The sequence below is a fragment of the Podarcis cretensis genome, assembly GCF_951804945.1.
Source record: "Podarcis cretensis genome assembly, chromosome: 8".
Lineage (NCBI taxonomy): Eukaryota > Metazoa > Chordata > Lepidosauria > Squamata > Lacertidae > Podarcis > Podarcis cretensis.
Genome location: NC_137177.1, coordinates 38,166,301 through 38,308,386, shown reverse-complemented (window position 1 = coordinate 38,308,386; position 142,086 = coordinate 38,166,301). Strand labels below are relative to the sequence as shown.

Below are 142,086 nucleotides of genomic sequence, written 5' to 3'. Positions count from 1 at the left end.
CTGGTGTTGCAAATGGATTTCTCTCCCCCCTGCAGGAACCCCCAGGCCAGCAGAGCCAGCAGGGTGCAGCAGGAGCCTGCTTAAGGCACTGCTCTTTAGGCTGGCTCCTCTGGTGTTACTACAGATGTTCAGCTGAAAGACTTTTGTGTGTGAGTGTTCTATTGCGGTTTTAGCAATTCATGCTTACCTGCCAGGATAAAAATATTTTTAAAAAATAGTTAACTGCATTGCTTAGCTGTGATTCCTGTACTGCAGGGGGTTGGGCTAGATGACACTTGAGGTCCTTCCCAACTCAACAATTCTATAACCACCAACCACCCTTTGCTACAACTCCCTGGTCCCCAACCTCTACTTTAGCTAAACATAAGAATGGCTTCTTCTGCTTTCCCCCATTTACCTTTCTCCTCTTGCCTCCCTTATATTAAAATATACCTTGTAAGCCCATCAGGGCAGCGGACTGTGGTCTTGAATGCCATGCAGATCAGCAGTGCATTCATTAGTGTTCTAACAACAGCAACCTGCATGTGTTTCCTCATTGTTCTTCTTTCTATTGCCTCCCACCATTTCACATTTATGCCCACGCACCTGAATTCAACGGGCACTGTTTGACTATGAGCTCCGTAGGACAGGGAACTTCTTTGCTTCTGTTTCTCCTTGCATGTGTCCGAGGGGCAGCTGATGTAGGCCTCTCCAGATGTCACTGGGCCCCCAGCTCCCATCCGCCTCTGCAGCCAGCCTGCCCAATGGTCAGGGTTAATGGGAGCTGGAGTCCACCAACCACCTCTGAAGGGAATCATGCTGGACACCCCTGGCGTGCGAGGCTGTACAGATAATTCATAATAATGGACCCCGTGCAGAAGAAGCACTTTCCTCTCGACCGTGAAAAGCGCCCAGCTCAGCAACCACTAACAAGGAACCATTTATGCCCCTTTCTCTTTCTCTGTGCCAAAAATCACAAGACAATGCCTTCACAGCCACTTTACTACCACTGTCTGACTGCAGGAATAAAAGCCACTCTTGCCCACTTTGACGGCAGAGTGGTGGATTTCTTCTGAGAGCATCGTTCCTGCATCTGACTCTCTGCTCTCGTGCTAAACCCGGAGGGGGTGGGCTGGGGAGAGCTGCCTCTGCCTATTCACAACGGAAGCCAGTGATGGGCAAGAAACCGGCGGCATCACTTAACCCACCTTTCCTTTCCCCCTCCTCCTGCTCTTCCTCCTAAGGGGGTTTTCAACATTTTAAGACTTGATTCTGCTTTTCTTAAAATTAAAAAATGGGGGGGGGGGGAGAGATAATCTACTTTCATTTGCATAAACACACAAGTGGTAATTTAAAAATAGATCAGACAGCTCTCCTGCAGCGTGAAGGGAAGTAGGACAGAATACTGAATCGGTGCTTGATTTGCTGCCCAGTGTGCCTGTCAAATGCAATGCAAAGCTGCCCAGCCTTAAGAAAGGCAGAGTTGGTCGTCATTGGCCTGTACAAGCAATCACCCGCTAGCATGCGGATAGGGTATCCTTTCTTTATACCAGCCTGGCATCCTCCAGATGTTTTGGACTGCATCTCCCACCAGCCCCACTTTGGGGGAGGCTGCTTTAAACTGTCCTTGTAGGGAAGGCGCTCCCACCTCTCGGATTGTGCTGGCTGCCCTTTCTCCCCACACTGGTGCTCTGAAGGAGCATTAGAACATAAAGAACATCCTGCTGGATCAGGTCAACAGCCCATCTAGTCCAGCATCCTGGTCTCACAGTGGCCAGCCGGATGCCTCTTCTGGGAAGCCTGCAAGCAGGATTCAAAGGCAAGAGCAGCCTTCCTGTGGCTTCCAGCAACTGGTATTCAGAATCACTGCTGCCTCCAGCTGTGGAGACAGAGCATAGCCATCATGGCTAGAAGCCACTGATAGCCATATCCTCTATGAATTTGCCTAATCCTCATTTAAAGCCATCACTGCCTCCTGGGAGAGAGAGAGTTCCATAATTTACCTAGCTGCCTGTCTCAAATCTTCCTAAATTCAGCTTTACTGCATGTCCACAGGTTCTAGCAACGGGAGAAGGGGGAAAACTTACCCCATCCACTTCCTCCATGCCATGCATAATTTTATAAACTATCCTGTTTCCCCTTCCTTGCCTTTTCTCTAAACTAAAAAACCCCAAATGCAGCAACCTTCCTTTAGAGGGGAGTCGCTTCATCCGCTTGATCATTCTGCTTGCCCTTTTCTGAACCTTTCCCCACTCTGCAATATCCTTTTCGAGGTGGGGCAATCAAAACTGTGCGCAGTACTCCAAGGGGGGCCACACCTTAAACTTGCCAAGTGAACAGGTGCCCCTCAGAGGCTTACCTTTCCTTGGGTCTTTGGGGCTTCCCATCCCCGTCCATCCAGTGAAGGAGGCACCTGGTAGATGTCCTGCCCCAGCCCTGCAGGTGCTGGAGGGACCTGGTAAATGTCCTGGGGCGGGCTGGTCGGTCCAGCTGGTACTTGGTACACCTCCTGGCATTGAGAGGGGCTCTGCTTTGGGTAGGTGGGGGGCTGCTTGCCCGGGGGCGACTGGAACTGGCCCGCGGTCACTGTGCCCTGGTGGAGGGGGGCCCCCGGGGCCTTGTTTGGCGCCGGCACCAGGTAGACATTGTCCTCTTGGGGCAGGAAGGAGGGGTGCATAGAGGTGTACTGGGAGGCGGGGGACGTGGTGTAGCCCCCTTGGTGAGTGTAGGCCAGGGGGGTCTGCCCCGTCGGTTGCGGCGTCTGCTGTGGTGTCTGTGGTGTCTGCTGCGGCAGCTGCTTCTTGTCGTACATGCCCACCAGGATCTTGAGGCGGTTGCCGGGGACGATGCCCTGCCGCCCGTGCAAGGAGCAGAGCCACCAGCCATCCAGCCCTTGCGTGTTGCGCTCCAGCACCGTCATGATGTCACCCTTACGGAAGGAGAGCTCGTCCGGGGACTCGGCCACATTGTCGTAGAGCGCCTTGGCCAGCACGTTCTGCAAGAGAGGCAGAGAGGAGGGGAGTTAGGGCGGCCAGCAGGGGGCGGCAGAGGGCATGGGGGGGAAAGGGGGGAGACAGCAGGTGGCAGGGCACCAATGGCTGAACAGTGTAGAGAGAGGTCAGCAACTGGCACACACACACCCCAAGCTGTAAAAGATGGCTCCCAGAGGTACAATTTGCAGTCAGCATCACATAAACCATGCTCAAAAGGATCACCGGAGTGAAGTGTTCACAGAGGGGCCATACTCACGCCATAAATTTAAAACACCATGATACCACTTTAAACAAGACACGGTTTCTCCCTCTCCCTAAGAATTATGGGAGCTGTAGTTTGTTTTAAGGGTGCTGAGAGTTGCTAGGAGGCCCTTATTCCCCCCACAGAGCTACAATTCCTAGAATTCCCTGGGAAGAGGGATTGACTCTGGGAACTGAGGCTCTTTCAGGGCAATAGGGGTCTGAAACTGCTTTAAATATACACTGCAGACAGGGCGTGGGCTACATTCCACCCACATCAAAGTAAATGGTTTCTACGCACATACGCATCTAGGTAAGCACAACTGCACTTCAAGGACACATTCCAGCCAGGCAAAAGCATTGGAGGGGGCTGTGGAGCAGGGCTGGCAGGGTGTGTGGCCTGGGAAGTGGGGAGTCTCGGGAGCCAAACTGAGAGGCTGGGGTGTGGGGGCTGCATCTGACCCTCGGTCTTGCAGTTCCTCACCCCACATATACCCACCCCCCTGCCCATTGCACCTCCTCTTTCTAAATTAAGACTAAGGAGACACCTTCACTGCTATAGCCAAAAAGGGTTGGCCTTCAGAAGGACGTGAGGTGCCCATGTGACTGCCCCAGCCCAGTTCATGCAAAGATCTCCTTTGAAGTGGAAAAGGAAAGTAATTTATCAATGAGCAAAGGTCACTGAGTGGAACGTCCCAGGCAGGACTCTCCGGTCTGTATACAGAACTTGCCTGGTGCCCTAGTAAGAAGAAAGGCTACCTCTTTTACAGGTGAAATTAGCTGGCTCTCCCCCTCCCCACAAATAAAGAACATGAATACACAAGGGGGAAATGGGTTAAAAACAACAAACCTGGAGCTAGAGACTTGTGTCGGCCTATTTATAAAAAGCGCTGTTTGCAAACAAAATGACATGCCTAACCGCTGAGAAAGAGACGAGAAGCTTTCAGAAAAGACACCCTGCGCTGAGATGAATATACACACATCTGTGCCTTTTAAAAGAGAGCAAAGGCAATGGAAATGATGTAAGATTTTAAAAGGACGCAAAAGAAAAAGAAAAAAAAGATACAGACTCTGGGTGATTTTCAACAAAGCAGGAGACACACAAGCAAAGTGGAGCTGCTTTGAGAAGAAAGGCCAGTTTACAGTGCAATTCCAATGCATGTCTACTCGGAAGTAAGTCCCACCGAGTTCAGTAGGACTAAGTAAGTGCACACACAGAGGCCTACCTGGAAGTAAGTGTCATTGGACTCAGTGGGGCTTATCTCAGAGGAATGGCTGCTGCAGATTCCAGCTCAAACCAAACTAATCATTCAGGGTTGTCCTTCTCCTCTCCCTCCCGCATGCCCCGCTCTCTCCTTTTACCCCAACTCTCCTTGCCCCACTCTCCTATGGGGAAGAACCATAGCTCAATGGCAGAGTCTGCCTTGCATCCACAAGGTTCCAGGCAAGGCTGGGCGAGAATCCTGTTAAAAATCCTGCGGAGTCGCTGCCAGTCAGGGCAGACAATACTGAGCTCAATGGACCAATGGTCTGGCTGGGGATAAAGCAATTCCTGTGATCATTTGCTCTTATTTAAGTCTAAAGAGCGCAAAGCAAATAAATAGCAGCAAGTGCTGCTGTTCATTAGCCGGTTTCTTGTTCTTTCAAATTGTGAAGTGTTCCAAACCCAACAACAGAGGAGGATTTTATCAGATGGGCCGGCTGGCAGACCAGCTTGGGGCCTGGGACCCTCCTTCTAGCACAAGCAAAGTCTCTCCTCCCCACTTCTCCTCTCCTGGGCAGGAAGTGCCAGAGCTGTGAGTCAACCAGAGAATTCCCTTTGTGCGTCCCACTGCCCTCCACCCCTCCCGCAGCAGCAGGACACGCAGAGATTCAGAATTTACTTCCAAACATAAGTTTCTACTGGAGCCCCAAGGAGGTGGGTGGAAGGGGGAAGCCAGCCTCTTTTGAGTCTTGATGCCAGTCTCTCATCGGTCTTTCCCAACCAGTGTCCTCCAGCTGTTTCGGACCATGACTGCCATCAAACTATGCTGGCTGGAGTTGATGGGAACTGTAGTTGAAAACAGTCAGAGGGCACCAGATTGGGGAAGATTTCATACCTTCCAAACTATGCCTGTTTATAAAAAGGTAAATAACAGGCTTTTTCACTGCAGTCTATCAATTGCTAGCAGGTGCCAACCCAAAAGGGCCACCCTTAAAATATACTTACTCCGTTGTTTGGAAAAAATATTCCGTTTCACATTTTGGTGCTGGATCACACAACAGATTTGCTACTTCTGAACATCACTGTTTTGTGGAAGTTTAAGCTTCAGTACGGCATGCCAAGCAGTAACTCTGCAGAATGAGTTACCGTCACTCAACTCCATACTTCATTCTTTAGTGAGATGCCAGTCTACAGATCTCACCAAACTGCTCTGCCTACTAATTCTTGGCCCCTTCTACATCTCGCTCTCAGTTCTAAGTTCCTTCATGCTTCCTGTACTGTGTTTCCTCCCAGGAGGCCGAAAGCACATTTCCCCCCAGCAAGATTGTTTTGTTTACAACTAGTGGCTGATTGAGGCCCTTTAAGCAAAGAATGAGAAGAAAATGTTTTGTACGGTTTTCAAAGCCCAAGTGGGCGTTCACAGAAAACACAGGGCAGGGAAGGGGGAGCTGTCTGCGGGACAAGAGAAAAAGAAGGGTGATAGCCGAGCGGCACAGCACAAGCTTTGTAAGGAGAAGGTGTCAGGTTCAATACGCAGGGTCCCCAAGTAGGGCTGGGAGAGACCCATCTGAAATCTGGAAAGAGAGCTTTCGGCACTCAGTGGATGACCAGGGATTCCCAAACTGCAATTAGTGGACAGGACCGCCAGCTTCATCCAGGTGGTCCACCGTGCTTCTGTGGATTTGTGGCTGAAGACGGGAGAAAGCATGCCCATCACGTTAAATACTCGTATCAACTTTTACTTGTATTTTATTGCTTCTTTTATTTCTCATGTTGTGTTTTATTATGTTGCAACTTGAATACAATAAAACACAATTACCTAAGAAATAAAAGAAGGGAGGGGAAGATGCAATTAACATCATACAACATCTAGCACAGGGCACTGCAATTGCTAAAGAATGGGCAGAGGAATATCATTAGATGGTCTGCCAAGACCCTCGGCAATTTTCAAGTGTTCCATTGGGGTGAGAGAACTTGAAAATTGCTGGTGTACTCTGTATATACCAGCTCCCTATGTTCTGAGGACTCTATGTGTTCTTGCTGTGGCCAAAAGTCAGATCCCCTCCCATCCAACTATCCGCCAATGAAAAAAGATTCTTTCCACCTTTGAGTTCACAGGTACGTGGTGCGCTGACAGCCACCAACTCGGCTATACAGTTGGCTGATGGCAGGGACGGGGAACCTGTGGCTCCCAGAGGCTGTCGGGACTTCAACTCCCATCAGCCTCACCCAGCACAATCAATTATCAGGAAGTATGGTGGTTGTAGTCCAACAACATCCAGAAGGCAGCAGGTGGATTCCGATCCCTGCTTTATAGCGAAGTAGATGTGCGGTTGCCACTTTGCATGATGGTGAGACATGTTTACATTTCCCCATGTCGCTGCTTTTGGAACGCACTCACGCCGGAGGCCATGATGGCCACTGACATGGATGGCTTTAAAGGAGAACTGAACAAATTCATGGAGGGCAAGGCTTTCAATGGCCACTAGCCACAATGGCTCTGCTTCTGTGGTGGGAAGCAGGATGCATCTGAATGCCAGTTGCTGGAAGCCACAGGAGGGGAGAAGGCTCTTGTGCTTGAATCCTGCTTGTGAGGTTTCCCATTAAGGCATCTGGTTGGCCACTGTGAGAACAGGATTCCAGACTATAAGGGCCATTGGCCTGATCCAGCAGTCTCTTATGTTCTTTCCCTAACTGAAGTTCTAACCTTTCCCCTAACCCTTCCCTTCTCCCTTTGCAATTGTTGAATGGAGATGAAGAAAGAGCACAGATCTAAAAACGATGTTCTGTTAAATCTCTCGGAGTGTGGATAAAACCGCCAGCCTGGCCTTGCGCTGCTCCCTATATGTGCTCTTTAATGGGACTATTATTTGATTGCTTATACATGGCACACCCCTTTTCTCTTCCAACCACCAAACTGACCACAGGGTGACTGTGCAAGACATGTGACTGCCACGCTAGGATAGGCTGAGGGAAACCCTCTGTAGGGCTTCTCCTACAAATTGGATGCTGCCTTCCAGGAATTCAAAATATTTTCCAGGCCTGCCCAAACTTTACCAGAAGAGGCCCTCCTGGAATAGGAGACTGAATCTGAAAGCTAGGATATTGTAAGCAACAGGCTCGACTTCCCACCCTCCCCAAGGGAAAGAGGCGGAAAAGGCATCTATGGAAACGGGGCCTCAAATGGACAGATATGTTGCAGAGGCTGGAGGGGAGGGGGGAGGCAGAGAAAAGGAAGAGTTGCTGCTGTTAACAGCCCTAAATGCAGCTATGGGGCATCTGGTCAGGCGCTGTTGCAGCCCCACAAAAATACTGGCTATGCCACAAACACTCTCCACATTACTGGGGCTACATGGGTTCCTCTGGCGCAGAACTACACCTAACAGCACAATGGCACTTTTTTTCACCACAATGGTTCCCAAAGCAGTTTACAGTAATATTATATTATATTAATAGGCAGGTCATGTTGCTTTCACAATGACAGATCCCAGTGTAAGCGCGGGAATTGGAAAAGAACTTTCCTGAATATTGTTATTGTGCTGATTTGAGAAAATTCCTCAGAAATCTGGCCCAGAGGTGGAAAGAAAAAAGAGTCCCTACCAGAGAGGAATGGCAAACTAAGCTGATGGACTACACTGAAATGGCAAAGCTGACCGGAAAGCATAGAAACCAAGAAGACAAAAACTTCAGGAAAGAATGGGAAATAATTATAATTTATTTAGGAGACCACTGTAAGCAGATGAAAACATTAGCAGGATTATTATTACACTTGTAGTGCAATAAATACGATGGATAATATAAATATAAAACATAGATTGTGATACAATATGCAGTTGAAAACATTGACATTAGGACCCACTGAGGGGATGGGGGGGAAGTCATGAGATTCAGAGAAATCTCTGTATATGGAAATGTATTTGTATATGTTTGAAAAATGTTTATGTTTGAAAAATGTGTATGTTTGAAAAATCAAATAAAAAAGGTCACAAAAATGAGAAAATTCCTCAGAAACAAGCCTCCTAGTGAAATTTCTCTTTGGGGGCAGCCTTGCACCTTGGAGCAAGCATTCCCCCCCCCCCGCCCCCGGCTGCTTATTGCTTGGGCTGGAAGGACAGAGCAAGGCATGCCAGGTCAGATGTTCCTCTGGGGAAAGGAATGCAAGAAAACAACATCTAGGTGGACAAGACCTGCCATGCACACCACAAAGAGTAACCTTATTCTGAAACCTCCACAGAAAACAGTAAGCTTTTTTTGGGGGGGGGGCTCTGCCACTGAGCTATGAACCTCTTCTGGGTTTTGAACAAGGGATGTCCCCAATCTTAGTTTAGGAAGCTACAAGTCCCAGAATTATTTGAGGGAAGATGTGGCTGTTTAAAGTGGTACAATACTGCTTTAAATGAGGCCAAGCATTCAGATAACTAACCATTTAAAAGAGTTTTTTGTTCTTTGCCTTAAAGACAGGTTCAAATAAATGTATTTCAAATGTACAGTGGTACTTCAGGTTAAGTACTTAATTCATTCCGGAGGTCCTGAAACTGTTCTTAACCTGAAGCACCACTTTAGCTAATGGGGCCTCCTGCTGCTGCTGAGCCGCCAGAGCAAGATTTCTGTTCTTATCCTGAAGCAAAGTTCTTAACCTGAAGCACTATTTCTGCGTTAGCGGAGTGTGTAACCTGAAGCGCATGTAACCTGAAGCGTATGTAACCTGAGGTACCACTGTATTTCAAACAAATAAAAACAGAAAAACAGGCATGCTATCCATGGTGCCCAACCAACCTCACTCCCTAAAGCAGCTGTCACCAACTTCAGATGTCAACGCCCTCCAGATGTTTTAGACTACAACTCCCATCAGGCCCAACCAGGTGCTGATAGGAATTGTAGTCCAAAGCAGCTGAAGGGCACCAGTTGGTTGAAGATGCCCAGTAGAAAACAAGTCATGAAAAAGGTGGAAGACAAGACTAATTATTTATTGTATTCATATCCCACCTTTTTCTCCCTCTCATTTAATCCTCACAACAATCCTGCAAGGTAGATTAAGCTGGGAGGCCATGACCTTCCCTTTTTCTTCTCCAGCTGTCCCTGGAAACACTTTGCAGGGATGAAGGAGTTAAACCTCACCTTCCCTCCAGTCAGAGGAATGCATGATTAATGTAGCTTTAAAAAAATACTTTTTAAAAAGGGCAGCAGGAAGCCGTCCAAAGGGCCCCAGTTGCTCAGATAGGAGTTTGATTACAACATAACGCTCATTGCTCACGCAAAGTCTTACTAAATGGGCATCTTGTGAGCTCATACACTGAAGGGGAAATTACTCTGAAAGCAGATGACTCACTTCCATCAAAAAGTCCTTTAAAGCAGGGCCCCCATTTCCGGCTGAGCCGTCTCCTAAAAAAGACCAGCCCTTGAACCAGTCTAGACCTTAGCCTGCCCCACTCACCTATGGTTTGGGACACAGGCCTATAGGTCAATAAAAACGTGCTGTCTTGGGGGACGGACACAAACACACACACACACACACACACACACACACACACACACACACACCACCAACTGGTTTCGCTGAAAGGAGGCCAAGAGTTGTCACTCCAGAAGGGTCTCTGAGAGGGCTCACCAACATTTCAATCCATGATTTCAACAAAAACGAAACACAGGAGAGTATGTGACTGGCAAGGGATATAAAAGGAAATCCTAATTCCCCACATTATGCTTCTTTTTAGGGGTGAGGAACCTCAGGACCGAGGGCCAGAGGTGCCCCCACCCAGGCCTCTCAATTTGGTCCTTGAAACGTCCCACTTCCCAGGCCACACACTCCGCCAGCCCTGCTCCAGAGCCCCCTCGATTGCTTTTGCCTGGTTGGATTGTGTCCTTGAAGTGTGATAATGCTTACCTAGATGTACATTTATGTGTGTAGAAACGTGTGGCTGGAATGTAGCCTAGATCCTGTCTGCACTGTCCATTTAAAGCAGTATCATACCACTTTAAACAGGCATGGCTGTTTTATGGGAATAATAGGAGCTGTCGCTTGCTAAGGGAGTTATTAAGACACCCCTATTCCCCTGAAAGAGCTACAGTTACCAGAGTCAATCCCTCTTCCCAGGGAACTCTGGGAACTATACCTCTGTGAGTACCTCTCTCAGCACCCTTAAAACAAACTACAACTCTCAGACTTCCTTGGGGGAAGCAATGCCTGTTTAAATTGGTATGATACTGCTTTAAATAGACAGTGCAGACAGGGTCTAGGCTACACTCCAGCCACATAAAAGTAAAAGCCATGCCTGTTTGAAGTGGTATGAAACTACTTTAAATGTATATTTATATATTCCACCCACTTTCATATCTGGCCCCACCAACTACTGTCATGCTGCGCCAGGAAGGTTCCCTATGATCGAACGTGGCCCTCAATCAAAAAAATGTTTCCCCTCCCTCTGTGCCACAGGAAATTCTTAGTCCAATCTTGATGGGAGACAATCTGTCCCTTCCAACCAGCATCCAGATAACTTTTCAGAAACAGAGAGACAAAGCACTGCCCAAACTAAAACTATGAATGCAAGGTAGAAAACTAACAGCAACATTACAACACGACTCTCTGGATCTTTATTTGTAATTAAAACCATTCAGTACAGTAGGATTTACTCCAAAGTAAGTGGACATGGGGTTGCAGCTCTAATGAGATTGAGAAAATACTGCTTCACAGACAAAGTTAAAAGCCCTTCACAAACATCTCAGAAATCCCCACTACAGTGCTGTAGGGTAGGTCTGCTTTGCAGAAGGAAGCTAGAGAGAATGGTTTGCCTAAGAATTAACCATGAAGAGCAAACTAGAAGTCTAAACTAATGCAGCAATAGCAGTTGGCTTTCAAGAGTGAAAATTCATAGTCCCAATATTATAATCAAAAGGTGATGCTAATGACAGGCCAGTTTCTACTCTTTATGTTGGGATCTTCCTTCCTTCAGGACTTACAATGTGGTTCTCTCTACATAATCTTCGAGGAAACTAGTGAAATTGGCATAAGTAAAGCGGGCTCTCCAGAAAGCTCCATTCATCACAAATAGGAGGCAGAAACTAGGATGCACAAGCTTTTCCCAACCAAAGAGGAACAAAGGATAAGGCTTATTTATTTTCTGCTCCAAGGGCCGAAATGTACATTCCACCCAGGCCACTAAAACTGGCTCAGGACAGCTGCTTCTCCAGGCAAAAGCTGACCGCTCCAGGTACAGCGTCAACGCAGTAACGCTTGCTCCTTGCAACATTGTCGTTGACAGTTTATTGTCTTGGCTGCAGGCCATTGCAAAACAGAAGTATGCATACAGCAGACAATAAAGCACTGTACCACACAAGCAGCCAAATAGATGTATGCCAGTTGCTCTGCAAAGGCAAACAATTGAAAAGCTGGTGTTTTGCAAAGTCTTAAAGAGGATTAAGTTATGGAGCATGCAGTCCCCAGTTCAAACATCCCAAATGCTACGAACTCATTACTTCATGCAAAAATGGCCACCAGCTTGGGTGGCTTTACACAGATTTGTGGAGGAAATGTTGGCTATGTTCTATCTCTAATGTCTGGGGTAATAAGGAGAGCCTGCTGGATCAGGCCAATGGCCCATCTAGTCTGGCATCCTGTTCTTACAGCGGCCAACCAGATGCCTGTGGGAAACCCACAAGCAAGATTCGAGTATCTATATCCCACCTTTTATTCCAGTGAGTTCAAGGTGGATGGTTCCCTGCCTCTTCATTTACTCCCACAACAATCACATGAGATAGGTTAGGCTGAAAGGCAATGACTGGTCCAATGTGACCCGGTGAGCTTCATGACCAGGTGGAGATTTGAATCCTGGTCTCCCCGTCTAACACTGTAACTACTACACCACACTGTCTCTATAGTTTAAAGTGCTGTTCTAGCAGGCAAACATGTGCCACTCCCTAGAGTGGACTTCTCTAACCTGGGGCCCTCCAGATGCTTTGGACTACAATTCCCATCAGCCCCAGTCAGCACAGTGGCCACACTTCTGTCACCCCAGCACCATATGGCCATGCTGGCTATGACTGATGGGAGTTGTAGACCAAAGCATATGGCGGGCCCCAGGAGGCACTGATATCTGGACCAATTAGTGAGGCAGATGTTCCCAAATGTGTGTGTGTATTGATATCCTACGTGAAGATGTTTGTCAGTAATGTCAAACACCTTTCTGAAGAGACCCTAAAACCTGCACCAATAGATTCAAATTACAAAAAAGGAGATTCTAACTAAATATCAGGAAGAACTTTCTGACAGTAAGAGCTGTTCGACACTGGAGCAGAAGGTGGTGGACTCTCCTCCACTGGAGGTTTTTAAGCAGAGGTTGGGTGGGCATCTGTCATGGATGCTTTAGCTGGAATTCTCACACAGCAGGGGTTGGACAAGATGACCCTTGGGGTTGGACTAGCAACTCTACAATTCTATGAAAAACTCTACTTCTAGGCCATTTCATTTTTAAATCCTTTCATCCAAGGTCCCAGAATAGATGGTTCTTCAGCTAAGGAGGCATATCAGAGCTTGCTTAGGGAGCCTTGCATATTGCAAGAAACCCAACCATATACCTAGCCACTACTGTTGTGTTTTGAAATATCAGGCACTGCTTTTCCTGTGCAAACAGCACCCAGAGCAGGGTGAAACTTGCAGAGGTCATGGGGTGGGTTAACCCCTTCCCTGCCCAGCAACTCTCCTTTATAGCCACCCATTTCTCAGATAGAGATCCAGACCCACGTTTGCAGCTAGGCAAGAGCCCTAGAAAAGAAAGGGGGCAGCTTGCAGCAGAAAGGTTAAAGCTGGGTTCCTTCCATTTCCCCCCTGCAAGTCAACCCCCCACCCTGAAACTTTACACTGGAGAGGCAGAAGCTTGGGCAGGAAGTGGGGTAGCTTTTTCAGAGTTATGGGATGGGAACACATTCCTATGGGACACAGACCCACAGATCACAGCAAACACACACACACACACACACACACAGAGAGAGAGAGAGAGAGAGAGAGAGAGAGAGAGAGTGTACCCATTCTCTCCTTCCTTCCTTCCTTCCTTCCCTCCCTCCCTCTCTCTCTCTCTCTCTCTCTCTCTCTCTCATTCTGGCCTGGGGAAGGCCACAGTGAAGAAGTCAGAGGGCCACCTGTGGCTCCCAGGCCACCCATTGGTGACCCAGGGTCCTTTCAATGCCCAAGTAGAGGCAGAGGACACTGTTCCACCCTCAGGGCAGCTATTTGAAAACAGCCAATCCTGTTGGCACAGACTGGGAATTTCAGAGGCGTGCCAACCACAACCGCTCACTGACTCTAGCACAAGTGATTCAAAGGCTACTGTTGAGTCGCTGTGTAGCTGTGGAATCCGCCCACTCGGGTGCATCAGAGATAAAAGCTGCAAATATTGATACGAGCACTTCAGGGAGTCATTGTTGCACTTGGCCCCACTCCAGTTCCCATCCCTTGACCTCATAAACCCCCGAGGAGTGTGGAGGGAGTTGGGGGGGGGGGGGCTCAGCCCATGATGACGAGCAGCACAGCTTGCCTGGGAGGAGATGCTTGCAACTCAACCAGGTTGAAGCCATGACCTGTGATGCCAACTGGGCAACAGTTGCACCACGATCATACCTACATCTTACCCTTTTCAAGCTGGGCACCGAGAGTGAGGGGAAAGGCAGGGAAGGTATGGGAAAAGGCAAGGTTTGCAAACTTTTTTTCTGCTTCAGGGAACTCTTTCTAAATTAACCTCTCTGTTAAGAACACCCACACACCCATTGTCTGCCACAGCACCCTTGGGAGTTGCAGAAGATTTTGGAAGCATTCCAGCAAAGGAGTGGGCCAAAAGGAGTCTGGGTTCTACTGGCAGATCACAGGAGGATGCCAAGTAGATAGGCAATTGTTTAACCATTTACAGTGGACGGTCTTAGTCCACTGGGAGAGTATCTGTCTTGCACAGAAGGTCCCAGGTTCAATTCAGAGGCAGAGCTGAGAAAGACTCTTTCTGAAACCCTGGAGAACCACTGGCAGGAGGTATAGGTGAATCTACAGGGCTTTGAACTGGCTGCAGGAAGTCTGTGCTCCCCCCAGTGAAATGCACACCTGTGACACCACTTTAGACACACTTGATTTATTTTCTGCACTTCTATAGCACTCTTACTGAGCTGCTCACTAACCTCAGCTTCTAGGCAACCCAAGGATTCTGGAATGGGAGTCCATGTGGGGCAGGAGATAGAAATGGGCGGACTTGAGAACAGGAGGGCCAGATTCAAATTCCTTATCAGCCTTGAAAACTTCAGAAGCCAATCTCGAACCACAAATTGCCCGGAGTGCTCATCTTCAAAGGATGTTTAGCAATGGCATAAAGAGTGGTCTATCCCAAGCCAGGACACTGTTCTTCCTAGCTGGAACCTTCTGGGTGCACAGCAGGTGCTCTGCTGCTAGTGAGCTGGAGCCCTTCCCCAAGCATCCCTCCAGATGAGTCGCTGCTGGAAAGTAACTTCCCAGTGCATTTGCATCCTCTGGGATTGGACGCAGGCACCCAGCAGAACACCCTCAGCCTCAGAGGCATTTTTGAGCACCTTCCAATCAGGTAACACAACCAGAAGATTGACTCACACAGAAGTGGGGAGGAGGCACCACCCAGGGGAGCTATTTGCTGGGCATGGGAGACTGAGGTGTGTGCCTCCAGTCACAGAAAACAAAAAAAGGCGTGACTCAGAAGTTTAAAGAACATCATGCAAAATCTGAGCAGAGCAGCCAAGTCAAAACAGCCCTCCTGTAGGATCCACAGGCTGCTTTTGTCTCCCGCAACCACACATTCCTCAGCAAGCCAGAACAGAGCTGTGGTTACTCAGCCCCAGTCAAATCCTGCTCACGGACAGCGGTGCAGTCAATCCACCCACCAGCTTGCAAGGGGAACCTGAGCAACAATGAGTGGTTTTGTGCATGCGTAGCTGCAATGGGATCGTCCCAGGAAGCCAGCCATACAAGGGACAAGGCGCTGCAGGGAGAGGGAGGGAGGGAGATGTCGAAATACCCGTGAATATTGCGCAAGAATCCTCAAAACTGACTGACATGCTGGCTGGGAATGATGCGAGTTGCAGTCAAAAACATTTGGAGGGCACCAATTTGATGTAAAGTTTGGGGCTGTAAACTATCTCTGGTGTACTGTTAGGCAGGTGCCACGGAAATGCAACAACAGCCAGGTTTTGGGCAAGGCAGCTGCACATGCATGTGTTTCATGCTGGTATGTGTGTGCAGTGGTGGACCATGAGCTTTGTGTCCCATCCAAGGTCTCAGGTACAACCCTAAGCATCTCCAGGGAGAGATGAACCTCAGCCTAAGTCCCTGAATACTTCTGTTCCCTCCGCAATAGTAGGACAGGTGGGCCATTGATAAGATGGCTCTGACTCACTGAGAGAATTTTATATTTACACAAAGCTGATGCTGGGCTCCAGCTCTCAAATATGGAAGCCTGTTCCCAACAGTCCCAAAGTTCATGTTACTGGCACTCCTGTTATGGCTTCTCCACAAACCCAGAAGTCTGCCAAGCACAACACAAGCCACAATAAGCACCTCCCCCCGGAAGACACACAAATTTAATATAAAACCTAATCAATGCCTACTTCAATAGCACCATTGTGGAAGAGCAGCACAATGCAGAACAATTTATCTGGGGTCTAGCCAAAGACACCCTCCCATTCTTACCAAAATCTGTGCACACACACCCCCATTGTCCATGGGTTTCTAACACACACACACCTCCATCCAGTTAGCCAGGGCTCTCCATGGTGCATTAGCTAATTCCTTGGCTAAGATGGAGACAGGAAACTAGGAGGGAAAATGAGTGAATGAAGTCTCCTTAAAGTCCTGCATTCCACTGCAAGGGCAACTGGGCTGTTCATGTCATTTGCAGAATAACCTACTAAACCAGGGATCCCCAACCTTTTTTGGGCCTGGGGGCATATCTGGAGCAATAAAGAAACCCATGGGCACCATTAAAAATGGAAAACAATCATTTCACAAAAGAAAAATGGGCAATGCTCAGAATCTTCCCACCTGCACCAAAAGAGCAGGCATACAAATAAAATACAGTACAGACAAAAAAAGCAGGCTATTATTATTATTATTATTATTATTATTATTATTATTATTATTATATTTCTATACCACCCTTCATCCAAGGATCACATAGTGGTTTACAATATAAAAAAACACAAATATACATAACAGAGTAACAAATGAAAACAATAACCCCCAGGGGTCAGCAAACTTTTTCAGCAGGGGGCTGGTCCACTGTCCCTCAGACCTTGTGGGGGGCCGGACTATAGTTTGAAGAAAAAAAATGAACAAATTCCTATGGCTCACAAATAACCCAAAAATGCATTTTAAATAAAAACACACATTCTACTCATGTAAAAACACGCTGATTCCTGGACCGTCCGCGGGCCAGATTTAGAAGGCGATTGGGCTGAATCTGGCCCCTGGGTCTTAGTTCCCTTCAGTTTTAGGTAGGGGACCTTTGCAGGCACCAGGGTGTGTCTCTGAGGGCACCATGACTCCCATCCGCGGGTTATGTTGGAGACCCCAGCTCTACAGCCCCTGTATAAAACATTGCCGCTTCCCCCACTCTGCCCGTGCACACAGATCCGTCCCCATCCTCAGCTCTAGTGGTGGAAAATTGGCCACTAGCCACCAAAGCACTGCTAATTGTCTAAACTGATTTCCATGCTTCCCTCAGGGAGGATGGTGCACTCGCTTTGCGGACAAGCTTGTGGCCTGGAGCTGCGGCTTGCATTCTGCTCTCCAAAATGCTCATTTAAGAAAACCAACAAATCATTAGGGCATCGCTCAGACAATAGCAACTCTGTTGTCGTGTGCCTGTCAGCTGCTTGTGTGTGCCAGGGCTCACCAATCCTACAGCACTGCTGTGCTATTCTTGCTTTGTTTTTAATTAAAACAAGATCCTCAACATTATTCCTTTTTTAAAAAATCCACTGTGAATTTCAAGGCCAAGCTTAAAATCCAGTGGAGAAGAAGACATTCTTGTGAGTCCTTCTGATAAAATGAAGCATGTCCTGGCCAGAGATTCTCCCAGAATGCACTTGGCTTCCTTCATTTTGGAGATCCCACTGCTTTTTGCAATGGCCCATTGAGTTCTCAGCCCACAACATCCCTGGAAGTTTCTCTTTTACTGACAGCAGAATGAGGCTTTTGAGATAGCAGTTTGCCCCCCAAAACACACAATGTGTCCAAGGCAGATTGCCCAAACCCAGTTCTATGGCAACCCTCATGAATCCCAGTAAATCTCTGCCCAGGCTGCCTTTATTCCAGAGAAGCAAAAAGCTCTGGTCTCTACGCAAACAGCAGAAGCTGAGGGGACAAAAAACACAGGTTAGAGGATGGTAAAAAAATGTTCCTCGTGGAAGAACAAAAAAAATCTGCAAAAGGGGGAGGGATAGCATGCCACAGAGAAAGGTTCTGTCGTCCCTTTGGTGCAGTACTGATGCTATACTGTTTATGCAAGGCATTTTTTCCTTCTTATTTTTTAGGCATGGGAGAGCATTCAAAATTGTCATTCTGTTCAGGATATCTGAAGTGGCCCAGTCCATTTTCCCACCTCAGAACTCTGCCCCCTCCTTCCCCTGCATCTATAGGTCCAGCATTGCCAGCTGCACAAAGGTAGTTGGCTTCTTCTCCAAAACTAGGAAAGACCACTCATTCCCTCTTCTCTCCCATGTGATGAGCCCAACAATTGGTGTGAACTGTTTTGTCAAGCGCTTGACAATGAAGTCAGGAAGCAGCCTGAAGCAGAGACCTCACCCCCACTTGCCTCAGTGACCCAGAAAATGAGCCAGCAAACCAGGGCATTCCCTCACCTCCCAGAGAAATCAGACAGAGCTACCTGGAGCCCAGAGGGAGGGGGGAAGGAGAAGGACCTGGGTCTGGTGCAGCCTTCACCAACCTGATGCCCTCCAGGTGCTTCGGAGCACAGCTCCTGCTGGGTCAGCACTACAACTCCCATCAGGCTGGTGGTACAACTCCCAAAGGGCCCAGCCGGAGCTGGCTGGAGCTGCGTGCCAAAACATCTGGAGGGCACCAGGTTTGCAAAGGCTGCTCTACAGTAACTGCAGGACCAGGCAATGCCACCAAGAAGAATGTTCAGAAGAATCCCCCCCTCCCTCTCATATCAACCTAGAACTAGGAGAGGGCTGTGTGGGATCAAATGAAGACGGCCGTCTTTCTTGAATCTATTGCCAAAAAGCAGTGCTCCTACCCAGAGTGCAAAATGAAATTAACTTCTCACTACCACACGATTTGGAAATGGCTTTTTACTCAGGCTAGGCCCTATTTGAAGGCAATGCTGGGGGTGTAAACTATATATACATGTGCTGGGTTACTCTCGGCTGGCATCATGTTTAAACTGGGTCACCGGTTTTGACACCAGCAGTCTTCGCGCGCCGGGACAGAATCCATGGCTCAAGTACGTGCCATGCTTGCCTCGTGCACACAGAAAGCAGCCGTGTCAGCATCATATGAACTAGATGACGATGTGCAGCAAGACATACACTCAGAAGTACAGGAACCGAGAGCTTTAAGAACACTAAGGACCAGAAGCTTAGATGTCCATTCTTATTTCCAATATTTACACCCCACTTTTCTACTGAAAAGAAAGGTAAATCAAGGCAGGTTTTTAAAAAGCAGAATAAATAAATAAATATACAGCAAAAGAGCAGTAAAAACAACTTCAATGAAAGCATCTAATGCAACAGAAACAGCCTGGCCTTGATTTTTCCAAGTTCCAGATGCCACCACCCAAAGGCCCTGTCTTTTGCACCTACCAACTATTCAGCCAGTGAGGTGGGGGTGGGGTCCAGAGAAGGGCCTTAGAAGCAGATCGTAGAGACCGGGCAGGTTCCTATAAAGGATGAATGTATAAAACCAGCACCTTGAATTAAGCCTGGAAACAGACTGGTAACACAGAGGAGTGCAAGGCTTGTGGAAAGGAGCAGTGCAGGAATAGCAGTGGGAAAGGACTTTGACAGGATTGAATTGACAGAGGGGTAGAGATAGAGACCCGCTCAGAACCACTTTACACTCTACATAAGGAACAAAGGACAGAGCTGCATCCCTCAACAAAGAATGAGGCATGTGCTGTGGAGGCTGTGCTAGCTAGGACTGATAAAAACTTGAGCCCAGAGCATCTAGAGGGCCCTAGATGCTTCGGACAGGAGTAACCACTGCAACATTAGTGCTGCAGCAGCAAACGTGGTGGCTGCACAAAAATATACTGTGGCTCTTGTGGTCACCCTCTTGCTCTCCTTTTACACAGCAAACACACAAACACACATCCCTTCCCACACGTATGAAGCTTGCTTGAAGGCTGCAGACCCTTGAGAGGCCACCATGCCCCGATTCCAGAAGTGACCATTTGCTCCAAAGGCCATTCTGAGCCTGACGCTGTGATGGGAAAGCTGCTGGGAAGGCAGCTGATCAAACCTCCTCCGCTCACTTCCCAACACCCTGTCCAAACACGACTGCCGTGCTGTGTAAGCCATTCCTGAGGCCCAGCCTGTAACTGGAGGCTAGCAATAGTGCACCAGGCGGCATGCCTGCACTCATTCTGCTCCTGCTTGGGGAAGGGAGGGCAGCAGATCCCCAGAGGGAAGCGGGTGGGAGTCAGCTGGGTCCATTCTGCTTGCCAGACCCAAACAGCTCCTCTCTCTGATGGTGGCAGGCCACTCTCACAGCATCCCCAAGGAAACATTTGGCAGCAATGAACCATAACATTTCACCTGCCCTACACAACCCGAGAGATGAACACAAAGACAGCCTTCTGGATCAGGACAGTGGCCCATCTAGGCCAGCATCTGGTCCTCACCGTAGCCAACCAGATGCCCTAATGGGGCTGTTCGACAGTGGAATTTGCTGCCAAGGTGTGTGGTGGAGTCTCCTTCTTTGGAGGTCTTTAAGCAGAGGCTTGACAACCATATGTCAGGAGTGCTCTGATGGTGTTTCCTGCTTGGCAGGGGGTTGGACTCGATGGCCCTTGTGGTCTCTTCCAACTCTATGATTCTATGATTCTGTGGGGAACCAGCAAGCAGGACCTGATCACAAGAGCCCTCTCCCATCCTGTGATTTCTAGCAACTGGTATTCAGGAGCATTGTGGCCTCCAGCTGTGGCGGCAAAGCATAGCCATAGTTGCTAGGAGCAATCAATAGCCTTCTCCTCCATGAATTTGTCTTATCCTCTTTTAAAGGCATCCAGGTGAGTGGCCACCACCGCCTCCTGCAGCAGCGAGTTCCATAGTTTAACTGGTGCAATAAGAATTGCTTCCTTTTCTCCCAACATTCAGCTTCACTAGGTGTCTGTGACTTCGAGAGTCCTGCACTCTGTGATTCACCAAGAGGTCACAGAGAATGCCAGAATGCGGCCTTCTGACTGTGCTCAGTGGTGCACAGCCTGAACACATTCTGCCCAGGATGTTCTGCAACACTGCATGGGTCTCCTTCCCTGACGGGGAGCCTGTGGGATCTGCACGCTGAAACTACGTCTGTTCCAAGCAAGGGCTCAGCACACTACCAGCTTGGCCTGCAATTGCCAGGACTCCATGCAATGCCAGCTAATAAGACCACAGAGAGGCCCCTGCCAGTTTGGTCAAGGGCACTCGGTGCCTGTAGTACTTTGCATGGGGGTCAAGTCAGCCCTGCACTGCACATGACCGCCATCTATAACCAGCGCCTGCTGCTGCTGCTCTATTCCTGTCAAGACTTGCTTGGGAGACTGACACAGACTTTTCTTGTGTGTTTTGTGCCCGTAGTCATGAAAACTGCAGGCACCAGCCGCAGACATCAGTCCCTGGTGAGCCTCAGGCACTGCCTCCTCCCTCCGTCAACTCCCCTCCCCTGCCCCAATTCTGCCACTGCTTCACACCTTCCCTGACTTAGCATTTATACAACCAACGGGCAGAAGAGCAAAGCATTTTGGGGGAGTGGGGCAGGGAGACAGAAGGAGCAAGAGGACTCCAGTGAAATTTGCAGCCCTGAATGCTCAGAAATGACAGAATCATAAATGGTAGAGTTGGAAGGGCACCAAAGGGTCATCTGGTCTGACCCCTGCAATTTTGTGGGTTCACCCATATTGTTGTTCCAAGCAGACAGCGAGCTCCAGAAATTCTCCATCGTCCATATGACTGTTCTCCTTCAAATCGCTGTCTTCCCTCTACCTCAGTCTGGATTTTCTTATCCCAGGGATATTCCGAAAAGGAGAGGACCTGATAAAAATCCATATTAAGGGCCAGAAAAATGTGGGGAGGCAGGAATTTGGAGGAGTTATGTCCACAACCTCTCTTGATGCTTCCGTGAATCTTCTGCACAGCACCCTCCTTTGCAAAAGTGGGGATTCCCAATCCCAGCGCACCCCTTCAGAGAGCCCCACAACAACTCAAGCAGCAAAACCACAACAACTCAAGCAACAAAAGTGGCCACCACTTGGCCCAAAACAGGCTCCTTTAGGGTCCTTGCATCATAAGCATCTTGCATCTGCAGACAGTAGAAGGAAAAAGCCACTGGGGGTTGGAGTGAGGTGGGCTTTCCAGAAAATTTGGAATTGGGAAATGTTCCTTTGCAAGTCAGGCTAACTTTAAGCAGAAAATGTTCTATTTGCATTAGATACTTTTCCAATGTCAAAGGCATTGGTTTAATTTGCCAGGTTTATCTTACTTGTATTTAGCTGAACAAAGCTGAGAACTTTAAAACAGCCAAGCTGGCCTAATACTGTATTTGCCAATGGAAAATTATAAAAGATAAAAGCATTGGGAAATTTTCCATGCCACATCACTGGTTGGAGGCATTCTTACTAATGGGGTTCAAAATGTTTGGAGAGAGGCATTGTTGCCCTTGGTGTATCTCAGCCATCTTCAACCTGGTGTCCTCTGGATACTTCAGACTACAACTCCCATCAGCTCCAGTAAGCACAGCCTAATGGGATTTGTAGTCCAAAATATCCAGAGGGTGCCAGGCTGTGGAAGACTAGCATGCACCCATTTTTATTTTGTCCCAAAGCCACTTCCAGTCAAGCTAGTTAGGCAGGTCTCTGAACCTGTGCAACTCCCTTCCCTAAAAAATGTTTGCCAGATGCAGAAAGTCTCCTTTGAGAGGGAAAAGGGTGCAAGTCTAGCCCCCACCCATCCCCCAGTGCAGTGGGGGGGGGAAGCCTCCCTTGAGCTGCCCACCAGGCTTGTTTTCATTGCCTAGCATGCAAAGCAGCAATAAAGAAGTGTACCCTAGGGCATGTGCAGAGTGCACACCCATTCTTCACCACTGACTGCAGCCAGCAACCCCACACCTCCTTGTTTAGGATGTGGGGGTCGTTGCTGCTTAAGAGGATGCAGATATTTCAAGCCCTACTTTTTCTCTTTAGAAATTATGCTCTAGCAGAGGTGGGAAAGAGAACCAGCAAGTTCTCTCTGCACACAGGGCAACATTTGGCCCATGCCAGACAGGTGCTTCCTGACACGGATCCCTCTTCAACCCTGGTGCTCGCAGAAAGGTAGAGGGTACCTCCCAACCCAAGCCACCACCAGCCTGGTCAGTGGAGTTTACTGCCTCCAACTTGTTGGTGAATCATTAACTCAGGGTTCAGCAGCTGCCACACACAGAGAGAGTTCAGCTGCCAGAAGGCAAGCTCTGCCCAGTCAATTACTCACCCAGCGCAGCCTGCTGGTGCCAAGAGAGGGGAGGGGAGACAGGAGAGCCAATGGCAAAGGAGTCCATAAGGATGGCTGGGGACACACACACACACACACACAGCTGGCCAGGCTCCTCCTCTGTACTTAATTCCATGGAGTCTGCAAACATGTGGTCCTCCAGACGTGGAAGCCCCCACAGCCCAAACCCCTCCCAGCTCAAGGATTCTGTAGCAAGGGAAATGCTCTTTACTCCTCCTGCACAGGAGCACCTTCTATCAAGTACAGGCAACTCCCCATTTACATGGAGACTCAAGCCACTGAAGTGTTGCTGAAGTTTGGAGCCCAAATCTCAGCTTCATCACCCTCCAATCCCAAGCAGTGACCTACCCAACCAGGCACGTACAGTAGTACCTTGGGTTACAGACGCTTCAGGTTACAGACTTCGCTAACCCAGAAATAGTACCTCGGGTTCAGGATGAGAACAGAAATCGTGCACCAGTGGCACGGCAGCAGCGAGAGGCCCTATTAGCTAAAGTGGTACCTTGGTTAAGAATGGACCTCCGGAACGAATTAAGTTCTTAACCCAAGGTACCACTGTAATATCAGATGTGCTAGAGCTTTTAACAGCAAGGCATGGCCATGAACTTTCCAGAGGCATCTGCTGCCGGCTGGCTGGCCTCAGAGACAAGAACGCTAGGGTCTTGGAGTGATCCCATCAAGATAGCCCTTATGACATCCATTAGACAGCAGGAAGTGCCCCCCCCCTTAAAGGACCCTGTCTCCAAGCTGACAATCCTGCCCAAGCCTTTGGAGTGTCAGAGGGGCTCCCTTAGACAAGGCAAAAACATTTTGAAGTAACAAAATGGAGCGACAGTGTGTCCTACCTCTGAAGGCTGTTGAGAAGAGGCCTGCTGGGTCAGACTCAAAGTCCATCTAGCCCTGGATCCTGTTCTCACAGTGGCCAACCAGGTGCCCATTATGGGAAAGCCAAAAGCAGGACCCAAAAGCAGCAGCACTCTCTCCAGCAACCAATATTCAGAGTTATACTGCCTCTACTCCTAGTAGGCAAGGATAAGGTTGTGAATAATGCAGACTGAAGGATGGAAACGGTGCAAAAGTCAGGAGACAGCAAGACAGGGGAATCCCCTATGACAAATTATTTCAGGGTCCCTTCCGGTCACTACAAAGGAGTCCAAGTGGGAGGGCACTGCAGTCTTTTAAGGTGGCTGTTCAGACTGACACACAGATGTGGGGGGAGTTGCAGAGACACCCCAGAATCACCATCTTTCTCTCTCACACACACTTGTCCCACAGGCATCATCAGGTTACACTTCACCAAAGGTAAGGCCAGCTGCCTTTTCCTGACACAGGCATCCACTCAGGAATTCAACTTCCAAACCAGAAAACACGGAACAAAGACCCAGACTCTGTATCTGGGTGTAAAGGACTCTCCTAGCCTTGTGGGTCAGCACAACAGATGGGGAAGGGCAAGTGGGACAAATGGGGGTGGGGGAAGCAGAGGCATCAAATATTCCCTCCCCATCCAGAGCACTCAGCAGAGAATACTGGCAACCACATTCAGGATTATAGAACGGCACCTGGAAGATGTATCCACCAGAGCGCTCCTAGGCCTTCCAGGTAACAAAAAGGGAGTTATTGGCAAGCCTGAAACTCATTTCACAAGGACCCCTAAGCAGCCAGAAGGCAGTCTTCATGACAACCTAAGAAGAGCTTGGCTGCTGGATCAGGCCAAAGACCTGTTTGGTCCATCATCCTGTTCTCATAGTGGCCAACTGGATGCCCCCAATGGGAAACCCACAAGTAGGAGCTGAGTGCCACAGAGCTCTCCCCACTTGTGATTCCCAGTAACTGGTATTCAGAAGCATCACTGCCTCTGACACCAGAAGCAGAGCTCACAGTCCACAGCCTGCTGCTCATACAGCAGCCTTTGCCAAATTGGTGACATCCAGATGTTCTGGACTACAAGTCTCATCAGTCCCAGTCCGTGACAAGAATCAAACAGGTAGGAGGATTTCGTATATCCAGGTGGTGTGTGTGTGTGTGTGTGTGTGTGTGTGTGTGTGTGAGAGAGAGAGAGAGAGAGAGAGAGAGAGAGAACAAGCAAAGCTTTGAATCACACAGAAAACTACAGAAATGATTTCAGGGACGGTTTGGCCACAGGGCATCAAACACAGGCACACATTTTCAGCAGTTGTGCTTCCACCTAATTTCAGGCCTCGCCAAGTTTCCCTTCTGACCAGGCATAACTTTCTTCTGTTCTGCCAGCTAACCAGGCCTCAAGCATTCCCATGGTCTGGCTCCATCAGGCTCTGCTTGGAGCAAAGTCACACTCCATTTCTATTACTTTGTGGGATCAACGGCTCCCAGAGATGGAGATGAAACAGCCAGCCGTGGGACTCCTTGGGTGTAATCCTTGCCAGGACCAACAACTGGCACAAGAGGCAGAGAGATGTAAACATGCATGGCTCATGGGGAGCCCTTCCCACCTCCAACTGGCTGCCTCCATAAGACAGAGCTTTTCAAATGCACAAATCACAGCGTTTGTCCCCTCCAGCAAATCTTGCACAACAGCCGGGAGGTCTGGACACCCACCAAATATAGATAACCAGGAGTTCCAGCAAGGAAGAGGGCGAGTCAAAGCCTCATATGTGTACCAGAATACACACCCAGATGAGCACAGTAGGGATTGCTCCAGAGTATACAGGCTGTGAACCTACTACAGATCAGGGACTGTGAAATTTTACACCCCGTAGCATTCGAGCGGCCATAGACCAGCGCCAGGATTTGGCTCTAGTGAAATCTGTCATAACAGAGCTGTTTCCTGGCATTGCCAATTATCACGGCTCATTTGAACAGGATTTCTCTCTTCTTATTCATGAACAAAACATTGCAGGCATCTCTGATGTCAGAACATATAAACAAAGCAGCTGAACTTAAGCACTTCAAAATCTCATTTAGTTCAGTGGGAGGTTTCTACACACATTTCTATCTTTCCCATTGGGGCTGGCTGTGGGCAAACTGTAGACCTCCAGAGGTTGCTGGACTCCCATCATCCCTGACCATGCTGGGGCTGACCATACTGGGGCTGATGGGAGTTGTAGTCCAAAACATCTAAAAGGCACCAGGCTAGGGGAAGCCGGCATCTCTCCATCACCTCTTCTCACCCCACACCAGTCCACAGTCTTTTGGCATTCCAACAAAAGAACAAGTGCAAGTGTCTGCACAGCGAGATGGGCCAAGAAAGCAAGTCAAACTAGGCTCTACAGAGGATGGCAAAATAAAACTGAAGGCCACAAATGACCAATGAGAGAGAAGAGGGAACACCCCCCCCTCAGATTCTGAGCAACAGCAAAAAAACACTCATCAGGAAATGTTATTCAGGAGTCATTTCACCCCACCTGACCTGTTATGGTAAATTCCAGGAGGGTTCACCACATTTGAGTATTAGAGCAAAAATTCAGCACACACACAAGTGCACACTTTCAAGACTAACAGTACTATCCTACATGTGTTTTAATGGGGTTTATTCCCTAGCATGTTTAGCACTGCAGCATAATTAAGGCTTCCCCAGGCAATAGTCTCTTTCACTGGATGCTTGAAACATTACCCTCAATTGGCAGATATGTCTACATGTACAGGTCAGGGAGTTGGGGAATCATAATGCCCAAAGACAAAGGAGCCAACATGGTGTAGTGCTTAAGAGTATTTAGCTAGGACTGTAAAGATCTCAGTTCAAATCCCTACACTGCCATGAGGTTCATTATCTGACCTTGGGGCAGTCCCTATCTTTCAACTTAATCTACCTCACAGGGTTGTTGTGAGAATAAAAGGGAAGGGGGAATGATGTACACAATCTTGAGAGCTCAATGTATTGAATATATATATATATATATATATATATATCAGAAACATGCAGAATCATTGGGGGAGGGAGAGTCTACAAATACATGCTTCACACACTTCCTAAGTTTATCCAAATCTCACCTTGAAACTAGCAAGACTTACTTTCAGTTATCACTGCAACTCTCTCTAAATAATAATAATCCACTATTCCCAAAGTGCTGGTTTGGATGCAGACCAATGGGATTCAGGGACATTTTGGGGGTGCCAGCGTACACTAATACCCTACCTGTTCCAAGGCCAGGCCTTAACAGCATTTGCTACAACACACATTTCACGGGACTTCGTTCTAGAACCGCTCTGCCGCTCTTGGGGTGCTCAGGAGTGGGTGGTTACCTTCCATTCACTGCACACCGGGGGTAAGCAAATGAAGGGGCCCCGGGAATAGTTATTACCTGGGGGTCAATGTACACTGCAGAGGGGAACCTTGCCATGACCGTGGTGCAGCCCTGAAGAGGCTGGGGGTGGGATATTTTCAGCCTTTCGGGTGCCACAGAGCTCTTCGTTGCTGCGTCCCCTTCAGCCGGGAGAAGCCGCGCTCAGTTTTAGCCTCAAACTAGACCCGCGTCCAAAGACTCGCCTCACTTCCCAGGGAAGAAGAGGGGGGACACTAAAGATGTTGCTCTTTCCTTCTTGATCCCGACCCCGACCTTGGGAGCGGGGGCAAGAATAGCCTTTGGTTTTCCCGGACCGGGGGAGAGAAACCAAGTGCCTTCTCGTGTCCGGTCGGGTTCCTAACATGGGGGTTGGGCAGCATCGACACCCCCCCCCCCAGGACTCCCGCCTTTTCTTTTCTCTCTCGCCCCCTCCCCAAAAGCGGGAAGGGAAAGGGGGCAGCCCGCGCCCTCCTGCTCCTCCCGTTCCCTGGAGAGGCGCTTCTGCGCCGGGGCTCGGCGGCCACGTCAGGGCGCTCCCGGTTGCAGCCCCGGCGGGAAGGCACGTCCGTCCCGGGGCCGCCGCAAGCCAAGCCTCGCTTCCCACAGGGGCCGGCCAGCCAAAAGCCCGGCGCTCGAGTCGGAAGTGCGTTCCCCCAGCGGACCACGGACGCGGCCAAGACTCGCCTCCAAGTGGCTTTCCGAGTAGGGGGCTCTCTCTCAGCCTCCTGCTCCTAGGCGGAGAAAGTCAGTCGTCGGTCCGTCCCCCCCCCCCCGCCCAGCCTCGTTCCCTCCCCGGGTCTCTCCTCTCCCTCTGGCAGACTTGAGGGCTCGCTCGGCCTCTCCCGACGGCGCCCACTTACCAGGTAGTTCATCTTCCCGGCGCGGCCGCAGTGCCCCCTGGCCGTGCGCCTTAACGCATGATCCCGCCGGCTGGCTGGCTGCGGCACTGGCGGCGTCTGCTTCCCGCTCCCGCAGCCGGGCCGACGGCTAAGCAGAGACGGAGCGCGAGCAGCCGCGAAGCGAGAGAGCCAGCTCCTGGGAAGGAGGAGGGAGGGCGAGGAAGACGGATGCCCCCTCCCGTTCCTGCCGCCGCCCTAAGCCGCCTTCATTGGTTGCCCGGGAGAAAAGGAGGCGGCGCTGCCGAGCCAGGAACGGGACGGCCAGCCTGCCTCCGCCTGGCACCGAAAGGGGGCTGGACGCGCGGCGGTGGCGGCGGCGGCGGCCCAGTCCGCAGGGACGGCGGGCGGAGAAAAAGAGGCGGATTGTCTGACGCCAGATGGGCCTCCGCCTCCGCCGCCTCCCCTCGCTGCCGCTCGCCGGGAGCACAGCGGCTCCATTGAGCTCGCCGCCGCGCCAGGGAAGGGGCGCTGCGTGCCCAGATTTGCCTCTCGCCCGCCTTCGTCGGGCAGGCCCAGCAGCTGGAGGCCGGAGCGGGGCTTGGGGTTCGCCAAATGCCGGTGCTCGACCCGAAGAAGGAAGGAGGGGCAGATGTGGGGAAAGGAAGAACGAGCGGGCCTCTGAGCATACGCAGAGGGACCCGGAGCTCTAGGCCCCTTCGCCGGGAATCAGGCGGGAACCTTGCAGCGATTCCCGTTTCCCTGCGCTGCGTGTTAAAAGGAGGAATTGTGAGGTAGGAAGTCCCTGGTTCAAATCTCACCTCAGACATAAACTGACAGTCTCTCAAACTCAGCCCTCCCAGAGGCAGAGCAGAGATAATATTAATAGCCCAACCAGCAGGGTTGTTGTGAGGATTAGTGATGTCATATTAGGTGAGGCACCATGGGACACTTAAAATGTGCTGTGCCTTTGACAACCTGTTGCTCTCCAGATGTTTTGGACTGCAACTCCCATCAACTCCAGACACCACTGTGATGGGGGTCGCCAGCCAAAACAACCGGAGAGAACGAGGTTGGCAAAGGCACTTCTACTATTAATTAGCCAACAACACCTTTAGGCAGTAAAAAATAATAATTACTGAATCATATAGCATGAGAAATGACTTTTAAAAAATAATAATTCCAGGTATTGCACCTGAAATCCATGGGTACACAACTCCTGTTTATTCTGCATCCAGTTCACTCCTGCCGCTGGTTCGTGACATTATCCATAACTCACATCTGTCCTGTAGCTGTGTTTTATTATATGTTTCATTTATTTTATGTCCTGCTTTTCTCCCAATGCAGGACCCAAGGGCTCCCACAGCATATATTAAAACAAATACAACTAAAAATACACACTTCAAAAAATATAAATATGTTTAAAATGCAATTAAATGGTTAACCCTATTAAAAATAGCATTGAAAACAAAACCATTAAAAAATTTCAACTCCCACCCTCAGAAGACAGACAGTGGGCGACCTGGAAAGACATCCAATTGCATGAGGTGCAAATGTGATGTGAAGTGTACTGGGGGCTGGGGCTGGGGCTGGGGAGACACTTCCTGTGTTTTAAGCTGGTAATATGTCCATTAGGATTCCAGCCCTGGTACTTTGACACATGATCTGGTGACTGAGCTTGCATTTCCCCATTTCTGTGAAATGGTGTAGTCTTAAGCATGTGTACTCTGTGTTATCAATTATATGTATTAACACAGTGTCACTGGGCAGCGAATGTTGGCATCGTGGAGTATGTGAAATTCAAGACAGACAGGCACAGTGCGTTATAGCAGCAGGATTGGGATTCTGTGGCCTGCAGGTCCCATCGGTGCTGCCCATTGGCCAGGTTGGTTGATAGGAATAGGAGTCCAGCAAGATCTGAAAGGCCATAGGTTCCCCGTTCCTAATATAGGATTATGGACCCCACCTAGAGACCCTTCCCAACATCTTCTGGGGCCTGTAGTTGAAGGTTGTGCATAAGAGGAATCGGCCCCAAACCCATCAGGCACAAACACCGCTCATACCACGCATTGTTTTTCCTAGCAGTAATGGGCCAAAGCTCTAAAACTGCTTTTCCCAACCTGATGTTTTGGACTACAACTCACAGCAGCCTCAGCCAGTGTGGCCAGTAGCTCTTCTGGCTTAAAGCTCCTCAGCTTCTTGACTTTAGCGGCATTTGATCCCCTGACACGGGCATCTTTTACACTTGTTCAGACATGAATGCTGGCAATGCAGGACAGAAAGGTGGAAAGAGTATCACATCTAATTCGATTGTACATTTTAGCCAGTCTAAGATTTACATTGCAATTACAGGCCTGGAAAATGGGGAGGGGGGAAAATCCCTCCTAATGTCACATGTAGAAATGCAGTTAGGGTGGTTTCCTTTTCTTTCCTCTTAAAAGTCCCTATGCTTATTTTGCTCCATGATTTCATTTTCCAGTACCAGCATCATCAGGGTGAGCATCTCTCATTTTATCATCTGCACCTCAAAAGGTCCTCCCAGTTCTGCCACAGCCATTTCCTTGACTCGTAAACCCAGATGCCTAGAAAACGTGGGCATATCTGCCTCCACTCAGGAAGGGCAGGACATTCTTGACTTCTCCACAACTGATAATGGCACACAGATCAGGTTGTTTGCACACATGAGACTTAAATAGCCTCTGTGAGCTCCTCTCATGCCCCTTACATCAAGGTCTGCTGACTGTTCATCACAATTTCTGTTGACATTGCATTCTGCACCAGATGCAGGGAGCCCTTTTTCAACCCAAGGGATGCATTGCATTCTGGGAAGCCTTGGGGGGGGAGGAGACATGCTAGTGGTAGGTGGAGCTAAATGCAAAACTAGGCGGAGCAATTAATGCAAATTCTACCTTTGTACGGTAGGCTAGTTTCTATCTATTCTTAGTCCTCCAGGCAAGCATAAGGCATGATCAGAATTCAAGAGAGGCAAAAACACTCAAGAAAGAGGCAAAGTAGGATTGGTAAATGGCATGGTCCTGGGAAGAATGGGCATGGCTGGGGCGGGGTATGACATGGGGAGACTCCTGAGGGCCAGATGGAGAGATTTAGAGGGGCACATTTGGCCCCAAGGACCTGAGGTTCCCTCACCCCAACTCTTTATGATTCTGTGAACATCTAGAGAAAGGGCAAACCCTGGCTTGAACCAGCAGGTGCTCAGCCACAACTGCATCACATTCATGATCACCACAACAAACCATGATAGCTTCTCCTCCCCAACAGTGATGCTGGATCAACTTGCAATCAGAGGGAAGACAAATGTCATATTCATAACAGTGGCTGCAATAGGTTTTTCACCAGGAAGTCTTGCCCTTTTCCCTACAAAGCTGAATCTCCCTCCTTTTTCAGGCAGGCTGTCCATCTTGCTTCAAATACCTTTCAAAATGGCTACAACATAGGTCTTAGAGCAGGGCTGGTGACGAAGCCTTTTAAACCCAAGGGCCACAATCCTTTCTGGGCAGTGTTCCGGGGGCCACACGCCAGTGGGAGGTGGGGCCAGAGGCAAAAGTGGGCAGAGCAATGCATGTGAGTTTCACCTTTGTACATCAGGATAATTTCTACACACACATACATACATCCTCCAGCCAGACAAGCAGGAGGCACAGGAGTTCAAGGGCATATCCCAGTCAGGCAGAAACACTCAGGGAGGGTATGAAACAAGGCCAGTGAGGCATATGGCCTGGACAGCCAGCTTGGTCCAGAGGCCTACATTTGGACCCAAGCCTGAGGTTCCCAACCCCTGGCTTAGATGAACATACATTCATCCTTTGCCTTTTTTTAAACCAATGAGAACTTACAGATTGTTGCAAAACTGTTCCAGTCTTCAAGGGGAGAGGTTGTTCATGATAGCACAGGTACTAGCCAATAGGCTTCAGCTGAATTTCCTCTGGCAAGGTGGAAACACAGGACCAGTATTGCTCAGACAATAATGTAAATTTTCATGGCATGTTCTGCAGTTTCTCCAAAAAATTTTAAAAATACATGTTTGCATTTAGGGCTACGATGGCACTTTTTGCGTTACTGTCATCACGTTTAAAACATTACAGCTGTGTCTGCCCTTGATTTGGGATGGAGTATATATTTGAATCAGCTGTAGCACTTTTCCCAGGTGAGGCTGGAGCAGGTGTGGAGAGCAATCAGGGAAGGGACCGGGCTCCAGCCACCTGCACCAGCTCTTCTTCCGGGAGTCCTGCTCTCGCCTCACCCCGCTTTGATCTACTGTAGCTTGTCTGCTGTTGCCACATCAACTGTCAGCAAAGTCTCTCAGTCCCTCGAAAGTGTTGCCCCCTCGTCGCCTCTCCAGAGAGCACAATGCCTCTTCAGTGGAACCCAATGGCACACACAGGCCCGCACAGTTTCCTGAGCCCCATCCTTGTGAGGGAGGAGCAAGAAAATTCCAGCAGCGCCCCAGGCCCCAACAAACCCTGTATTGTTTTCTCCCTCAGCAAAAGACTCCTGCGCAGAGCGAGCCGCACAGTCTCGCCACTGAGGCTGGTCCCTGCCACCCTGGTGTGACATTTCTTACCTCCTTGAAAGGAAAGGCTTCCTCTGGAGGCTAAACAGTCTCTCTGCATCAGGCTTCTCCATGTGGGGTGCCCTCCATGTTCTTTGGACTACAATTCCCATCAGCCTCAACCAGCACAGGGGCTGCTGGGATTTGTAGTCCAAAACATTAGGAGGGCCCCCTACATGGAGAAGGCTGCTAGCCTCGTTGGCATTCATTTAGTCGGCTGTTTGCCTAGTTCCCCAGAGACTTAGGTTGTGTAGAAATTGCCAGTTTATGTGGGATGGGTGATGATGTTGCAAGACTTGTACGCATTCCGCATGTACTGTGCACAAACCAGCCTTTCCCAGCCTGATGGCCTCCCAATATCCCACCTACCCCAGCCAGCCAACATGTGGCCCGCAGAAGGTTGCCCTGATGCAAATGTGACCGCCAGGCTGGAATAACTAAGCTCTTTGAGGGTCCCACCACTTGGAAGAGAGACGTGGGACAGCTTTTTCTTTTGTCAGTCCCAGAATGTGGAACGTTCAGCACCCATCATCCCTGTCTACGGATCCTGCTGGCTAAGGCAGGTCCAAGATCTCTGGGGGCAACAGGTCAAGGAAAGCTGGTTCAAGAACTTGGCTAGCATATGCTGAGTTTCAACACAGGAAATTAGCATGGGGAGGGCAGGCTTGTATGTTGCCATGTGCAATCCCCACTTCCTTGAGCAGTCAGAAGCTTCAGGGGCGGTGCTTATTAGGAGCTGGATTTATTTGCAAGTTGAGAAGTTTAAACACTTCCAAAGGCAGCACATTCACAGCTCAGATGCATTTGGTGCAGCCTTTTTCAACCTGGTGCCTTCCAGATGTTTTGAACTACAACTCCCGGCTTGTGCTGATGGGTGCTGGAGTTGCAGACACCCACAAGACAACACATTGATGAGGTCTGTTTTGGCATAAAGGTTCCCACCTCAGCTCTCTCTCTCTGTGTCTGCTTCTCTTTCTGTGTCCTGCCAGTTTCCCCCATTGCTGCTTTTTACACACGCAGCTTGTTCCCCACCCCGCCTCCTCCTCCCTTCATCTGGGAGGAAGTTTTCACATTCCAAAGAATCTTCAGACAATTAGTTCCCATGAAGAGACATTCTTTGAACATCCTGGGCCATTAGCAAGCAATATGCCTGACAAGAGGTATGGTCAGCATAGTTGGCCCAGCTTGGATTAATAAAAATAGATAGATAGATTGATAGAGCATGCAAGCACACGCACAAAATGGATTATGACTCAAAAGTCATCATTTTGAGAGCCAGAAGCATATTGAACCTGGGAGAAATCAGTTCAAATACCATCTCAACTGTTGTCTCATTGAATAGGATGAAGTCACAATGTAGCCAGGATTTTGGAAATAAAGCACTGGCAATTATGATTACAATTCTAATTATTTAAATTAAGTTCAATAATCATGGAATTGTAGAGTTGGAAAGGATTCCGAGGGTCATCTAGTCCAATGCTCTGCAATGCTGAATGCCAAAATCAGCTCCTCGGCAGTGGATGCTCTCTACAGCTCTCCACACTCATGCCTGTGCACTGTGCAAGCCAGTCCTGAAGTTATGAAATAGCGTTGCATTTTTCCATCATCCAATTTCAAAATTTCAGTCCTTGAATTGTGAGTGGTGGAAGGCAACCCGGAAGAAAAGTCTGCTTCAGCTGTGAAATATAATGGGTGTGGGGTGTGTGTGTTATAGTCCTTGCAGCAGCCTCTGATGGATTTTTCTCCTCCAAAATACATGGCGCCCCTGTGCATATATGCTCACACCAGCTGTTTGTTTACTTTGAAATATTTATATCCCACATTTCAAATGCAATTCACAAGGCGGCTTTTGAAGATGGCAATCAAATATAAGACCAGGCTGGTCACATTAAAACCTGCTCAAAGTCCGGAACAGAAGAAGGGATTTTACCTGGTATCTAAGCTTAGCAGAGTAGGTGCCAAAGGAATGGCCATAGGGAGGGATTTCCACAGTTGAGGTGTTCCCACCTCATCTCAGAAGCTGGGTCAACCCAAATATATGTCTCTAATGCCACATCCAGCTTGGCTTTCTGTCAGGAGAATCAGAAGCCCTCTGCAAACACGTGTAGAATGAACACACTGAGAGGAGGGGTTCAGGATCAAACTTACTGGATCTGCCCCAACCCACACATTTTGCACAAAGCTCATTCAGAGAGCTACAGCTTTGCCACGGCAATCCATGCTCTTAAAGGTTAGACTGCTGTGACACATTGTATGAGGAGCTGCATTTGAAGAGTGTCCAGAAACTGTAACTGTAATACCGGTCACTTGAGGGAGGTGAGGCTCTCTTGACCTCCCCACCCCTTGACCATCAAGCAGGGGGGATTCCTCTCTGGGGCCAGGGTAGGTTTGCCATCCCTTTGACTTCTCTTCTGCTGCTCTAATAGAGAACAGCTGTCGGCAGGCCTCTGGTTTTCCCGTGTACGAGGACTGAGCTGGAACTGTTGGCTCACAAGCGCAGCCCTGACATTTTCTAGCAGGAGCTGCCTCACAGAGCAAAGGCCACTTTTCTCCCTTAGATATTCTCAGCATTTCTGGCCCAAAAGATGCACTTTGCAGGCCCAGACCAGGCACTGTGGAAAAGTATGCAGGAACTTGTCCTGCGCTTCTAGGCAATGGATTTGCCAGAAGATAGTGGTAGTGGCAGGGCTGGCTGGCTACATTTTGCCACTTGTGGAGAGGGTGGTGGAATATCTTGGAGCAGGGGAGGACCACCACAGGAACCCTGCCCCAGATACCCACAAACTATATCTGAACTATCAATTTAAAGCAGTATCACACCACTTTACACAGTTGTGGCTTCCCCCAAAGAACCCTGGGAGCTTTAGTTTGTTAAGGGTGCTGAGACTTCTTAGGATATCCCTATTACTCTCCACAGAGCTACAGTTCCCAGAGTTCCTTGGAAAGAAAGATTGACAGTTAGATAACTCTGGGAATTATAGCTCTGGGAGGGGAATAGGGGGTCTCCCAAACAAATCTCAGCACCCTTAACAAACTACAACTCCCAAGTTTCTTTGGAGGAAGCCATGACTACTCCAGCCCACATATTTTTTTAATCTCAAGTAGCTGGCTGCCAACTGCCCCAGTTAGCAGGCAGGCAGCAAAACAAAACAAAATGAAGTGGCAAATGGGTGGTTCAAAAAACTAGAAAATACGACAGAAGCAGAAAAGGTGCACTAAAAGGAAGAGGAAAACATATGTCTTGAAGATCCCAGGGATTGCCTGGTGTCCAAACAACTCATCAATCATAGCTCAGACTTCACTCATTGGCTAAACACACATGATAGGCAGGAGCAGTGAGGCCAGTTATCCACCCATTTGCTTCATAACTTTTTTCCAGGAGGGCTAGATATTTACTTTTAAAAAGGAAGAAAGAATGTGGAGCCTTTGCCTGTGTGTGCTAAGTAAGGTCTTTGCAGGTGCCATAGCACCTGTGGTTTAAGTGGTATTAGGGTGCTTTAATTGTATGGTGTGGTTGTGATCATGGTTGTTTCCAACCACATCAGTATCGGCAACAAACAACGACAAAAATAACATTCATCAAATTAGATTCACCCCCCAAAAATGCAACTGTAAATAGTGTCGCAGGCGCTCCAATACAATGATGCAGGAAATGTATGACTAGGCAGTAGCATTCCTGAACAGGATTTAAGGCTTAACTAGGCCAACAAGCAGAACATGAGCCTGGAGCATGACAGCGTAGCACAAACAGCCAAGGCCATTTTAGGTTGTCCTAAGAGGAGAGCGTGTGTCTGACATTTGGGAAATCACATTATTTCGCTACTAGGCATTGGTCAGCCTCATTCCAGCGGTAAAGAATGTTGAAAGGAAATGAGCAATAGACCAGGATAGGAAGCAGGGTGTGTGTGCATGTACGTGTACATGTGTGCCTGTTAAACTGCAAAACAGTACACCAGACATCCCCATCCTGGTGCCCTCCAGCTGTGCTGGCTGAGGTTGATGGGAATTGTCTCCCAAACAAACTATGAGTTATGGCTTGGTCTTTCCAAGAAAGCCACAAGCAATGTTGGAGGATGCAGTAGATGGGCTTGCCACTGTCTGGGCAGTGAACATGGTCCTTAATCAATGATGAGGTCAAGCTGCACTCATCACTGGAAGCTATTACGTCAGAAGAAAGTTGTCACCTTCCCCTCTGACCCTGCTCCTCTGCCAGTATATTCATCATAGAATTCTAGGATATGATCTGCGACTGAAAGAGGAATATGGGTCTCCTAGCAACTTGTAGCACCCTTAACAAATGACAGCTCCCAGAATTCTTTGGGGGAAGCCATGACAGTTTAAAGTGGTCTGGTGATGCTTTAAATCTATGGGCTGAACCAGGCAGCCCGGGCAGAACTGCCTTCCTCCTCATGTAGAGGACTGTCCTCTGAAAAGTAGGGCACGTGACCACCGCAGCCCATCTGCCTGCAAGCAAAAGTATTCCTGCTTCCCTCTCCTGCCCTCTCCCAACTCCCATAGAATGGGGGGCAGTGCACTGAAAGCCACAACACTGATGGAATGACGGACATGGCCTTCTGCCCCCTCTCTCCCTTGGCTCAGCCATCTGTTCGCCTTTCCTTTTCTCCACCCCTCCCCGCATGGCAACCAGCCTCATTTGTGGACAATCAGAGGATGGTTTCATGGACCATCTGTTGCCCACCAATCATTGCTCACAGAGGCTGCTGTCACAGGCAAGTGGCTTCTGCTGGGTCGCAGCATATGCAGGCAACCGAGGCCAAGTCTGCCCCTGCCCTGATCCTCCCAGCCTCCTGCTGCACCCACACCCTGGACTCTGGAGCAAGCATGCATGGTCACATGTGCCCATCCACACACAGAGGGTGACGGAACATTTGTCAGAGGCCGGCTAGGAGGTTCCTGAATGAGAAGATCAGTCATGGTTGGCAAACCTTAATGGGAGAGAAATTTGCCCTATGGAGAGCTGAAAGGGAGGGCATGCACTCGCTGCATAAAAGGAAACAGTTTGACCCAGATGGCCTGGCCATTGTGCCACTTGAGCGCAGCATAAATCAAGGGATTTTTTTGCCTGGTCAGAGGAAGCAATGCTTCTGAATACCAGTTGCGGGAAGCCACAAGGGGGAGGGCTCGGGCACTTGGGTCCTGCTGATGGGTTGCCCACTGGCATCAGGTCGGCCACTGTGAGAACAGGATGCTGGCGAGATGGGCCATTGGCTTGATCCAGCAGGCTCTCCTTAAGTTCTTATGACATGTGCAGGGACATATAAGGCAAGCACACCTATTGCTACTTACCTACAAGAGCTCTACAAAGCATGAGAGACAAAGATGATTTTTGACAGAATATGGTCTATGTTTATTCGGTACATGAGAAGGGGCGGGTACAGTGACAAAACCACCAGCAACTCGGAGCTCTCTCTGGAGCAACTTGTTAAGACAGGAATAGACAACAATGCTCAACCATCACAACTATCCAAAATCCAACATATGAATCTCACTATTACTTACCTTTTCTCTTTTCATTTTTTAAAAGACTTTATTAAGTAATCAAAACCTCATACAATACAACAAAGCAAAGAGCTAAGAGGCAACTTACCATTACAGATCCATGATGCATACTTAGACATTACTTCGAAACAGAGAATCATAGAGTTGTAGAGTTGGAATGCTCTACAAAGCATGAGAGACAAAGATGATTTTTGACAGAATATGGTCTATGTTTATTCGGTACATGAGAAGGGGCGGTACAGTGACAAAACCACCAGCAACTCGGAGCTCTCTCTGGAGCAACTTGTTAAGACAGGAATAGACAACAATGCTCAACCATCACAACTATCCAAAATCCAACATATGAATCTCACTATTACTTACCTTTTCTCTTTTCATTTTTTAAAAGACTTTATTAAGTAATCAAAACCTCATACAATACAACAAAGCAAAGAGCTAAGAGGCAACTTACCATTACAGATCCATGATGCATACTTAGACATTACTTCGAAACAGAGAATCATAGAGTTGTAGAGTTGGAAGGAACTCCAAGGTTCATCTAGTCCAGCCCCCTGCAATGCAGGAATAGAAAGGTTAATCATCAAAAGGTCAGCCCAGGCCAAGCAAAATCAATCAATACAATGAAAATATTAATTTTGTGAAGGCAAAAAAAAGCTAATAGTAATGAGTATTCTCATGTAATCAGTACCAAATAAAATCAAATTTGGTGGGAAGGTGTCAGCCATGAGTTCGTTAATAGACATCAAAAACATCCCCCACATAGGGGGATAAACAATTGGCTTAATGATGCCTTGTGAAATACATATCATATAGGTAAATTTTTATTAGACTGCATTATGCAGGGCCTTATTAAATGAGATGTTAAGGTAAAAGTCTGATGTATTTCTCCACTTTCATTCTAAAAATGTACACACATAGCATATATGGGGGATTTACATGACAAGTATTTGTGCTTTTGTAATATTTTTGAAAATGAAGATTATTTTTTTTAAGACCCTCTTCAAGGATGCAGGCTAGGTAGGTGAGGCTAAGAGACAGTGACTGGCCCAAGGTCATGGAAGGAGCTCCATGGCAGAGTGGGGAATTGAACTCTGCTCTCCCAAGTCCTGGTCCAACACTTTAACTACTAAACCACATTAGCTCTGAGTAGTGAACACCCTTCCCACCCTGACCTCCCAACTCCACTGTGGCTTCTGATGTTTCACCAGGAAATGTTTGAGGTTATATTTAGCACCACAGATAGAAGCTTGCCTTAAGAATCTATCAGATAGGTTCTGCACCCAGTTCTTTATTCTGTGCTTGTTTAGTAGGCCGTCACAAGCATGAGGAATAAATGGATCCCTGAATATCGCCTTTGCTCTGCAAGTATCTTGCAAACACACAAACTGCCATGGCAGTCTGCGAGCAGCAGCCCCAAGGGACAGGGAAGGAGCTCACAAAGTCACGGCTAGTCCTTTCTCTGTTTCATTTGAAGGCTACAGCCATTTGGCCCTCTGTCAGCATCTATATAGGTGGACTGTTTCAGGGAGCGAAGCTCTGCCTATAGGTTGCCCTGGCAACTGTTGCCATAGAAGGCATCCCATGGTGAAGTTGACAATCACAATGATGAGTCCACTGTTGTCCTCCGAGAGAGCCTTTGTCTCTTGGAAGATGTTTTATGGGTCTGTCTTAAGGGACTCTCTCTGCAATTAGGTCGCTGCCCTGATCTAACAGAGGCTCTGCAGAAAGGATAGTTTCAGCAGGATATACAGGAAGAAGTTGCACCTATCAAAACTCTCTTTTCTATGCAACTCGTGGATAGGATCTAGCACAAGGGTCAGCAACCTTTTTCAGCAGGAGGCCGGCCCACTGTCTCTCAGACCATGTGGTGGGCCGGACTATATTTTGGAAAAAAATATGAACAAACTCCTATGCCCCACAAATAATCCAGAGATGCACTTTAAATAAAAGGACACATTCTACTCATGTAAAAACATGCTGATTCCCAAACTGTCCACAGGCCAGATTGAGAAGGCAATTGGGCCACATCTGGCCCACGGACCTTATGTTGCCTACCCCTGATCTAGCAGTTCTTCCCAGGTCCGTTAAAGACATCAGTTGCTTGTTCTGGGTAGGGCTGTATTTCTTCTAAAGGAGTAGACAAATTGCAGGTGTTTTTTTTTTTTAAAGAATCATGGCAAGAAAAATTGACGGACTATGCAGAACTGGCAAAACTGACATATAAGCTACAGGACAAGGATAACTGTGACTTTAAAGATGAATGGGAACCCTTTACAAAGTATCTGAAGATGCAACAAAGTGAACTGGACTCCCTGGCAGGTTTTGAATAAACATTCACAAACTTATTGATAATAATCAGCTAAATAGTTTGAGAATCTATACAACTTTGTAACATGCAGAAAACAGCAGTCTCAGAGAAACCAAAGACTGGAACTGAGGGAAGTCGGGGGGTGGGGGTGGGTGGGTTTTGTGTGGAAGGGGGGGGAGGAAAAATGGGGGGGGGAAACAAGGAGGATATGTTTTGGGATAATATGTCTTGTTTTAATTTTGAATAAAAAAACTTTTTTTAAAAAAAGGAAGTCAAATGGAATCCATCCCGGAAGTTGTTCAACTTCCAAAACATTTGGAAACCAAGGTTCGTCTTCCAATTGGCTGCAGGAAGCTCCTGCTGCCAGTTGGAAACCGCAGAAGCTGCGTCGAACGTTCAGGTTCCAAAGAACGTTCGCAAACTGAAACACTCACTTCCGGGTTTGCGGCGTTCAGGAGCCAAAACATTCGACTCGCAAGGCGTTCGGGACCCAAATAGAAATAAATATGCTTAGAGAAATGTGGTGCCCTTGAATCATCTGCCTTCTTAGCACATGCTGATAACATGCTGGGTCTAAGGCACAGGTGGCTGGTCTGTACCACTTCAGACAGCAGGTGGAGGCTCACATGACTGGATGCTCTTCTATCTAAGAAGAAAAAAATCCCTGCCACTGTATATCACAGAGAAGGCAAGACTAGAATATGTTTCTCTGACACCTAGGGCTCTTCCAGACAACCTGTTTATTCAGCATTCATCCCGATTTGCTTGCACAAAGATTATGTGGTGGTTTGTCTTCATTGAACTCTCGTTCTGATTTGTTTACAGAGTTATATTCCAATGAGCATTCATGCTACTTTCATTGTGATTTGCTTTACAGGTCTTTCGATTAATCATTTATTCATCCCACACTTTTCAATGCATTCCATCCTCACTTTCCAAACCACAAAACGAGTGTGTGTGTGTGTGTGTGTGTGTGTTTAGTGGATTTGTTGTGCTGGAGCAAGAGAAAGCTTTGATTCTTTTAAATTGTGCAAACCTAAATTTCCGTATGTGCTTGAAGCTTTTCTGAAAAATAGAGGAACCCTTAGTTTTCTATGCAGATTTTTTTTTCTGATGGAGAAACATTCTCTCTTTTCCCTGAATTTGAAGGTAAGAATGAGGTAGACAGGGCAGAAATTATGAAGAAGAGCAGAAATGCTTCTCTCTGTCAGTCTGTCTCACTATGACCCCCATCAGTGAAGAGAAATGAAATGTATTTGATGACTTAGCACTGCAGCTCTCTAGTAGCCTCCAGGCCATACCTACAGTAATCCAGGAGGAAGCCCTCTTAATGATCTGAAAAACCAAAAGAGAAATCTTGCAGAAAGGCACTGGAAGGAAGAACAGGTCAACGAGTCTTGCCCTAGATTTGTGCAGTACAAATGTGCAGGATAAAAGGCACAGTATGAGTTACAAGCAAAAAGGAAGACCAAAATGGCAGAGTCCCACACAGAACTCTGATGTGACCTTGTTTCTTACTGGACTGACTCCATTGCATAGGAAACCCAGGCACTTGGCTGGGGGCAAAAATACTTGGAGGGGCACAGTGAAGCTTCTGGAAACCTGAAAGCAGGAGGAGTGTGGACGAATCTCCTGCAGCAGGTGAAGATCTTGTTCTAGGGGAAAGTAAAGAAGTGTGGCGGTATCTGTTAGGCAGGGCCAGCTCACCCATGAGGCAAGGTGAGGCATCCACCTCAGGTGGCAAAATCCACCTGATCCACAGGGGCTGCAGATCCTAATGTAGATATTTATTCCCCCACCCCCTTGTTCCTGATGGAGCTCTTCATTTACTCCTTCTTCCCTGGCGGGAAGGGAGTGCCATTTTGTGGTTGGCCTTCGGTGCCATCATGTTTGTGTTGTCCCTGCTAGTAGGAGAAAAATGAGAATAACGATTAGGGATGTGGAAGGTGGACATATATTAAGAGGATAAAAAGGTTATGAACTAAGGCAGAGCTGGAAACCAGGCAACCAAACCAAATCCCATGTGGCATCCAGCACTTGGCAGCAACTCAAGATTCCTGGAAATTCTCTTAATTCTCTTCTTTTAAGGGGAAAAAACAAGGTTCTAGCTCTCATTGTGTACGGTTGGAAACATGGATGCAACATTTGCCAAAGACTTCAGTATTCATGGGGATGTGTCTCTATGGCTTGCATAGCTTGCCTGTCCCTATCTGATACCCAGACTCATACGTATTACAAGAAATGTATGGCCATTGCCATCTACATCTCCCCAGAAATAATGCTTGATTAAAGGAGGGTGTGTTATATGATGAAATTGCATCACATCCAGTGTTTCCTTGCCTTCAAAGACTGTACTAACTGTCCTGCATAATCCTATACATCTCTTAACTCACTGCTCCTGTTACAGTATTCCAGATTCCACAAAAATTCAAACCAGAAGTTTAGAGTAAATCGTGTGGGCTGAGATTATTAGCAAGATTAGGCATTTGCACCTGTCTGGTTGGTTTGCTAAAATATTATGATTGCAGGATTTTTTTTTTTCATGGAGAAGAATTAGAATTTCAATCACAGACAGATTTAAATTTTTTAAATGAACAAGAGTAATCATCACTGGATTGGAAAAGTGAACAAGGAAATTATTTTAGAAATGGAAATATTTATAAAGTTTCCACTTTTAGGGCCTTTTGGTAAAGTTTTCCCCAAATATGCACTTTAGCCTTCATATAATTCCAGTGGTTAAGACACACTTTCCCAAAACTTTTCAAGACTTAATGAGAAAATGAGTAATGCTGCCCTGCTCCCAAGCTACCCAGAATAACATTTTGCCTATTCCTATTGATCAAAATGATCTGTGGAGGCTGGCCGCCTTATCTAACAGGCAATTTCCCAAATTGTCAGCTTTCTATGTTTCTTGTTTATTTTCCTTCAAAGAAAGTAAAACTCTTTTTTAAAAAAATAATATTTATTACATTTAAAGCTTACAAAAAAGAAAGAAGAGAAAGAAAACAAAAAAGAGAAAACAATACAATATATAAACAATACAAAACACAACCTTAACACATTAAACTAAACACAATAAACAAAACAAAACAAAACAAAAACAATTTAAAAGCATACATCATACCTTTTCCATACTCTATCTTTCATTCCCTTGTTTCATCGACCTCCTCTCACCTCCCTCTTTGTATTCCACTTCCATTAATTGTTTCAGCAATTCCTTTCCATCTTTCTCTATTTTCTATCATATAAATGTCTTAACATATTTTAATCTTATTTCCATTAAAACTAGTATGCTTATTTAAGCTTAACTCCTTATAACATTTCTACTAAGGCGATAAAATTTCATTCCAACATTTTTCTATCACTCATTAATTTTACAATATTTCTATATATAGACTTTAAATTTTCCAGTCTTCTTCCACCATCTCCTCTCCCCGGTCTCGGACTCTGCCAGTCACTTCCGTCAACTCCATACAGTCCATCAACCTGGAGATCTTATGTCCGAGGCTCTTAACTCTTTTCCAAGTCCCTTCTGCAGGTCTTCTTCATATTCTTTGATGCTATAGAGCAGATCTCGGGGAAACTCCAACCTAACAATACTTTTGTTCCTTCTCGACAGGTCAGCCAAATTTCCATAGTTAAAGCTAAAATCCATGAAGTATTTCAGGACATGTTTCAAGATTCCTCCAAATCCAAAGGCCCCCAGAACTCCAGTCTCCTCCTGACCCAAGTCCATGTCCCAAAAGTCAGTTAATCCCTGCATGGAGGGATCTTTCCAGCTTTCCTTCTCCAGTCGAGGCCGGGCTCCGATCCTCAAAATCTGACTTTTTCTAGATTCACTCATAAAAGGCCTCAACTTATAGTCCTCAATTTGCCTCTGTAAGGCTGAGGCTCCCACTTGTATTACTTTAGGTTCGACAACAACAACTTTCTCCTTCTCCTTCTCCACATTTTGTTCTGCTAAAGTAGATTCCTGTAGCAAATCCTGAATAATTTCTGTATTGGTGCTCACTTTTTGTCCCAAATTAATCACTTTTTGTCCCAAGTTATCAGTTTTAGTAGCCATAACATCCGTCTTCTTGTGAAGCTGTTCCAACGAATAGCTTATCTTGCATAATGCAGTCACTAAGGCTTCTCCTGTCGACATTCTTAAATGATCCAAGGTCAATCCTTGATTCTGACAGTTCTTATCCTGCAGCTGGAGATTCCCCAGCTCCACTCTTGTAACAGTTTCAAAAGCTCCCTCTAGAGGGAAACAGTCTCCACTTGTATCAATCCTTTCAAGCACCGCTCCAAAAGTAAAGTTAGTTTCAATTTTCAGTTACTTTTCCTCCTTTTTAAACGCAGAAGAGGGCAATGGAAACAATATATTTCTCTTATTTAACTAACTGTCAACATACGTTTTATTCACAGTCAGTGAACTCTCCCAAAACGTCAATCCACTGGCAGCCGGTTTCCAGGTTCAGAGCAGTGGTAATTTAATTTTTATCACTCTCTCCTGCAGGCTTACATGATCCAAAATTTCCCCCCTCTTCTCCTGCTTCCAAGGGGGGTTTAATGATTTTAATCGATGGAAGTTTAATCCTTTACATAAGACTTTCCAAGACCTTAGCTTGCAGCTTCTTTGCTTCAATCTATTTACAAAAGGGGAAGGCGGACTTCCTGTTTGAAACCTTCCCGTTTCGGTACCAAATTAAGACGTTTGTAAATCCAATTTTCCATTCTACTCACGGGTAGTTGTTTAGAGTCAAATTGTCCACAGGAAAAAGTCAGTGCTCTCCGGCAACAGCAATGCGGCTTCCCTCCGTTAAAAAAGCAGTCAATTCGAAGCACTGCGCCACTCACCCCACGTCGCTCCCGATCCCCAAAACTGGGTTTCCCCGTGAGCAGGGGAGATGCAAAGGGTGCCAGCCGAATCCCACGTTCACAAGCTTCTCCCGCCTGTGATTTTAATGGGTCTCCGCCTTCGCCGTGGTGGTCAGACCCTGATTTCCACGGAGCAAATTCCTCCCGATCGGAGGAACTCCGCCATTGCCAGAGGCGCCAACCCGGAAGTCTCCAAAGAAAGTAAAACTCAGTCCCTTTCATCTGCGGATACATAACAACAAGAAAACTTGTTTTCTGCTTCTCCAGAACCAAGAAGTTCAAATGACAAGAAAGGAGATTCTGACTAAAACGTTAGGAAGGACTTTCTGCTGGTAAGAGCTGTCCAACAGTGGAATAGCCTGCCTCAGAAGGTAGTTTTTAAAGCAGAGGCAATACTGAGCTGGATGGACTTTTGAGCTAACTCTGTACAGGTTAGTTTCCTGTGTCGGCATGACCAATGGCAGCAGTGGGTGGTGGCCTGAATGTCCCAATGAGTGCCAGTACTGGCTGGGGAGTTCCCTTTTGAATTCCCCACAATTCCTTGAAGTGATGCTATGTCATGGGCATTGTGGGAAATTAAAATGGCAGCTCTTGGCCATTTTACAGGGCAGGGTGCGGTGGAGGCTGAGTCAATGGTCGGCCCAGCTGGGGCTCTTTTACCATCACTATGAAATTGCCTCTGTTGATAAGATAGTATGTAAAGTTTTTGCTCCTGTTTGGATGCTAGGCATTGTTTCAGTGTTTATCAATATGAGACACTTGTTTGCCTTACTGATGCTAATGAGGTTTTTTTATTGTTTATATTGTGTTCTGTTTTGTAACTATTAATTCGTAATCTTCAAAAGTTGCTATATTTTATTGTGCATGTGTTTCTGAGCCTCTTTGAGAATGTTTGTATGCCGTTTTACCATGGTATATCCAAAGTCATAGTGACGGTCATTTGAGAGGGTTGCATGTTGATGCTGGGCCTGCCCCTGTATGCCTTGATACTGAGCCCAAACTTATTACACCCCCTTGATTTTAGCCCCAAACTTGGAGATTTTAGTCTTTCCATTGGGGCCCCTAAGGAGGTGGTGGCTTGGAAGCCAAAGCCTGGCTGCCCCCAGGCACACTAAAGGCACCACTAGGCAGAGGCGTTGCCTTCCTCCCCCCATTTTTGTTTGCTGGTAACAGACTGTTTTCTGCAGCCGTGGCGGCTCTGAGCCCACAGTGACGGGGTAAGGAACAGATTCCAATTAATTCCCAACAAATCCTCCGGCCAGCCTCCCCCCCCCCCCGAGTTTCCTCTCTGGCCATGGGCACTTAGGATGGGCTTCTCTGGGTTCATCCTGTTCTGCAGCAGCTCAGATGGCAAAAGGTGTTTCCTGACGCCCTTGCTGGAGTCAGCAGAAAACAAGCCTGGCCTGGAAGGAAAGCTGGGGCAGAGCAGCCAGACAAAGCATTAACGGAAGCCTCCCCAAGCTGTACGATGCCCAGGAGGCAGCAGAGGACAGGCACCACAAGGCACCCCCGCACTGGACCATCTGACAGACTGGCCTTCTGATGTTATCTGACATGCTTCAGCTTCCTGAGTTCTCCTTGCCCAAAGCTGGGAAGGGAAGCCTGTGATTAGGCAGCCTCCCAGCAGCCAGTCTGGGTAAAATGCTGATTTTGGAATCTTTTGCATCATTCCCCCTCCCCTCCTGGAGTCATCTATGGAGGGAATTCTTTCATGCCAGGCCCCCCCCCCCCAATGACCTTCAACTGTCACAAGTGTACTCTGCTCACACTTCATTGGGCTGTCTGAAATGCCACCTCCAGTCCAGCAGTGCTAAGTTATGTTCTTATTTTATGCCTACTTGCTTCTATTTAAATTGAGCCAAGAGAGGGCTCTTCTTGACCCCAGCTACACTTCCTTAAGTGCTGCTCTGGAAACCATGGTTGGCCCACAACTCACCAGCACATGGCCACGAATTCTTAAGTGCATTGGTCACGAATTCTTAAGTGCATGCGCCCTTTACACCATCTGCTGCGGCAAGTGCTGGTCTGTAACACAGAGTTCGATCCCCGGTTTCTTTTCCAGGTAGGGCTGGGAATTGTCCCCTCTGTGAAACCCTGAAGAGCCACTGCCAGTCAGTGTTGACAATGCTCGGCTAAATGGACCAAAGGTATAAGGCATCTTCTTATTTTCCTAGTGTAGGATGGTTTTTAATAGGTGGGAGAGATTATATTAATTGCAATTTATCCTTCCAGGCTCCCATGTGTATGGGTTGCACAGAGTTTCAAAATCCCATCCTTTCGCAGGGAAACCAAAATGCTTGTTTACTACCAACCTTACTATGCTTGTGAAACATGGACCACTTATAAACACCATCTCCAACTCCTCAAAAGATTCCATCAACAGTATCTCTGAAAATTTTTACACATCACTTGGGAAGACAGGTGAACTAATGCCAGTGTACTGGAAGAAGCAAAGATCACCAGTATTGAAGCAATGATTCTTCAACATCAACTTCGTTGGACTGGTCATGTTGTTTGGAAGCCTTATTATCGTCTTCCAAAGCAACTACTCTATTCCGAACTTAAAAATGGAAAGCGTCAGCAAAAGCGGCTTAAAGACTCTCTCAAGGCAAATCTAAAAAAAATACAGTATAAACACCGACTATTGGGAAACACTGGCCTGAGACCACTCCAATTGGAGAACAGCTTTTTCCAAAGGTGTCATGGGCTTTGAAGACACTCAAACTCGGGACGAAAGGGAGAAACATGCTAAGAGGAAGGAACCCTTGGCAAACCCTCACCATAATCAACGGCCACCCAGAAACCTATGTCCCCAGTGTGGAAGGATGTGTGGATCCAGAATTGGCCTCTACAGTCACTTATGGACTCACTGTTAAAACTGTTTATGGAAGACATTCTTACTTGGCTACAGTGGCGTAGCGTGGGGGGTGCGGGGGGGGGGCCGGCCGCACCGGGCGCAACATCTGGGGGGGTGCGCGCTCGCACTCGCAGCTCTCTGACCCCTGCTAAAATCCACGGGTTAGGGGGCGCAAATTACTTGCCTTGCCCTGGGTGCTGACAACCAACGCTACGCCACTGCTCGGCTATGAGTGATCACCAAAGAAAGAAGAATTCTAGTTTGTAGCCATTGGTCATCAAAGGCCATGCAGCAAGAGCCAGTTTGCAAAAGCCAAAGGGAAGGTCATTTTGTGCAGTTGCAACATGGCAAAAAGATGTCTTCAAAATCCAAAACAGAAAACACTAATCAAGAATAGAACTGGAGAGAAAATGCTATTGCAGGAGGAAACATATGTTATCCAGGAGAAACAAAATCCAGGACAAAGTGCCAGATTTGATAACAGATTTCCAATTTCACTTTTTTTCTGAAATGCAAACTAATTGCCAGCAAAGACAACTCATCCATCCATTCATAAATACTTGGTGGAATGAAATTTCCAGAGCCACAGGATCATGTGGATTAAAAATGAATAAAAGCATAGACTCAGTTCAGGTAAATAGTGATGAGTAACAACTGGTGGCTTTGAATTTGGTTGGGCATCTCCATCACAATTAAAAGATGCATCCAACCAGCAAAATAGGCTTGGATACTCATCTTGTAAAGAAGGTGTGTGTTCTGATTCACATCTGCGTTGGCAATGGGAGCAGAAGACTGCAAGCATCCACAGATGTCTCTCACTGGACAGGGGCACATAACCTTTGCCCCTATTTCAGTTTCCATATATTGGGAAAATATCCCAAGAACAAATGAAGAAAACTATAAATGAGCAGGGCTGTCCCCAAGGCCAAATAGAAATGTTGCAACTTTTTGCCAAAATACCTGTAGATGGTTCCATTTAAGAGTAGTATTTTGATATTCCACGTTCGGGTTTAAATATTAATTGTTCAGCAAAGACAGAGATAAGATTTAGATCTCAGGGGACCTCCTGCCCACTAGATATGTTCAGAGCATCCATCGTGGTTTTGAACCCAAACTCCAGAACAACTACTTTGGCCTATGTGAGTTTGGAAACATGTATTTGCCAAGATAACCTCTGCTTCACATGTGCAAAAACAGCCGAATCTTGCCTCCTGCTCCCCTTTGGTTTACTTAAAGAGGACTGCTTTGTCACCTGGGGGGTTGTTGACAAGAGGGGCTCTTTGCAGTGCTCACAAGGGTGCTTGTGGGCTCCAGGAGTGTTCTGCTGATTGGTTTCTGCTGTTAGGAAACCTTGAGTGCTTTCACCTGCCAAAACGATAACACAAGTGGCTTTCTCCAGATGAACAATTGGGTTGTTGCCAACTGTAGAGCTGAAGGACAGAGTAGCTGCCCTCCAGACATTTTGGACTACAATTCCCATCAGCCCCCACCAGCACTGCTATGCCGACTAAGGCTGATAGGGAATGTAGTATAGAATGTTTGGATTGCATCAAGTTGGCAAAGGTTGCTATTTGTTACTGGCAGGGAGCAGAATTCCATGCTCACTTTTTCTGCAACCTGGAAAACTGTACAAACCTCTATCATTAGCCCCTTCCCCAGGGGCAAATTTATGGAGTCCAGCCCCCCTGGGCTGCTTTCTGAGAAGTGAACTAGCTTTGGCAGTTTGACTATGGGCCTGCTGTGTTGTTAGTGTGAGGCAGTTTGTTGTTGCATTCCTGTATCTTTCACAGGGAAGTACCTGCCTTATTTGCTAGGGATGGAGAAAGTTCGCAATTAAAGGTGAACTTACCAAATTTAAAACAACATGCAAATCGAAACACAAATACCCTTCAAATGTGCATTTTCCTCATTTTTGCAATGCAGTTCTCCAGCCCCACAGCAGATGCTAGCATGCAGCCCAACAGGTCTAAAGTCCAGTTAGGCCAGGTTCCCACCTCTGCAGCTGTTCCAGGGGGTCAGCACACCTGCAAGTCAGTCCTGCACAAGCACAGTCCCAAAGAGCTCCCTGGAACATCCAGACCATGGCCCAACTAACGTGGGAAGCTGCGCAGACACAGCACCTCAGCTCTGCTGCCCTTTTATATTTTTCATGCTGATTGCAGCATCTGGGCTTGATGAGGCAGGTGACCCTCACCTGTTCTGAGCCTACTCCAGCTGAGGAATCACACACCTCCTCCCAGAGCTAGCAAGCCCCACAGCTAGTGAGCTGGGCTGTGGATCCTTGCCTGCCTCAGCCTCAAGAGTGCGCATCCTGCTGCCTCAGAGCCCGCCGTGTTCGGGAGACAGGGACCCCTCTGGCTCTGGTGATGGGTCCTGCTGCTCTGGTTCCTGTGCACTCACCTCCATTCCTTCACCATTCTCCATTGCCCCTGAGTACTTCCTGTACCAACCTTTGACTTCCCCATCCCTAGTTGAGTCCCAGTCCCAGTCACAACTAGACTCCTCACCTCTTTCTCCTCTCTGTCGCCTTGCCAGGTCATGAGACTAAACAATGTATACAAAGGTCCATATATAAGGGTAAAGAGTGCATATATAAGGGTAAAGTGTGCATATAAATACATATATTTGTGAAAATAACATGCAAGAATGCATTACATTGGGGAAATTTGCTTGTAAAGGTGTTCAAATACAAGCATACAAAATTGTGGTTATGAGGAGAAACTCACACTAAAGTTCTTACGAATTTTCATAAGGATTAAAAAAAAAAATCCCTAGAAATGGGGGAACTTTAAATTTTAATAAATGAGAAACAGGGAGAACCAAAAATGTACAGAATTGCTCAACCTCCTGAGGACCTGATTCTGTTGGACAGCACTGTGCCCCTGCCCCAGAAATGACACATTAAATTTTACTTATTTAACCCACCCACCACTTTCCACCAAGGAGGACCTGACATACATGGTTCTCCCCACTGCCACCCACCGATAGGTATGGATTGGTTAGACTGGTTAAGCCTGGTACCTGCAAAATAAACCTTTGGTTATACAGTACTCTGCAGGGGAGTTAAGACTGTTGCCTCCATCTCCAATCTCCTCTCGTTTCTTCTCTCCTTATCCTCATGTCATTCCAATCTTTTTCTTTCCTTTGCCTCACTTAGTGAGATCTGAAGGTGCCTATGGTGTCGTTAGCACAAGGACCATTAAGTATCTCCTGCAGAAGTCAGGAGGGACAGAAGGAATAGCTTAACCCAAATTGCCTTGCTAATTAAATCCACAACAGGGCTGGATGGGTGACTCAGATGAATGTGGTGACCCTTTTGCCTCCTGGCTCTGCATCCTTCCGGTGAAACTGCTCCATTGCTCTCATGCATGGGCTCAGTCGTCCCATGAGGGAGAGATGCCCCCCCATGGTAAAAAGGGTTGCCATGGTGTAGCACCCTGCTTGTGGTTAACGCTTAGCTGGAATGAAATATTCAACGCAGCAATAGAGAAATTAAAATAGTAATTTATTTGTCAGACAAATAAATATGAGGTACAGTGGTATATGGTTACCAAGCTCTGGCCTGGCCTCTTGCCATTCTGGCCAGCACTTATATTTCCTTAATCCAGCCCCCTTGCTCCTCCTGTGGCTGCCTCTGTCCAATCAGCCTGGTTGAAATTCCTATTGGCTGTTTGCTAGAGCCAATCACAAAAGATACACCCATTTCCTTCTTGCCCTTTTATGGAAAATAAAAAGCTATATATTCTTCTATCTATAAATGACAAATAAGTAGTAATATATCTTACATGTGTCTCAACAAGGAATCTTAATTACCAGCTCACCTCTTGCCCTCCTTGCCCTATTGCCTTCCAAAACAGATAATTAATCTTGAATTTTTATCTTATGCATATGTCAAAGATTGAGTTCACATCAACATTGAGATCTCCTTCATTTGAAGGTTTCTAAACAAAAGGCCTGACAACCATATATCAAGAGCGCTCGATTGGCGTCTTCTGTCTGGCAAGGGGGGGCTGGTGCCTGATGGCCCCTGTGATCTCTTCCAACTATATGAAATAAGAATCTAGCATTTCTTAAATCCTTTGCATAATTATATTTAAACTAATATATTTAATACATAAACAACCTTTTAAAAGGAAAAGAAATCTTAAAAGGATCTTAGTTTAAGAAACAAACAGCTTTTGAAAAGTCTTCCCAGAAAATGTTCTGTTTCTGCCAGCTAGATGCTTTTTCACTGCTCTTGACCTTCTTAACCTTAGGAAGAAGATATGGCTCATTTTACTATTTATCCACCCTTAATTTGTAGGGTCAGTGTAACCTTGGCTGTCAGCCTGTAATTCCCTTTTTACGACTTTGAGAATTGTTTTCTGCTATAAATCAGGGGGGCCCCTTGTCTAGGAGTAAAAATATCTTGCCAAGGTTTTTTAGGCAACTGGTCTTCTAAGACTGGTCTTTTAAGATACAGGCCCTGATTAAACATATAAGCTTTAATAAAAATGCAGGCTTATGATTAGATGCCTCATTCCCCCCTTTCAAGCTCAAGGACCTTCATCCCAAGTGTCCTTGATAGCTTGACCTTCATCATATTCCTGAGGTAAAGCTCTGTATAGGGCCATGATATGAGGTAGAGTTTCATTTGAAATCATCTTGCTAATTGTACTTCTAAAACATGAAATGATACATGGCACCATACATAAAACCATTATTACTACTGTCAAGAAAAACAAGCAAGACAATAGTATCCCTTTGAGTCCTGCGACATTAGGTAACCAATTGGTGAGCCATCCCATATCCCATCCTTCCCATGTTTGTACTGGGACATGTGCTATATTCTCCATCTTTGTGGCCAACACACGGATTGCCTCACCATTATCAGAAATGTTGAAGCAACAGGCATTCCCTGTCAAGTTCAAGACTCCACATAGGCCTCCCTGCCTGGCAAGTACATAATCCATTCCCATTTTCAGCTGCAAAATGGCGGCTCTACTTTCATCCAACTGTTGTGCAATAAGTCTCAAACTCTGGGCCGTTGCATTGGTTACAAGTTCCACTACTGCTTGCAATCGAATTATTCTGTTTAGATTATAAATAGGATCCCGTGCCCCTTGTATGAGCTCACCAGGATTCCAGGAGGCAGGATCATAATAGGCTATAATGCGCTCTGGTGGCCAATCATCAGTACCGCTCCAACTTTGGGTACTTCCTCCTGCTATATGAGAAATGTCAGCGTTTCTTCGTGTACGCTTGGCCGAACTAGTGGGCATAATCCACATTGGTGGTAATACCCATCCCAAGAAACAAGTCCCACTCCATTTGGAAGGGAGTTTCTTGTATGCCCATTCTCCACATATCCACCACAACCATCGGGTCTGAGGTTTTTGGTACGTGGAGTGCAGAAGGCGAAATATCAAAAGGGGTAGAGAGTTCACAGTGCAGTATGTTAGATTGCCTTCTTCTGTCACAGTTATGTTCCATACCATTTTCCATGCATGAATAAAAGGAGGTGCACAGGGCAAGGTATTCCGAGTTCGATACGTAGTACCGTTTGCCCAGGTTTGACTATTCTTAATATAATCCCAAGTATAGTGGCAATGAGAAGAGCCTATCATGGTAGGATCAGCTGCATCTGATGATTTATGCACACAGAATTCCCCTTGCACAGGTATAACTCGTATTGGTTTAGTTGAGTTCCATCCGGGGAAATTCTGTACTTCTGTTTGGTGTGGCATTTCGCTTACCATACCAATGGCATTTAATGGTATCGGTAATAAGGGCATACCTCCCTCTGAATCATCTGGCCCAAGAGAGCAAACAAGGCAATTAGTCCTATTTGCAACATTGGCTACCATCTCAGCTAAGCCTACCCACATATTGTGGTCATGGCGGAATCCATATTTAGCAAATTTGGTCAGATTCAAGGACCCTTCCCCTTCCCAAGGGATCAGGATTAATAATAAAATCATGTTGATGTCTAGCATATGCATTCCTTCCACAAAAGATTACCTTATTGTGATAGCAAATAAATATTAGCCCCAATATAATTCCCCCAGTGACAGAAATGGGGAACCACCAAGACCAAAACATATATCCTGAGGATCCCCAATGAGTAATATCCCTTATAATTGTTCCACAAGGGGGCAGTCAATCAATTGTATAAGAGAATCTTTCCATTCACAGTCACTGGTTCAGACGCTCCTCAAGCTTCAGGCGTGCGCAGGTCAGCCAGCTTCCAGGTTGTGGCTGCAGCAGGCCGGTCGTCTAAATGTTGCCCGTGACCTAGCCCGTTCCCGGTAGGGCTAGATACAGGGGTTTTTGGAGAGAGTCAGTTTTAAAGGATTAGAGGGGTCACCTTTGCACGTCCAACTGCCTTCAGACTTCTTCAAACGAGAGTGATGAATCCAGGGGGTCACCTCAGCTACCTTCACCGCTGTTGGAGTAGAGAGCAAGACGGTGTAAGGTCCACGCCACTTAGGTGCAAGTGGATCGCGTTTCCACTCTTTCACCCATACGCTATCGCCAGCCTGGAACTGATGAATCGGCTCGGCAATGCTGCACGGCGTGCGCTCGAGGGCCCACCTGTTAAGAGAAACAAAAACACGGGAGAGAGATTGCACTTGTTCCTGTGTCACATGGTCTCCTATTTGTTTAAGGTCAGCTGGAATATCCTGAACAAAGGAGGGTGGCCTCCCATACAGGAGCTCAAAAGGTGACAACTTAAGTCTTTTTGTGGGTGCACACCGAACACGAAACAGTGTTATGGGTAACACATCTACCCATCCCAATCCCGTTTCCTGGGTTAATTTTGCCAATTGGGTTTTCAGAGTCCGATTCATTCTTTCAGTTTTCCCTGAACTCTGAGGCCTATATGCTGCATGCAGTCTCCATTTCACTTGTAGGACTCGACATACTTCTTGTACTACTTGATCAATGAATGCTGGCCCATTATCACTTCCAATGCATCTAGGTAATCCAAACCTCGGGATCAATTCAGTGAGGAGTCTCTTAGTTACCTCTCGTGCCTTTTCAGTTCGGGTGGGAAAAGCTTCAGCCCATCCGGTAAAAGTATCTACAAACACAAGGAGATACTTGAATCCCTTAGAAGGGACCAACTCTGTGAAGTCCACAATTAGGCTTTCCATGGGGACGTATCCCACATGCTGAATTCCAGGAGGTTGTACCGGTCCCTGCCTGGGATTGTTTTTAGCACAAAGAACACATTTCTGTGAAATGCAAGTTGCTAATTGTGATAGATTAATAATATACAACTTCCGACTGAGACTCTCTCTGGTTGCAGTACCGCCAAGGTGAGTAGATTCATGATAATTTCTTACAATTGTGCCTGCTAGATGATGAGGTACATAAATCCTATTATCCGGCAGGATCATCCAACCGTCCTTCACAACCGCTCCTTCCTGTTCAGCCCACTTCCTCTCTTCTGGGGTATAGTGAGGTTTAACTTCTTCTGGAACTACCTCTGGTATAAGGGCTGCTATAAATCCTCCCACAGGCTTTTGGGCTGCCTCCCGGGCTGCTTTATCAGCAGCATGATTTCCTCTGGTTATTGGATCCCTTCCTCGTCCATGACCTTTGCAGTGCATTACAGCAATCTGTTCTGGAGCCCATACTGCTTCCAACAGGATTTCTACTTCAGGTCCATATTTCAAGGCCTTCCCGTGGGCTCCGATTAGACCTCTTTCTTTCCATAGAGCTCCATGTGCATGCAGGGTTAAGAAGGCATATTTAGAATCAGTATAGATGTTTGCCTTACATCCAGCTGCCAATTGCAGAGCTCTAGTTAAACCTATAAGTTCAGCTTTTTGTGCTGAGGTGCCAGCAGGCAAAGCTTCAGCTTCCACAACTTCCTCATTAGTGACCACAGCATATCCTGCTCGTCTGGCACCTTCATGCAGGTAACTGCTACCATCAGTATAATATACAACATCTGGATTTTTCAATGGCTCATCTTTCAGATCGGGTCTACTGGAATAAACTTCATCCATTATTTGGAGACAATCATGTGATTCTTCATCATCTACCTCTGGTAGGGGCAGCAAAGTCGCTGGATTGAGCATATTCACTACTCGTAGATGAATTCTGGGATTTTCACACAATAGGCCTTGGTATCTAGCCATTCTTGGGTTCGTCAGCCAATAACTACCCTTATATTCCATGAGTGTCAGAACAGCATGAGGTACATTCACATACATCGTCTGGCCAAAGGTAAATTTATCAGCTTCTTTGACAAGGCTTGCAGTGGCCGCTACTGCCCTTAGGCATGGAGGCCATCCTTTTGCTACTGAGTCCAATTGTTTAGACAAATAAGCTACTGGACGGTTCCAACTTCCTAATCTCTGGGTCAGGACTGCCGCTGCAATCCCATTCTGTTCATGTACATACAGCTGAAAGGGTTTTTCCGAATTAGGCAATCCAAGGGCTGGGGCCTCCATAAGTCGTTGTTTGATAACTAAAAAGGCTTGTTTCTGCTCAGGTCCCCATACAAATGGGTCCTTTTCTGCACCTCGAGTGCTTTCATGTAAGGGCTTGGCCAGACTGCTGAAATCAGGTATCCATAGTCTACAAAACCCTGCTGTTCCCAGGAATCCTCTAAGTTGTTTTCTTGTGGTAGGTTCCTTGATAAGGCAAATAGCTTCTTTCCTCTCTGGTCTCAATGCTCGTTGTTGGTGTGAGATGTCAAAGCCCAAATATTTGACCTTTTCTAAACATAACTGTGCCTTTTTCTGGGAAACTCGGTAGCCAGCTTCCCAGAGCAAGTGGAGCAGTTCCTCTGTCCCTTCTTTACAGGTATCAAAATCCTTTGCCGCTAGTATAAGATCATCCACATATTGCAGAACCACCTTTTCTCTCGGTATTGAGGGGTAACTTGTTAGATCCTTCGCCAAGGCAGTGCCAAATAAAGTTGGGGAATTTTTGAATCCCTGGGGCAATCTTGTCCAGGTTAGCTGGCCTTTTGTTCCTGTCAAAGGGTCTTCCCACTGGAAGGCAAATATAGGTTGGCTCTGTGGTGCCAGCCGGCAACAGAAGAATGCATCTTTCAAGTCCAATACAGTAAAAAATGTTGCTTCTGGTGGGATCAAACTCAGCAAGGTATATGGGTTTGGTACATTTGGGTGCAAGGTCTCGATAGCCTGGTTTACGAGCCTCAAGTCCTGTACTGGCCTGTATTCATCTGTCCCAGGTTTTCGAACAGGCAAAAGGGGTGTGTTCCATTCTGATTGGCAGGGCTTAAGCAGACCATATTTTAATAGGCGGTCCAAATGTTTCTGGATGCCCTCTGCTGCTCGCCGGGGTAAGGGATATTGCTTTACAGATACAGGGGTAGCCATAGGTTTTAGGGTTACTACAATTGGAGCTATATTCTTAGCCATTCCTGGTGGGCTATTTTCGGCCCATACTCCTGGTGGCACCTGTAGAGTTCGGAGGAGCTTGTTTAATTCTGTATCTAATGTGGGTTGGACTTGCAAGGCTGACATTAGGCGCCATGATTGTTCCTTAGGTACTGAGAGGGTAATTATTCCTGCTGCTTTTGATGGCAGTTTCATTTCTGGACCTCGAGGAGTGAAGGTGATTTGGGCCTGCAATTTGGACAGCATATCTCTGCCTAAGAGAGGTATTGGACACTCAGGTATATACAAAAACTGATGGGTTAAACGATGTCCCCCAATCTGGCATTCCAAAGGTTGGAGGAAAGATCTCTTAGCTGACTGTCCAGTGGCACTTTTAATGACTACACTTTTGGATGCCTTTTTCTGCAATAGTTCTGGGAGTACTGAGTATTCAGCCCCAGTATCAATCATAAAGTCTATTAAATGGCTCCCTAATTGAATCGTGATCGTGGGCTCCTGGAAGCCTAACTTTATGGAGTCCGGTCGTTCCTAGTCTTGGGTAAAATCCTCTTCTGCCAGTCCAATGAAATTGTCTCTACTCCGTCCTTGTCCAGGTCTCTGATATCTTCCATCTCGGATCATTCCCCGTCCCCGTCCCTGGTTTCTTGGGCCGGAGCCTGGGCCTGGGCCTGGACCTGGGCGTACTTCTTCCAACCTCAAGGGTTCAGGACACTCCCGCTTCCAGTGACCCTCCTTCTTGCAATTTGCACATTGATTCCTTCCCAGTGGTGGATTCTTTCCCCGTCCTCTCCCTCCATTTAAGGGGCGGTAATCTTGCTTCACTGCTGTGGCTAGCATTACCATCTTTTCCTTCTGCCACTTCTTCTTCTCTTGTTTCTCAGCCTCATCCCTATTCCGATAAACTCGGCGTGCAATGGCCATAATTTGGCTCATCAGCATCCCTTCCCATCCTTCTGATTTCTGAATTTTCTTACGAATGTCAGAAGCGCACTGGGCCACAAATGTAGCAGTAATCATTCTGCTGTTTTCAGGGGCTTCAGGGTCAAAAGGAGTCCATATACGATAGGCTTCCTGCAGCCTCTCTAAAAAGTCTCCCGGACTCTCATTTGGTTTCTGTTCTACTTCTGAGACTTTAGACATATTAGTGGGCTTCTGGCATGCCCTGCGGATACCTTGCACAAGTGTCTGGCGGTAGGTGGTAAGTCTGGCCAGGTGAATTGCATTGTTTGGATCCCAATTAGGATCTTCCAAGGGAAAGTTGTCCTGAAGATGACGATCAATATTAAAAATATTTCCCACTCTGGCCTGCTCACGCAAATATATCTGTGCCTTTTCAATTATGTCTCTCCTTTCCTCAGTGGTGAAAAGAGTATTTAGGAGCTGGCGACAATCTGTCCAAGTAGGACTATGAGTATTTACTATTGAAGTCACCAAGTCCATCATAGCCTGAGGTTTTTCTGCGAAAGATGGGGTGTGTGTTTTCCAATTCATCAGATCCGTAGTCGTGAATGGAATATATTGCAGGGTCGAAGTTCGAGGTGGCCGTGGTCCGGGTTGCCCGTTGACCAGCACAGGCTCCTCAAGTGCATCAAATACTCTTCTAAGAGGGGCTACTACGTGACCTTTTTCTTCACTTTGCTCTAGGGGCCTCAAATCATAGGGGATAGTATTTGTCCCAAGGCGTTCTTTTAGCAGCTTTATACGCCTGGCTGTATTGCTTGCTGACCGATCAAGGTCTCCCTGTAACTTCTGTAATATTTCTCTAGGACTTGGATGTACAGGGGTTTGGGGTAGGCAATCAGTTGTTCCACTAAAGGAGACTGTAGATGGAGGTCTATTAGGAGTCACAGGTGGAATAACCACTTCTGCTTGGGCTTTATTATAGGACTCCAATGCCTCCTGAAGATATTTATCATAATCTATCAAGGAATCAAGCTCTGTGACTCCACCCCCATTATTCATTCCAGTTTCTTGCCTTGGGGTTACAACTGGTGGAGTGTTTGGATTAGGCTCCCTTCGATGTGGAGCATAGGGTGGAGGTGGAAGCACCTCTTCCTCTGGTCCCTCAAAAATGGGTTTGAGTTTATTTGGCAAGATTCCTTTCCTAGCTTCGGCTTTTACAGCCAATAATTTGCATCGTTTGACTTTGCATTCCCTTATCCATGGAGGATTTTTATTTAATGTGCTCAGCCAAGAATCTATATATGAAAATTGTTCTGGGCACCCTCCAGTTTCTTTGGTGATATCAGACCAAAGTTTGCTTACTAAATTTATATCAAAGGTTCCCTGAGATGGCCATCCAGTATTGTATTTCGGCCATTCTAATTCACATAACGTTCTCAAGCGCTCTGGCGTCATTTTGACTCCATATGCCCCTGAGAAGGCTTTCTTAAAATTATTTAACATACATTCAAGAGGTGTATTTTCCCCCTTTGAACCCCCAACTCCCATTGTATGGCCCTGTGAAGTATCCACTCAGTCACACATACACGCGCTTTGTGAGATTCCTTGCCCAGATGGAGTCGCCTCACTGGGAACCGAAGTACTACTCACTCCACACTCAGGTCAGCTACAAATTGCTCTGTACTTTCTCACACATACAATGCGCTGGATACTTCACCACACTCTACCTCCCAACCTTTCCCTACACCAGATCACCATCTGATGTACCCAGCCACCTAGCGTACTCAGTTCCCCCTTACTGAGACGCAGAAGTTTGATCAAGACTTCTCTTCCTCCCAATTAATTGGAGGGCCAAAACCCCTTTGTGCACTTACCCTTGGCTGGTTCCCCCCGGTCCGTCGCCGCCAGTGAGCAGGGTATCAGACAGACGAGTCTTCTGCGTTCCCCTGGAAAAATTTCCCAGTGCGCGCTGGGTAAGCAGTTTAGAGGTCCTCTCTCTTGTACCCTGCCCAGTAGGGCGAAGGGGCTGCGTTCCAGCAGACCACTTATCCGAGTCACAGAGGCACCATAAAATGTAGCACCCTGCTTGTGGTTAACGCTTAGCTGGAATGAAATATTCAACGCAGCAATAGAGAAATTAAAATAGTAATTTATTTGTCAGACAAATAAATATGAGGCACAGTGGTATATGGTTACCAAGCTCTGGCCTGGCCTCTTGCCATTCTGGCCAGCACTTATATTTCCTTAATCCAGCCCCCTTGCTCCTCCTGTGGCTGCCTCTGTCCAATCAGCCTGGTTGAAATTCCTATTGGCTGTTTGCTAGAGCCAATCACAAAAGATACACCCATTTCCTTCTTGCCCTTTTATGGAAAATAAAAAGCTATATATTCTTCTATCTATAAATGACAAATAAGTAGTAATATATCTTACATGTGTCTCAACAAGGAATCTTAATTACCAGCTCACCTCTTGCCCTCCTTGCCCTATTGCCTTCCAAAACAGATAATTAATCTTGAATTTTTATCTTATGCATATGTCAAAGATTGAGTTCACATCAACATTGAGATCTCCTTCATTTGAAGGTTTCTAAACAAAAGGCCTGACAACCATATATCAAGAGCGCTCGATTGGCGTCTTCTGTCTGGCAAGGGGGGGCTGGTGCCTGATGGCCCCTGTGATCTCTTCCAACTATATGAAATAAGAATCTAGCATTTCTTAAATCCTTTGCATAATTATATTTAAACTAATATATTTAATACATAAACAACCTTTTAAAAGGAAAAGAAATCTTAAAAGGATCTTAGTTTAAGAAACAAACAGCTTTTGAAAAGTCTTCCCAGAAAATGTTCTGTTTCTGCCAGCTAGATGCTTTTTCACTGCTCTTGACCTTCTTAACCTTAGGAAGAAGATATGGCTCATTTTACTATTTATCCACCCTTAATTTGTAGGGTCAGTGTAACCTTGGCTGTCAGCCTGTAATTCCCTTTTTACGACTTTGAGAATTGTTTTCTGCTATAAATCAGGGGGGCCCCTTGTCTAGGAGTAAAAATATCTTGCCAAGGTTTTTTAGGCAACTGGTCTTCTAAGACTGGTCTTTTAAGATACAGGCCCTGATTAAACATATAAGCTTTAATAAAAATGCAGGCTTATGATTAGATGCCTCAATGGCAACGGGCAGGCCACAACCTGCCAGCCAGCCAGGCAGCTAGAGGGTTGACTGGTGGCCATGGCAGGCAGGCAGGGAGGGTGTGGGACCCACGAGGCAGCAGCTCAGAGAGAGAGAGAGAGACCCTACTACATTTCTCCAACTCGGCCTGGCCGTCAGTCATTAAGCCTGGCAAGCTGGCCCTTTCAGAGCAAATCAGGTCACAAAGACGTGCTTATTTGGGCCACAATGCTTGCCTCTGTTGCTCACTTGCAGTGGGCAAAGAGTCTTTCACTGCAAGAGCAGAGAGAGGGTGGGGGAACACCAGCGACAGTGTGCACAGAACAAAGCCTGTGGCACTTTGGGCAGGATTTTTTTAGTGTGGGCATTGTGCAGCACACACAGAGAATCAGTCGTCCAGTGGTCGTGGCAGCCTATCTGAGAACTACACAGTTGTCTTTCCCTATGGCGGATCCCGTTAACCAGCTACTGGGAATATATCTAATGCAGGAGTTGCCAACTTATGGGTGCCAGTGCACCTTCCAGTACCTCTTACGGTGCAAGCTATGTATGTATGTATGTATGTATGTATGTAGCAGATGACGCAGTGATTTCTCCAAAGCAGCTGTTTATTTGTAAGCTGGAACAGAACTGAACAGCAAACAGCTCAGCCGGCCTGCTTTTATAGGCAGCCGGCTATCAACATTGTAGCAACAACAACCCAGGGTTTCCCACCTAAAGTAACTGACGTGGACCTGAGTGAAAACTATATACACGATACTCTTGGTGGCCAGGGTGAGAACTTCAGTACATAACAAGGAGCATATCCACAGTATTTTGTGTGCTTGCCTCTTTTTTCTGCTCTTTTAGCTGTGGTAGCCATTTTGTATTACGTGCCACACCCACGCACCCACCCACACCCATCATCCATTTTATGACTGGCAACCATAGTGCTTTCTCAACATTTTAAATGTGTTCACACTGGTCCCAAAGGGCTAGCAACTCCTGGTGTAACACTTGCTTCACATAGAAGTTTCCAGGTTCAATCCCACCTGGGTGTCTGTAGTTGAAAGGATCTTAGGTAGCAGATTAGGCAAATACTCCATTCATGGAGTCTACTTTTCTTGCAGTGACAGGCTTTTTGTCACCATGAGCAGCCAACAGAGATGTCTGTCTGAGCAAACTCTGGCTCAGTATGTCCTTTGTGACCTGATTTGCTCTGAAAGGCTCCGTTTGTCAGACTCAAGGAAGGCCAGCCCGAGTCCATGGCACACACGCCTGGATATCTCTGAGGTGCTTGCTTTTGGTCCATGCACCCTCAACCACCTGCCATCGCTGTTGATCAAAATACATGGTTTGTTTTCTGCCTGACGCCACAATTGATGCACACCCTTCAACATTTCTCTGATGAAAACAGGGACATCCTATTCCACAACTATAATTTTAATATGTATACCCTGCTTATCTGACTGGGTTGCCCCAGCCACTCTGGGCGGCTTCCAGCATAAATAAAAACATAATAAAACATTAAACATCAAAAAGCTTCCATACCCTCCAACATTTATCCAATGAAAATAGGGATGTCCTAAGGAAAAGCAGGACATTCCAGGATCAAATCAGAAACTGGGACGGCTTCTGTAAATCTGAGACTGTTTCTTGAAACTAGGTTGGGTCTGTTATTGTGGCAACTCTTACAACATGGGGGCATGTCCATGTTGGATATTTTGGTCTTTGCTGTGTTCCTTTTAGCCGCAACTTAGGGTTATTATTGCCCTGGTTGAAAGGATTTATTCCTATAATACAAACAGTATGTGGCTTGGCTTGTCAGCCCAAACCATCTGGCTAGAAGCCGGCTTGTACCCCTTGCTTATACTTCCCACTGGCCTCCTCCGCCTCTCACAATTTAAAGGAGCCCACTGACGGTGTCCTCCAGAAAATCATTGCGGCTGTCTGTCGGAAAGTGTGAAAGCTTGATGTTCTAGGTGTGGAGGACTTCGTCCAAAATATACAGAACTTGCGATATCTCAATGGAAAAGGCAGGCTTTCTTCCTGGGTAGCTTCCAAAGTCTTCTTGTGGGGGAAGTACAAGCTGCAGCACTGTAACACACTGTTATGCGGAGCTTCCTTTGAAAAGCATCCAGGAGCTACAGCTGGTGCAAAATGCAGTGGCCAGAGTAATTTCTAGTGTTGGCTTTCCACACCACATCAGTTTTGTTTAATGTGCATTGGCTAACTTCTTTCCGAGCCCAGTTGAAGATGCAGATTATTTTCTATGAAGCCCCAGACCCAGGGTCTCCAACACGGCACCTGAAGGCACCATGGTACCCTTGCACTCCTAGGCCCCTGCCCATTAAAACTTTGCATTTCATTTTCTTTTTCTTTTCAATGGGTTTTGGCTATTTGGGGGAGATGTGAGACCTACTTTTTTGTTGGTGTTTGTCGTGCTTTCTTTTTTTTTTGCTTTTTTGTTTTACAGCGTGTGTAGGTATGTTTTGCCTGTTTCTTGCAGGGGGGCTCAGAGTGTTATGTAGTGAAGTTTCACCCTGGGCCAGCAGGGGGATACTGTAGATAGTTTTCACTCAGGTCTGTAGATAGTTTTCACTCAGGTCCACGTCAGTTATTTTAGGCGGGAAACTCTGGGTTGTTGTTGCTACAATGTTGACAGCCGGCTGCCTATAAAAGCAGGCCGGCTGAGCTGTTTGCTGTTCAGTTCTGCCAGCGTACAAGTAAAGAGCTGCTCTGGAGAAATCACTGTGTCGTCTGCTATGTCAACCCACAACTTAACACTGGCGACGAGGATGAGCACTGACAGTTTTTCTTTTGTGAAATGGGTATTTTGTGATGTCCACATCAGTAGCTTCAATTTCTAAATGTGCCGTTTGGTTGCACAGGTTGTGGCCCAGAATATGTGGTGGACCATACCCACCAACCATATACCTCTATTTGGGTGAGCACTTTAGGTCTTGTTTCATTGCTGATTTCATGTTTGGTTTCCAAGTGTCCTGATATTCCCATTTTCATCCTGCAAACCACTTTGAGACATTTCAATTTAAAAAACAATAAATATAAAACATCGTCATTATCATCACCTTCAGAAGCCTTGCTTTGCACCCTGTTAGCAGGGTGGAATGCAGAAAAGGCCCTTTTTTGCTACAGTGCCCTTTCTTTCTTCTTCTTTTTTATAAAAAATAATTTCCTTATATTCTTATTTTTTTATTTTTTACACTTGATATAATTTTTATTATTTTTCTTTTTTTTAAATTACAAGGTATAACAACTTCTCAAAAACAAATCAAATAAGTTTGCTCCACCAAGCACGTGACATCCCTTCAACTGGTTTCCCAGTTTCTAATAAATTGTATGTGCATTTCAGCTGCCAGTTTCTGTCCTTCAATATATATCAAATCCTTTTTTGTCCATGGTCAGATACTATTTTTACATTACGTTACAAGATTTATTTCAGTCCTGCTAGTGTCTTCAAATTTTTGCAATAGACTTTCAAGTACTCAGTAAATTTACTCCAATCTCTTTGGAATTTCTGGTTGCCTTGGTTCCGGATCCTAACAGTCAGCTTGGCTAACTCCTCTTAGTCCATCATCTTCATCCGCCACTCCTCAATCGTTGGTAATTCTTGTGACTTCACCTTTGGGCTAACAAAATTCTTGCTGGTGTTGTGGCATACATAAATAGTCTTTGGTCTACTTTTGCAATTTCTTCTCCCATCAACCGAAGCAAAAATGCTTCCTGTTTTGGGGGGAAAGTATATGTTAACATCTTTTTTAGTTCATTGTAGATCAATTCCCCAAATGCTTCTGCCTTACTGCAAGTCCACCACATATAATAAAAATCTCCCATCTTTTTCATTACACTTCCAGCATGATTTGTTTTTCATCTTATACATTTTAGCCAGTTTCACTGGAGTCAAATACCACCTATACATTATTTTCATTACATTTTCTTTTAAGACCATACATGCTGTAAATTTTAAATTATGATTCCATAATTTTGACCAAGATTCATACTGGATATTATACCCAAAGTCAATAGCCCATTTCGTCATTACTTCTTTAACCTCTTCATCCTTAGTGTACCATTCTAACAACAAATTATACATCTTTGACAATTTAGTTTTACCTTCCAACAACTCGGTTTGAAATCTGGATTTTTTACTTTCAAATCCAAAATTCCTTTTATCTGCAATAAATATGTCATTTGTTTGATGATATTGTAATCAGCCAGTAAACATTTTCCCTATTTGTTCATATGGTTTGAGTTTCAGTCCTTTCTCTGTTTCCATCAACATCTCCCCATAGGTGGCCCATTTCCCTTCCATATTCAATTTTTTAACAGTCAGTGCTTCTATTGGGGATAGCCACCAAGGTGTTTTCCATTCTACTAGATTTTTATATCTATCCCATACTTCATAAATTGATTTTCTTATCGTGTGGTTCAGAAATCCTTTCTGCACTTTTACTTTATCATACCACAAATACAAATGCCACCCTATTGCCATCTATTGTCATAACCTTCCAGGTCCAGTAGATCTGTATTCTCCAATGTTATCCACTCTTTTATCCAGCACAAACAGGACGCCTCATAATAGAGCTTCAGATCTGGCATAGAGAATCAACCTTTCTTTTTTATCTATTAAGAGTTTGAACTTTATCCTTGGTTTTTTCCCTTGCCAGATAAATCTCGATAATCTTTTGCCAATCCTTGAATTGTCCTGTTCCTTTAGTTATCGGAATCATTTGAAAAAGGAATAACGTCTTGGGTAAGACATTCATTTTTATATCGGATATTCTGCCCCACAATGACATGTTTAATCTACCCCATATTTCTAAATCTCTTTTGATTTCTCTCCATATTAATACATAATTGTCATTAAACAAATTACTTTTTTTTAGGGGTTACCCAAATTCCTAAATATTTTGCTTTCTTGACCACCATAATTCCAGTCTCCTGTTGCAATTCATCTATTTTTCCTTTAACCATGTTTTTCGCCAACATTTTCGCCTTTCCCTTATTCAACTTGAATCTCGCCAACCACCCAAATTCTTCAGATTTTCCCAGTGCTTCCCTTACACTGGTTTGTGGCACTACAGTGCCCTTTCAAGTAAGGTTAGATTGGCCCCCTCAATCTTGGGTCTTAAATGGGTCGCAAGATGCATTTGTTCCATCAGGCCTTCAATTTATTTTAATTCCTATCTACTTGTGGATCAGTTATATTAAGCTGTTTTAATGTCCCCTGGGTTTTACAGTTTTATTTATTTGAACTGCCTGTTTTCAATTTGTAAACCATCTTTTGAGCCCTCCTGACTTTATAAATTAAAATTATTACTTTCTGCAGAACAAGGTTGTTCCCGTACCCCAGGCTGCTGAGTGACTGTCTCACCCTGTGTAGAAATGTCACTGTCTTCCTAATAAATGCTGGAGAAAAGTGTGTCACGCCAGCTCCCATTTCTGCCAGTGCTGTGACTTTAACACAGCAAATCAGGTGAACATTTCAAATGCCTGAGATCACTACTGACTGGTGCTAAGAAACTTGTGGAGATGAGCTAAAAGTCTTTTTCTTCAGCATGGTACATCTGAGATGGGTGTAGTTTCAGCAAACTGCAAGCAGAATGGTTTTCACTGATGAAGTCCTCAGTGAAGTATTAAATGGATTCAGATAGGGAATGTAGGTGGGCCCACAGTAGATGTCTTCTGTTGATTGGTTGGGAGGTGTTGATTTTTTTCCTGTTGCATTGCTTGCCTAGGCGCTTTAAGTTCTATATCCACTTCATTGACCAGTTTCTTGCATTTCTCTATTATTGTGTTAAAGATCCCCCCAGTAGCTTCACTGTGATGTTCCATTATTCCCAGCAACTCTTGTACAGGTGCTTTCATGTCCATTATATCCAAGTTCACAGATCTTGGGTGACTGGCTCTAGCTCTGAAGAACGTTTGCTTAGGACCACGCTTGTTTTTCTGAAAAACAGCAACAACAGATAAATATGTCATTAAATAAATATTAAATTATATGTGCTAGCAGTTTTCCCTAATGTAATGCATTAGTGGGATGTTGCTATGTACAATTTCCCCCCAACATGCACATACTTTGGTTGGAGAACTGTGCTGCGAGATTTGGAAAAGCATGACTTGAAAATAGTAGGTGTGCTTTAGTTTGTGTATTGCTTTGGGAAGTGTGAATTAGGTGGTTTTGCACTGAGATGAAAACTGAACCAAATTTCTGCCCCAAGAGCTGGAATTAAGGAAGGGGGAATTGCCCACTTGGTTACAGGATGTCATTTGGATTCCAGAAATCTGGAAGCAAAGTTGCTATTCCACATGCAGCTTAAATCAGAACGGCAGTAGTGGGTGCTGCTAAATCACCCGTTCCTGGAAGCACCTGGAAGCTGTCACTGCCTCTCACCCATATCTGCCATGCATACAGGGCTCAGAAAACACAGGTCCAGGAGGTTTTTTGCTTGTCCCATGCTTACTAGGCTGAGCGGCTTTCCATTTGCCCCACTGCTTTCCCTGGGAAAACCTACCCTTTATTGTTGAATCAGAGCAAGTAGCAGTCCGTGGAAAACACAACTGACATTCACTCCAATACAGAGGTAAAGGGCAGGTTTTCCCTGGGGGGAAAGTGGCGGGACAAGCAGAAGTGTGGACAAGCCCAGTGTTGCAACCAGCACAACCTTGCACAACTTCTCATAAGAATCCCTGGATTTCCTGTAGCCATTGCTGCGTTGCTGGTGCCATGGCTACAGGGCTACAGCTCACCTGCCACTCGCTTGTGGCTCTGGAGGACCACATGGGTATTTAAAATGGTCACATGTCATTCCTATGTGGGTGCTTAGTCTGAAGGCAGACCAAAGGAGGCTCTAGTTTGTGATGACCACAGAAATATTGCATTGCTCTTCTTGCTACAACAAACCACAGCAGCTTTCTCTGGAATATTTCCGTATGGGGCTCCGCTGAGCATATTGCCTCCAGTGGGGAGGTCATGTGATGAGGACAAGGGCACTCTGCATGGGTGATTAGTTGTGGATGGGTTTGCTCCTAAGTGAGAGATTGGAGCAGCTGGAGAGAGGAATACTAGTTAACTTTGCTTTCAAGTGAGAGGTGGAATACTGGGGAGCAGGGTCTTCGGTGAGAGCATGTATTTCCTTTATGAACACAACAATTTCTCAGTGTTGTGTGATTTTACTTTTGTGTTGTGATTGATCTATTGTAACTTTTTTGCATCGCTGTGTTGTTCACTGCTTGGACCAAAAAGCAGAATATAAATCAATGATAACACGGATGTTTTCATGCCCAGCATTGTTGTAATACATGCTGTTTCCAGTGCAGTCAGCTACCATAATGTGCATCTGGTACCATCACAGCTTTTGGTGAATGCTGCAGATGCACCTTTTTTACCTCGACCTTTAACACTTGAGAGGTTTTCAGCCTATTCTGGTTGCCGTAATTTGTTTTAACTGTTTTTAAATTCTGAATCTTAAATCGTTGCAACAGTAGGCTAACTGGCCGTGTGAAATCCATGCCAAACTTCTGAGCATCGGAATTTCCCCAGCGGACTCTTTAAAGATGAACCTACGCTCAGCCAAAAGCCTTATCGAGCAAAGATTAGCAGACACTGAAAATCAACACAACCTCTCCAGGGGTGGTGGTGTTTGCTCCCCCAGGTATCACGGAATAACCCCACCACTTGGCCTTCCATCATACATGTCATCTCTTTCATCTGTACCACACCGACTTGCATTTATTCGTGCAAGGTTCAATGTTTTCCCATCGAACCTGCTGAGCCACAGATTTTCCAAGGGTTTGGTGTCCCCCCTATGCGAGTGTGACGGGAAAACAGTTGAATCTCTTCCACATATAATGTTCAACTGTCCCTTACATAGCATAGCCAGGACTAAATTCCTGGGTCCTGCTTTACTGCGCTTGGTTGGCAGGCCTGTTGAGTCACATGCCGCACTGCTTTTGCAGGACACAGACCCTTCTGTAACTCTGCAGGTGGCGAGATTCCTGAATGCGGTTATTTCACACACAAAAACCACCAAAACAACAACAACAACAACAACAAAACTAATCGGACAGTTATGATGAGAGTGCATGACGGATCTCGCCTCCAGTTTTCCTTTCTGTGAACCGTCCCTTCTGTGAACCGTCCCTTGGATCTTTCCGGGCCCCAAGCTGTTATTTGTCACTGCTCAATGACCCACCCTTGCATCGTGGTGTTCCCCTCCTGTTGTTAGATGTATTGGTTTTTTATGCTTCTGTGCTTTTATGTTTGTACATATTTTATGGGCTAATAGCCGTAATAATAATAAATAATAAAATAATAACTGGCCGTGTGATAGCCTCTGAAGTAGCAGACCACCCTCAGTATAATGAGTGACATTGTTGGGATGCCAGGGGATATAATCTTCTTCTCCCTACAACTTGATGTCTCGAAGGCCAGAGGAAACGTTTTCACCCAGCTCTCTCATCTACAGTCTGGCTGACATGTGCAGTGGGCATCACGTCTCAATTAAGCCAGGCGGATGTGTCTCTGGCAACCTTTCCTTGCATGCCACGCCACTGTTTCCGTGCCCTTGGCTTCATCCTGCCACACTGAGTTACCTTTTAACATCAAGGCTGTCTGGTGGACTTCATCAAAGAGTATGGCTGTGCTGCCTCAAGTCTGGATATACCCTCAAGAAGCAAGGCAGCTTAATTGGGGCATTTTGATTGAGCCCAGTTGATGAAGCTGGGAGCATCGTACCAGTTTACTTGTAATGAGCCCATGACTGCAGCCACCACAGCAGAGCCACAAAGCAGAGCATCACAAATCGCAAGGCGGCCAAACGCCAGCTCTTGGCTGCCACTTGCCCCATTGCCACAGGGGGCTGCTGGCATGCCTATTGGAGCTGCTGTATTTTAGTGCAGCCAGTTCCTACCACCCCCCCCGTCAGCTTAGCTGATGATTCAACCAACAACATTGTGGGGGCCAGGGTTGCAGATCACTAGTAGTAAGTCTGAGTGTTTCATTGGAGAGATCTGGACTCAGATCTGTGCTCAGCCGCAAGGGCAGGACAGGAACCATCCTTGATGAGTAATAATGGAAATATTTCAAAACTGTCATCGCACATGAAATAACAGAAAGGGCCCCTAAGGGCACCACATTATTTTCCTTACCAGAGCATACAGCAAAGGTGCTGACCAGCATTTGATCTGACACTCTGATCGCAGGGGGACGTTTTAGGACACCCCTTGCCTTAGTGAAGATGGATCCATCCTTTTCCTTTTTCACCTTTAAAAGCTGCTTCTCGGTCAATGCTGTACTCATTGATCTGTCACTGCCACTTCTGGCTGGCATTCCTTGTGACATTCCTTGGGAGCAGCTTTGTTGAAGTCTTGCTCTTTATAGCAGCTGCTTTTCCCTTGTCTGCTGAGCCAATTATTTTATCAAAGAATGAAACTAGGCTGGTCTGGCATGATTAGTTCCTAATAAAAGCACGTTGGCAGCCTTTAATCACTTAATTTCCCTCTAGGCACTTAGCAATTAATTGTTTTCCTATTCATTCTAATATCTTCCCAGATAAAGAAGTCAGGTTAACGGGACCTTTCCTTTCCTATTTTTTTAAAGAAAGGTGCTTCAGGTGCTTGTCTTCCATCTCCAGGGTCCAGGCTCATAATTCACAAGATCTTGATTGGAGTGGCTCTTGGTTCAGGAATTCACCCAGGGATTCTATCATTCCCAGGGAAACAGCTCAATGCAGCAAATGGGGAGCCCGTTGCCCTTCATATGTTGTTGGACTCCATCTTCCATGTCCCCCACCCACCCAACTTCCCTGCACAGCCTCAGTGCAGGCTGGGGAGACGGAGCCAGATGCAACGACGACTGAACAGGAGCCTGAACAGGAGGGTGCAGCCTTGTTGCCTGGAACCAGGGGATACCTTTGCAGATGGGATCAAGCCCACCTCCCCAAAGCAGTGCACATTTGCAAACTTAGAGCACATTTTCTACTAAAACAGGGATAGGCAAACTTGGCCCTCCAGATGTTTTGGGACTACAACTCCCATCATCCCTAGCTAACAGGACCAGTGGTCATGGATGATGGGAATTGTAGTCTGGAGGGCCGAGTTTGCTTATGTCTGTACTAAAACCTTTAATGCTCAGATCAGTGTGATACAGAAGCCAAGGAGGATTCAAAAGGCACGGCAGGTGCTATGCTTAGCTAGACAAGGGAAGACATTGATCCAACAAGCCACACATTTCCCCATTATGGGAATGGGGCTGGCACAACTCACATGTGGCAAACGGGACTGTTTGCAGAGCCAGCAGACGGGCACTCCTCCAGAAAGGTTGGGCCTGGCCTCTCTGATTTTGCCTGCACTGCAAAATCTGATGACTCCTCTGGAGCCAACCAGGTAGACAGGGCAGCAGACTCCTCCTGCGGGGCTGAGCCCAGCAACTCTGGGGGCAAGAGCTGGCACGACAAGCAGAGTATCCAAGTCAGAGACGGACTGTGGTTACTCCAGAGGCGGCTCAGGTGTCACTCCTGGGTGAGTGGCAGGGAGACGTGACAGGCTGAGACCCTCCACCCCCACCCTCCACAAAAGGCCAAGATTGGCAGGGTATGCCCCATCCCACTGGGACCCTCCGCGTGGTCATTCTTACACAACTCCACCTCCTTGCCAGCTCCATCTGGTCATCCCTGCCACTCAAGACCATGACACCCCTTGCTTTTTACTGTTGCAGATTTGGACCCGGAAGTGAGGTATAGGACTGTTTTTTCTTTTCTTTTCCAACACCACTTTGTAAACTGCTGTTTTACTTGAATAAAAAAATACTAAAAAAAACCCCACCCATTGCACTGAATTGTTTAGCTATTTGAATAATGTGATTATTATTATTTGTTTGTGCCATTGTATGTTACTATTGTTTGGATTAAATTTTTACTGTAAACCTCCCTGCATGGATAGATTAAGAGTGGTGTAGAAAAGCTTAAATTTTAAAATGGAAAAAGGCTATTTCTTTTTTTAAAAAATCCTCTGGGGTATTTTGTTGTGCAACCTGTTCCCTTGCATCGCTTAGTGCAGGCATAGGCAAACTCGGCCCTCCATATGTTTTTTGGCCTACAACTCCCATGATCCCTAGCTAACAGGAACAGTGGTCAGGCATGATGGGAATTGTAGTCCCAAAAACATCTGGAGGGCTGAGTTTGCCTATGCCTGGCTTAGTAGTTTAAGGCTCCACTGCTGTCATCTTGCCCTAGCAATCAACCAAATCCTAGAGGTAAGGTAGTTTCTTTCCAAAGCTGGACTGAATCGACCAGATTAATATTAGTTGGAAATGGTATCTTGGCATGGCTCGTGTCACCTGTGGCCTTTCTCAGCTTTTCAGCCAGAGTGTGCTGACAGGCCTCATTCTATATGCAGCATCGCTATTTGGGATGCTGGAAGCAATTTGCCTCCTGGGAAGGTAGCCCAGAGCAAAAGTAGCCAAGTCCTGTGATTTGCATTGCCAGGACTGTCAAATGGTTTCCAAGATTCCCCACATTTCTGGAGCGAGCTTAGAAAAACGAAGAGAGAAAAATGGAAGAAAACGGGGCTGGCAAGGCTTGAACTGATTAACTGCTTTGGTTAATCAACTGCAGCTTGAATCTCAAGATTAAAATATTTCCCCTGATTAACAGAGAGCAGCGACAACAAGCAGAGCCTCGCAGGAGTCAGGATTACGAAGGGGGCCCATCATTGTTCTGGCTCTCTCTTCTCCTTTTTCCTCCACCAAACGGGTTGAAAAAGAACCTTTAAAGAAGGGATATCCTTCCCACTTTATTCAGCACAAGGAAATAGCTCATCTTTCAAGGTGAAACTGCTTATGGCAGTAAGAACCAAGAGCAGCTGTTAAAGCTGACGATGCTCTTGAAATCAATGGAGTGTATCTCATACACACACACACACACACACACAGTGTTTATGAATCTCATAGTACGGAACAAACTCCATTAAAAACCTCTCTTGCCTCTGTCCCCACCATACAAATTTGGTCCATATTTCTAACCCATGGGTAGACAAACTAAGGCCTGGGGCCCGGATCTGGCCCTATTACCTTCTAAATCCAGCCTGCGGATGGTCCAGGAATCAGTGTGTTTTTACATGAGTAGAATGTGTCATTTTTATTTAAAATGCAACTCTGGGTTATTTGTGGGGCATAGGAATTTGTTCATTTTTCCCCTTCAAAATATAGTCCAGCCCCCACAAGGTCTGAGGGACAGTGGACTGGCTCCCTGCTGAAAAAGTTTGCTGACCCCTGTAATCTAACCCCTTGTCTGGGTCATATGGGCCTGGGGCATGTGCAACACCAGGTAATAATACATGTATGGTAAGGGAGGGTTCGAAATAGGGGTGTACACAGATATCTTCCTCTCCCCACATGGCAGCTTGAGTGCAGGAGGAAGTGTAATAATGGTCAACTGCACCAACTGAGACTCCCTTCTTGAAAAGTTCCTTGCATATCGTGAAGGAACTTCAGGGAGGTTTGGTGTACCTAGTTTGCCAAGTACTACCTTGTGCTAATTTTATTACACACAGGAAGGTTTGTTTCACTGGAGATGAGGGGGGCATTATAAAATATACCAACTTTCCTCCCCCTCCCCCGAAAAAATCACTGGATTGTGGAGCCTGGCTCATTTCTCTCTCCCCCTTCCCTGGTGCATGGCATGGCGCATACTGTGTCTGTGTCTCAGAATAGGTAACCATGCAATAAAACCACCAAGACAAAAATAACCATGTGGTGGTGGTGGGGAGCCCCACAACATTTTCGATGAGAATTAACATTAACGTCATTCTCTGGCTTGCTTTTTGACGGCTCCCTGGGGCTCCATTGGCTGAGAAGATCTATAGAAACCGTTCCATTCCTCAACCACCAACGGCCTCCTCATGCCACTCCTTCCCCCTGTACCAGAGACGGACAAGAGCCTTCCTTCTTGAAGGGGTGTGTGTGAGGATTTGTGACAAGCTGCTGGAAAAGCAGAGGCGCCCCCAAGCCAGGGCCAGCGTGGCAGCAGCTGCTGGAGAGCGCAAAAGCATCCAGGGTTGGCTGGAAAGGAAGTCCTGCAAGCCAAGGGGGTGAAAGGAGTCTGCTCTGCTTTCTCCCAGGCAGAGGCCTGGAGGATTTTAAATAGCTGTCTGTGTCCTCAGACACTTTTCCACAAATGCACTCCTGATGCAACAGTTCGGGAAGTAAAGAAAAACCCCTCAATTAAGACAATTGTTAAACAAAACACTAACTAAAAAGGCAGCAATTTGGATAAACATCCAGAAAGAGCTTGGCCCAGGGGGAGGGGGGATTTTTAACATTCACCTTTTAAAAGCCTAGGAGAATAAATGAAAAATTTACCTGTTGCCTAAAATCAAGTAGAACTGAGGCCTATTGAGTCCTCTCTAACACTACTGATGCTATTGAGAAAATCTCCATTCAACCACAAAGCTCACTCTCTGATCTCGGGCCAGTCACTATCTGTAAGCCTAACCTACCTCACAGGGGTGCTGTGCGGATAAAATGGAGCTGGGGGGAGGGAAGAGAGGGGGAAACTAATATCACTTTGGAGTTCCTTCAAAGAAAGACAGGGTATAAATAAAAAAAGCAGGATACTGCCCCAAAGCACAAACCCAGCAGATGTTCTTGGATTGTGTGAAAGTTCAAATAGGAGGCAGTCCAGCAACTGTGCTGGTCCCTGATCATTTTAAGGCTTTAAAAGGCAGAAATAAAAAAATACTTTTGAACAACAGGAAGCAGAGATAGACAAAGGGGTACCGGAGCAGCACAGCCCGACATCCAACGCCAGCAGGGCTGCAGAATTCTGTGCCAGTTGTGGCCCTGGAAGCCTTTTTATTTCCTTCAATGGTGCTACCAGATTACAGATAAAAAGTTTTGCCTCCAGTTTCACTTGTAAAGAAAACAAGTTCCCCAAAGTTGTGAGACTATTACATTTCTCTCTGTTGGTCTGACTAGGACCAGTCCACTGCCCCACCCACATGAAAGGGGTTGATGGGTCAAATGCAAGGCAGGCTTGCAGGCTTTGAAAAGACTTAACATGGAGACTAATTGGCCAAAATATTGGGAAATTTTGGAGCAGGAGGGTGATAAATTGAAATTGCAGAGTTATGAGAAACTTAAAGATAAGGTGCGAGATTGGTTACATTATTTCCAAGTAAGAGAGGCCTATAACTTGGACAAAAAAATTGGCTTCCAGGTGGAAAAATCAAAGATAGAAACAGAACTGTTAGAACCCAATGCCAAGATATTGTCAAGAATGTATAACTTGCTGTTGAAATGGAATACTGAGGATGAAACGGTAAAATCTGCTATGATAAAATGGGCACAAGATGTCGGACATAACATTATGTTTGCTGACTGGGAACAGTTATGGACCACTGGAATTAAATTTACGGCATGCAATGCCTTAAGAGAGAATATTATGAAAATGATGTACAGATGGTACATGACCCCAGTCAAGCTTGCTAAAATTTATCATTTGCCCGATAATAAATGTTGGAAATGTAAAGAAACTGAAGGTACATTCTTTCACCTGTGGTGGACGTGCCCAAGGATTAAGGCTTTCTGGGAGATGATTTATAATGAAATGAAAAAGGTATTTAAGTATACCTTCCCGAAGAAACCAGAGGCCTTTCTCCTGGGCATGGTCGGCCAATTGGTGCCAAAGAAGGATAGGACTTTTTTAATGTACGCCACAGCAGCAGCAAGAATACTTATTGCAAAGCATTGGAAGACACAAGATCTACCCACCTTGGAAGAATGGCAGATGCAAGTAATGGACTACATGGAAATGGCAGAAATGACCGGCAGAATACGAGATCAAGGAGAAGAGCAGGTGGAAGAAGATTGGAAGAAGTTTAAAACCTACCTACAAAAACACTGTAAAATTTTTGAATGCTGATGACATTGAAATGAAACGAAGGAGTTCTAGTAAATAAGGGAAATAAGAGTATGAAAGAAGGGATAGATATTGGATGAAAATCGGGAAAATATAATACGTGAGGGAAATTATAGGATAAAACTAATAAGAATGAATTTGCTAATCAATTTTAAAGTGGAATACAAGAAAGGGAGGTGGGTGGAAGTCAGGAAAATAAGTTTATGAATGATAAGAATTTGAAAAGAGGTTTTTTTTTGTTTCTGTTTTTGTTAATTTTTTAAATTTTTTTTGCTTCTGTTATATTTTTTCTTTTTTGTTGTGTTTTAACTGTTTGTATTTGTTGGTGTTTTGATGTCTGCTGTATGTTTGATATGTATTGTTTCTTTTTTGTATTGTTTTTCTCTTGTAAAACTTAATAAAATATTATTTTTTTAAAAAAAAAAATCTAATGCAAGGCAGTCTTGCACCTGCAGGATTGTACAATGCATCCAGAGTTCGCGGTGCTGCCTCCTTATCTCTTCCCCAACTGTTTCCTCTATTTATTGGTTATGTTCTCTACAAGAACGTGGACTTTAGACAGACACACGCACACGCACAGACAGAAGCCAGTTCCCAATGCTGATCAAACGTCCACCTGAGTTCCAGGTGGTCTCAAAGTGAATCCCCATAGGGGATTGTGGGGAGAAAAAGCACCAAATGATGCACCAGGTCCTGCTCCTCATGTTGAAGACAGGTTACAGCTTTCCACATGCATTTTGCTAGCACGTAGGATCACGTAGGGACGCAGGTGGCGCTGTGGGTTAAAGCCTCAGCGCCTAGGACTTGCCGATCGAAAGGTCGGCGGTTCGAATCCCTGCGGCGGGGTGCGCTCCCGCTGCTCGGTCCCAGCGCCTGCCAACCTAGCAGTTCGAAAGCACCTCCGGGTGCAAGTAGATAAATAGGGACCGCTTACCAGCGGGAAGGTAAACGGCGTTTCCGTGTGCGGCTCTGGCTCGCCAGAGCAGCGATGTCACGCTGGCCACGTGACCCGGAAGTGTCTCCGGACAGCGCTGGCCCCTGGCCTCTTAAGTGAGATGGGCGCACAACCCCAGAGTCTGTCAAGACTGGCCCGTACGGGCAGGGGTACCTTTACCTTTACCTTTAGGATCAAGGCTGTGAGAACGGGTTTGGACTCTGTCCAAGCAGCCAGTCTTTGCTTTGATAAAAGGAGTCGCTTTAAGGTTCCCTGCCAATGGATGAAGAACGACACACCCGACAATAAAGTTTTAACACTTTATTCAAAGGAACAAAGGGATGCTGACTTTCCTCACATGCACGCTGCTGTTCCTCCGATGTTCGTGCAGAGCATGACAGAGGACTTGCTTTTTTTAAAAAAAAAATCCTGGTGAAAGGGTTTATGAAAAAATGAGAGCGGAGATCCCACAGGGAGAAGAGGAAGTGTCTTCAGAAAGTGGGTCAATGGGCCTAATGCAGACACAATGCATGAGTGCATTGTGTCCTTGGGAAGAAAAGCCCTCCAGCTGCACGGAGGCGCTCTGTGAGTCTGCAGCCCTTGGGAGACCCATGGAGCTGATGCCCCAGGGAAGTGGTGCCCAGGCAGTGGGCATGAGCAGGCTACTGCCACAGCATAAAGTTTGCTTTGCCCCTCCTAACCACCAGGAGCAGGGAGATCTGGAAAACCTCCACCGCAGCCGCTGACAAGCACCCAGCAGAACCACTCTGGTGTTTCCTGCACACAGCAGCCCTTTGGCAGGCAAATCACCTGCCACAGCGACCTCCATTCACCTATTCACTAGTGTGGTGAAAAAGAAAATCCATATAGGTCATAACTCTATGAGTTGCTGCCTTCTGAGGCTAGCCAGATCAGAGGCATGATTCGGACTGGGCTCTGCAGCAGTCTCAAGGTTTCATGTTGCTCAGGCGTATGTCCCGCTCATGCTCAAACTGCCGGTGGTCAACCCTCTCCAGAAACGCTTTCCTCTCCAAGTACCTGCATGGAAGGAGTCAGAGGGTTAGCTCCAGAGACACTAAAACACAAGCCAATCTGGCCTCCAGTTTGACACCAGGAAATAAACTATGGAAAGACCCTGTTGCTGCTGCCCTTGCAGGGGCTTCACTGCCTCAAGTGCCACCTCGCTTTTTCAGCCCCAATGAGTCATTGTTGCACAAGGCTCCCCTGGCAGATGGTGGGCACTGGTGCTCCCATGTCGCCAGTAAGTTCTTGCGGCCCATTCCATATGCAACATGTCTTGGGCAACAACTTTGCATATGGATTTAAGAGAGTGGGAAAGATTAAGAATCAGGCAGAGCTAAAGTCCTTCACGTGACTTTCCTTCCCCAACAAAATAACCCAAATTGTCCAACTAATTGCAAGCTATAAATAATTTCCAATAATGACACTGGAGACAAGCACGAATGAAATCAAGTGCATTTTTGTGGAACCTTCAGTTGTCCCTCATCAACCCCTTGCCATAACTCAATGGGGCAGCACAAGGCCACCTATCTCTCCTCCCGCAAACACCCCAGGGCTCCCACATGGCCTGTCCTACATACTGCCAGGCACACAGATCAAAACCAAAAGGGCATTTCCTGTGGGGCTTGCCCTACATAACACCATAATGAGAAGCAGCTGAAGAACTCTCTCTCTCTCTCTCTCTCTCTCTGTGTGTGTGTGTGTGTGTGTGTGTGTGTGTGGATCCTCCTCATCTCTTGCAAAACCAGGCCAGGCCAGAACAAGAGTGTTCTGGTTTCACAAACTTGGAGCTCACTGCAGATACACTGGTGGTGAATGGGGGTGAGATGTGTGTGGAGTACACTGGGGTGCCCCAAGTTTTATTGGGATCTATTATTGGTACATTCCTGGGTGATCTGCATTAGCTCAGAAAGGGTTTCAAATTCCCAATTTAACTGCCTATCAGTCTCTCTGTTCCAGTCCTATGAAATATAGCTATTTGTTGATGCTGTCCTGGTCTTTGCACTGTTCCACTGGCCAGTTTCCAGGCTCTGCCTGGTGGACCTTGGACTTCTAGCAAAAACACACAGTAGATACAAGCTTAAAAACTGCCCATCCCTGATGTCCCAGGGGCAGGCAGTGCCAGACCAAAGGGACAGCTGGGAATCTGCTCCCTGCTTGAAGTATTTATCTGAGGCCTCAAGGTTCGTGGAAAGAACCACAAATGTCAAAACCCTGGAAAAGATATACTGCTGCTGTTATGCCTGCTGGAGGATGCTGGCCTCTTACCCATCTTTCCCTCGGTTGTGGATGGCCAGCTCCTCCCCGATGCCCTCCTCTTCTTTGAAGGTCTCCCAGTCTAGCTTGGATTTCTCCAGGGTGCTGAGCTTCTGCTTTTTGGTGCCTATCTTCCCCAGGAGGCTGTTCATGCCACTCGGCCGCTTCACTCTGGTAGAGACAAGAAGGCAGATTACAAGGGAGGTTCAAGGAAATCCCAACAAAACAAGGAGGATGAGCCCAGGTGGGGAACGCAGAGCTCCTCCAGAGTCCAGCAACCTGGCAGGTCTTCCCCTTGCAGGTGAAAATTCCTACAGGTGGGCCCAAGCTGTCATTGTCTGCAGCAGCTCAGCAGTTTAGGGAATGAGCTGTGGTTCAACTCTCTTTTCTGCCACCAATGCACACACTACCAGTCTTCACAACCTGGTGTCCTCCTGATATTTTGAACCACACCTCCCATCAGAGCTGCTGGCAGGGGCTGATGGAAGTCATGACCTAAGACATGAAGAGTGAATCAGGCTGGTGACTTCCCAATATGGAGATATAATACCAGTCTACTTAAAGGGCTGTTGTTAAGGATTATGAGAGAATATATGCAAAACCATCTGAACATGCTAAAGTACGCTGCTAAAGTACACTATAAAGTCGTAAGTATTACGGTCACTACTTCTAAGTCCCATGGAGAAGAGGAAGATGGCTGAAGGCATCAGCACAGCATCTCTTGAGAACTTAACACTTGATGAATGCATCCAGACAATTATACACTGGACTTGTTCAGGTCATGGAGCCTGAAGTCCTCCTCTCAGTTACAGCATTAGGAAACCCCAGTGTATGTCAGAGTACATGTTAGGTCACTGGAGTCTCTAGCCCAGTGCTACCTACAGCTCTACCCAACCGCAGCTCCCCAGGGTCTTGTCTATTCAGGTTTCTAGGCCCCAAGTGTATGGGGATGTATGATAGATGAGAGCTTGGGAAGGCCTTCCCCTGGCCCTCCTAGGTTGCTACTCTGGTGTCTTATATTGATTGTTTGTGGATTTCTTTACAACATTTTACTGTACTCTACTGTATAGTCTGTTATTTTCAATATGCTACTCATAGCTTTGGGGACCTTTGGGCCAAAAAACAGTACATAAATAAAATGTAGCCACAACAACCACCCCATAAACAAGGCTCCCATTTGCCTCCTTTTACAAATGGAGCACAGAGAGAAGAATAATCCATAGCACAAAGAGGCTTCACTATCCAAAAGTCCATCTGGCTCTTGAACCAAAGTGCCTCCCATGGTCCATTCTGATAAAACTATTGCCACATATATGCACTTATGATAACAATGTCAAAAGTCTGCCTGCAGCTAACAAAACTTTTTACTTTTTCCTCTCCAACTTTCCACAAGGAAGTGAGTCACAAGGTTATTAAGTGCCCACAGGTGCACAGGGAGCTTGCCTTGCCAACACACAACTTTGGAGTGCCGTGGGAAGGCTTTACCAAAAATGCAGAACGTCTGAACACTGATTATTGGGCCTCCCTTTCCTTTGCTCCGAGCACCAACAAAGCAGAATCCTCCACTGCTTCTCAAATGTCACTGGAGTTTCTGAAGCCAGTTCTTTGGACAGCAGAAGTCTCCTAATGAATGAGGCCCAGTCCTGGAAAAGAGTCTAAATCACAGCCATCTGCCCAGTGGGAAATTCTAGCCCTTAAGTAACAAAACAGCATGGCCCCCCAACTCCCAGGGTGTGCAGGAAACGCCACGCGGCCTTAATGGGGCCTCGGCAGATCCGTCACTGCAGACGTGGAAATGGCATTGCAAACTCCCATGAACCCCGTCAGCAGAGTCTCTAGCTTGCAGTTTATTTGCATTCCTGGGATAACTTCCTTTCTGCCAATCAGGGGCCATTCTGAGAAGTCAGAGCGGAAACGACTTGCATTCTAAGGCCCAGGGGAATGAACCATGGACAGGTAAGGCCAGCATTCAGGATATTTTACTGGAAAACAATGAGTCAGAGGAAAACATTTTCCAGCCCTTTTGTTTTCAAGATTCTGTCCAAATTCAGGGCCTCAAGGTGTACAACAACACACTCTCACTCTCTCTGCACTCCTTGCTGCCTGTGTAGCTAGTGCAAAATTTCAAACACAATCCAGGCTCATGCCTCTGTTCAGTTCAACAGCCAGGCTAAATGCTTGCTTGTAACAAGGGTGGCTAACCTGTGGCCTTTCAGGTGTGGGCAGAGTCAGCCCTAGTCAGATGGCAGGGATGATGATGGGAGGAGTCCAGAAATATATGAAAGGCCATAGGTTAGCCACCCCTAGTTTGTAACGTTTTGAATTTCACCACTTCTCCCAGCTCCTCAGATCACCACCCCCTGGCTCTCCCCGTTTTCTTTATTATCCTCCGCACAATCCTGTGTGATTAGGTGTGCTGATAAAAGGTATGAGAAGCCCGAGGACAGCCAGTCTCCCAGAAAGAGGTCTCTGGCACTTGCGAGATGGGAAGCGTGCCCTGCCTGGAAAACAAGTCCAATGAGTGACCTGCCCAAGGTAACACGAGAAGCCCTTTCTCATGAGCAGCCCAGCGACTATCATCAGGATCTCACTCTCATCCTCTGCCAAACAGCTGCCATTTAAGACCATGGCTAGTCATTGGTCTTTCACAGCTGAGATAATAAGTTTAGAACTCAACATCTGAAGGGCCTGGTTGCTGAAAGAGTACACTTTTCTGGTCTAGCATACAGCACAGGGCTCCAGCTTTTACTGAGACTGGCTGGTTCCCGAATCCAAGTCCCTTGTCATCTCCCTGCACCCCCCCCCCAAAAAAAAGTTCTCAACCAAGCCAGCGTTGCTCTTTTCAAAGTGCACCGCTGTGCTTCAGGGCAAAACGCCTGCCGTTACAGGAGCCATATTTTGTTCCAAGGCACATTTTTCAGAGCCGCTCCAAGCTCCCCTTTTGGCTGGTGCCTGCAGAATTGGTGCTCTGCAGCTGTGCTCCCTCCCAGCCTCCACAAAGCACAGAGCAGCTAAATGAAGGACAGATGCTCCCTGCCTGGCCCCTCCCCCTCCAAGCCTGGCCCAATCAGCTCCCTCCTAACGGCTACGCCTTGCCCGGGACTGGCGTGGAATCGACACGCAGCATCACAGCAGAAGGGTCTAAATCCCTGGGATTGCAGGGAGAGTGGGGGAGTGCTAATCCAGAGAAAGAGCACTGCTTCCACCAAAAACAGCAGAAAGAAGCATCCATGTCTCAAACCACAGGAAATGGCTTCCACAGCTGGCCGCTGGCCTGCGCAGCCAAAATAAGATTTGCTCAGGAACAGGGGTGTGCTTCTAGTCATACCCCTTCCAAAGAAGGGCAGCAAATGGGACCAAGCAGCGCCACGCACACTGGAGCAAAGTGCTGGCCCAGAGGTCTAGCATTCAGGCTTTTGGTTGAGACTCCAGGTCTCCACTCCATTTAATGGCATTTCTAGCTGCTAGCAGACAGTGTTTTGAAAGGGCTGCAGTCTTCTCAGCAAGAGGCCTCCTCTTGACGTGGGCTCTCAGGGTGATGCAGCAGGCTAATAGGAACTACAACACAGCACACAGTGAGCAAAGAAGAAGGTGATTTGTCTGGAAAGCAGCCTACTCAAACTGGCTGTGGGACTTTTGAAGCAGCTGGCCTCTAAAAAGCTGTTAGAGCTCTTGGAGGGACATGCAGAGGAATGAGGCCCCTTCTAGCCTGACAAAGAGTTTTCTAATTGCTATTAAATCTGTAGACGAAATGACATCACCTGGACAGTAACTGATTTCATGGCTCAGAGTGGTTCTGCGCCCCCTGGTGGCTGTGATCCATTAAAAAAAAATCTATCCACTCCAAAACCTGAAGCTTCCTGTTCTATGGACTCTCTTGCAAACAAACAGGGATCACACTTTGATAACACCACATGCTTTAGTGCCAAAAGATTATATTTCAAATGGCTCAAAAATTAAGTCTACAAACATGAAGATATCCCTGTGACAGAAGGTTTTGGGGCAGTCACCCCCAGGGATGATGGAAGCTGCATCCCAGCAACATTGCTGGGCCACAGATTCTGCACCTCTTTTCTACTGCCCCCCTGCCACCAGGAAAGAGAGCAGCAGAATTAACACAGGCATTGAAAGTGGATGTTGACAGCAGGAAATGTGGCCATCTTTTCATGGAGCCAGACGCAGCCCAGCCCCTGAAGGATACAATCCCAGCCCAGGCTGTTTCCTGGAGAGCTTTCTGCTCTGAGACAGACGGCAGCATCAGCATATATACAGGAGAAAACAAGAGGCTCCTCCAGCTACAGCAGAAGGCTACGATTATCCCATGACCTCTTTAGTTGATCCAATATAACTCTTGGAGTGGTTCCTGAATTCTCAGCACAAAGCAGGGTGAAGACCAAAAGAGATACATAAACCAAAGCTTTGAGGGAGCTCCTGGAAGCAAAGATGCATGTCTTTACCTCTCAAATGCTAGAAAGGAATGCATCTTGTAACAAGCCACTGATCTGATGCACTGATTCAACTTATGTAAGACTGACCCTTCAATCCAGTCCATGCTTAAGGAAAAGGGAGCTGCCCAACTTGCTTTAAAGTTGAATTTCACCTGCTGATAATTCACAGCAACCTGGGAGGTGACAAGAGGCCACAGAGGTCACAAACTCAGGGCTGTTATTTTGGAAAACACCAAGATGAGAGTGAGAGACCAAGGCTGCTATTAACAGTAAGCAACTCTATAATAAGTCCAAACAGAAAGGCCAGGCTCTAACAATATTGCTACCGGAGCTATTTTCTCATAGCCTCTGCTGTGATTAGCACACTGAATTTGGGTTACAAAAGCAGGGAAATCTAGACTGAAAATGGAACCTTTGTTCCCAAAGTGGAGTCACTGTGCACTGGCTAATGCAGCTTGAATGGTGGGAACAATCAGACCTGCCAGGATTACAGCATGGCGGAGAGAGGGGGCAAGTGGAACTTTCCCAACCCACAACCAAACTCTTTCATCTTAAAACCCAACATCTGAGAACATTTCATTTAACTATTAGCAAGGAATCTTTCACACTGTGTAGCAACAGGTCCACAATGCAGGTGTGATTCAACTATTACATAGTAAAGACAAAGGAATACCGGTAGGTGCAAGACCTCCATCCTGTGCCTCTGCTTCTGGACTAGAAATGGAACTGAAGAGCTATCAGCTCCATCAAGACCCCTGCCTGGAGTTATGTGCAGGCTTTAGCAGGGCAAGAATTCGGCGCCCAGATGGCTGCATCCATAAACCAAACATTACATGGCTTTCAGTTGTTATATATGCATTGTTAATATTTGCGTTGCACAAACCACCCTGGGATCTTAAGTGATGGAAGGGTGGTTTACAAATGGGGTAAATGCTCATTGATAAGGGAGTCCAGTGGCATGCAATTCTCAAATCTGCTCTTTACAGGTTGTTCTAAGTTAAGTTGATTGTTTGAAGTCAACTGGCCTTATTACAGCACAAGCTTAAGCTTCTCTACTCAGAAGTAGAGTTGTGCTTGGAATACAGCCGAAGTCCAGTGATCCCAAAGGGTCTGCTCAGAGTAAAACGTATAACCTTAGGTGTCAAACACTGTCTTCAGTCTTGGGGTCAATGCATAACTTTAAAACACTTATTTTACAACTGTTTTATGGTTGAGAATGTTTATACTGAATGGCATATTGTGTTATTAAATAAATTATTACATTTCAGCTTCAACCTGCAAATGACATTGCTTTACTGTCATGCCCACTTTATTGGGGGGGGGGGGTTTGACCATCCCATCTTGCCTATCATCCAGCTTGAAGGAGAGTTCTGCAGAATTCAAAAGTTTGCTCAACATTCTACCATTTAAAATATTTTTATATCACCCTTCATCCCTGCAGCTATCATGGTTGATATACAGAGAGCATGACCAGCTAATCATACCAAAACAAAATACAGTAATACACACAAACCCAGAACAATGAGAGTATATTTCAAAATAATTAAAACAATAGAGAACTTGAAGACATTTTGAGTGATTTGGGTTGGTCCTAATAAAATTGTCCTACTGTGGATTTTATACTCCCCACCACCACAATGGAATAACATGGCTATTTATGCTTTTTGTATGTCTGGTTCTACCATCACAACTTCTTGCCAAGTACTCTCACTCCATTTGTATGGTTACTGTTTATTAAGACCAGGAAGCACTTTCTGCAACGGCCTCAAATTGTCAAGCTTGCAACTTCAGCTTGAAAGACAGGATACAAGAGAGAAGGGCAGAAACAATGCACTTCAGCTAAAGAGGGAAGTAGCCAGAATATTGTGTGCAGCCATAGAACCTCTTCAGGGGCCACTTGTCCTCTCAAGGAGAATGGCAGAAGACCTCAAGTTCCTTTATGAATGAAAGCTCACTGTGATTTGCGTGTGAAACCTCCTTCCTCCCTGGCAAGAATGCTCTAGTTCAGGGCTTCCCAAACTTGGGTCTCCAGCTGTTTTTATACTCTCATCACCCCTAGCTAGCAGGACCAGTAGTCAGGGATGATGAGAACTGTAGTCCCAAAACAGCTACGGACCCAACTTTGGGAAACCCTGCCTAGATCATTCATTCATTTACTTCCCCTGAGGGTGACTGGAGCAAGGGAAAGTCTCACAAGTAGAATCCAAGCAACTCATTGATGAGTACAGAGGTCCCAAGATCCTGCCGACACCAAAGATGCAAGCGTTACACTCTCCCAGCAGAATTATAATGTCCACAAAAGCTTTGGAAATGTAGGACCAGGCGGCTAGGGCTTACCCAGAAACAGTAGGCGAGGATGCTGGGACGACAGTCTTCTGCTCTTGCTGCTTCAGAAAGAACCGGGCTTCTTCAGACGTAGCATCGACTTCCTTTGTGACCCTGCCACAAGGAGAGGGAAGAATATCAAAGCCATATGTTAAAGCTGGAACACGTGTGCAGAGCAGAAACTATAGAGGCAGCTGGTGGCCATAAAGTTGTGAGAGGCGGTGTGGTGTTACAATGACTATAGAGACCTGGGTTCAAGTTCTTGGTATGCCATGAAGTTCACTGGGTGATTCTTCTCAGCAGCTCTGCTTTGAAGATGCACAGCCCTCTTAAAACATTTCTTCTCAGCTAAGCAACAGACCACCAAGCATCAAACTTCTAGAGGCATAGTGGAAAAGACCCTAGGAATGAAAGAATTATCCTGCTGAATGAGACAAAAGGCCTAGCACTTTCTTTTCAATAGTGGCAAGTCAGATGCCTTGAGAAGCTCATCTTTCCCACAAGCAGAGCATGATTGTGGTATCCACCCAGTTCATCCACAACATCTGGTTACTGGCCAGTGAACATACCAACCTTAGCTCTCACAGCTAACAGACTAATTCATATACAGCTTTTTCATATTAATTCCAAAAGTTGTTCATAAATTTAATTCCTACCAAGAAAATGTCCAGGAAATAAATACAAGCCAAATAATCCATCCTCAGATATGCTATCTAACCCATTTTTATGCAGTCATTTTTTCCTTCATCCATGACAGTGTAGTTTCTTCAGTTCAAAATCTATTGCTTTGGCATCCTCAACAGACACCATCTTCAAAAAGTTTGGAGGAGAATCTACAATATCCCTAGAACGATTGTTTTTGTGCCGTTGCTGAAGTGATCATCTACTTAGGAAGTTCTGTTCAACATTTAACCGAAATCTACCTTCCTGTTATTTAAACCTGTTACTTCCTGGAGTATCCTCAGTGGACCTGGTGAACAATGATTCCCTTCCTTCCTAAACACATGAAGTGTCAACATACTCCCTCCCTGTGGCCTCTTCATTAGGGTAAACATGAACAGTTCCTTCATGTAGAGCCATTTGAAATGTGCTTTCAAGGTATCTTATCTTCTTCGGAATATTCTTCAGTCTGTCAATATCTTTCTTGAATTACAGGCTCAGGTAATCTATGCATAATGCAAGTCTCATCAGTAACAATACTGCTTGCCAAGCCCTGGAACAATGTGTCTTAAGAAAACTAAGATGCCATTTGCCCTTTAAACCATACCATCAGGCTACTGGTTCATACTGAACTGGCTATTTACTAAAGCCTCCCCCAAGTACTCCCCATCTAGCCATCCCCCCACAGGTAACCAATGTGCAATAAGGATCGCAATAAAACACTACAAGCAATACCAAGTCCTGACTGTTCATTTATAAGGTCACTGACAATTAAATGGCATCTGTTTCGAGTTCCAATTTATTACATTTACTGTGTCTAAGGGAGTAATTGTTACAGCAAATATAAATTAAGATCGGTTGGGAGCTGTAATTTATTCTTTTTGGGACTGACGATAGAAATCTTGGAGAATGGCCAAGGTTTGGATAAAAATCCAATTGGAACTCATACGCTAAGAATTACAGGTTGCATTAGGTTTTTGATTGTTCATAAATGGAATATGTAGTAACTATAGGGTATATTTGCAGAGTTCTGGTTTGCAACAGGAGGAACACTCTTATTTATAAACTGCAACTTGGCAGCATCCCTGATAGGAGTCCAACCCAGAAAGATTTTTTCCCGTGGAATCAGGACAGAACATATAAACTAGATAAAGACTAGTCAAAATGAACAATTACCAGTACATGCAGGTCCTGCTATTGGGACATATGTTATTCAAAATCTCAGTTAACCAATCACAAAGAATTATACCCTAATGGCTGGTTCAGATATCCAGACAGTGGGAGTTTGCTCAGTTGCATACTTGTTTGTGTTTTGCTGGTCATGGGCAGCCATTTTGGGCAGAAAACACAGAGAGGGAGAGATCAAAAAACTCACTCTGAATCTGACCGGACACAGGTTAGAGCTCAACGTCGAGCCTACCAAGTGGCGATAGCGACGGCGAAGAAGACTTTCTTCACCGCCTCTATTGCATCTGCAGAAAATAGTAGCAGGAGACTCTTTCAGGTGGTTCGTAATTTAACGGAACCACCGGGGCCTTGTAAAGACCCCAAGATCTCCTGCAACGATTTTGCAAAGTTTTTTGCAGATAAAATCACTCATATTTGGAAGGAGCTAGACACCACCGTGGGAGCAGTGCCGGGGCGGGAGAGTGCTAGAGCTCTGTCTGGTCAAGTTGCATGGAATCAATTTCAATCCGTTACCCCCGAGGATGTGGACAGGCTGCTTGGACGCGTGAAACCAACCACCTGTCTCCTGGATCCTTGCCCATCCTGGCTAATAAAAGCAAGCCGGGAAGGGCTGGGCGATGGGCTCTGCGGGGTGGTGAATGCTTCCCTCTGTGAGGGAACATTCCCAAATCCGCTGAAAGAGGCGGTCATTAAACCGCTTCTTAAAAAACCATCTTTAGACCCGGCCAGTATGGCCAACTATCGCCCAGTCTCAAATCTTCCTTTCTTGGGCAAGGTGATTGAGCGCGTGGTTGCTGAACAACTCCAGGCACGCCTGGAGGATGCGGACCATTTGGATCCCTTCCAATCGGGATTCAGGCCTCATCATGGGACTGAAACTGCCTTGGTCGCGCTGGTTGATGATCTCCGGCGAGCTAGGGACAAAGGTGAGAGTTGTTTCCTAGTTCTGCTGGATCTCTCAGCGGCCTTTGATACAATCGACCATAACATCCTTCTGGACCGTCTAGAGGGGCTGGGAGCTGGGGGCACTGTTATACAGTGGTTTCGCTCCTTCCTCCTGGGCCGTGTTCAGAAAGTGGTGGTGGGGGATGAGTGTTCAGACCCCTGGGCCCTCACTTGTGGGGTGCCTCAAGGTTCCGTCCTCTCCCCCATGCTTTTTAACATCTATATGAAGCCGCTGGGAGAGATCATCAGGGGGTTTGGGCTGGGTGTCCATCAATATGCAGATGATACCCAGCTCTACCTCTCTTTCAAATCAGAACCAGTGAAGGCGGTGAAGGTCCTGTGTGAGTGCCTGGAGGCGGTTGGAGGATGGATGGCGGCTAATGGATTGAGGTTGAATCCTGACAAGACAGAAGTACTGTTTTTGGGGGACAGGGGGCGGGCTAGTGTGGAGGACTCCCTGGTCCTGAATAGGGTAACTGTGCCCCTGAAGGACCAGGTGTGCAGCCTGGGAGTCATTTTGGACTCACAGCTGTCCATGGAGGCGCAGGTTAACTCTGTGTCCAGAGCAGCTGTCTACCAACTCCACCTGGTACGCAGGCTGAGACCCTACCTGCCTGCAGACTGTCTCGCCAGAGTGGTGCATGCTCTAGTTATCTCCCGCTTGGACTACTGCAATGCGCTCTACGTGGGGCTACCTTTGAAGGTGACTCGGAAACTACAACTAATCCAGAATGCGGCAGCTAGACTGGTGACTGGGGGCGGCCGCCGAGACCACATAACACCGGTCTTGAAAGACCTACATTGGCTCCCAGTACGTTTCCGAGCACAATTCAAAGTGCTGGTGTTGACCTTTAAAGCCCTAAACGGCCTCGGCCCAGTATACCTGAAGGAGCGTCTCCACCCCCATCGTTCTGCCCGGACGCTGAGGTCCAGCGCCGAGGGCCTTCTGGCGGTTCCTTCATTGCGAGAAGCAAAGCTACAGGGAACCAGGCAGAGGGCCTTCTCGGTCGTGGCGCCTGCCCTGTGGAACGCCCTCCCATCAGATGTCAAAGCAATAAATAACTACCTGACATTCAGAAGACATCTTAAGGCAGCCCTGTTTAGGGAAGTTTTTAATCTGTGATATTTTAGTGTATTTTTGGTTTTTATGGAAGCCGCCCAGAGTGGCTGGGGAGACCCAGCCAGATGGGCGGGGTACAAATAATAAATTATTATTATTATTATTATCAGACTAATCAGTTTTTCCTTTGTTTGGCTTTTGCAGATTGGAAGCCACTTCAGGTACAAACTATGGGGGGAGGAAGGGCAAGAGAGAACAGAAAAATCACACATTAGAAATGTTTCCATAGGAAGTAATGGAAATCAGCTTCTTATGAAATGCTTACTTAAGGAACGATTTCCTATGAATCTATTGTGTTCAGAAAGCGGGACCTGTGTGTACCCTGTCATATGGTTATTTTATGTCTGTATGGTGCAATGCCTCTGAATATCACATGCTGAGAAGAAACATCAGAGGAGACCTACTGCCTTTAAAACCTGCTTTTTCCCTTCCACAAGGCATTTGGCTGGCAACTGTGGGAAGCAGAATGCTGGACTGGATGAGCCCTTGGTTTGATCCGGAAAACTCTTCTGCTCACCTCCTTTCTCTAATGAGATACGAAAGTCTCTGGCATTTTACAGACAGGCTTAAGCAAAGGGTGAGGTACTTTGGAACCTCCATAATTTCTCATGTCAGAGGAGACATCTAGAATATTGGCTGTTGATGAGACTGTCTCATTGCTTTCAGATTTTCTTTCTGGTCATTAATTACAGTTGAGGGTCTGATAGATTAATTCCTAAGCGAAAGAACTGGTTCAATTACTGCACACTCTTTCAATTTACATCAGTGCAGGGGCTTATAACACATTTAGTGCTATCTGTGTCAGGATGAGAAATTATTGTTCGCTTTTGCTGAGAAGAGTTTTCTCTTTAGATATTTCAGTGGTTAATGTGGGGAGGGTTAGGGTTAGGGTTAGACCACTTTTATATCAATGCAGGAAAAAGTCCAGACAAGCAATGGGAATTTTGAAGTTAATTTTTATCCAGTTCCTGGCCCTGGGTCAATGTTATATCACTAGGTAATTGTTGTGGGCCTGAATATATGAAGACTTGTCTCCTCATATATGAACCTGCCAACATACTCTAGTCCATGGGCAGGCAAACTAAGGCCCGGGGGCTGGATCCGGCCCAATCGCCTTCTAAATCCAGCTGGCGGATGGTCCGGGAATCAGTGTGTTTTTACATGAGTAGAATGTGTCCTTTTATTTAAAATGCATCTCTGGGTTATTTGTGGGGCCTGCCTGGTGTTTTTACATGAGTAGAATGTGTGCTCTTATTTAAAATGCATTTCTGGGTTAGTTGTGGGGCATAGGAATGTGTTCATTTTTTTTTTTCAAAATATAGTCAGGCCCCCCACAAGGTCTGAGGGACAGTGCTGAAAAAGTTTCAGCCCCCTGCTGAAAAAGTTTGCTGACCCCTGCTCTAGTCGTTAGATGGTTTAGAAATACAACCCAGGGTCCCTTCTAACACACAATATCTGCACACAGGGGTCAAGAGCTTTTTGCCAGCGGTGTCCCTACTGTGAAATTCTCTGCCCCCTCAGCCTTTCATAACCCATTGGGGACAGCACTGTTCAGCCTTGTGTTTGGAGGACGTATAGTGGCTGTTTTGATGCCATTTAAATTTTTTTTTAGTTTTTCTGTTCTACTGAAACCTAAATCTTCATGTGAATGATGCTAAGATGCTTTGGGGACCCTATAATGGGACAGAAAGTAAGGATATGCATATTTTAATAAAATACTGTTGATATTTTCAGACAATTGAGGCAAACAGTTAAATGCAATTGCTCAAAAAGGACCAGGGATATGGCTCATTGTGGCTAGAAAGGCAAGAGGCCAAACTCACCTCACCTCTTCACCTGCAAAGTCAAAGACTTTGGTGATGGCAACTTTGCTCTTCTCAGATCCCTCTACCACCTCCTGAGGTTTGCATGAATTCTTCTCTTCAGCTGGCTAACCAAAACATTATGAGAAACCACATTTGTCAAACATCAGAGCCAGCCCAAATTCTCTTTCACATTCATTAAAGTTCAGATGTTCTAGATTTGCAATGCCATGCCCAATACCAGCAGTAGCTTCTCTGCCATCAGCTTCCACTTCCATTCAAACTTCACTCCTATCTAATCTGGATTTTCGAATGACAATTCACTTCCCTGGTAATTCAAGCATGAAAACAAGTGTGATCTGGAACCCCAAGTTTTGCAACACAACTGTCAGGTGTGGAGAGTCCTCCTCTCCCTTCAGTAGCTTCACAGATAAGAATTAACAAGCAGTTGATAGATTTATAGTCCTTTTATTATAGCATCATGTTGTAAGCACAAATACACAGCTCTCCGCAAGGAGGGCAGTTGGCTAGTCTAATCCTCCTCCTGACTTCTGCAGCATTTTAGGTGCCAATGGAAAGTTTGTCCTTCCCTCTGACTCCTTTGTTCTCTGATACATTCAGACCTCCAAGTCTGTGGTGAGGGGGTCCTCCTCACACACTCTCAACTAGCTTCCCCCTCCCTTCTGGTTCTGTTGTCATTATCTCGTAATTGGGTAACTCCTCCCTAAACTGTTCAGTGGTCTCTCTCTCTCTCTCTGCTTAGGAACATGCTGTGGATGAGCGGGGGCGGGGGATTCTTCCCCCTCTCCATCGGAGAGAAGCTGGTCTGCCATAGAATGCATTCCCCAGTCCTCGTCTTCAGGCCATTCCCTGACATCAACAAATCTCATGCCTAGATGTTATGGGTTCAACTACTTCCTGCTTAAAGTCATGAAAAAGAACAGGCCTCTTCATCCCAAGATCTCAAACCTCAAATGAACTATCATTTGAAACTTTTAAAGACCTGATTAATATAATGCCATTTATGCAAGGGTACTCTAAAGACTTTTCTAAGTTGCAAATGATGGCATTCATGGCTCCATTTGTAAACTTCTTTCCAGGCAAAACTGGTATTGATCTACCTTAACTACCTTCCTCCATCTCTCTCTCTCCTCCTATTTCTTACAGTAATCTCTATACAGTGGTACCTTGGTTTAAGAACAGCATGGTTACGAACTATTCGGTTTACGAACTCCGCAGAACCAGAAGTAGTATCCCAGTTTGCGAACTTTACCTCGGCCTAAGAACGGAATCTGAATGGTGGAAGGGCACCTGCTGTGGGAGGCCTCATTAGGGACAGCGCGCCTCAGTTTAAGAACGGTTTCGGTTTAAGAATGGACATCCGGAATGGATTAAGTTCATAAACCGAGATGCCACTGCAACATCATCAATCTGATCTACGTTCTTGGAACAGCAAACCAGGGTAGTCAGAAAGAATCAACAACAAACACCCCTGATTGGACATTTGTGTGGAATCTCCCTTGCTCTGAATGTCTTTGATTAGTGATTGGTTGGAAAACCAAATATCTTGCAGACATTAATGATCAAGGACAATATACTACCCCTATTGTGCCCTCTCCAAACAGCAATGCCTGAATGACACATGCCCTCTCACCTTGTCTTTCTGTGTGCAGCCAGACGCCTGAACTGCAGGAGGTGCTTTTGGTTTCTGGCCCACATCACTGAGGAAACTGGCCCACAAAGCATCCTCTTTTTGTCTTTTATCACTTTCTTTCATGTGTGGATTGCTTTCTGCCGACTCGCCATCCTCACTGTCGCTTTCATCATCCTTTGATGCCTCTCCTCCACCTGGTTCTAAGAAGAGGCCACATCCTTTGTTCCTTTTCCTAGGAATGAATGTCACCAAACCATACTCACATTAGCAAATGATTTACATCCACTGCCTACATTATACTTTTGTGGTAGTGATCTTTCAAAAGCCCAGTAGTTGCAATGTGGAATCATGAGTTAAGACTGAAAGCTTGATAAATGACAGTATGTCAGTATCCCATGCACCACTGCAACCCCTACAATGAAAGAAAACAAGAATGGAGACACGAATGTGAAAAACTCAGTCAAGGTATAATTAGCCATTTTAATGGCTACTATCTCAGATAAAGAAGAAAACCTAGGCAGGTATGAAAGAGAAAACTGGGGGAATTCTCAGCCAGCTCCTTGCTGAACCGGCTGAGAATTGTTGCTGAGCTGGCTGTGTTACTGATAGTTTCCCTCATCCACTGTCATCACTCTCTAAGGATCCACCTATTCTGAAGGCATGATTCTTGACCTGAGCTATTTCTTCATAAGCAGAACCAAGTATGTACATTCCTAGAGCCAGCCACAGGGTTCTTAATCGGCTCACTCACTTCCATTGACATCAAATGAAGCTGGTGCCTACCGACATGTGATCTCCTTGGAATTCTTCTTGCATTTTTCCCTGTGTGATGGCTTCTCCTCCTCCTCCTCTTCCTTAACCAATTCATTTACATCATCTTCACTGTATTCTTCACCTGTTATCAACACAGCTTTAGTTATCAAAACTAATCATTTCAACAGATTTTGTGCCTGCAGCAATAGTTAGGCTGGGATTGCATGTTATATGGGGAAAGGGTCCTATGGGATTGCAGTTGGGCAGTATTCTGCACTACAGTGGTCTTTCTGGGCCACCCAACTCTTATCATTCAATATTCCACTCCTGCCCATGGTCTTGCATTCCTTTATGTCAACTTCAAAAAGAAACCATTCCTTATTATCTTAATGTAAAATCCTAGATATTCTTTTTCTAAATTAAAATTGGAGGTACACCGCACTCTTACACATCAAAAGGTTTATGTCTCACCCTTAGAGAAGCTACTGCCTGCATTTTTGTTGAGTGTGTTTGATTGGAATAAATCAAGTCCAGCGTAGGACTTCTAAGCCTTCGAATCAAACATGACCAAAACGATTGTGATATTATTATTTATATCTATTAGCTGTCTTTTCAGAAAAACTAAACTCAAAGCAACCTAACAAAAATGAACTTCAAAAACATTTTTGTTATTAGCCTTATAGTGCGATGTCACTTTAATACTGTTACTACAATAAAGGTAACATATTTTTTTTAAATGGTGAAAGCTCCCTGCAAGGAGAAAAACAGCACATCAGCAAGAAACATTTCTGTGGTCCTAGCTTTCTACTTACAAAGGGTTTTTCTCACTGGAAAACCAGTGTGGTGGTTAGTGTTGGGAGTAGGACCTGACAGATCAGGATTCAAATCCCCACTTAACCATGAGGCTCACAAGTGGCGACCTTGTGTCAGTCACTGCCTCTCAGGCTAAACAACTTCGCAGGGTTGTTATGGGGATTAAATGAGGAGGAAGAAAATACCACTGTACACCCCCCTGAATTCCTTGGGGGAAAAGGTGGGATATAAAGGCAATAAAATAATAACAACAAGTAAAAATAAAATAAAAACGACAACAATAAGAGAGCACTGAAACGTTGATTTCTCTCCTCCATTTGTAGCCTGAAGTGGTTCAGCCCATTCCACCCCTTTCAAACTCCGTCCACCTCATTCAACAGCTCAACTTGCTGAGCCGGGGCTGCTGTCACGTGATGAACACAACGTGTAGCCCGGATGTAAGAGGCGTTCTGCGCGTATGAGCCCCAGTCCGAAGCCCTCCCAGGCATTCTCTTTTTGGGGGGAGGGACCGAGCACCCGGGCCAGGTCCTCTCCTGAGCGCGGGGACCGGGCCGCCCACCTGAGGGTAGGTAATCTTCATCCTCCTCCGACGAATATTCCTCCGAGTCCGACATGGCTCTTCCGCGAAGCTAATGCGCTCCCTCAGTAAAGGGCAGGAAGTACTTCTGCTACCATAGAGCACATCCGGTTTCCTGAGCAAGAGTGCCTCACTATATGAACCCTAGAGATAAAGAATGCTAGAGTGACACAACGCTTAGATTTTATTTTTTAAAATCGCGGTTTATGAAAAAGATGAGGCGCCATAAAGGGCTGTGAGGGAAGTGCGATCGTACTGTTGCCAGTGGGTGACGATGACAGGGCCCTTCCCTCGGCCTTGCTGCGCTATTAAATCCCACGGAGAAGAAGAAAAGGACGCAGCGAGTGGTCATGGTTCTATACTTATTTTTAATAAACTCAGTAATCCACGACGGGAGTTGCAGTCTGAGGGTACAACGGGCTTCTCCCACTGAGGCAGCTTCTACTTCTATTTCCGTTTTTCATTTATGACTTATATTCACCCCACTGCCCCTCCTCCTCTTTACCCTAACGAGGTAGGCTAGGCCCGGGACGAAGCGGCCTAGCCTGCCTGAATGTGGAGTCGAGCTCAGGCGTCGACAATTCAATAAATTTATTCATGTTTTATTATTAAAACCTGGACCCTATATTCATTTTTAATTTATTAAAATAGTTGTATGCCGCTGTGTCGTAAAAAAAATACGTTCAAAGCGGTTTACAGTACATCAATAGAAAGGCGGCTTCCGCTTCGTTCTCCGGAAGTTCTTGCCTGGGGCCGCTCTGGCATTGCCTCTCTGTGGCACTGGCGGAGCGGATGTTGATGTCGAAGGAGGCATGGAGGGAGGAGGCGGCGGCGGCGGCGACGACTCGGTCCCTCCCGCCCCGGGGGGCCTCCTGCACCAGATCCTGAGCCTCCACCTGGTGCCTCGCTCGGGAAACGTCACCCGAGCTGCGTGCGCCGAATCCCTCTGCGAGTTCACAGGTAGGTTCCGGGACTCACGCCACGCCTGCCTTCCAAGGCCCCGCGAAGGGGTTGGGCGCCCTCTGCACGTACCCGCGTCGCCTCCTTCCCCCGTCCCACTTGGGGGGGTAGGACAAGGTCACTGCGGGTGCCACTGAAGGAAAGGAAGGCGCCTGTCCCTGGAGTCTCCAGGTGGGCGTGGGCAACACTTGGGAAGGCTGCTGCTGCTCTCACCACTCAAAGTGTGTGGAGACCACCCTGGAAATTCCCCCAGCAGCCCCAGCCAGGAATTCATAGCCCAAAACCAAAGAGGGAGGCCATCCCTTTGGCGAAGGCTAACCAAGGGTAGGCAACAGGTAGATTGGGGTCCACAGATAGGTTAATCAAGGGTTTCTGACTCCAGAGCTGCCCCCAAGATACATGAGACAAAGCAGCTAATCTATCTTTCTTACTTAAAAAGACTTATACCCTACTTTTTCCTTCCTTAGAGTTGCTTAAAACAGCTATTAATTAAAAAGCAACAATGGTCCGACTGCTGAAGCTCAAACCTTAATAAAACTAAAGGCAGTATCAAAAAAGAACAGCACACAATCATTACTTTGAGCTGTTGCATTGGGGTCCTGCTTCTGGGCTTCCCACACTGCACCTGGTTGACCACTGTGAGAACAGGATGCTAGACAAGATGGGTCCTTTGGCCTGATCCAGGTGGCTGCTCTTCTGCTCTTACTACCCTCTTCTCTCCTATCTCATGGCAGAGATGTGGTATGGCGTCTTCCTGTGGGCAATGGTGTCGTCTCTCTTTTTCCACATCCCCGCAGCACTCCTGGCCCTCTTCACTCTCCGGCGGCACAAATACGGCAGGTTCATGTCGGTGAGCATCCTGCTGATGGGCTTCCTGGGGCCATTAGCAGCTGGGATTTTATCAAGTAGGTTGGCTGTTTGAAACATTCCTTTGCCCCAGCTGCATCCCAGCAGCCTAGCAATCTCCTTGTTTCTGTATCCAATGACAGGACATATTGGGAACAAATCTGGGATTCCCAATCTCAGACTCATAAAATCTCGCTAGAAGAGGGAGAGTTTACATTATAGCACTCTCTCTGTGTGTCTTTCTCCTCCATCCCCCCACATAACATGACCAATTAGGCACGGGAGAGTTTGGAATAATCCTGGGAGTTTTCGCAGAAACACACCCAAGACCTCAACAGCCACATTTTGTGAGGTTTGTTAAAAATAAAAAAGAAAGGAGGAGGATAAATGGAAGAGGCAAAATGTTGCTATAATCAAAGAACAAAAAGAGCCCTTTCATTCAAGCCTATCTATCCTATCAAATCTACTTACAAGTGGGTTTCTCGTGTCCTCACATATGTAGGTGGTCAGATGAGCAATGTTGAGCGAGCCTGGGCTGTTTAAAAGTGTTTCTGACCCAGGTGGGTCCTGACTGGCTGGACAATGCCACCTGTCAATCACATCTGCCATGGAGATGGTTTGACACCTTTTGAAAGTTGAGAGGCCATTTGGGGATTGCCATTCTTCTCTTTGCTACCCATCTTTCCAGCCTGTGACAGCCAGAAGTATGGCTGTCAGTGAGGGTGTATGTATGTGACCCCAAGATGCTTGATGTTAACAACAGCAGAAGCTATCCCTATTGTGCCCTGCTTTCGGACGACCCTTTGGTATTCATACTAGTGGTGTTGTGGTTTCTACTAAGGCTAGGAAGCCTTAGGTATGGATCCCCCGCTCAGGGCTGAAGCTCCATGGATGACATTGTGAGGACAAAAGGGGAGGGTGAGGAAATCGTATATGCTGTTCTGAGCTCCCTGGAGGAGGAGCAGAGTTTAAAATGTGAAAAGAACTGCTCACCCAGCAGGCTGCTTTTGTGTTTTTTAACTATTGGCTTAGCAGCATTCCTAAAACTAGGTTCTGTCCAGATGCGGTTGCACTACAACTCCCATGAGTCCCAGATCATGCTGGCTGGGGTTGAAGAGAGTTGCAATACAACACATATGGAGAGCACCAGGTTGAGGAAGAAGAAAAGTGAATGACAGTTGTCCTTCATTTCTTTTGCTGTGTATTATCAAGTGAGAAGAAAGGGATGATGGGACATGAACAACCAACCTATGATGTTCCTTTCCCCCCTTCCTGAACAGGTGCTGCGATTGCCGGTGTTTACAAAGCTGCTGGAAAGGACATGATCCCCTTTGTGGCCATGACTTTTGGAGTGGGGCAGACCTTCGGTGTGGTGATGATTTCTTTCTTACGGATTTTAGCCACCCTTTAGCATCCCGCATCAGATGCCATTGCAAACAGAGCAGCACCATGCAGGATTCTGGGGGTGAAGAGGAAAAAGGGCATGTCCATGGGGAAGTTCTTCTATGCAAGCCCCACTGAAATGGATGGAGGCCACAGAAGAGCTTTGCCATGCTCTGACACAGGCCCCATTCATTTCACTGGGGAGAACTTCAGTGGATCTGTGCAATTTTTCTCCAGTAATTATCTCTGGCAGCCTGGAGCAGCCCCATCTCATCCTTGGCCAGCCGGCTGAAGATCCTGGAGGAAACCATCCTTCTACAAACACATCTTATAGTCTCCAGATGGCATTCTGGCACAACCCTGGCTGTTTTCTAACCGAAAATGAGACATTGGTGCAGAATATTTTGATCAAGTCTCTTCTTGTCAAACAATACAAGGAATGTGTGAGTGAGTGGGGGATGGATAGAAGGTTTAAAACTCTGTGGCCCTCCAGATGTTGTTAGACTACAACTCCCATCAGCCCCAGCCAGCATGGCCAACAGCCAGGAATGGTGAGAGCTGTCCCCTCCAGATATTGTTGGAGTTCAGGTTCCCCACCCTTGGTCTGAATATTTCTGGAGCACTGCCATGTAGCCTGGAAATGTTTGCATCCGCCATTGAACAAGCTTTCAGCCAATTCTTTGTTTATATTTTGTAAACATTTTTGTAACCTTAAGTGCCAAGCTTTTCTGTTTTGGGGTAATTATTATTTTTTATTCAGCAAACAAATGTGTGATGGTGAAGCTGTCTTACTGTAACCGAAAGTATCCATCCTAGGATAGTACCGCTGGAGAAACTTCACTACTAAATCTCATTCCTGACAGGGAGAATGCACTTTAATGGACTTAAACCTTTTCTTATGGAAGAATGTGAATTTGAAGCTGTAAGAGAGAGGGTGAGGGGCTTCTTCTGCAAAAAATCTTCTTGGATTCTGGTCATTGCTGTGTTTAGACTGCAGCGAAGGCTGAGACAAAAGTGGTGGTGGGGAGAATGCTTTGTTGCTACCTCAAAATATGTGGCATGGATATGAAGTGCAGTTTTACCGAACCGTGAAGGTTCTCGCTGTGTCCCTTGTTTGCGAAACAAATGGTAGTTGGATGAAATCCAGTAAATGCTACGATAATCAGTTCCTGAACGCTGGGTTGTTCCCTTGTTAATAATGTCCTTGTTGATTAGGTTGTGCAGATTCCGTGTGAAACATTTCTTAACACTTGTATTATGTGAGGAGTATTGTGATAATCTCTTGTCTTAAATCTTGTTATATAGGCCTGGATTTTTAGAAGTATGTATATAGGAACAGTAATTGTCCTGCAGACAGCTCCCTGCTGTGGGGACTTGGATCTTTCTTTTTGGAACCCTACAAGTGCCTGGGCAATTTGCCTCTCCTCCAGGGTCCAGTCTTACTACTGTTGCCAGCCCATTGTTACTCCTCAAGTGCCATCCTCTGCAGAGTCGTGACCTGTTATCTGCAAATTCAGAAATGCTTTCTCCAGAGATTTGGGGGTGGCGGAGATTCTACGTGTTTACTGGTCCGTCTTTGGAAGATAGATCTTTGCATTCTCACTCTTGAGGCCATTGCAGCATCAATTCGTATTTGGGGTGAGGAGGAGATGTACAGCCCTCTCCTGAGACTGTACAGTGTCAAAATACAAGCAGGTAATTGCTTGTTTAAAAATGCCCCCTTGTCAATATCTAGACAGCTCCTCTCTTACAGGGAGATGGTTGTGGGATGCTTTGAAACAAACTTCCCCTACATCCTTTAGGAGATGATGTTTCCCTGAATGTTTAAATTGGCTCTGATCAGTTAGGCTTTTAAAAATATATAATCCAAGTTCTTGGTGAAATGCATCTTTTTGTCCAGTACCTCTCCCGTTCTCCATGTCACCCTTCCATTGTAGAATTTGGGTCATGTGGTTGGCTTTGCCAAGCAATGACAGACCTTCACTTCTTCAATTGCAGAAGCTGACTGGGGGAGGGGGGTTGTGGCAGGTAGGTAGGGAATGGCTGTCTTTTTTGTAGGTAACAAATCAGGATTAGCCAGTCAGATTCTCTGACCACATTGTAGAATTTCCAACCACTTGGTTGGGGCTTCCCCATGCCTTAAGGCTGGTTGAGCACTTTAGATCTATAATTTGTCACTTTAACTTTCCCCTGATCTGAAAAACGTTGGTATCATATTATGATCTTTTTTCCTCTTAACTTTCTTCTCTTCAGTTTAATATGTTAACTTCCTGTTAAGTTTTTTCGGGGTAGGGGAAGGGTCTACCAAATGCTTAGCAAATGTGAAACCTGTTGAATTCCAGTGGAGCCTAAAAGCGGATCTCTTGTGAATGCATCAATGCTGTTTACTGTTCTCATGAACCCCACCGTGTATCGGGACTGTGGCCGACGGAACCCCCTTTTCTTCAGCAAGCTCTTTCCAAGGCCTGCAACCGTGAGCCCAACTTTGTGCGGGAGATGGAGAGGCCGCATCAAAGCTCTTTTTCCCTGAACTGTTCCACTAACTGCTGCGGCAAACGTGAACAAAGCTTTATAAGGCAGGGAGAACAGAACTGTGAATATCAGTTTTTATTTTTCTACCAACACTTCTGATTTTCACGTTTGGTATTTTAGCTAATAAAATCCCAATTGATCCTTGTGTCTTTTGTGACTGACAAACCTCTTTATGGTCGTTCTCAGTGGGCATCTGGGAAGTTGCTGATTCAGCAGAGGCTAATACTTCTTTTACAGGGTTCTGCATCTCTTGGCTAGTACTTCCAAAGATGAGGCACCCAGTTCCTATGAAGATTTGTGCTGTCTGTGCCTCAATATTCTGTAGTGGTTCCCATTGAAAGAAGACTCCCACTAGTTTCTGGGCATAACAAGCAATTGCAAGTATTCTAATTGCAAGGGACTGGATTCATAGGAACTTAAGAAACTGTATTTATAGTGTTCCTGGCCATTAAGCCATCTAGCTCAGTATCACACTCAATGACAGTGGCTCTCCATGATTTCAGATGGGAGGGACTGAACCTGGGACTTCTGAGCTACAACCCACAGCCACTCCTTTTTCCTATCCCTACTCTCTTGCCTATTGTCATGGACTGGCTGGATGCAGAGGAGTGGTGGGAGGCACCAGGCAGGGAGTCCCCAGGGGAAGAAGGCTCAGAGCCCAGGGACTGGTGGTGGGAGAATGATGAGTGGTGTCAGTGGGGGAAGGAGCAGACTGGGAGGAGGTGGTGTTGGGAGCATACAAGGCAACAGGGTTTAGTGAGCAGGAAGAGGCTGTGGCAGAGAGCAGTGCAGACTCCATGACTGAGTGTGGGCAGACTGTGGAAGAAGACACAGAGTCTTCCCCTCCTGCTGTGTCCAGCACCCCTTCTCCCTGGTCTCCCAGAACACACAGACAAATGAGAAACAAGAAGGCAAGGAAGCCTTAAGCTATGAGGGAAGGAACCAGGGGAAGAGCCTTAGGGAGCGGGATGAAGACGGGGACCCTCAGTCCTCACAACTGCTTCCTTGGAGCAAGACCTGGAAAGAGTTGCTGAGACCACTAGATTCAGGTAGGTAGCCATGTTGGTCTGACGCAATAGAAATATATATAAAAAATTGTCCAGTAAGTTTGTTCTTGGTATGAGCTTTCGTGTGCATGCACACTTCTTCAGATTCTGAGATCACTAGGCCTGAGATGTGGTTTGTTTCCTTCAATAAAGAGTTCACTGGCCCCGGGTGATTTGTTGTTTTATTGCTAACCTTCGCCTGACTCCAGCCCTGACAGCCATTCAGTGTGTTTCAGTCTCTCTTGCTTCTCAGGTGCATTTTTATGGCTAGCAAAGAATGATGGAAGACTAGGACAGGTTATGAAAGCCATGCGATTTATTTCTTGTAAGTGCTGTCATGGCAGCTAGATGCAACCACATTACTTGTAGCTGATCTGGGTTGGGACACACAGACACATCCATCGGGAGAGATCCCTCTTTGGCTGCTGGCTTCACCAGGGCACAATCCTCCCCTCCCAGTCCACCAGTCGGCTATTTTTCTCTTCGTTGATGCTGGAAAGCACTTGGATGATCCCCTGCACACTCTCTTGCACCGTCAGTTCCGCCTGCATTGTGCAAACATGTTTTTGCATTGAAAATCCAAACCAAAACCTGCCACGAGGACACCAGACTTGGGCCACTTGGGAAAGGAAAGGTGGGGGCACCAGGTGTTTCCAGACACCTTGAGCTGCAGAAGCTTCTATTTTATGGATGCCCTGCTGGCAGTTTCTTTGCCGCTTTGAGCATAGTTATGGGGAACAGTTTAATTTAAAAAAATCACAAGAAGACCTGGGTGGGGGCCATGGCTGCTAAAGGCTTCAGATTGCCAGGAACCAACCTTCCACAGGACTGGATAAGTTTCACTTCTGAGCAGGGCCAAGTGGAGGAAATGCGAGAAAGTCCCAAGAATGGAGACTTTTCTGCAGGGAAAAGACCCCGGCCACCTCCTTCCTGGCAACTTGGGTGAAAAAGGCCAGATTCTGGGTATTGGTTCAAGCTATGCTGCCCAACCCCTGGTTCTAATTCCCTCTAGTTCAGTGGTTCCCAAAGTGGGCAGTATTGCCCTCTGGGGGATGGCAGGATTACCTAGGGCAGAGGTTTTCAGCCTTTTTGAGTCCATGACTCCCTTTACCAACTTACATTCTTTCTGTGGCACCCCTGTAGGGCTCAGGAGTCCAGTTATACGACCCCTTGCCCACAGAGCTAGCAGCCTCTTACCCTTTTCAGACACCCTCCTTTGTGGAGTGTTTCCTCAGCCTCCTCCCTTTGAGAGTCCTCTCAGCAGCCACTGCTGCCACCCCTGGTCTCTGAACTCCCCCCGCTGCCCCAAAGAGAGGTGCCTCCTCACACTGCCCCACGGGCCTGGGAAGAGGATGCCCCTAGCCTTAGTGGCCCAACTGAGACTGGCCAGGGGTGAACATGGGGCTAGCACCTTATTTTGGGGGGCGGCAGCAGGCGCTGCCAGGCCTGCTTGGCAGAAAGGCTCCCCTTCAGCACAGGGCACTCAGCTCCCAGGCAGGCATGGCACACAGCAAGCACAAGAAAGGCCAGTGCCTTTCCCCCTTGTCTGTTCATTCCCAGCAGCAAGGGCTGGCGGACTGGCTGGTTAGGCTCCTTCACCTGGTTGCTTGCTTACTGCAAGGCTCCCCCACCTCCTGGCAACCAGCACCCCCTGGCCAGCCCCAGAGGCACCATTTGCCTGCAGAACATGTAGCCAGGGCTGCTGCAACAAACAGCCATGCAAGCCTTGGGGAGGCAGAGATGTGAGAGGGCATCAGAGGAGGGAGGGAAGGAAAGAGAGACAGAGGCCAGTATTCCCCACAGCACCCCTGACCATGGCACCCCAGGGTGCCACGGCACACTGCTTGAAAACCACTGACCTAGGAGAGGCAGGGGGAGTACTGGGGGTGTGAATTATCAAACTCTGAAAAGCCAGTATGAATGTGCAATTAGTATATGCAATAATAATGAATGTGCAATAAAACTGCTATGAGTTTTATTGTGGTACTATCTTCTTTGGTGGGTCATGCAAACCACTATTCTGGCTTTTGGTAGGGTAGGGGCCCCTGGGGATGAGTTTATGGAACAAACAGGGCGGTGGCCCGAAATCGATTGGGAACCACTGCTCTAGTTTGCAAGCTGTGCTTCTTGCTCCTCCTCCGCTCTTTTACCGCATCCTGATCTAATGACCAACTGCGATTTTGCCACTACGTACCTTCTCTGTTCCCATTTCCGTCTTCACCCATCCTGGGTGAAGTGCAACGCAAAGGATCCCGTCATCCTTGTACTCCAGCGCCTGGCACCGCGTGAGCATGTTCAGCGCCGTCTGAAGAAAGACAGAAGCAGCAGCACCGTGGAGGTTATAGGGTAAACTAGCGAGTCACGCAGCCGGATCAGGCCGGTGGCCCATCTGGTCCAGCATCCTCTTTGCCACAGTGGCCAACCAGATGCTCCAACATGGAACCCAGAAGCGGGGCTGCGGGCAACAGCTCTCTCCCTTGGGATTGTCAGCTGCTAAGAGAGGCATGCTGCCTTCATCAATGGAGACAATACATAGCCATTGTGGATAGCAGCCACAGGTAGCTCCCCCCTCCTCCACCCATTCGTCCAATCCCCTTTTGAAGCCTTCCTGCTTGGTGGCCATCACACTGCACCTTGTAGGAGCCAATTCCTAACTATGTGCAACAAGGGCTTCAGTCAGTGCTGGAATTTGCACTATAAATTCACCCCTCCCAGGAGGCCACAGTGATGTCAGCGGCAACTGTCCCCAGCCCCACTCCCTGTTGCTGACAGATTGGCCAAGATGCAGGCAGGCAGGAGAGGCTGTGCTGCCCACGTTACCTTGCTGCAGCGGTAAGAAATGACGGGGAACGTGGCCATAGAAGGGGGTCTCCCGATTGAGCTGCCAATGGTGGAGACGTTGATGATGGCAGCCCTGCTGCAGCTCAGCCCCTTCCTGTTGCTCCTCTTAGCAGCTGTCTTCAGCATGGGCAGAAATGCCTGCAAAGGAAGACAGACATGGGCAGTCCCTTTGTCCCCTTCCCAGGCCCTCCATCCTTGGTTCCCAACTTCTCCTTGGCTGGACCCCTCCTGCATATTTTGTCCCCCTCTCTTTCTTGGTCAATACGTTATGAGTGTGGCAGGGTATTAGGAAGACAAGCCCCTGTCTCAGGAAATTCAGTGTAAGGAAATAAGCAGGGAGAGCTTTCCGTTAAAGTTGAGGGAGCCTTTTAACATCTCCTTTCACCTGCTGCTCCCTTCTTTGCCCAGAAGAATGGATGCCACCTCTAGCAAAGTATGAGGATAAGCTCTACCTTTGTCACCAGCATTGGGCCAATGAGATTGATACGGTAGACGCTCAGCATATCTTCTTTGTCCACCGACTCCAGGGTGCTTGGGGGCATGACGCCCGCATTGTTGATCAGCAGATTTAGTCCACTTCCGGCCAGGTGGACCTCAACTTCCTTCGCAGCAGCCTTGATGCTAGCCTCATCCGTGGACTCTGTGGAAAGAGGGCACAGGATTTGTCATGGAAACACCTTCTTCTCCTTTATAGCTTTCCAGGGCTTCAGAGAGAAGACTTTCCCAGGACAACCTGGAAAAGCTGGGCCCGGGGAACTGAACCTGGGACCATCTGCGTGGCAAAGAGCTACAGCTGTTCTCCATGGGTTTGGTCACATTTGTTCTTTCCCTCATCTTCCTCAGCCTTGTTCTCTGCTCAAGGCAAAAGCCTCTGCCCGTCAACCGCAGACAATCCCTTGTATACCTGGAGCATCTCCTCTCCTGTCGTTCAGCCTGGACACTGAGATCCAGCTCCAAGGGCCTTCTAGCAGTTCACTCCCTGTGAGAAGTGAAGCTACAGGGAACCAGGCAGAGGGCCTTCTCAGTAGAGGCACCCTCCCTGTGGAACACCCTCCCATCGGATGTCAAGGAGATAAGTAACTATATGACTTTTTAGAAGACATCTGAAGGCAGCCCTGTATTGGGAAGTTTTAAATGTTTGACATTTTATTATGTTTTTATATGTGTTGGAAGCTGCGCTGGGGCCACCCATCTAGATGGGCAGGGTAATAATAATAATAATAATAATAATAATAATAATAATAGATGATACTGGGTTGGATGAGCCCATGATCAGATTCAAGTAATGCCCAGCATGATGGTATCAAATACAGGTCATGTTAATCCAGGGATATAGAACCTGGGAAACAGCAACACAGGAAAGAAAGGCATTAGGGGGCCCTTGGAAAGAGGGAAAGTCAAAGGTGAACATGGAAGAAAAAGCTATCAATGGCTACTAGGCATGATGGTTATGCTCTGCCTCTACCAGTTGCTGGAAACCGTAGGAGGAGAGAGCCATCGTCACCCCCTCAGCTGTAGGGCGACTGAGGGAGAGGCAATAGGCAGACGCAAGTCCCGTGCTGCCATTTCAGGCAGCACGGAACCTGCAGGCACCTAAGCCACCACGTCACTCCTAAAACGTTTCATGAGCCCAATTTTAATTTTTTAATTTTTAACTCATTTATTCACACACACACCCCGTGATGACACCCGGGCCCAGCCGCACCCCCACACCCCCTTTCCTCCACCACTGGGAGAGAGGGATCTTGTGCTTGGGTCCTGTTTGTGGTTTCCCTCAGGCATCTGGTTGACCACTGTGAGAACAGGATGCTGGACTAGATGGGCCACTGGCTTCATCTAGCAGGCAGGCTCTTTGTGTTGCTATTATATGTGCCATTGCATATCAGGCAGGTGCCCCTCTTGCCATTTATCTACATCAATCTATCTCCACTATTTCCTCTATCATCTTGTTCCACCTCTATCTTGTTCCAGATTGTAGCACAATAAAAACAACAACACAATATACAAGAAATAAAAGAAGTAATTAAAATTCAGTTAAAAGCCGTGCATCCAGCCCAGCACATTAAGATTGGGACAAGAGGCAGAAATATCGTTAAGTGGTCTGTGATTTTCAGTCACCTTCAGTGATTTTCAAATAGTCTTTTGTTGTGGGGAGTGTCTGGGAACCACAGCCACAAACCTCAAAGTGATTTCATAGTAAAAACATGAACAATAAAAGCAATGACAATATAAATAAAACCATTTCCATATGTAAGGAATTCCATATATATAAACAACTAAAAACAATTCCATGTGGAAAAGCTATTTCAAATCCAGCACGGCTACTGACCAGGTTAAAGAACTCCACTTTAAAAAAGCTTTTATAAAGAAGTTTTTGAAAAGAAAACAACCTGTTTCTCATCTCTTCAGTGAAGCCTGAGGCTTGTATTCTCAAAAATGTTGGAACTCACAGGAGGAGAATACTGTTATTTTTATAAAACGCAGCACCACTCCCTCCCCCCACCTGCGATTCCAGCAACTAGCATGCAGAGGCATTACCCATTGTGACTAGTATTGATACCCGATTCCATTGATACCCGATTCCTCCATGAATTTGTCTAATCCTCTTGGTAGCCATCTTTGCCTCCTGTTTATGCACTGCGTGAAAAAGCACTTTCTGTTGTGTGCCCTGAATCTTTCAAAATTCAGCTAATGCAAACAAACCTAATACAACTCTCAGGAAGATGTATTGTAATGTGGGCCTGCCAGAACAGCTACAGCCTTTTGTATGGAAGCCACTCAGTTAATCTGGGAGTGATAGTTAACTGGCACAAACTTTATAATCCTCTTCAATATACATGCTTGGGCCTGGCAAATAATCCTACCTTCATTTATTAAAAAACCTGCCAAAGGCCCCCTTTGCACCACTTTAAACAAGCATGGCTTCCCCCCACGTATCCTGGGAACAGTAATTTGTTACAGTGCTACAGTTCCCAGAGTCCTAGAGGAAGGATGGATCGTTAAACCACTCTGGGAACTGTAGCTCTGTGAGGAGATGAGGGGTCTTGCCTAACAACTCCCAATACCCTTAACAAACTATAGTTCCCAGGATTCCTTGGGGGAAATCCATGGCTAAAGTAGTGTTTTAAATAATAATAATAATAATAATTTATTATTTATACCCCGCCCATCTGGCTGGGCCTCCCCAGCCACTCTGGGCGGCTTCCACAAAAACCAAAAATACAGTAAAATATCACACGTTAAAAACTTCCCTAAACAGGGCTGCCTTAAGATGTCTTCTGAATTTCAGGTAGTTGTTTATCGCTTTGACATCTGCTGGAAGGGCGTTCCACAGGACGGGCGCCACTACCGAGAAGGCCCTCTGCCTGGTTCCCTGTAGCTTTGCTTCTCGCAATAAGGGAACCGCCAGAAGGCCCTCGGCGCTGGATCTCAGCGTCTGGGCAGAATGATGGGGGTGGAGACGCTCCTTCAGGTATACTGGACCGAGGCCGTTTAGGGCTTTAAAGGTCAGCACCAACACTTTGAATTGTGCTCAGAAACGTACTGGGAGCCAATGTAGGTTTTTCAAGACCGGTGTTATGTGGTCTCGGCGGCCGCCCCCAGTCACCAGTCTAGCTGCCGCATTCTGGATTAGTTGTAGTTTCCGAGTCACCTTCAAAGGTAGCCCCACGTAGAGTGCATTGCAGTAGTGCAGACAGGAGTCGTAGTCCAAAAGAAGTGGAGAACCTTGTACCTTGAGTACTTGTGAGTACAGACGGCCTTGCCCCATTTCTATAGGTGGCCTCCCTGAATAAGTCTTTCCCCTAGGGCGCAACGAACACATGGCTCCATGGCTAAAGTAGTGCTTTAAATGTACAGTGCAGATGGGAGTTGTAGTCCAAAACAAGTGGAGGATTCCAGGTTGAGGGAGACTGATCTACCTTGAGTACCTGAGTGAGTAGAAATGACCTTGCCCCACCTCTGCAGGAGGCCACCCTGAATAAGCCTTTCCCCTTCAAAATGAACAGAGCCAAGAGATGTGAGGATTCTGCCTGGAGCATAACTAACACATTGTGACAGGAGGCACTTAATAAATGAATGTTCAGCTATCCACCCTAAATGGAGCCACAGGGCATGTTGGTTTCTGCAGTTCTAAGATTAAAGAACTGAAATGGAATAGAAGAAAATAAATAAGACGAAAGTCATACCCAGCTGCAGAATCACGAGGCCGGGATGTTTAGAAGCCAGCGATCTCAGTTCCTAAAAGGAGAAAAAGGGGGTCATGTGCGAAACAAACCCTCAAGGCTTCCTCAGTGCTGCTGTAAAAATGTCAAATGCTAGACCCAGAAAAGTCTGAGGCCCGAGCATGTTTGCATAATTTCACTTATTTTGCACAAATTGTTTTGCTTTCGTTTGAGTTATATGGGGCACTCTAGACTGCTCAGTGTTACTCAGCCTCTGGCTTCTGAGATTTTAGCAGACATTGACTGGCTTCACAGTTTTTTCGAAGCCACAGGAGTCAGAAAGGTGAGAATCTCAAGAAGCTAGTTTTTCCTGCTGCTGCATAATCACAGCAGACATACAACTCTGCAGATACTGAATAAGTGCCAGGCCCCCAAGGACCTCACAGACTTCTGGTGTAACCTGTGCTGTTATTATTAATTGCATTTATAGCCCACCTTTTTCCTTTAAGAAGCTTGAGGTGACGTACATTGTTCTCCCCCTTATTTAATTCCCACAACAACTGTGTGAGGTCAGTTAGGCGGAGAGGCAGTGGCTGGTTGGTTCAAGGGCACCCAGTGAGCTTCATGCCAAATGGGGATTTGAACCCTGGTCTCCCAGGTCCTAGTCCAGGACTCTAACCACAATACCACTCAGGCAGCATAGTAGAGTACATTCATAAATGAGAGGAATATAGGAACAAAAGAAAGAGGAACAGGGTGACCAGTGATGGAAACCAGAAAATGTGGATTCTCTCTCTGATGGAGCATTCAGAACATAAAGGATAAAATAATAGAGAGCTTTCTCTTAAAAACAAAAAACCCAAAGCTTTTCAACGTATGATACAATACAGTAAAAGCCAAACTAATCTAAATGAAAACAGAAAAGAAAGGAGAAAACAAAACAAGACAAACACACAAAAGGAAGGGTGGAGACACAAAGGCCTCTATCAGAGGTGCATCTTAACCCTTGTACCACACAAAAGGTGGTGGACTCTCCCAGCTCTCACCTGGGAGCTTCCCTTCTCCCAGCCTGCCTCCCTGGAAGATCTTCCCTTCCCTGCCTCTCATGCAGGGTGTAAGGGAGAGCTTTCCCTTTGTAGTTTATGCTGAGCAGTTTTAGCCGAAAAGATGGTAAACGCTTGCTAATTATCATCATCATCATTTCTTACCCACCTGTCTCCATAAGGTTCCAAGGCAGGTTGCAGCAATGGAAAAACACAATCTTATTTTGTAAAAACACAATCTGTCAAACAAGCCTTTTAAACTGAGATCTTTCCCAGCCTGCACCTGTATTTGAATGGTTTTTAAGATGTGTTAAATGTGGGGTTTTTTTTTATTGTATTATAGCTTGCTGCTTGTTGCCCTGGGCTTCTTTAGGAGCAAGGGCAGCTTATAAATCTTAAAGATAATAATAATAATTTTAAAATGAGGTAAAAACAATTTACAATAAAGAGAATAGGGTGGGTCCTAAAAACACACATCTCAGGGGTCAACAGCCAGGGTCAAGAGGTGCACGACACGATGAGAACTGAAGGTGCTGGATGCATTTTTGTGGAAAGGGGATACCACAGCTCAGGGGCCGCTACAAAGAACACCCCCTCTCCCTTAGCCACCGCCCCATGGAACTTCTGAATGGAGTGGAACTAACTTTCTTGCACAGCTCCCTTTCTCTCTCTCAGCCTGGAATCGGATGTGAAAAACTGTCACTTCCTCAAAGGATGGTCAGCTCTGAAGATGGGGATGAGTGAATCGGTCCATTTCAGTTGCTCATTTCCCCAATCTTTAGTTCTCCATGGTGGAATCTACACACGTTAAAAATGTCATGAACATGCTTTTTAAAAAATTGTTTTGAAAAACGCATTGAATTTGCTATAGCTCACCACAATTGTATATTTCACTTTACCACACATTTACAAACCTTTTATTTGCAGCTGTATAGCAGAGCCCCATATTTCCAGTTTGCTATTTTTCTGTTTTAAAAGTCCTCGTGAGAATTCATCATAATTTCAGTGTGGATTTATTCTAACATGCACAGTTTCTGCAAAGCAATTTCCCCTAATAGAATGTGTTTTGGTATGTTCTCGCTGCTCTATGCAATTATATGCACGCTTTGCCATGGGGATGCTCATTAAGTGGGAATTCCAAAAAGGTGGCTGCATCTCAGTTCACGGATAACTCTGGAAAGTGCAAAGCAGGTACGTTTGCATTTAACTGAAACTAACCTCTTTCCCATCCCTACGGTCTCACCTGGCTTTTTCCTCCATGTGGATCCCTGCATGTGGCGAAGACCCATTTTGGTGGTTCTCGTAGTTGCAGGAGCTGCTTCACCATTTCCAGCCCGATACCCCGATTGGCTCCTGTGACCAGGACGCTGTGGAAATGGGCCCCAGACATCACCGACTTGGATGCAGACCCTCTACTCTTGCTATCCGTCTATTTTCTCTGCACTTAAATTTGAGCTGGCACTGTTTGCCCTTGCTGGTTCCCGCCTATTTATACTTACTGCTACGGAGACCAGCTTTTGTTCGGGGATTTGTTAAGGGAGTTGATGCTACGTTTCATAATTATGACTCATGGCAGAAATCTCTGGGTAAACAAACACACACTGGAAGTTTTAGGCTGAAAGGAGACTCTGCAGGAAATCACAGCGTACTGAATGTATTAGGCATGGCAATCTATGCAGCCTAGTTCATAAATACAGCAGAAATCCTTATAGACTAAAGGGTTTCTGGAATGGAAAAAAACCCCAATTTGTGGCAAACTCAGCCGAAAGTGAAAAATTTTGGGTGGGTGCCCTGCGGCCCAAGCACACATTTTCATAAGACCGTAGCTTGAAGCACCGATCTTTGAAACAGAAAGCACAATAAAAGGTACCGTTTCTAAAAAGTAGGGCACAGGACTGGCAGGAGGTTTAAAACACATGTGGGGAAATGACTGGGAGACAATAAAGAGAGAGAGAGAAGACCAATGGATTAAAATCTGAAATTCCTGCATAAATCTACTTCTGCCAGCATTAGAGAGTTAAAGCTGAAAAATTGCATTTTCCACCCCAATCTCTGAGCAGTGAGAGATTCCAGGGTTTCCAGGTGCTTATCCAGAGTTTAGTCAACAGAGACTGGAGTGCCTTTAGGAAATATGGTTTTATTTACACATATCAACAACCTGCGGAAAAGATAGTAGGGCTCACTGCATTAACGCCCAACAGATTTTGTTTCTCCATTAGTCCCAGCTTTGGATCCAGCACAAAGCAAGCCTGCCATGGAATTTTAGATGTATATAGGAATACTAATTGTCCTGCAGACAGCTCCCTGCTGTGGGGGCTTGGATCTTTCTTTTTGCTTTGCTTTTTGAAATAATTTTTATTTGATTTTACAAGTGTAGAATTATAGCAATACAAAATACATATCCATATTTAGAGATTTATCTGGATCTCCAGACTTCCCACCCTTCCCTCCATGGGTCTTTTTGTCAACCTTGTCAACTGCATATTATTTCATAATCCATGTTTTATATCTCTCCATATTGTCCATTATAATTGCTACAAATGTTATTAAAATCCTGCTAATGTTTTCATCTGCTTACAGAGGTCTCCTAAATTAATTATAATTTTTTCTTTATTGAACCTTTGTCTTCTTGGTTCCTGAGCTTTCCGGACAGTTTTGCCATTTCGGTGTACTCCCAAAGGCTTGGTTTGCCATTCCTCTCCGGTAGGCACTTTGTCTTCTTTCCATCTTGGATCTTTCTTTCTGGAACCCTACAAGTGCCTGGACAATTCCCCCCTCATCCAGAGTCCAGTCCTACTACTCTGGCCAGCCCATGGTTACTCCTCAAGGGCCATCTTGCGCAGTCTTGACCTGTTATCTGCAGATTCAGAAATGAATCCAGAGATTTGGGGGTGACGGAGATGGCAGGTGTTTACTGGTCCATCTTTGGAAAATAGATCTTTGCATTCTCACGTTTGAGGCCATTGCAGCATCAGTTCGTTTGGATGTGTGTGTGGAAGAGATGTGACTTGCATGAGCCACTAGTCAGACTCAAGTAATGCCTAGCATAAGCATATCAAATGCAGGTCATGTTGAGCTGGGGATATAGAACCTGGGAAGGGCAGAGGTCAAATGACCCCCATAAATGGCATGGTTTCATTTCTTATACAAATACAGTACTACCTCAGGTTAAGTACTTAATTCGTTCCGGAAATCCGTTCTTAACCTGAAACTGTTCTTAACCTGAAGCACCACTTTAGCTAATGGGGCCTCCTGCTGCTGCCGCGCCACCGGAGCACAATTTCTGTTCTCATCCTGAAGCAAAGTTCTTAACCTGAAGCACTATTTCTGGGTTAGCGGATTCTGTAACCTGAAGCGTATGTAACCCGAGGTACCACTGTACTGAGGCACTTTGTGTCATCTGTCTATGCAAATATCTGGCCTGTAGAGAACCTTTATTCTAAATAATGTTACAACTCACAGGAGAATAGTTATTAAAACGCAGCAGCACACCCTCCGTTTGTGATTCCGGTAACTGGCATGCAGAGACGTTAGCCATCGTAACTAGTAGCCATCAATTGCCGTATCCTCCATGTCTAATCCTTTTTGGTGGTCATTTTTGCCTCCTATGGGAGCAAGTTCCAATTTTATTCACTGCATGAAAAAGCACTTTCTGTTGTGTGCCCTGAATCTTTCAACGTTCCGCTAATGCAAGCAAACCTAATACAATTCTCAGGAAAATGAGTGGTGGAGATTCAGCTGCCAACTATACTGTGCTTTAAAAAACAGCCACCACCCTGAGCATTGTAATGCAGGCCTGCCAGAACAGCCACAGCCTTTTGTATGGAAGCCACTCAGTTAATCTGGGAGTGGTAGTTAACTGGCACAAAGTTTATAATCCTCTTTAAGATACATGCTTGGGCCTGGCAAATAATCCTACCTTTATTTATTTAAAAACCTGCCAAAGGCCCCCTTTGCACCACTTTAAACAAGCATGGCTTCTCCCAAAGTATCCTGGGAACAGTAGTTTGTTACAGTGCTACAGTTCCTAGAGTCCTCTAGAGGAAGGATGGATTGTTAAACCACTCTGGGAACTGTAGCTCTGTGAGGAGACGAGGGGTCTTGCCTAACAACTCCCAATACCCTTAACAAACTACGGTTCCCAGGATTCCTTGGGGGAAATCCATGGCTAAAGTAGTGCTTTAAATGTACAGTGCAGACGGGAGTCGTAGTCCAAAAGAAGTGGAGGACCTTGTACATTGAGTACTTGTGAGTACAGATGGCCTTGCCCCATTTCTATAGGTGGCCTCCCTGAATAAGTCTTTCCCCTGGGGCGCAAAGAACACATTGTGACAGGAGGCACTTAATAAATGAATGTTCAGCTACCCACCCTTAATGGACCCAGAGGGCATGTTGGTTTCTGCAGGTCTAAGATGAAAGAACTGAAATGGAATAAAAGAAAATAAACAACACGAAAGCCATACCCAGTTGCAGGAGGGGCGGACCTTGGTAATATAGTACCCTGTGCATGCGAGGCCAGAAGTTCACACACACACACACACACAAAGAGAGAGAGAGAGAGAGAGAGAGAGAGAGAGAGAGAGCTCAAAGCTACCTTCCCAAACCAGCTAAGGGAGGCACAGGCTTTAGGAAGGAGGCACGAGACTCTGGCAGGGTCTTAGAGCCCTCCTTCCCAAAGCTGGGCAAGCCCTAATTAGACTTTGGGAGAGAAGCAGGAAGACTGCTTATTTGGTGAATGATGGGAAGAAAAAGTAGCAAACACCCAAAATACCTGGGGATTCCTTTTCCCTTTTCAACATGTGGCTCTTAAAACCAGATTAATGTTTTAATCTCATCAGCTATTTGGAAGTGATGCCAACAGAATAAAATATTTAAAGAATTTAAGAGGTAAGGGGTGGGGGAGTAGGAACAAACAAGCAGTTCATGATTAAAGACCAACATTGTTTTCCTGCTACTTAGCCGGTTAATTGGCTGCTATTAAAACTTTCTGTTTGGAAACAGTGCATTAACATATAAGTTTATTTATTAATAATGCATTCTATGCAGAAAAGAAGAATTATGTTTTCTATAAATACACAAAGTAACTAGGTTCCACGCCAAGGGACCAGCTAAATTAATAAAGACACCAATTTGGATTGGATAGAGAACCAAATTCTAAGAATATGCTGCAGTTAAATCAAAATAACAACATCAAGGACCAGGCCTACCTTGAAATCCCTACATTACCTTAGAACAGGTGTTGGGAATTTAGGCTGGATCCTGGACTGCAGTGAACCAATTTGACTAGTAGGTGGCACCACTCACAGTCATCTGATGTCACCATGCCAGGCAACCCTTTTCCCCTTTGAGGTCAAACTGTGCTGCAGAGGAACTGTGAACTGAAGCAGGGGTTGAAGTCTGACTGTTCAGCTGGCCGGCCCTGGCTTCAAGCCCTCATTTCAGCAGGTTGTCTGCATTACAGAATTCTGCAACAGGAACTCTGTAGTGCAGTCAATCTCCACACTGAGCAGTGCCGACTTCAAGACCAGCTTTCCACTGGGGTTGCCTGCCCTACAGTTTTCCATAGGAACCTAGAAAGTCATGTCCCAATTCCAGGACCCAACTTTACCAATCTTTTTGCAGGCCACCCCCTGAACAAGCAACAGTGTTCTTTAGAGTGGTTTTTTAAAAAATCATTCAGTGTTACAAAATTTCTTTACTCGACCTCATTTTAAACCTGTTTTAAGAATCATTACACAATTAGTAAGGAAGAAAACCTGAAGAAATGTACCCTATTTTTTTTTTTTTACAACACTTAAAATTTTATTGGACATGAAATCGTCTACAGAGGTATAATCCTGAACCATGACACCTTGCCCCACCGGGGCGTACATTTAAGAAGTCAAAGCTTCATTACAAATCACTGCTGAGGCACCCAGGAAAGTGACGTATTCCTGGAAGTTCACCACTTGGTCCCCATTGCGGTCCAGATTTTTCATTAATGCCTATATCTCTCCGTCCTGCTGTTTCGGCCCAATGGTCAGCTCGTTCTGGATCAACTCCTTCAACTCCTCCTTACATAGGCTGCTCTTATCACCATCCTTGCAAGCGTATTTGTGGAAGGTGACAACCAGCAAACCAAAAGCTTGGGTCAAGAGGTGCTGCCATGGTGAGAGATCTAAGTAAGATGGTCTAGTGCCGAGTGGCAGGAAGTGGTCAAATGCACCCTATTTTAACCTCTATTATATGACACCAGTTTGTGCACTAAAGTTTCAAAGCATAGGAACTGAAACCTGCAGGAATGAGTTAGCAAGGGTCACCAACCTTTTTGGCACAATTGCAAACAAGAAAAATTGTTGTGGGCACTGCACACAGCCCACACAGCCACCTATTCCACTGGCTACCATAGAATACCGCTCAAGTTCCAATTCCAGTAGGAGAGCTAGTGAAGGTCTCTGTGGATACATGAGCACTCATAGGTGCTGCGGTAGCAACCTCTGTAGGAGGGAATGATCTGCTGCTCTAAAACCTTTCCCAATACCAGTGACTCAAGTTGATACAGCATGGGTTTGAAAATTCAGCATCTCAGCAGGTGAAACAGCAGGTAGTTCCCAGCTATTTGAAAACATAAGGCATTTAAAGTTATTGCTACTTCTACAAGTTAAATACCTTTACTCCATCTGGCTCCTAAAATGAATAGGTCTCCAAGGGGACCAGTTTTCCACATTCTTTTGTTTTGGGGGAAGAAGGTTCAAGAGGCTTTGGACACCGTTGAGCACCCCATAGCAAAGTGAGATGATGGTTGAAAAGTAAGCAAAATGTGAAGGCTGGCTGATTCCTACTTATACTGACACAATGGGCCTATACCACTTGTGAACTGCTTGCCAATTGTCTCAATGATCCCCCTGTTACGTCAAACCAAGGCAGGGAATGAAACAGATTAATTTAGCCTCTGCTGTCCTGCACTCATCTCGATAGATCAAAATGGCCCAGGTTGCTTGGTTTAGTGTAAATGAACAAGTTACCTGGTCTGGTTGAACATGGCCTTGTAGTTAGTCTTGCTCCAGACAAACGACAAGTGGCAAACCAAGAACAAACCTTGGCAACAACTAATGGTTTGTCTGAAGTGAGACAAAGCACATGCCTAGGTTCACCTGCAATGCTAAGCCAGAGCATGGCTTAGTGCTAGGGAGCACAGCAGCACTGGGGAGGAGTGCGGCAACCACAGTCTTCTCTCTGAAAATAAGGTTTGATTCAGTGTTGCGTGTCAATTGGGCCATCATATGGATCTGCATGTCTAGAACAAAACATTTATTGGTTTAGCCAAAGCTTATTTCTTTTTCAAAGAAGCATCCCCTATTACCTTGAAAAGCACTAAATCCATCTCTGTTCAGTCTGCCTTTCAACTTACATGACATAGCACCTTAATGATCAGAGGAACGGTAGAGTATTGCTGGGAATTCTCAATTTGCTGCCTGCACAGACATTATTAGAGGATATCAGTGTCTCCTATGGAAGTCCAGCAGAACAACCCAAAACAAATAGTTCTCCATCAAGCATGCAGTGAACCAGCCCATATAACTGAGTCTCCTCCTGCGTTCCCATTCTAAAAGAAGGAAACATTATGAAGAGGGGAAGGAAAGCTTCCTAAAAGCCTCCGTTCAATAAGACTGTCACCAGCTCAAAGTAAAACCCTGCCCCTGCTCAGGTAGCATCTCCCTCTCCCTGAGTCCTCCAACACCCACAATAGAGAAGTTTTCTTGGCAGTGATATACCAGAAGAACTGAAGAAATGAGATAGCTAGTTTCACAGGTTTAATTTCAGAACCTCATACATTTCAGTTGCACAAAAACCTGGAACACATAACTGTGCAACTGGGATTTCACAATCAATCCCTCTACTCCCATCCCCAAAATGTAATTTGTGGTGCTGCGTTTGGCCACAAAAAATATACGTAAAAGGGTTCTTGGTAAGACAAGCCAGCACTTGAAGCTGCTTCAGAATTCCCAGGATAATGTGAAGACAATTGCCAGTATAGCCATTTTGTCTATAGAGCATGTTAGGATGGCCAGTGCCTTGATGTTAAATCATACTCATTTTTTTTTAAACCACGATGTCCACTAATCTATGTTCATGAACAGGACACCAAGGAACAAGTAATAGGTCAGCTAGTCAGAGACGAGCCTAGAATGCAGGCCTTTCCCTTTAGCTTACAGCAGCCCATCTGCTTGTCTTCCTTGACCCCAATAAAGTCCCTTTCCCTTTATTAGAGACCTTCCAAGAGTGAGGGTTATGACAGCAAAACAATGCACAGCCTAAAAAGGCAAAGAACAGCTGTGTACGTGTCCCACAAGGAGGCTTGATTCAGTCCTTCTCTTAGGCATCATGGAGGTTATTCTCATTCAAGAGGATCTTCTCGCCAGGTTTGAAGGCTGGCAAGCCACGGTAAGGGCAGCTGGAACAGCGGAATGCATCCCCCAGGTAACACTGCAGGGAGAAGAGAGGCCAAGTCAGTGCCCTGCCAAAGGGGAACGTTTCACAGTTCCTGTTCATTTTCCAAGTGGGAAGGGGCTTGCATTAAATAGGACTTCAAAGTTTGTCTCAAGGGGTGAGGGGAAGAATTGGCCTTAACGAGACAAAGTCAGTCAGTATTGAGGCTCAATGCACCACGTTCCCCCCACCCCCAAGTGGAAAAAATATTTTAGTGGCTGCATATAATCCTCCAGGATAATTCTCATTCCACCTCAACCATAGCAGTTGAACAAATCTGAACCAAAGGCTATTTAGGGAACAGGCAAGATAGGAGTTACATTTTTACACTCATCTTGCACAACACTTCTTCACGTGACAAATTATTCTATGGCTTTCTCTTCTGTGTTAGAAACTGTATATACCCTTCACGTACACCTATGGTGAACACACTTAACTAATTTGCCATGTATACAAGCTATCAGAAATCACCGTGCTTTGCTCTGCATTTACAAATGGCGGAAAGCACATGTGAGTGCTCCGGAGTGTAGCTGATCTTTGCTGAATGCGGGTCTCAAATACAGCAGCAACCAGCTGACTTGCAGTGGCTTCAACCCCTGCTAGGATCAGCTACAGTCTGGAGCTGGCAGTCAGGGAATCTAGCCTAGCCGATCCAAGCTGACCATGCTGACTGTCAAGTGACTGGGAGGAGGGCAGCCTGCCAGGATGAAAAGGGGCTGCCGTGATGGGGGACCAAAGGATTCAGCACAGCAGAGTGAAAAGGTTCCCCACTCCTGACCTAGATATAAATCCAATGTTTTGATTAGCAAGTAAATGTACATCCTTACATTGCCACATGCGGATTTGGGCTGTATGTTGTTCTTCTTCTGCTCTAGCTCTTCAGCAAGACCACAGGTACTGCAGAAGGGAGAGGCTTTATAAATCTACATATAAATCTATTTATTTAACAAAGAAATCATTATATAACAGTTTGCAAGCAGGCAGTGGTTGGCTTATTCTTCCTTGGAGAGTCTGTAAAGCTCTCTAGACATGCTAGTTCTTATTTCTCTCCAATCAGATCACAGCGGTGCTGTGCAGCAGAGAGTATCTCAACTGCTACAAACAGGACAGAACACTGAGAAATGCAAATTCCAAGATCTTCCCTATTACCGGTATTTAGGGACCTCCGGGCATAGGGCTGTATATAAATTCAATAAAATAAATTTAGTTGAAGAATTCCAGTTCCTGGCCTAGGTTTCAAACTTAGGAGAAACTACATTTCCAGCAAACTGACCTTATGTACCGTTATTTGGAAGTCCTGGTTTCCATGTGGACTCATTTCCAAGTTGATGTGCAGAAGCTTGCAGTTCACGCTCTTCATTTTTTACCTAGATTTCCCCAAAGGCTATATTTTGCTGATTCCACCCCCCACCCCACTATCTTATTTCAGATGCACGATTTGCATAACTGATCTCAAGCAATAAAGTTCATAAAGTTTGTAAATAAATAAATAAAACATCCCTACTAGTTAATACAAAGCAAATCTTATAAAAACAAAACAAAAAGAACAACATCTAAACCTGAAAAAACCCACATGCAATTCGAGCAGCTTGTTTGCAGCATCACAAACATTTGTTCATGTCACAAAAAAGTCATTTCTCTTGAGAGTAACAAGGTGCTGGGCCTATGACCATGGAATCAAATTCATCTTAGGGCCAGAATGTCCAGGTACCTCGGTTTTCGAACGTCTCAGAAGTGAAACGTTTCAGTTTTCGAATGCCAAAAACTCAGAAGTAAATGCTTCGGTTTTCGAACAAGCCTCGGAAGTCGAACATGCTATGCGGCTTCCACTGCGTGAAAGATCCGGAGGCACAGCTGTGGGCTATTGAGGTTTCAGTTTTCGAACATTTCGGAACTCAAACTGTCTTCCAGAACAGATTATGTTCGAAAACCGAGGTACCACTGTATTTCAGTACTCACCAGTTCTTACACGCTTTCTTCTTTCCAGAGTCCTTACAGGAAGGTGCTTTAAGGGAAGCCGGATCTGGCTTTTTCAAATCCTCAGGGTCCAAAAGCTCGTCTGAATCCAGAAGATCCTGGAAAGAAGAAGAAGACGACGACCATGATCCATATGAAACTAAGATGTTTCCCTCCCCATTAAGACAGTCCCCATTTTGGGATGTTTGTTCCAGATGTGCTTCTGCACAGTCCTAGAGATATCTCAGAACAAAACAGCAGAAATAATGTGGCACTGGCATAGCCGTCAGAACACAGAGAAATGTATAAAATAAGGGCATTCCTTTGCTTGCATTAGGTGATTTTCATACTCACTGCATCATCATCATCCATATCATTGGCAGAAAGAGTCCAGAGCTTTGCAGCCATGGGATCCACAGCCGGCTTTTCTAAGGAGAACAGAATAAGGAATTATAGAGAACAGAACAATAGTGGGGTCATAGCACATGTTTTGTCTAATCCATTCTTGGGAACTTTTAGCTCAAACTTTGTTAGAGAGCACCTCAGCGTATTTTCAGATCTAACTATGGAAAATCTCTTATAATGCATCCAATATAAGGTATGCTCCCAATATAGATATAAAATCTTTACGTGGCCCTCTAACGTGGTGGCATGACAATGAAAACACTGTGCTCTGAAGCACATCACTCTGTGAAGTTCTGTGAGACGCTGTCATGATAAAATAGGGCTGCCACACCCTAATATAAAGCAATGTGAACATGTTCATCATTAGTTTAGCAATTTGCTTTGGAGGCTGAAATGAAGGCTACCAACAGACACTACGCTTATAAGCTAGAGGGTAAAGAGCATTGCTTTCAAAGACCATGTGTCAGTAACCACCTTGGTTATTATATTGACTTCTAAAGAACAGAGTGAATTCACATTCTATGGACAAGTGAATGTATTTCCTAAGATTATGCTGTGAAGAGGAGAGATCCCTATTCACCTCTCTCTTTCTTGACAAAAGAAATTTTGAGTTGACTTGAAGATCCCACTTCAAAATTGGGTTTCTTGCCTTCCATCTGAACAGAATAAATTTCATTGCACTGGAACCCCAGATGTTCCTGAAGAGATTGGATTTGTTCAGAGGTTAAGGGCTCTTTCTGTAACTAAAAAACAAGACAAAGCAAAGTATTAGCCTGGTGTCAAATCCATCCCAGAGTACCCAGAAGAAATGGCACATTAGCACCATGATACCTACACAATATGTTTCCCCTTTGTAGAAACCTCATCCAAAGAAACCTAATGGTAGTATTCAACTAAGTCCTTCTTAAGTATAGACCCACTGAAATTAATGACCCTTAGTTAGCCATGCCCATTGATTTTACTATGTATACTCTGAGTAGGACTAGCAGTGAATGCCACCCAAAGCAAGCATTTTCAAGGCTACTTTTGCTTGCTCCCTAGGGAAACCCAAAGCTTTGTTGTCTCCAAATATATTGTGCATAGTTAGGTTTTCTGGAATAAACGATCTATAGAAGTCTCAATATCCACATACGTACCTCCTTTATTTCCACCAGCCCTGAGAGTGTCAAAGCTGCAGGTAGCTTGGGGATTGTCTTGAGCCCATTGTTGTTACCTGGGAGGTGTAGGACAAGGAGGAAACAGCATCCATAATCAACTATGTGCAGTGCTCAAAGTATGACTGTCCCACAGAAGAGTGTCCCACAGGCCTCATTCTTTGCATTTCCTGAATCACTTTAGGAACTGCCAGACATCAATTCAATTAATTAGGAAATATAGTGGGCTCTGGCCCTCACTAATATAAATGGGCTATTTCTAGCAATCTCCCAGTAACTGAATCCCTAAAGCCCTCTAGCTGATCTTAATTAGCATAAGGAAGTGATTATTAGGTCAATCACTGAATTAACTTGTTTAAATATCTTGTTCTCTTGCACCACAAGCAGGAATATTGGCCTCGGCTTGAACGTGGTATAACTTAACTCAAGAACGCACAACTTCCAGCAGTGCTTCCACTGATACCCAGTAATATTCAGTTACAGATGCTGTATCAACATCTGGTTAAATCAACTCTGCCGTGACCATCTGACATGCTCAGGTGCAGACAAGCTCTAAGCTATGGCAGCTTAAATTCAACGAAGCCGCGGGCAAAACTAACCAGGAGACTCAGGAATCAAGAGGATAAGGACTTTAAAAAAGAATGGGAAAAATTAATAATTTACCTAAGAGAACATTGTAAGCAAATTAAAACATTAGCTGGGCATTAAGAATCACTTGTAAAGCAATGAGGTTTATGCATAACTTATAGTAATGAAAAATATGGAGAATATATTATGTAGATTGGTAAAAAAAATGTTATTAGGACCCATGTTAGGGATGGGGGGAAGTCACGAGTTTCAGAGAATCTCATGGATTGATTATATAAAGAATTTTGCTATTAATATGTATTCACAAAAACCAATAAAAAGCATTTCCAAATAAAAAGTTAAAAGAAAAAATGAATAAAAATAAAAATAAACTCAACAGAGCCCCATCAGTCAAATTAATGTTTGACACCCGCGGTCCAGAGGTAAGAGAAAAGGTACCCCCTTACCTGTTTCTGTCGTCACTACTTCCTTCAGAAGGACACGGCCCCCTGGCTTGACTATCCGAGCTATTTCAGCCAATACTTCTGCACTATGCACAGTCAAGCTGCCAGGTAACAGGCCTGACAGAACCACATCAAAACTGGATTCCTTATGGGATGCTGAAGAGTTAAAAGAAGAGCACACATTATCCCTCTACATACATATGCATGCCGTCATAACTGATGGGGTTTTACACCATGACCTCAGCAGTATTTTTTCAAAGCCATTTTAAGTGGTAATCTTGGAAAACTCTTACTGAGTCAGTCACTGAACAGAACTTCTAGATTTCTTGAGATTGCTACACACAAGGCTGCAATGTGTTATTCTGGCTGTCTCCTTGCCTCTGCATGCTGCAGTCAGAATCAGGCCACTTAGGCAATTCACATATTGTATGGCAAAAACCCAGGTACACTAAAAAAAGTATAACATCCTTTGCATGGCCACAAAATCTTCCCATCTTGTACAGGATGTCATTGCTGTGTGTCACAAGCAGCCTGACAGACAGGCAAAGAGACAGCAGTCACTGCCCCATCCCTGTTTAGCAACTTCACCATGGCACAAGAGCAGTAAGGGCTTTTCTCAGGCTGTTAGTGACTTAACAAGGAGCTCAGTGCTGTTTCCTTCTCTACACACAACACTCTATGATGTCCAACATGTATTGGTTCAGTGCTACGATGAGACCTTAAAACCAAACACAGCAACGAATACTTTTTCAACACTTACATTGGAGCAGCTGGTTGATATTTTCTACGGATACATGACCCTCAACTCCAACAGCAGCCTGGATGTTCTGCACAAAACTTTGCAGAGCTTCAGCAGGAGTGTGCCTATCCCAAATCACTGCCACTTGCTGGCCCATGGAGATCCCATGAGCCGCCATGTCTGAAACAATGCAGAACCTGAAAGAAACAAAAAACAACTGTTGACAAAGTGCAATATATTAAGCGCCAAGGAACAGAGACTTAAATCAACAGGAATTTCTGGAGATTTCCTGGTTGTTAATATTGACAGCATTCTCTAACGAGAACGTGTCAGCCAGTTTCCCCAAATGGTACGATTCCTTACAAAAGATGGTTTCAGTTTAGGGGACTTTGCTTTTATTTTCAGTTACAGCACTGTTACCAAGATCTAGAGAATACAGGGGTAGCATCATCATCATCATCATCATCATCATCATAATTTATTATTTATACTCCACACATCTGGCTGGGCTTCCCCAGCCTCTCTGGGAGGCTTCCAACAAAATATTAAAATACAGTAATGCACCAAACATTAAAAGCTTCTCTAAACAGGGCTGCCTTCAGATGTCTTCTAAAAGTCTGGTAGTTGTTGTTCTCTTTGACATCTGGTGGGAGGGCGTTCCACTGGGTGGTGCCACTACCGAGAAGGCCCTCTGCCTGGTTCAGTGTAACATGGCTTCTCACAGTGAGGGAATCGCCAGAAGGCCCTCGGTGCTGGACCTCAGTGTCCGGGTAGAATGGTGGGGGTGGAGACGCTCCTTCAGATATACTGGACCGAGGCCATTTCTTTATTCTTCTGCACACATTTGAACCACAGATCTGCAGAAGGCACTACTCTCCCCCAAACAGTACAGATAAGAGTTTCAAAACATGTGCGTGTACATGAAAGCTCATACCAATAACAAACTTGGTTGGTCTCTAAGGTGCTATCAGAAGGAATTTTTAAATTTTGTTTCGACTACAGATAAGCAGATCTTAAGCAACCAATGAAAATGGAGTAATAAGAAGTCTAGAATCAGTTTGTAGCAAGTAGTGAGACCATGTCTGCACATCAACTGATCAGGGTCTTCCATTTCTACCAAGGTTCTCCCCTTTTTGCTGAAAGTAATTGGGCCTGGTAAAGAGTTCAATCATACACATCTCTTTAAAGATCCATCTCAAGGCCTTTTGCTCACTTTCTGCACCCTCAGCTGTGGCCAGCTTCAAACGAAGCATCCTTACCACACGGAAACTAAGCTACTCAACTCGAAAAGCAAGAGACTTTTATGCAAACTGGGAAGGTGATGCCTTTTTTCAAAAAGATCTGCAGGGCCTCTCTATGAGGTTCCTCTCTCAGCTATCACCTACCCTCTGCAGTTCTATCAAGGGAGGGCTGCGACTGTAGGGCCTCTCCATTGCTGCTGCAGAAAGACCACCTTTGTGAGGTTTCTCTACTGCCTCTGCTGAAAGACCAGCAACTTTGGGTTCCTTTTCCTCAAATGGCTGCATTCCAGCTGGCCATCGCAAGAACTTTGTAGCCTGGCACCTGAACTTGAGTATGCTTTGGGCTAAGCAACAATTATTATGGTGAGTAAGGCTGCAATTAAATTCAATGACTAGGTAGGCAGGAGGGAAAAGATATAATCCCAAGAAGAAACTGAAGGACGCTCTCTGGTGAACCAAAGAGGATGGGGATATATGAAGTTACTTAGTGAGGAGGTGGCAGCAACTGAAGAGCAGCACAGCTGATAAAAGTATTGGAGCAGTCCGCCAACCTGGCCCCATCCAGGCATGTGGGACTATAACACCCATCAGCCTCAGCAGGAGTACAAAACACCTGGAAGGGGGCCAGCTTGGCAAATGCTGGAATAGAAGCTGAATGACCCAAGTTCATATCCTGACCTTGCCACAAGCGGGGGGGGGGGGGGGAGAGCCGTGTACATGGCACCTCGAGCTCCTTCAAGGCCCCCCGGCTTCTCTTTCCTCCTCCACCAAAGGGGGAAGGGCCGAAGTGACGTCACGAGCTGCCCAGGTACCGGGGAGATGGGCTGCCTCGGGGCAATTCGCGCGTGCGTCTGTGTGGGCCGGGGGGACGGACGACGACGACCCCCGCCTTCCGTTAGAAAAAGGTCTAAAGGCGACCCAAGGGCAGCGAGGAAGACCCTCGCCCATTTCAAGCGCAGGAGGGGAAGAGAACGTGCCCAGGCTGCCCCTCCCCGCCCGCGTCTCGTCACGTACCGCCTTTCCCGCTTTCCTTCCCGGAGCCGCGAGCTCAGCAGCAGCGGGCCGCCTCCCCTTTCCAGCCGCTCGGGACAGACCTTTCCCGACTCGTCACGAGCTCTCGATCGACCCTCAGCTAAGCCCGCCCCCCCACCTCAGCTGCCCTTTGCAAAGATGGCGGTGAGCAATTAAAGAGCGGCTCCTGACGCCCCGTTGCCCGTTCCAAAGATGGCGGCCAAAGGGCGGACTTTTGTGAAACATAGAGATAGAAGAGGTGGGGCGGGGGATAGAAGAGGAACACAAGTCTGACTTTTCCAAAAGCCGCCATTGTCTGTGATTCTCTGAGTCATGAGAGTGGGGTGTTTTTTAAATCGCCCCTGGCCATTGATTGGGCTGGGTGATCTGGGAGCTGGAATCCCACAATTATCTGGGGGGTAACAGGTAGCTCCTTGCGTTCTAAGGGAGCATTGTGGTGCCACACTATTCCTAGGCATATTTATCTACTTCATAAATTTATACGCCGCTTGATTGTAAAAATAAAAAGTCTCTCAAAGAGATGATCTGTCTGTGATGCAACGCAGCTATAACCTGCAATGTGAGTTGCAGCGGAAAGCCAGTAAAGCCCGGAAGTGTGGCTTATAAAGACAACTCTATACTACAGCTCCTGCTTCTCTCTCTTTGAAGCCTGCCAGCGGGGGCGGTTCCTCCCACTGCCTGTTTGCCCTCCCCAAAGATGGCGACTGCCCCTTCGAGCTTCCAGCTCCAAGGCGCTTCTTATTGCTCCCTGGCCCACTGTAAAGATGGCGGCGGCCGCGGCGAGTCTGAGGCGAGCGGGTTGGGGGCTGCTACGCTGCCAGGCGGGTGAGGAGCAGCTCGTGCGGCGGGTGAGGGCGAGAAAGGGAGGGGGCCGCCTGCCGACCCCCCACTCCCTCCGCGCCCGGGAAACTGAGCCTGCGGCCGGAGCCTGAGCGGGGTTTGTGGGGCGGGGCGGGGAAAGGTGAGGCGAAGGGCAAGTGGCACCCAAGGGGCAAGGACGCCCCTGAACTCGCCTTGAGGGGCCGGGGAGGCGATTAATTGTGGCTCATTTGCGCAGTTCATGCAATCATTATACGCTGTTGTGTTAAATAACGCTCAGGGAAGGGAAAGAGCCACCGGGATTTCTGAACCCTCCGAAACTCAACCCTTGTCAGGCTGGTGTTTGTTGCTCATGTATTTATTATTATTAATCATGTACAATCAAAATGATAAATCATTTATTTAGTTGCTTTCAACCTCTTTACACCTGGTTTGAACGCTAAGCCATAGCTAAGCTTGGGCCATATAAAATATTATTATTGTTACCGCTATTATTTGTTTCATTTATTTATATTTATTTGTTGCAATTATATCCCACCTTCCCCTCCCCCCAAAGGAGCTTAAGGTGGCATGCATGATTTTCTTCCCCTCCTCATTCAAATCCCCACAACAACCCTGTGAAGTAGTGACTGGCCCCCAAGATCACCCAGTGGGCTTCATAACTGAGTGGGGATTTGAACACAGCTCTAGTCTAACACACCACTTCATCAAGGTGTGCAGGATGCAATTCCCCGAGTTTACTGCAGCCATTCCTCACACTCCTCTTGAATTTGGAGGAAGGGTAAGGTTTTGACTTCCTGGGCAAGTTTAATCCTGAGATTCTAAAGGGTCTATGATGCAAATACCAGCTTTAATTTGATTACTTGGAGTATGGCTTCAGATGAGTATCTGTGTCTACATATATGCATTATCCAAATGTCTACTGATCTGTTCACCAAGGAGCAGGAACTTACACTGAAGGAGCCTATGGACATGCCAACAAAGCTAACCAACCAACCAAACAAGTTTCTTGCATACTCACAATCAAATGATATTTGTTTAACCCAGACTTTTGCAGTGGCATAAAGCAGCTCAGCACATTCACTTGTTCAATTTCACTGAACAGAAATATGTCCTTCTGCAACAATAAAAGAAAAAGCATATTTGCCTGGACTGACAAACATATAGATAATTGCCAGTGTAATCTGGGTATGGGGCAATTATTGGCTAACATGCCACTTGCATTGGCTAACTTCTTTTGGCATGTTAGGACAGAGGCTTTCAAAGGTAATACTTGTTTGAAGTATCAGTGATGTATTGTACGAGCAGAACCCAGCCCTTTTGAGAGGACTAGAGCATATACAGGCTTAGTCTAGGTCCAAATCCTTGCTCATCCTTGCAAATTTAGAAGGTAGCCTTGAATAAGCCATTCTCTCTTGGTACCAGGCACTCCTATCTCATTGGCTAGTCTCATTGGGTTGCTTTGATTCTAAATTTTTATAACTGTACTTCAAAAATGAAGTTGATGTGGTTAATAAAGACAATAGTTTGTCTTACTGAACTGGTTTCTGTTTCAGTCTTCAGACGCCAGCTATACCCAGTGCAACGTGCCATTCAGTCTGCAGCTGTGCTGCGGAGAGCGTCAGATGAGCAGAAACAACAGCCCCCACAGTCTTCCACCCAGCAGCATTTGGAGTCAGAGCCAGTGGGGGAGCAGCATGATCAAGAGCATCCACACTTACACCCCAGGTAACCTGCATTCTCCCACCACCACTTAAAGCTCTGAGAGATCTCATTTCCCACAAACTCACAACCAGTTCTGGTGTAATGCTTTGTATTGCAAGCAGGATGTGATATTTCTGCATCCCTGGGGAGGCATGTTCCTATGTGTTCTTTTGAAGCTGGCATCTCTTTCCCATGCCTGTAATCCCAGGATGACGTGAGCAGCATTGCAGTGTGTCTTCTTTTACTGCCCCCACAAAATCCATACTGATCTTGTGATGAGCAGATCCCTGGATTTATCAGAGGAGGCATCAATGCCCTTGTAAATGTTAACAGACTAGCATTGTGTACACTGAACAAGCAAAAGTTTGAGCACAGGAAACTGGGGGCAGCTTTTAAGTTGGCAGGAATTATGAAGGCAATGGAAAAGCGATATGGAAGACCAAAATGGGAGACTCCTTGGTATTTGAGGGTGTGACTTTGTATTTTTATTCTCCTAGTTACACGGATCAGGGAGGTGAAGAATCAGAGGGCTATGAAAGTGAGGAACAGCTGCAGCATCAAATCCTGACAGCAGCTCTGGAGTTTGTCCCCACTCATGGCTGGACAGCAGATGCTATTGCAGAGGGAGCCAAGGTAGCTATCAAGAGGACTGATGTGCTAAGAGGTGCAGGGAGCATCTGCATGAGGTGCTAAACACAGCAATGCTAACCATGTCTACTCAGAAGTAAATTCTGGTGAATTCAGTAGGGCTTAAACTCAAGTAAGAGGAGTTAGAATTACAGCCTTTGTAAGCTTTTAACTGTTGTGGTGGTCCCAGAACAATTCTTATTTTATGTGGGTGCTGAGAGGTTTGCGACAAAGAACTTAAAACTTTGCAGAGCTATAACTCTGAGAGTTGCCTGGTGGGGAGCCATTGCAATTAACCCATATAAAAAGTTTTTTGACCACAATGGGTCTTTACCCACAAAGCACATGCAAGACATGACGTAAATCTTGCCTTGAGGGCTCCTACATTCTAGGAATCTGTTTCTACTTTCTGCAGATGGAAAACAGTAATTTGGAGGATGTTTTTGGATTATATCATTGCAATGCAGAGGGATTAGCTGTAGGATCCTTAAAAACATAGTGTAGAGCAGAACTGCATGAGTTTTAACAGCAGCATGAAAGCTACTCTGCACATGAGTTAGGGCCATAATGTAGAGCGACAGTGTTGGCCACAGCATTGTTGCTTTGCTTGGAATGCTTGTACCAAACAGGCTGTAGAACAGTATTGCCTGCTTTCTGGCTCCTGGGTAATTTACCTGTTCAACCTGTTTCCCTTCTTCCTTTTAGTCACTGGGTCTCTCTGTTGCTGCAGCAGGGCTCTTTCACAATGATGGCAGCGAACTGATCCTGCACTTTGTTGCACAGTGTAACTCCAAGCTGACTGAACTTTTAGAGGAGCAACACAAACTGGTGCAGCTCGGTCAAGCAGAGTGAGTACTGGTCACCGCAGCTGCTGTGGGAGGTTAGTTATTGTGCCACCATTTCAGGCAGAAACACAACAGGTGACAATTGTATGTTGCCACAGAAAGCCTAACAGTGGAATCTGGTCACAAGGAGGGCACTTGTGAGGTAGTTTCCCTAATGCATCTTGCTACCAATTTTTAATTAAAGAATAAAATCACAATAAATGCTCTTTTCCTTTTAAAGGAAGAAGAAGACAGACCAGTTTCTGAAGGATGCTTTGGAGGCCAGGCTGCGAATGTTGATTCCATATATTGAAAAATGGCCCCAGGTACAAACCTAACATTATTTTTGAAAACATGGGATATCCCTTAGTGTCACCTATGTTCATTGCTTTGTATAGCAGAATTGGTATATTTCTTATATTTCCCTGGGAAGCCAGGTGGTTGACATTAAAGTAGGGATTTCCACATATTAGGGAGGTATTGGAAGAGTGGAGGGGAAAGAATGTCTCTTCCCCCCTTCTCCCTTCCTGAACAGCTGTCCCTCTCCCCCTTGTGGCATGAGTAGCACTACTAGGCTGCTATTCTAGGATGGATGGAACCTTGAACAGAAGCACTTGTTATGGAGGGCAGGGATATGCTACAACATTGAGTTGCAGATCACCCTTGCTGTTGTCATATGGAGGGCAGGGATATGCTACAACATTGAGTTGCAGATCACCCTTGCTGTTGTCATTGTCACCCCAAATTCCTTAAAGGAAGAGTGATTGATTATTTAATTCATGTACCACTTAATATATTTAAAATATTTCTAAGTGGTGTACAGAAAACTGAAGCGACATCATAAACAAAATATTTCTAAAAAATACAGATACATATAAAAATGTTACATTAATTAAGATTCTAAAAATCAGTATCAGTTCATTTCCCTTCTGACACACTCTCCTCTCTCAGCCTCCGAGTTCTCATCCAAGGACCAAACTCACTCAGCTTACCCACCAAAGTCTTACTATGAGAAGAGTTCCTGGAAACAGCAGACATCACCAGGGGTGCCCAAACTTTTTTCAAAGAGGGCCAGATTTGATGAAATGAACATGTGTGAGGGCCGACCAAAGTTGAGCTTTTTTAAGGATTTTACCCCAGGACATATACTGCCACAGGGGCTGGATTAAATCGACCAGCGGGTCAGATTTCTGGGTGGGTCCAAGGTGGATGATACTTCCTCAGGCTTCCCATAGCTGTGTCCCATTCAGCTCTACTCTCCACACTCAGTTCCAGGTACAGCAGGTTTATTGAGCTTTCCAGTGGGTCCAGAGGATGGAAAGAGGGCCCCCTCCACTCTCAATGGCTCTTTCTTCACCCTCTGTCCTCATCTCCTTCCCCAGCTGCTTATACCTCTCTCTGTTTATCCAGTCAACAGTGCTGTCATGTTGATTAGGGTGAGAGATGGTAACCTGACCGGAGTGCGGGGTGGGGAAGCAATTCCTTTCACTTTTTCAGATCCTAAGGGCCTTTAGTAGCAGTCATCTTCTTGGAATCACAAAATAGCAAACATATCCATAATTTATTTTTCCTATTCAAGTATGATAGGAAACTCAAGCTTGAGTTAGATTGCTCCTGGTATCAAAGTTTGAACTGGATTTCTCTGTGAATTGCTTTAGGCCTCTGGTGGCTGCCATTGCTAGGTTTTTACGGTAATAAAAAGCATTACCAATGTTTTCTGTCCCATAAGATGGGCACAGGCAGTGGAGTTGAAGCTATGATGTATGCAGAAATGGCAAGGAATCAGTACTGGGAAGACTTGTATAGCAGGAATAGCCAACATGGTGCCCCCCCAGATGTTGCTCCCCTCACCCCTGACCATTGGCTATGCTATCTAGGGTTGATTAGACTTCCAAAAAAATGATGTTGGATTACTCCTGTTGCAGATTAAAACAAGGTGTATAGAAAAGGGGGGAGGAAAGTGTGGGTGAAGAGTGTTTCTCCTTGCCTCATTAATTTATCTGGCTGTTCCTCCTCCCTAGGCTATTAGTGTGCTGTTGCTGCCGCACAATATCCCAGCCAGCCTAAACCTCCTGACGAGCATGGTGGATGACATGTGGCACTACGCAGGAGACCAGTCCACCGATGTAAGTCTGAGCAAGACACAGATGTTGATAGGACTTTGGGGAGCAACAGGAAAGCTTGAAATGTTCTGCCTTGCATGATAAATACATTCTGGGCTGTGCTTGGGAAAATTATGCAGTTCAAACACTTGCGGTGCTAAAAAGCTTTCAGGATTTTGGTTTCCAAAGAGCTTGGGGTATGATGGTCCCTCTTTATTGCATTAGCAACAGTCACTCTCTGAAAAAGGAGGACACAAGGAGGATACAACTCTTAAGCCCCAAGGGTCCAAAAAGCCCTGTAGGTAGGATCAGAACTGTTGTAACACAGGGCCCCCTCATACCATGGAGCTGATCTAGGATGATACCATGGTCGATGGTATCAAAAGCTGCAGCAAGATTGAGAAGGAGCAAAGTTGCACTCCCTTTGTTCTGTTCTCGATAAAGATCATCCATCAGGGTGACTAAGGCCAGTTCAGTCCCATGACCAGACCTGAACCCAGATTGAAACAGGACTAGATAATCCATATAAGCCAAGGGTGCCTGCAGCTGCCCTGCCACAACTCTCCACTACCTTCCTTTAAAGTGGGTATTTGTTATTGGTTGGTAGTTAGCTCAGACTAAACCAGCAGGTCGAGAGCTGGCTTCTTTAGAAGTGGCTGCACTGCTGCTGCTCATTAATCACACCCAGCTAATCAGATCCCCTCTGCTAGTTTTAATAAAGCAACAAGGGCAGGGCTCAAGAGGCCATGCGGTTGGGCATAGAGTTGCAAGCACCTTGTACATATCGTCAGTCTGCATAAGCTAAAATTAAATATGCAGCTCATCCAAGTGTGTCTGGGCAGGTAAGGATAATGGGTGACTGGGCTCTCACTGGCCCTCTGCTTAGTGGTGTGCCCAGTCATTCTGTCAGCAAATTAAAACAAAAACCAGACTTAAGTTACAATGTTTATATATCACTTTTCTTGAAGACACCTAAGGTGAGAAATTAAAGCCTTATAAAAACTATTAAAAGAAACATAATAATGCAAACTAAAACGACCCAATCAAAGCAGACAGCACTTCTATAAACTGGATATATTTGAAACTGACAGAATATTAGCTTACAGTACTGTGTAAGGTTTTTTAATTATAACATTGTTTTCCTTTTATAGAAAGAAACAAAGTGGAATGTATTTATTTAAGTGACACACACAGAGAGTTGAACTGGCCATTTGCCACAGTTCTGCTGCTCAGTATCCCACCTCCAGCCGGGACAACAGAAAGTGATGGATGTTCTTTGAAAACTCGTAAGCAGCTCCCTAAAAATACCCAGGGCTTATGAGAGCCATCAACTTTCTAGCAGGAAATAATAGCAAAGTAAATTATATCTTAATTAAAGTAATTAATGAATTACTTGACCTATTGCATTTACATAAGTAAGGGGTAGGAAAAGCTTAGTGGGTCTTGTTAATGAATGACTTTAATAAACTTGTGTGAGGATAAAATAGCAGCCACTGCAGTGACAAATAAGTAGCACACAGACAAATTAAAGGAATAAACCAGAAAGCCAAATAAAAGACAGTGCTCACACCAGGAAACTAAGGTTCTTTTTGGAGTATGCAAATTGTGGATGAACTTGTTAAAATATTCAGCCTTACAAATAGTGCTTAATTTTCTTCCCTCTCCCTCTCCCCCTCCCCCCGAGCTTTCTTGGAAACTGGAAAAGTGCCTTTGCGTTGCAGGCAGGACTTCATTGCAACTATTGTGGATGGCACCAGATATGTTCATTAGGTAGTTGCAAATGAATCCAATTTTCCACTTTGGTTAACGACAGTTTGAGAAATGATAAAAAGAAATAGGAGAATGTCGTTTGTTATAATGGATTTTGAGTGACATGTTTTTTGAAGTTTCGACAGGCTGAATGATATAGTAATTGGTTCTCAGCTGTGGTGTGCCTAACATAGTTTTATGTAACCTATGAACTGATTAATGCCCCAAACAGATGCTGGTTCAATAATAATCTCTACTTTGCTGATCTGGAGGATCCCGACTGTCCTTTTTGTGTTTTTTGTGTTAATCCCTGGTTTATATGCTTGATAGACAGGTACTGGGTTGATTTCTTGGGCAAAATTTCTATTCTACTAGAAGGTATGTGCCGAATTATTTTCAGAGGGTTGTTTAATTGTTTAAGTGAAATCCTGAACATATGTATACAAAAGTAAGTACCACCAAGTTCAATGCAATATGTTTCCATATAAATGGACATAGGATTGTAGTCCTTGTATGTTGCAATAAAAAGACAGAATATCGTGACACCTTCAACATTTATTGTCCGTGGGGTTTCATGCGGCTGGTTTACCAGCTAGTTTGACTGAACTTCGTGCTTTGGGACTAGTTACTAGGCTAACGTGGAGCAAGGCCAGTTTGTTTTTCAGCTCAGCAGTGGTGGTTGGTGGTGTTTTTAAAGCTAGGATGGTGAATAGAGAGATTTTGCACTGGGCTGTGATCCAGTAGTCTGTAGAAATAAATGGGCTGTGCAATAGAGACCCATGAAAATCTGCTGGGTTCCATTTACATACTAGAATCTTTCATCCGTCAGTCCTAGGAAGGAGTGATGCTTCAGTGCAAAATAATCACACAGCTCTACATTTGCTGTGTACTACTACTACTACTACTACTACTAATAATAATAATAATATGCTGCCCATCTGACAGCTTTGCCCCAGCCACTCTGGGCATCTCCCAAAAGAACTCATTGCAGAATCCAGCAGTTCTTGGTGAATAATTAGGGTTCACTTGTCACAGAAATCTAGGTTTAAAAATAATAATGCAGGGTTCAAGTGCTACTACTGGTCATGGATGGGATAATTTCATACTGGTATAGCCTGTGAAGTCTTAATTTCTTACAGGAACTCATGTAACTTTGTCTCTTGGTTTCTACTCTTACAGATAAACTGGTACACTCGCCGAGCAGTGCTTGCTGGCATTTACAACACTACAGAGCTAGTGATGATTCAGGACTCCTCTCCTGACTTTGAGGAGACTTGGTCCTTCTTACAAAACAGAATAGCTGATGCCATGAACATGGGACACACAGCTAAGCAGGTAATCCATTTATAAACAGCACAGTCTTCTGTGGCACATGTGAACTGTAGCTTTGGTCATACTTTCATATGTGTGTGTTTAAACCCAAGAAGTAACTTCACCTGACTGTTAAAGCCAGCCTTCCCCAACCTGCTTTCCTCCATTTTTTTGGACTACAGTGGTACCTCGGGTTACATACGCTTCAGGTTGCATATGCTTCAGGTTACAGACTTTGCTAACCCAGAAATAGTACCTCAGGTTAAGAACTTTGCTTCAGGAAGAGAACAGAAATCTTGCTCCAGGGGCGTGGCAGCAGCATGAGGCCCCATTAGCTAAAGTGGTGCTTCAGGTTAAGAACAGTTTCAGGTTAAGAACGGACCTCAGGAATGAATTAAGTCCTTAACCCAAGGTACCACTGTACAATGCTCATAAACCCCAGCCAGCTTGGTCATATAATGCTGGAGCTGATGGGAGTTGTAATCCATAGCTTCTGTAGGGCACCAGGCTGGGAAAAGGCCAGTTTAAGCCATAGGTGGGGAACTTTCATGGGGTTAAGGAGTCATTCGCTTGAGGGGAAAGTGGGGAGGACAAGAGTCAGAAGTGGGCTAACAGAAGGCGCCTTTTTTTGCCTCTGCCCCATTCGTAAACATCCGTTCATGCATCTCCCCCATTTGCAAACATACAACTATTCACACATCCATCCATTCACATACCTCTAAATATTTAGGACGCACATATTTTGCAAATAATTAGGATTTGGGTTCAGAATATCTTTTTAATTGACTGTTACATTTTATGAATGCTAAATTGTATTCTTAGTCTAATTTAGGAGATTTAATGCTTAGCTGCTGTCACACAGTGTTCTGTGTAGAGCTACTGGGAATTCTAGAAGCAAGTTTTCATTGATTCAGATTTGGGGAGATGGGTGTGGGGAAGAGAACTGTGCCTTTGATAGCCCCAAACCAACCATTTTGTTGGCTGTTGGCTCACTCCTCTCTGCCCAGTGCACCAATCTAGCCTCCAGAATCCTCAATCTTTCCTGGGTGTTCCACAAGAACATGCGCACAGTCCTGAGGTCCTATGACAGGTTTGGGTAGACTCATTGAAATTAATGGAAGTGACTAACTAGAGTCCATTAATTTCAGCTCTAAGTAAAACATAGGTGGATACAACCATTCTTGTATATAAACTCATGGTGGCAGCTAAAGTGGATGGGCCAAAGCCTACCTGAAGTTTCTCTCTCATTCTCCTCTCCGCAATCCATCAGAAAGATGAGAGTGCTGGAGGCAGGCAGACACTTCTCCTCAGATGGCACTGCTTCAATCTCCACATGCTGTTATGAGAATTCCCTGTGTACCTATCTGCCTGCCTCCAGCTCTCTCTGCCTTCTCTTTCCATCTCCCTCATTTTTTCTCGTGGCTGCAGTTTGATCATGGTGAGAGCAAGAGAGATGGAGGAGAGAAAGAGAGTGGTAGGCATGCATGTGAGGTCAGAGGCATGGCAACAGAGTGCTGTAGCTAGAGTGCCTTTTGGAAAGATGTTCCAGTCTAGTCATTATTCTCAGGTGTCTCATTTTGTTGGTGTGCCTGCCTGCCTGCCTGCCTGCAGGGCTCTTGTCCTGTCTATCTGGTTCACCTTGTGGCTGTGACTACCTTGCAGCAAGGGGAATGTGAGAGACTTAAAGTGAGAAGAGAGACCCTGGAGTCTGGGATGCACAGATGAAGAAGCTCTGGCAGACCAAGCCCAGTCCACCAGTTCCCCATCCCTTAGTCCAGGGTTAGGGAACCATTATCCTGCTGAGGGTGCATTTCCTCAGGGCTAGTTTGTTAGGGGCCAGAGCCAAAGTGGGTGGAATTTGCAGCATCACAGGATTTAATAGGTCTCCCCCTCTCTCCTCCATCTCTCTCTGTTTCAGCTTTCTTCTGTTTCCCACCCCCTCCATTAACACAGGTTGGAACTAATTGTTTGTCACAGTCTTTTTCTCCCTCACTCTTTTCATTGCTCTTTCTATTTTGGCTCTGTCCCATTTATGGTATTTTCCCCGGGCACACACTGTCTCTTTCTCTCTGTCTCTCTCCCACACACATACACCTGACATATATGGGAAAGTGATACCCAGAGGGATGGCAAAGAGAACAAGAGTAGACCTGCAGTGTTTGGAGGGTCACGTGTAATTAAGCAGCTGCCAGGTTGTAGGTCCCCCTTTGGCTGGGCTGAAACCTGCCTTGCCTTGCCAATTAGGAGTGTATTTTAAGACTCCTTAATGTGCATTGGCAGCCAGTTCTCTACTTACCTGCACCTGACATTGCATAGGATATCAGATGTGAGGGGGCATGTGGGTGTAGTTTGGGGGGAAATGGCCAAAGATTCTACACCCCTGCATTAAAAACATGCAGCATTTTGCTGACAAAGTTGGAACCTTGTTTCAGACAGGTACACAGATTGCCGGGCAAAGTCTAGCACTACCCCCATCTGTGCAACCTATGAAAAGGGCTCTGGTGGCACATACTAGGCCCTGCCTACGTGCTGTGGTGATAGCATTGGAAAGAACCATTATATTATCACCCACATAGTTGCAGTCAATCCATCTGTGCAGCTTCTCATAACTTTGCAATGCTTCGTTCTCATACAGGCCCTGGTGGAGAATGTAAGTTAATTATTCACATTAAGGAGAAGAAGTGGCACTCAATGCGATACACTTTATTGGTCTCTGAATTAAATCGGACTAATTTGCTTAGAAAATCTTCCTGGAGATTTCTAAGCAAGTCTTTTGTTAGTGTTGGAGCTGCTGCTGTGATGTTAATCAATTGCGTTTGTTCCAATTGTGCCTGGTGTTTGCTGTATACGTGCAGGTCTTTGGATCCCGCTGAGATCCTAAGATTGCATGTCACTGTAGTGCCGTTTCAGGTTTCTACAGATACTGCCGGCCAAATAGCATGTACTTGCTGTCAGCTCTATCACTGTAGAATAACTCTTAGGAAGTATCCTTATGCTGAGTCAGACAGGACTCTTTCTCAGCCCTGTCAGAAACTGAACATGGCGCACTCTACATGCAAAGCAGATACGCTCTGCCACTGAGCTACAGCCTTTCCATATTGGGCTGGTCCACCAATGCAAAACCAGCACAAAGCACAATATTTCAGTGCTTGTGTTTTGTTTCCTAGGTGCAGGCAACAGGAGAAGCCCTTGTCCAGGGACTGATGGGTGCTGCTGTCACTGTAAGTAATGCCAGACACAGGATTTCCTCAGGTTGTTGCATACCAAACAGCTCCCCCCCCCCCCCCGGGAAATTATTGATGCAATAATGGATGTGGAGGAATGCAAAAGGAAATGGTTGCTTGTATGTTCTTTTTTATTATTAAAAAGAAAGGATCCGCAAGGTAGTCTTACTTGCAGAATTTCCCAGATTAATCTGTATGGATGCGTTGGCGCACAATGTTTTTCATTACTCAAGAATCCTTCAAACAGCAGAGGTATATAAAGCCAGCTTGGGATCAAATTACTTGCAGGATCGCCTTACTCATATATGCTTACTCAGCTGCTTCAATCTGCAGAACTGGAACTGTTACAGAGGCCACATAATACTTGAGCTGCATTTGTAAGAAATTGGTTTTTTAGTGTGGCAGCACCTAAACTTTGGAATTCCCTGCCTATTTGTATTAGGCAGGCACCTTCCCTATACCCTTCAGTGCCTGCATAAAACATGTTTGTTTAGGTAAGCCTGTTTAGCCATGTAGAATATTGACATGTATTTTTTATTTTTTGCTATAGTTGATTTTAATTATATTTTAAATAACTGTTTTTACGGATAATTTTAGTGTTTTGTTTTATATATTGTTAAACCGCTTAGAGGTTTTTTACAAATCCAGCAGCATATACATTTTGTTAAACGAATCCAGAATAAAATGTAAAATTGCTTAGTTAGTGAGCAACCACAAGAAGTGTAGGAATTCTCTCTATAATCTGTTGCTGCCCGATGCCCTTCCTTGAAAGCTGTTGCCTTCACATTTTTATCTTCCCAGTCCACTTTCCTGCCAAGCTATCTGTGTGTGTTATGCAGGGTTCTGGTGTATGTTTTGGGGCAACATGTTCATGTCCTCCAGAGTACTGACCAGGCCTATTTGGGCCTCACTTACCATCCTAAGTGAATGGGAACATGCCCTGAAACACATGGTGCATGTTTCAGAGAAATATTGTGAAGGGGTGGGGGCAAGCTTTTTTTCAAAAAAGTTTGCTCACCTTATTGATCTTATTCTCACTGAGGGACTCCTTCTCTGTAACACCATTTGAAAACCACAGCTTGCTAGAGTTAATTTTCCCAGTCATAAGGAGCAGTCATAAGGAGCAGTGGCCTGTTTGCAGCAAGTAATTTTCTCATTGGCCTTATATTTAATGACATATTATTTGTGAACCAAACAGATACGGAATCTCACAGGACTGAACCAACGTCGATAAGATGGAAGAGTTGGGAGAGGGAGTTCCAAGACCCAAAAAGAGGAGGAATCCCATCGCAAGAAGTTTAAACTGTTTCCACAATTTTTCTAGTACTATTAAAACACACATTAAAGGTTGTCAGCCTAGCGTGAGAACCTTTTTTCCTGGGCTGTGTAAATGTCACAACCTGGTTTTCTGGTGATGATGCCGCTCCTGATGCTTGACCCAGTCAGCAAAAACTAATAATTAGGGAGGGTCCATTTTTAGAAGATTATGTGAATGAAAGTTGGTAACCAAAAGTGTCTTGCTTTCATTCACCCCCACATTTGCTATCTATGTGTCTGACTCAGAGGTTGCTGCATCATTGGGAGACATGGCAGCACTGTGCCAAATTTAGTGGTTCTGCTCCAACTCTCAATACATTTCTGCTCAGGAAGGATCACATCATCACTGTAGGCTTCTGTTGATGTTTTGTCACTGCTTTCAGTTCTCTTCCAGGACTATTTGCATGAAAGCTGATGGCAACTGTAGCTTGAAAGCCCAGCTGTTGAATAGCCATCAGAGTTCTATTGCAAATGTATAATTTTCTCTGTTCCTGGACACTGACATGTCTGTAAATTAATAATAATAAAAATTCAAACAGCCTTCTGTGTAAGTTTGCAGCTTCTTCATTCTGAGATTCATTCAGTCTTTTGGCATAAATAGTATCATCTGAGATCCACAGTAATGGTACAACAAATGCAAGTTTTGCTATTTTGGGAAGGACTGATACATGCACACACATTTTCATGCCCTGTGTGAGTGAACGAGCTGTCACAGAATGTTGCCTGAAGTCACTTTGAACATCAAGGGAGGCAATTCAGCTGCCGGTTATGTTAATCTAGTTGTGTTGGACTCAAGGCTTAATATTACTTGAGTCAGTGCTTTTCTTTTTCTACTCCGTCATGAAGCTCATTGGGTGGCCTTTGGCCAGTCACTGTTTCTTGGCCTAGCCTACCTCACAGGGTTGTTGTGGGGGATTTTATGGGGATGTGGAGGGAACAATGCCACTTTGAGCTCCTTGGAGGAAGGATGGGATATACATCTAATCAATAAAATAAAATCCCAAGAGCTCACAGGCCTCTTCAAGCCTGGTTAAAAAAACTTCTATCTCCCTGCATTCTGATTCAAACCAAAGCTGTTTCTGGTTCTGTGTCCCTTCCCAGCTCTAATGAGTGTCACATTTTTAAGGCTGGAAATTCTAGACAATTAACAATACAATCCTGGAGCTCATCAAGCAAAACCATCACAGTGATTTCATAGCCAGCTCATAACAGAGACACAAGTCAATCCGTCTTAGCCAGACATTTAAGGGGGGCCTGAGGTGCTAGTGTCTCGGCATCCTTTTGTCCTTGAGAAACTGAAGCAACTGTATGGTTTCAAAGGGTCAACACCCTCTCATTCACACCCCATTGTATCATTCTCTCTAAACTGTTATCGTCTAT

The 142,086-nt window shown here is 46.0% G+C and overlaps 6 protein-coding genes and 1 pseudogene across 8 annotated transcripts in view; 2 read left to right on the top strand and 5 right to left on the bottom strand.

The window, feature by feature from the left end:
• BCAR1 (BCAR1 scaffold protein, Cas family member) overlaps positions 1–28,524 on the bottom strand; it is a 37,936-nt gene extending 9,412 nt beyond the window's left edge. The window contains exons 1-2 of the mRNA XM_079988379.1: positions 28,247–28,524; positions 2,339–2,974 (exon numbers count right to left, since the gene is read on the bottom strand). Of these exons, the coding sequence (XP_079844505.1) occupies positions 2,339–2,974; positions 28,247–28,258 (648 nt within the window). The 5' untranslated portion in view covers positions 28,259–28,524. The remainder of the gene's footprint in view (positions 1–2,338; positions 2,975–28,246) is intronic.
• Positions 28,525–77,932: 49,408 nt separating this feature from the next.
• Positions 77,933–96,328, bottom strand: CFDP1 (craniofacial development protein 1). The gene is made up of 7 exons (XM_079988485.1): positions 96,171–96,328; positions 94,829–94,940; positions 94,046–94,277; positions 92,413–92,519; positions 86,689–86,790; positions 79,916–80,074; positions 77,933–78,664 (listed from the first exon to the last, which is right to left on the bottom strand). Exons 1-7 carry the CDS (start codon positions 96,223–96,225, stop codon positions 78,574–78,576), a joined length of 858 nt encoding a protein of 285 aa, XP_079844611.1. The 5' UTR covers positions 96,226–96,328; the 3' UTR covers positions 77,933–78,573.
• A 572-nt stretch (positions 96,329–96,900) lies between these two features.
• Positions 96,901–102,054, top strand: TMEM170A (transmembrane protein 170A). Of its 2 annotated transcripts, none has more exons than XM_079988518.1 (3): positions 96,901–97,148; positions 97,946–98,053; positions 99,275–102,054. In XM_079988518.1, the coding sequence occupies exons 1-3, from the start codon at positions 97,001–97,003 to the stop codon at positions 99,403–99,405; spliced, it is 387 nt and encodes a 128-aa protein (XP_079844644.1). In that variant the 5' UTR covers positions 96,901–97,000; the 3' UTR covers positions 99,406–102,054. The 2 variants fall into 2 exon arrangements, with proteins under 2 accessions (XP_079844644.1, XP_079844643.1); XM_079988517.1 differs by having other exon boundaries at positions 96,923–97,148; positions 97,883–98,053.
• Positions 102,055–103,253: 1,199 nt separating this feature from the next.
• LOC307222897 (C-signal-like) lies at positions 103,254–112,539 on the bottom strand. The gene is made up of 6 exons (XM_079988493.1): positions 112,246–112,539; positions 109,984–110,035; positions 106,249–106,436; positions 105,776–105,934; positions 105,150–105,260; positions 103,254–103,500 (listed from the first exon to the last, which is right to left on the bottom strand). The coding sequence occupies exons 1-6, from the start codon at positions 112,390–112,392 to the stop codon at positions 103,387–103,389; spliced, it is 771 nt and encodes a 256-aa protein (XP_079844619.1). The 5' UTR covers positions 112,393–112,539; the 3' UTR covers positions 103,254–103,386.
• Positions 112,540–116,007: 3,468 nt separating this feature from the next.
• On the bottom strand, positions 116,008–118,642 carry LOC307222912 (protein S100-A6 pseudogene; annotated as a pseudogene). Its single transcript has one exon. The product of its transcript is annotated as a protein S100-A6 pseudogene (transcript).
• A 140-nt stretch (positions 118,643–118,782) lies between these two features.
• Positions 118,783–127,159, bottom strand: CIAPIN1 (cytokine induced apoptosis inhibitor 1). Its single transcript, XM_079988472.1, has 9 exons — positions 127,012–127,159; positions 124,778–124,953; positions 124,021–124,173; positions 122,969–123,045; positions 122,413–122,575; positions 121,782–121,855; positions 121,431–121,546; positions 120,299–120,368; positions 118,783–119,468 (listed from the first exon to the last, which is right to left on the bottom strand). Exons 2-9 carry the CDS (start codon positions 124,932–124,934, stop codon positions 119,358–119,360), a joined length of 921 nt encoding a protein of 306 aa, XP_079844598.1. The 5' UTR covers positions 124,935–124,953; positions 127,012–127,159; the 3' UTR covers positions 118,783–119,357.
• Positions 127,160–127,695: 536 nt separating this feature from the next.
• On the top strand, positions 127,696–141,246 carry COQ9 (coenzyme Q9). The gene is made up of 9 exons (XM_079988471.1): positions 127,696–127,854; positions 129,405–129,576; positions 130,050–130,185; positions 130,885–131,027; positions 131,245–131,329; positions 133,025–133,129; positions 136,034–136,189; positions 139,333–139,386; positions 140,588–141,246. Exons 1-9 carry the CDS (start codon positions 127,794–127,796, stop codon positions 140,621–140,623), a joined length of 948 nt encoding a protein of 315 aa, XP_079844597.1. The 5' UTR covers positions 127,696–127,793; the 3' UTR covers positions 140,624–141,246.
• Positions 141,247–142,086: the final 840 nt, after the last annotated feature.

What these genes read in the sequence shown, in the direction of transcription:
- CFDP1 (XM_079988485.1), bottom strand. Translation starts at nt 96,225, where the DNA reads ATGTCGGACTCGGAGGAATATTCGTCGGAGGAGGATGAAGATTACCTA. An exon ending in TGAAGATTACCTACCCTCAG is followed by an intron (nt 94,941 to 96,170) that starts GTGGGCGGCCCG and finishes TGTTGATAACAG; the next exon opens with GTGAAGAATACAGTGAAGAT. An exon ending in GCTGCACACAGAAAGACAAG is followed by an intron (nt 92,520 to 94,045) that starts GTGAGAGGGCAT and finishes TGTTTTGGTTAG; the next exon opens with CCAGCTGAAGAGAAGAATTC.
- TMEM170A (XM_079988517.1), top strand. Translation starts at nt 97,001, where the DNA reads ATGGAGGGAGGAGGCGGCGGCGGCGGCGACGACTCGGTCCCTCCCGCC. An exon ending in ATCCCTCTGCGAGTTCACAG is followed by an intron (nt 97,149 to 97,882) that starts GTAGGTTCCGGG and finishes ATCTCATGGCAG; the next exon opens with AGATGTGGTATGGCGTCTTC. An exon ending in AGCAGCTGGGATTTTATCAA is followed by an intron (nt 98,054 to 99,274) that starts GTAGGTTGGCTG and finishes CTTCCTGAACAG; the next exon opens with GTGCTGCGATTGCCGGTGTT.
- COQ9 (XM_079988471.1), top strand. Translation starts at nt 127,794, where the DNA reads ATGGCGGCGGCCGCGGCGAGTCTGAGGCGAGCGGGTTGGGGGCTGCTA. An exon ending in GTGCAGCTCGGTCAAGCAGA is followed by an intron (nt 131,028 to 131,244) that starts GTGAGTACTGGT and finishes TTCCTTTTAAAG; the next exon opens with GAAGAAGAAGACAGACCAGT. An exon ending in CAGGAGACCAGTCCACCGAT is followed by an intron (nt 133,130 to 136,033) that starts GTAAGTCTGAGC and finishes CTACTCTTACAG; the next exon opens with ATAAACTGGTACACTCGCCG.
- LOC307222897 (XM_079988493.1), bottom strand. Translation starts at nt 112,392, where the DNA reads ATGTCTGGGGCCCATTTCCACAGCGTCCTGGTCACAGGAGCCAATCGG. An exon ending in CCTCGTGATTCTGCAGCTGG is followed by an intron (nt 106,437 to 109,983) that starts GTATGACTTTCG and finishes CTCTTTCCACAG; the next exon opens with AGTCCACGGATGAGGCTAGC. An exon ending in TTTCTTACCGCTGCAGCAAG is followed by an intron (nt 105,261 to 105,775) that starts GTAACGTGGGCA and finishes GTCTTTCTTCAG; the next exon opens with ACGGCGCTGAACATGCTCAC.
- CIAPIN1 (XM_079988472.1), bottom strand. Translation starts at nt 124,934, where the DNA reads ATGGCGGCTCATGGGATCTCCATGGGCCAGCAAGTGGCAGTGATTTGG. An exon ending in GGCTGGTGGAAATAAAGGAG is followed by an intron (nt 122,576 to 122,968) that starts GTACGTATGTGG and finishes CTTGTTTTTTAG; the next exon opens with TTACAGAAAGAGCCCTTAAC. An exon ending in ATATGGATGATGATGATGCA is followed by an intron (nt 121,547 to 121,781) that starts GTGAGTATGAAA and finishes TCTTCTTTCCAG; the next exon opens with GATCTTCTGGATTCAGACGA.